The sequence below is a fragment of the Eptesicus fuscus genome, chromosome 5 (genome assembly GCF_027574615.1).
Source record: "Eptesicus fuscus isolate TK198812 chromosome 5, DD_ASM_mEF_20220401, whole genome shotgun sequence".
Classification (NCBI taxonomy): Eukaryota; Metazoa; Chordata; class Mammalia; order Chiroptera; family Vespertilionidae; genus Eptesicus; species Eptesicus fuscus.
In genome coordinates, this window is record NC_072477.1 from 92,620,522 (window position 1) to 92,764,700 (window position 144,179).

Sequence of the window (144,179 nt, forward strand, 5' to 3'; positions counted from 1 at the left end):
ATTGTTAGTTAAAACTGAAAACCCAATACTTCCTGGAAATAAAATACTCCTAAAAATACAGTTATTAGGGTATGACCTTAGGGGGAAGCCCAAGGGCAGACATAGCACCTTTTACTCACAGGGAGTTTGATGAAATCTAAGGCATGTGAATTTTATTTTACTCTTATATACCTAAATCACCTCCCGTAATTGTCACGTTCCTACCGTAACGCCATCTTGGGAAAACCTAACCTACTTCGACCGAGAGCGCAAATCCCAATACAATGATCCTACCAATTTACTTGATCTTTAAGATATTAGCATTCATTTGGGTCAAATGGTATTTGGAAAGCCAGGTTGCACAGGCAGAGGAATATCCTAAATGGGATTTTCTGATGATAATTTGCTGGAGCTTGAACTATAATTCTTGATGTATATAATAAAGTATATGTGCAAATCCCAAACTCCATTCTTTATGGAATGCTTCTGTTTTTCAGTCATGCTTCATAGCTTCTCCAATGTTGCATTCATTTTGGTTAAAGGTTTCAACTTCTTTAAACGGTATTTTAAAATGAGATTTTTAGGTATTTGCATTCAAAGCTCCACAATATTGTATGGGCAGAGAGCCATACAGATAGGACTTGAAATGCCAGTGCTTTGGTGACTTAATCAATTAAAAACAAACAAACGAAAAAACCAAAACAGAGATAACAGAACAAAAAGAAGGAATCTGGCTCATAATATCATTATATCAACACTATATTGCTATACCAAGGGCAATGATCATAATTATCTAGATGAATAAAAGCTATATATTTACAGAATATGAATGCTAAAAGACACATTTCAAGATCAGTCAGTCCAACTTTCCTCCTTTTACAGGTAAGGAAACTGAAGCCCAGAATTTAAGCGACTTGTCTGGGGTAAGCTAAGTTAATTCTTTTGCCTCTGTGTCCATATAAAAACCAGAACTTTATTGTGATAAAGAAGTGATACTGCACACTCTATAACCCAAGAGATAAAGAAACACAGAATCTCAATTTACCTTCCAGTTTTTGGGCAAACAATTTGTATCAATGTGGCCATCAGTACTGAGAACACGGAAGATAAAGATATCTTGACTTTCCACTTACAGGTTAATGTTAAATTTGGTATTCAATCAACACAATGAAGGGGAGTATGTAGGCAAAGCTCGTAGGCTTAACCAGCACTTGTTTTGACTGTTTCAATCAGGAACCTGGGCCACACAGAACCAATCCTTGCTTTCCCAGACCCACAGGAAGCAATGTAGGTTGTGGGTATCTGTCAGAAGTCAGGGCTATTTAAGGCTATTCAGGAATTTGGCATGTTCTTCTCCTCTTGGTAACAGAGTTTCTCCTCCTATTTTTGGACCTGTCTTTTCCTAGAAAAATGAAAATAGCTTCATAAGAAATGGGGCAACATTATTTGCATGGGTCACTAAAATCAGTCATCTTATAAATGCCATATCTACCTTTAGCATTCTGTCCCGTTCCCATTTGAAGAGGCCACAGTTACTGAAACAGAAAAGATGAGATTTACTCAGCAGTCAGATATGGACCCACACACGTACAGATCAAGCAGAGGCTGATCAAGGTGACACTCATATTACAGGCTATGGTCAAATGGTACTGACAATACACACTCCAGTGATTTCAGAAATGGTCTTTAACTCTGTAATAAGCCAGATACATCAGAAATGGAATTTCTAATGATAGGATGGCAGACTTGTGCACATGGTAGGCGATGAATACAACCTTGATCCCTACTGACAGTCACTAAGATGACACTGGGATTTAGGAAGCTAGCCTAAGGCTTACCCGACCCCTGTCTCTTTTTCTGGAACTAAAATATTGTGATAAAAAAAGAATTAACCTTGCCCAGCCATCATGGCTCAGTGGTTGAGCATCAACCTATGAACCAGGAGGTCATGGTTCGATTCCTGGTCAGGGCATATGCCTGGGTTGCAGGCTTGATCCTGTGTGGGGTGTGCAGGAGGCAGCCCACCAATGATTGTCTCTCATCACTGATGTTTCTATCTCTCTCTTCCTGTCCCTTCCTCTCTGAAATCAATCCTATCTAATAAAGAGTAATATGCAAATTGACCATCACTCCAACACACAAGATGGTTGTCCCCATGTGGACACAAGATGGCCCACAAGATGGCCAGCAGGGGAGGGGAGTTGGGAGGGACCAGGCCTGCAAGGGAGGGCAGTTGGGGCCGATCAAGCCTGCAGGTGAGGGCAGTTAGGGGTGACCAGGCCGGCAGAGGAGGGAAGTTGGGGGTGACCGGGCCTGCAGGGAAGGGCAGTTGCGGGGGACCCAGGCCTGCAGGGGAGAGCAGTTGGGGGGAACTAGGCCTGCAGGGAAGGGCAGTTAGGGGTGACCAGGCCTACAGGGGAGGGCAGTTAGGGGCAAACAGGCTGGCAGGGGAGTGGTTAGGGGGTGATCAGGCTGGCAGGCAGAAGCGGTTAGGGGCAATCAGGAAGGCAGGCAGGCAAGCAGTTGGGAGCCAGCAGTCCTGGATTGTGAGAGGAATGTCCGACTGCCCGTTTAGGCCGGATCCCAGTAGGATCTGCCCAGTAGGATCGGGCCTAAACGGGCAGTCGGACATCCCTCGAGGGGTCCCAGATTGGAGAGGGTGCAGGCTGGGCTGAGGGACACCCCCCTCCCCATGCACGAATTTTGTGCACCAGGCCTCTAGTAATAATAATAATGATGATACTAATAAATAATAATAATAATAATAATAATAATAATAAAAGGATTAACCTTTTTCTGGTCTGAATAATCTTTCCTCCTTTTTTATAACGCAAACAGGGGTCACTCTCTTATTGTTCAAGTGGCCTAAAGATGCTTGTTCTCCTTTTTTAACTTGGTGGATGAGTCCCAACCCTGAGAAGGGATGTGGCTACTATGGGGAAAGTTTATCTTCTGTAGAATTTACTCTGGGGAAGAAAGAGAGGAACAGAAAAGAAATGCAGAGAAAACACAGAAATATGTCTTACACTTGGGTCTGGGGCATCGGGGACTGCCTTATCTGCCTCATTCTTCTTCCCTATCGTTTTGTAGAGGAAGCCCTGGCATTTGTCTTTTCTTTTCTTTTTATAATACAAGTGCCTGACTTAAGCTTTGATTGCTATTTCAAAGAGGCAACTACTTCAAAGATGGCTAACTCAACAAACACATTGCCAGCCCAGCTGCCTGCCTCCCCACATTCCTTTGTTTTAGAGATCTAATTTAAAAAACTGACCATCTGGGCTACTTGTTTTCTCTTCCTGTGCTTTAAATTCACCAATAAAGAGTGAGCCTTGGAAACCCCAGGCCCCACTCTTAACCCTTTGCACTCGCTTGCTTTTTTCTCGATTCCTTTATTCTAATGCTAACCGTGTCGAGTTACACTCGACATCCGAGTGCAAAAGGTTAACCCCAATAAAAGCAGGACCCCAGACCAGTGTGCTGTCTCCAGGCTTTCCACAGGGACCTTGCTGTGTGGCCCCAGGTGTGCTGTGTAATATTTAGGTCTCATAAGTAATAAACCTGTATCTTTTCAGAGTTCCCTTATGGTTATTGCTGAAGGGCATCCTGCAATCATAGTAAGACCTACTAGGGCTGGTCCAGCCAAAACATTGGTTATTGATAGGCTGAGACCAATACAAAACGAAGTTAGATGATACTAGTATTACTAAAAAAAAGAAAATCACTGTTCTAGTCAGGGGTCAGCAAAAAAAAAAAAAAAATTCAACCCATGGGCCAAATCCAGCCTGTACTTGTTTTCGTAAATAAAGTTTGATTTGAACAGAGCCACAATAGCAAAGCTGAGTAGTTGTGAAACAGACCATGTGGCCTCTTTGCAAAGCGTAATATATTTACTATCTGGCTTTTTACAGAAAGTGTCTGCCCACTTCTGCTCTAGATCTAGAACTGACAAGAGAAGACCAGAGAAAGCAGCTACTCTTACAAAAATAACAGTGTCACCTGGAGGCCAAAAAGGCATAGTGTGCTTCCATTTGTGAGCTGTACTTAACTGCTTATCCTTAATGAACGGAGTTTCTCTGTACTCAAATATTTTACATAAGTTGTTGTCACAATATTTTGGAGAGAAGTCAAGTAATATATACATAGCTACTTAAAACAATTATCTAGAATGAACAATTCACAAATCAGCTCCTGACAAGGTGATGAACTAGTATGATGTTCAGTTCAAGTCCCCTTCCTCCCAAATCAGACCTGGGGTAACTTGAAGTGAGAGCGAAGCATGGGTTTCAGAAACAAACAAGCAAACAAAAAGGTAGTGTGAATACTCCGGTGAGATACTCTTGGGAAGACTAAAGGTGATCCTGAAATTGCTTCAAATTCCAAAGGATCAATATCATACAAATTATGTCCTTTAAGAACCATGTAATAAAGTTAGAAATTAATGACAATAAAATCTATCCTACATATTTAGAAATCAAACATTACTAACCCTTGAGTCCAAAAGGCAATCATCAGGGACAGGAAGAAATATATTTAACTACCCTTTAGACTGCTAGAGCGGGACTGCTTAGACGGAAATGATTGGCAGCGCAGGTCTGTTTACACCAGCATCACCACAAACACAGGAGGACATGGTGGCTATGGCATTATGACAGATACCATGTCATGACTAATACGTGATTATGCAGCACATGTGACGGTACATACATAAGGAGAGCACCAAATGGACCAGTGATGGTGTACTACAAGCTGCGTGTGATCAGCCACCCTGAACTCCAGAGGGTGTGGTTCACGGTGTGTTCTATGTGAATAACACCCAACACAATAGCTGTCTCTATATCTGAAGTCCCCCCCAAAAATAAAAATAAAACTCCTTAAGAGTAGAGGGAAATAATCCCATCTCCTAGCCCTCAGCAAATACACATATTCCCCAACCCACCTTATCCATACTTCATTTATTTCATCAACAAACCTGAGGACCTACTAGAGCAGCGGTCGCCAACCTTTCGGACCTAACGGACCACCAGTGGTCTGTGGACCACCAGCTGGCGACCGCTGTACTAGAGGTCAGGCAATGCGTATTGGGGATAAAGCAGTGAAGAGAGCAGGATCCCTTCTCTGCAGGAGCTGTAAGAAGGCACGGAAATAAGGCTTGACTCTCACAAAGGATTGTCCAGTGTTTCAACGGGACAGCATCATGTGGGAATTGAAAAAAAGTGTTCCAGAAGTCCAGATGGGACAAGAAACTCCAGGCAGTTCTCATACCTGCAATGCTTTTTGGGGAGCCTGTCAAGGGAGATGCATCTGTTTCCACAGGGACACTTGAAAAACCTTTTGATGCCGTCGTGCCAATGGTAGTCATGTTGCTCACTGACGCAGGTCTCCAAAGGCTTGAAGTGGGTATAGGCACACTGCATAAAACCAACACATGCAGTCAAGAGTTTGAAGGAGAAACTGTGAGCTACGACAGCAATCTGTCCTCTCGTCATGACCCAGGTGCTTGCTAGTGGAGTGACCACCTTCTTTCGGCTGCCACGAGCCCTGTGATTTCCTGGGTCCCTCATTCCGATACCACCGTTTCTCATGTTTGCCTCAATTTCTGGTCAGGCACTAAGTACACAATAATCTTCTCTGACATCGAGGCAATAGCCTGGGCAGGGCTGTCCTGGACTCACTGCAGTCCCTGCTTTCAGGACACTGAGGCATGGGGCCCACTGAGGAAGCGGAGCAGCAGCTCGTCCACTTTCCCTTACAAGGCCTCTGAAAGGATATAAGCTTACTAATCCTGTTTTTTTAAGTAGCAAAACCAAGACAGATATTAAATAATTCATTTAATTTTGATTCTCAGAAGGACTGAAGATAATAAGAAATGGTGGCTGAAGCTCGAAAAAGATGCTGGATTAGTACAATGTTAATTTCTGCTAGTTACACTGAGTCTAGATAAATAATTCCAGACTTTAACAACCTCAGCATATGCAGCCCTGGCTCAGTTGGTTGGAGTGGGATCTCGTGAAGGTTGCAGGTTCGATCCCCAGTTGGGGTGTGTATGGGAGGCAACCGATTGATGTTTCTCTCTCTCTTTCTAAGATAAAAAAAAGAAGAAGAAAAAAAAACAACAAAAAAACAACAGTGCAGAGCAGAGTGATATGCCAGCTGTCGTAGGCAGAATAATGCTCACCCCACACAAAGATGTACACACCTATTAGGTGATTTTAAGATAGGGAGGTTATCCTGAATTATGTAGGTGGGCCCAAAGGAATCACAAGATGTTCTTAAAAGTGGAAGTGAGACAAAGGAAAGGAGGTTTGAGTGATGCCATGAGAGGCTCCAACCTGCCATTGCTGGCTTTGAAGAGGAAGGAAGAGGTCACAAACCAAGGAATACGGGTGGGATCTCAGCCAGGAAAGGCAAGGAAATGGTTTCTCCCCTAGAGTCTCCAGAAAGGAATACAATCCTGGACTTTAGCCCTGTTAAACCCACACAGACACCTGACCTACAGAAATGTAAGGTAATAAATTTGTGTGTTTGTTTTTTAAATATATTTTTAGTGATTTCAGAGAGGAAGGGAGAGGGAGAAAGGGAAGGAGAGGGAGAGAGAGGGAGAGAGGAAGAGAGAGAGAGAGGGAGAGGGAGAGAGAGAGGGAGAGAGAGAGAGAGAGATATAGAAAGAAACATCAATGATGGAAATTGTTGATGGGCTGCCTCCTGCATACCCCACAATGGGGATCAAGCCCACAACCCAGGCATGTGCCCTGATCAGGAATCGAACCATGACCTCCTGGTTCATAAGTCAATGCTCAACCACTGAGTCATGCTGGCTGAGCATTAAATTTGTTTCAAGCTACCACATCAGTTGTCATTTGTTAAGAGCAGAAACAGGAAACTAATACACCAGCTATGTCCTTAGGTTTGCCACTTTGTCAGAGTAAAAGCTATCATCTGAGGTAAAACATTTACTTATTCTCCAAGGTCTAAACTTTCTTAAGGAAGCTCTTTTAGTTGTGGCTGTTTCAGGACCATTTTCTAAATGTAAAGGAAAATCTAAGGCTTTATAAAGAATAAAGACATAAAAAATTGTTTTTGATAAGCTAAGCCTCTTCCTCCTCTTACATGCAAATAAGGCTGACTAGCAGGCAGGGAGAAAATGACTGGTAATGATATAATATAGTGCTCAGCAAGAGCTTTTTTGGGAGCCAGTTTAAAAAAAAATTTTTGTGTGTGTTTTTTTGGGGGGGAGAGAGAGAGAGAGAGAGAGAAAGAGAAACATTGACTTGTTGTCCCACCTAGTCATGCATTCATTGGTTGATTCTTATATGTGCCCTGACTGGGGATTGACCCTGCAACCTTGGCTTATGGGAACAAGGCTCTAACCCACTAAGTCACCTGGCCAGGATGGGGGTGGGAAGTCACTTTCACATTAACGTTGAGGAATAGGGAATTTATTATTTTCTCAGGCTTAGGATAAAATTCTGCAAACACAGACAATAATACAATTCACACTGCCTTGGGATTCAATTTAGTAGGTTAAGTCCTGAGTAGGAAGAGACAACAGTAATTGGTCATATCATGATATTCCAGATCAAGTCATTCAACCAAGGTCCCAGGAGCTGTGAACTGAGGATGTATGAGAAACTTGAGAAAGACGTAATAACTTGGGTCCAATAGGCAAAGGGGAAGAGACGTTAAAGGCTCGTCTGCAGAACTGGGAGCTGAGGTCAAATGAGAGGAAAACCTCACTACAAATGCTCCCCCTTATCAGAGCTCACTGGACAGTGGGCATAAAGCCAGCTCCTGGGCTATCGTAACAGTTTTGTTTTCAGTGTAAATAAATGGCTTAAGCAAGACTCTGGTCACAAGATATGGCCCCACATCCCATAGATTCATCATGTTCCGCTGAGTCACAACAGCACAACATAGGGCCCATGTTCAGACCATCTTCCTGCACTCACCGTCTTGCATGTCACCACTCGACATTTCACTTCTTTGATGTTTCTCATCTTTTCTTCCATTTGTTCTTTTTTCACCAGTGGCTCAAAATAGAGTTCTTGCAGCTCAGCCTCGGCCTGAAATGGCAAGGCATACAGGAGACCTTTATCAAATCCAACATATACTCAGACAACAGTTCAACAATAGAATGGAACAAACTTCCTGTCAATGAGGACCACTTGATAATAGCTTGGTAAATGCAAACCAAAAGATGATCATAAGTAGACACAAGTTCTTGACATGCAAAAAAAGAGTACAAGAGCATGTGATTTTTAAAAAATATATATTTTTATTAACGTCAGAGAGGAAGGGAGAGGGAGAGATAGAAACATCAATGATGAGAGAGAATCATTGGTTGGATGCCTCCTACACGTCCCCTACTGAGGATCAAGCCCGCAACCCAGGCATGTGCCCTTGACTGGAATCAAACCCAGGACCCTTCAGTCCGCAGGTTGACACTCTATCTACTGAGCCAAACCAGCTAGAGCAAGCATGTGATTTTTAAAACACTAAATACAAACTTAAAATATTACCATTACTAACAGTGTCACCATGTCAAGTGTGCACCAGAAGGGAACTAGTCCTACTATCCCAATACAGACTCCAGCTATGGAAGGTACTCAATGGCTCCCCAGCAATGACAGCCCATTCTATTCTATACTCTTCTCCAGACCAAGCACTTGGTAGGAGCAATCCTTCCTGTTTGGAACAACAGGGAGGAGATATGAGGGCAGTGAGATATTTATAGCAGAATGTGGCCACAGGTCTGGAGTTAGTGCAGCTAAGACATAAAGTCCCAGGATCTTTGGTGGCCACAACAGGAAAGAAGTTCAGCTCTACAGTCATTTGAGCATCTTTCCTGATTTCATGTCCAGTAAAAAGATATGATATATAACCTTCTCATTAGTCATTTGCTAATCAAAAGAATAGCAGATCATTCAGAGTACTGGCACTAAATGGGGGTGATTAGTGCCCCCCAGAGGACATTTGAAAATCTGTGGGCCTTAACCAGTTTGGCTCAGTGGATAGAGCATCGGCCCGCAGACTGAGGAGGGTTTTGGGTTCGATTCCGGTCAAGGGCATGGACCTTGGTTACTGGCTTGATCCCCAATAGGGAGTGTGCAGGAGGCAGCTATTCTATGTTTCTCTCTCATCAATGTTTGTAACTCTCTATCCCTCTCCCTTTCTCACTGTAAAAATCAATAAAATATATTAAAAAAAAGAAAATCTGTGGGAGCACTTTTTTGCTATTTCCGTAATTGCTACCCTTGCTATTGGCAGGGGCCAAGGCTGCTACGCCATCTGCAATGCACAGAACAGTCCACCATACAACAAGGGTTTTCCTGAATGTTCTTTGGGACATGTGGATGAAAAATCTGATTATCACCATTGAACCTGCTTTATATAAAACCCTACAATATGTGTGCATGGCTTTAATATACACTGAATATTCTAAGAGTGCATTTAGGCAACTCTTATGTCTATGGAGGGACAACTGCACAGTGGTGTCTTCAAAAGTTTCCCAGGATTATTCACCGTTAAAAAATCACATTTTGAAAGAAATAGGCCCATGGTAGTTGTTACTAAGAAAACATATCTCTATGAGTTTTCCTTAATATCTGTCTCAAATATTTACAACACTTATAAATCTAACACTCTATTTCATACTTCAATATTTCTTCTAGGGTGTTGTGTCCATGTACTTACATAATAAAATACATATTTTTAATATAAATATTTTCCTTTTTCTTCTTTACATTACATTTAAGATACTAACATTTCAATAAAATTCAACTAGTTAGGTGATAACATCATCATAAATGTTATTTCAGGATAATAAGGGAACAATACAAAATACTTATTGTTACAAAGGGGTCCTGGGAGTGTTGGGTTATTAGCTGCTGGTTTAGAGCATTTGAAATGCCAATATAAAAATATTTGAATGGAAAAATCCCTTTCACATTGCAAGGCAGAAAACAGTAGATAGTGGTAATCCATTAAAAAAAAATGTTAAGTTCACAAACTGACATGCAGCTACATCCTGGTTGAGGAAAAAGAACAAATTCTTAGTCCCACAACAAAGCACTTCGAGTCTGAATGGCAGCTCTACCATCTTTAATCTTTTGAGCTCTCACCTCCTTTAGGATCCCTGTGTGCTTCGATTTTGCTTTTAGAATTTTCTGAAATTCTTCAGATTCCAGGTAGGCAAGCTGTTCTCTCCTTTTTTTCCTGGCAGGCTCTAATTCATCCTCAGCTAGAGCAGAAAGAAAAAGCAGCTTGTATAGCCCACCTACTGTCATAAAACAGTGGGCCTCACCCACTCAGTTTCCTTCATTCTCTCTGTCTCTGCCCACCAGTCCCTTCAAACTTAATTCACCCCACTAGCTACCAGCAGAGGAAGGCTTCTAAAAAGTGAGCTGAGATGCAGAAACTAGAATATGGGAGGCAGCAAATTTGACCACTGAATTAAAATATTTTTCACCTTAAAACAGGTACACTGACTATGAAGAGAGATAACAAATATCCTATTTACAAACTGATGATAAAATGACATTGCCAACTTCAGTTTTTAAAATAAAAATAAGGCAGCCCTAGTTGATTTGGCTCAGTGGATAGAGCATGAGCCTACAGACTGAAGTTGTCTCGGATTTGATTCTGGTCAAGGGCACATAGCTTGGTTGCAGCTTAATCGAGTATGGGAGGCAACCAATCTATGTTTTTCTCTCTTTCTCTCTCCTCTCTCTCTTTCTCTCTCCATCCCTCCCTCCCTCCCTCCCTTCCACTCTGTCAAAAAATCAATGGAAAAAATATCCTTGGGTGAGGATTAAAAATAAAAAAAAAATAGGGCAATTCTAAACAAAGGAATTCTACTTCTTTCAAAGTAAACCTTTATACTTATACATACAAAGATCCAATGAGTAATCCTTTATTCAAATTTTCAAACTGTGCATAATTTCAATTTAATGCGATTATAAAAAACAAACAGTCCCAGTTGTGGAAATTCTATTTAGGTATTCTACCCAGAGGTAAACTGAAGTAAAATAATTACTTGATATCAGAAATGCTGGTTATGGCTTAAACACTTCCTTCTCTTTTACTGTGAACTCTGAAATCTGCAGTACCTTGCGGAGAGGATGTGGTATTCTTTTCTACACGTGCCTTCACTTCCAGGACATCTTCGGGGTAGTGTTTCTTCTTTTTAATGCTGTTTGGGTCTGTTTTTGAAAGAATTTGGCCTTTTGCCCTTAATTTGGTTATAGCAGCTAACTAGAAAAAAGAGAAGAGAGGGAGATAAAAACCTAAACAATGAGATAGGCATTTGTAGCTCCATACCCCTTTCCAGTTATTAACCAATAAATTCTGGCAGCTTTCAAATATAAATTGGCAAACTGTATCTTCATTTTATTTAACATTATTAAAATTTAAAAGCATGGGAGACAGGTCTTATAACTTAATAAATAAAATCTCAGCTTATTTAAATATCATAAGTTTAACATCAGCTAGTATATAGGCTTCTCGATCCCTAGAGGAACCACAAAAACATTTTGGAAATTTGTTTTAGAATCAGACAGAATTAGGATAGAATTCCAGCTCAGTCACTTACTGGATTGTAACCTTAGTTACTTAATTGTTCAGCCTCAGTTTCTACATTTCTAAAACAGGGATGATAGCACTTCCCTATCTTTGAGGGTTGTGTGAATGAAATGAGATAATGCATGTGAAACACACACTTGGACACAAAAAATAGCATTGTCACATCTATCACAGGGACAGTAACAGTGATGAAGACATGCAGTTATTATTATCATTGTAGGTACAGCTTTGGCTTACAGCTCGCCTTTGCCTTCCATGTGGTTATTGCTGCTACTACAGCACAGAGAAGACAACTCAAGACAGGGTGACTCAGGAAGGGGAGTGGTGGAACGTGCTGAGCAGTGAGGTTTTGAGCACTCCCACTCCCAATTCAATCAGAGCAACTCAGTTATTATGTCTATAGAGTAGGCTTCTGTGTAAGATTTCTTTTAAAGGATTCTATAAAACACTATTTTACCATCTTGCCTCAATAATTTCAAGAATTTCTTTCCCTAATGCCAGTGTCTCCAGTTATAAAACAGTATCTTCTTCTAGGCTATCTCCTTCAGCCTGACAAAAAAGTGTTGAGATAATGGCTAATTTTTTTGGACTAAATTAATGGCATTATGTTGACATCATTATCATTTAAAATTTCATTGACTCTAACGATCATGATCAATAAATAGCTACTGCGTGGCTGTCGTTCCTGATCATAGATATATAAAGTGAGAAACTCCAGCCATGTCTATGAAAAGCAAATTCAAACGCTGAAGAAAACAAATACCAGTTACCTTTTTGGCTTCTGCTAAAGCACTCAGTTTTGGTTTTGGAGGTGGTGACACATCAAAAAAGAGAACATCATCTCCTTCTGAGATGCCTCGCCCCAGCTTGGGCACCGGTGTGGCTGGGGGTGCTTCCAGCCTGGGGAACTCGGCCCCTGTTGGTGGAGACCGAGGAGGGGGCTGTCGAGAAGACGATGGCACAGCTGGGCTGGAGACCTCATTTGAACTTTGTAAAAACCTTTAAAGAAATACGCAATCACAAACTTTGCAAGCACAAAGTAACAGACTGAGAGACTGCAGGTAGGCCACCAGCTGATGAGTAGTTGTCAGTAAAATATCCCTTTCTTGGTTATAACTCAGATTAGCATGCTATTAAGAAGAACGCTAGTTTCATTAACTCCTCAGTTGTCTGATTTTTCATTGAAAAAGCTCTAATTGTTTTACCAATTTAGAACTGATTACTATTTTTATCAATTTGGCTTTCTAGTGGGTGCTGTCTATAGCAGCGGTCGCCAACTGGTGGTCCATGGACCACTGGTGGTCCGTGAGGTCCGAAAGGTTGGCGACCGCTGGTCTATAGAACACAGCCCTGAAGGTGAGCTATGGACTATATTCCTAGCCCTCTGATTAGTCTAGGAATTCACCTAGATCTTTAGGAATCCACCAAATCGCTCTGTATTTTAGTTTACTCTACTGGAGATAACTCATGTGATATATTTGGAAGTCCTTAACAGATAGGTTTTATAATTCCCATGGTGACTACTTTACATACAGTTTTAAGAGCTATTTAAAAACAAAAATCAGAAGTCATCTAGTCCAAACCTCCACTGTATATATGAAGAAATTGAGGCCCAAGACCCATTTGCTCATAGAGACAGGCTCAGGATTAGTAGAAGGTAATCCCAGGCCAGTATTCTTCTTTTCTTTTTTTAAAATATATTTTACTGATTTTTTTACAGAGAGGAAGGGAGACGGATAGAGAGTTAGAAACATCGATGAGAGAGAAACATCAATCAGCTGCCTCCTGCACACCCCCTACTGGGGATGTGCCTGCAACCAAGGTACATGCCCTTGACCGGAATTGAACCTGGGACCCTTCAGTCCGCAGGCCAACGCTCTAACCACTGAGCCAAACTGGTTAGTGCCCAGGCCAGTATTCTTGTCACTACCACAGTCTCACTCTTGTCAGCAAACTGCCTATTACATCCTGCCCAAAGATTATGTTTAACTTGTTCAGCCAAATTCTGAAAAACTATAAATTATAATGCCTTTAAACTGACAGGTGCTCTCTTATTTCCCACAAGGTCCACATATATTTTTATGTCCATATGTACACAACACACACACACACACACACACACACACACACACACACACACACGTCATCTGTTGGCACATGATGAATACCTCTACAGATATCCCATCCGCACATCACATATTATTGTAAGGTACAGATGAAACACTGTAACACAGTGCTCAAGGTACATGTTAAGCACCTGTGATAGCTCTTATTACTATTCAGATAATTTGAGCTAAAGAATCTTTGAGATAATCAGTAAGTTATATAATGTCTAACACTGGATTGTACACCTGAAACTAATATATGTCTACTGTAATTGAAAAATAAAAATTTATTTAAAGTAAAAAAGAAAAGGATCTTTGATTAATTTACCTTCCATATTCATACCCACTTGATTTTGTCTCTTCACTAACATAAGTCAGAAATATATAACTTTAAATGCTATCTATTTAGGTTATGTCAAAATTATTTTAACACTTTTAAAAGTTAAAACGATATCCAACCATCCAAAATGTAAAGTGTATTTTTTTTTTTGTAAAGTGTATTTTTGAAATCTCTGAAGACATTTTGAGGATTCCTGAATGAGTTATCCAAGCAGGGATATTAAATGTTACTCTTACTGTTTCTCGATTTCTTCTGATTTGACTTCATTTTCAGTGCCTCATTTTTATCATTTACCTCAACAACTGCAAAATCTACTCATTGTTCGGCCTGTAATTAAAAACCTAATTGTGGCAAACTAAGAAACAGGAGTCAAATAGGTCAATACATACTTCCCCCTTCCCCCAGAGCCTTTTCAGATGTCATTCCTTTCTTTTCCACAGTGATATTAATTACTGTAACCTGTATCACTCAGTCTCAGGATTCACTAACATAAGTCAGAAATATACAACTTTAAATGCTATCTATTTAGGTTATGTCAAAATTATTTTAACACTTTAAAAAGTTAAAACGATATCCAACCATCCAAAATGTAAAGTGTATTTTTGAAATCTCTGAAGACATTTTGAGGATTCCTGAATGAGTTATCCAAGCAGGGATATTAAATGTTACTCTTACTGTTTCTCAATTTCTTCTGATTTCTTCTTCCGCATCTCCAACATAAGCTGCTTCTGTTGCTTCAGGAGGGCTGATGCCGAGATAGACTGGAAAGCAGGTTTTGGGCTTCCCATGATCCCTAAAACACAAGTCATAGACTGAGGGGATTCTGAGAGGCAGCAGGAACTCAGATATGAATGCTAAGCAGGTACAAGCTGACTCTACCTGGTGATTTGGCTTTGGCTAAATGTTGTTTCAAGTTTCTGGCTCCAAATGTGGGCAAGTCCATCAATTCTCTGAATTCCTCAGAGCAAGACAAGCTCTTCTGGGCTATTCCTGGAATATACAAACATCAGCTTTAGAGGATCTGAAATTTAAACCATTTGATGTTATGTGACATTTACTTTTTTTTTTTTTGTTATGTTTTAAATATATTTTTATTGATTTCAGAGAAGGGAGAGGGAGAGAGATTTGAAACATCAATGATGAGAATCACTGATCGGCTGCCTCCTGCATGCCCCTACTGGGGATCGAGCCCGCAATCCAGGCATGTGCCCTTGACCGGAATCGAACCCGGGATCTTTCAGTCCCCAGGCCAATGCTCTATCCACTGAGCAAAACCAGCCAAGGCTGACATTACTTTTAAACTGTGCCTTCATAACTTAGTCATTTGTAAATGAATTAGATGGAATGCCAAGAGAAAAAAGGATCCTTAACCTCTAATCAGGCTAGTAGGACAAGGGAATGGCAAATATAACTTATTTTGAGTAATGACTAGAATACTCATATCTGTGGGGTCACATCACACACTATTTCTGGAATATGCACTATGGATAAGGGTCCACACTAGGCCCTGACTGCTGTTATATGAATAAAGCCCCAAGTACAGGGAGAAGGCAGCATTTTCTGATCTAGACCTGTTTTAATGGAAGATAACAGATGGGGTTTGACCAGGAACATGATACTAATGATTCTAATACTGGACATTAAGAGTTAGACCCAGATACATCAAGAAATTTTAAAAAGCATACTAAGCTAAGACACAGCCAAGATGAATATGCTGTTTTCTCTTAAGATGCTGCCAACTAAACTTGATTCCTTCAGCTTAGGCCATATTACTAAAATAGTGAGGAGTGTATACTCCTAATTTAGAGTACAAAATGTGACAGCTTTTAATCCTAAAGACTACACATTTAAGCAACAGAAAGAAATGTAGTTTTGAGAAACAAAGTTACCGAGTTTTTGTTGAGTTTCCTGAATGATCAAATCTGTGCCCTTCACAACCAGATTAGACAGAGTGGTTTGAATCTTCTTTTTAGGAGCGCCAGCTGCTGCACTGTAATGACAAGTCACCCCCAAAGGAAAATCACTGAACTTCAGTGTTCTGATGAAGTGAAGACGGCACAGAAGTACGCATATTACAAACTGTCAAAGTTTCTCAAAACAGCATATAACTAGACTCTTAATATCATGACCCTACAGCATAACTGGTGAAAGCATTATATCACAGATGTGAAAAACAGCAACCTGCAAATTTGCTTTAGGCCATCTGGAAGGAAAATTTGACAAAAGAAATAAAAAATATGCCAACACTTTAATCAAGAAATCTAGGAATTTATCTTAAAATAATTAATGACTATGCAAAAAAACAGGATATTAACAAAAGCCTTATAACATTAAAAGTCAGAAACACCATTAAGGAAATTGTTTAAATTATTGCAGAGTCATGTAAAAGAATACTATGTAGCCACTAAAAATAATGCCACAAGTAAATACTTGACAAAGAAAACATTAATTATTTTGTTAAAAAAGTTATAAACTACAGATACAGTATGATTTCATTTTAAATTACTAAAAATTTATACATATGGAAAAAGAAAAACCACCTAGAAGCAGCTATAACAAGGAGCTAACATATACATACATATGTATTTTAAAATAATGTTTATTGCTTTTTGCAGTTTGGAAAATCACAGAAATTATCTCTAATTTAAAAATGAGCTTGGTATTACAAAATAGGCAGGAAGTGAGAGTCCTCTTGCCTAATTTCTGTTGGACATGGGACAAAATCTATGCTTTGTTCTTGGATCAACTATAGCTCCCTTGTGCCAAGTCCCCAGACATCACGTACCCAGATGTGCTTTTCACAATAAGGGACACGGTCATCGATCACCTACTTCAGGGACTCTGGAGAGGCTGATCCCCAGAAAAGTGGCCACAAACGCCTGCCTTCCATGCCTCTTTGTGAAGCTGCATATTCATTCACTGAATATGGATTTCAAGAGGTTTGCAACCTTACTCTAATCATACATAATAAGGGAAACGATTTAAAGGATGTCAACACAATGATTAAGTCTTTTAACTACCAAATAATCAGCCCCTGACAAAGTTCCACTATTCACATTAGAACCCAAACAGGAAGCATGGGCTTTTTTTTAAAGACCATTGTGACATGGCTCAATTTCTCCCTGTTCTGTGGCTTTTCTCTCTACCTGGGAATAAAAGAGGCCCTCATCTACCTGGTTCTAGGCAGTGAGTTATTAAAGGTAAAACCTGCACAACTCTTCTAGGACCATTACAGAAATGTACAATCACTGTTTATTCTTATCAGATAAGCAAGATCCTGGTCTCAAAAGCAGCTCAAGAATGTCTTACACTGAGGCTGCATATGATGCTGAAGAAACCCCTCCATAGTAAAAACCATCCTGACACAGCCGTTCTCTCAGACTGATGCCTTTGCTGGCAAACTTCTTTGGAATTCGTCCTCCGGAGAAGGTGGACTGCAAGTCAGCTCGCTTGGCACTGAGCTTCTTATACTGGGCCTGGATGTGATACTGACAGTACTCGCAGTCCTTCTGCAAAAAGGAAGAGAGGCTGCCTCAGGATTAGGGGAACAGGCCAGAAAACAATATACACCCACAGGGTCCCTTTCTCCCAGCTTTGTGAGACACCATTCTGTGTGTAGAGTCCTCCTTACTGACCTCCAAGGCCATTTGCAAAGTGTAGTCATGCAGTGACCAGGGGAAAGAAGTTCCCTTAAATTCTAATTAAAGCACTAGTTAGGTAAAAAAGTGATATAGTTCACTCCCTTTGCACTCTTTCTACAATCAAAATAACACCAAGTGAAAGAAGGTCAGACACAAAAGGTCACATAAACATACTGTATGCTTCCTCATGTCACATATCCGGAGCAGGCAAATCCAGAAACAGGAAACAGGTTAGAGGTCACCAGGAGATGTAGGTAAGGGGGACGAGAAATGTTTCTTTGGGGTGATGAAAAAGTTTTGAAACTAGAGAGCTGGTGGTTACACAACAGTGAATATACTAAATAACACTGAAGTGTATATTTATGTGAATTTTACCTCAATAAAAATTAATTTTAAAAATAAGACAAAATCAGCTTCTAGTGAGATTTTTCTGGTTGACTCTTGGACAAATGTTCCTTCAGTGAAAGGAACAAAGAGAAACAGCATACTATTATTCTACTGGGTGAGCCCTTAGATATGGTGACAATGCTCACTAGTTCATCTGTGAAGCAGGAATGAGGAAAAAAAACAAGATGAAACCAAAATCTGTCATTTAATCCTTTCAAAGAGCTCTACGACATACCACTACATACCCACTAGGATGACTGTAATCAAAGACAGACAGTAGCAAGTATTGGCTGGATGTGGAGAAACTGCAACCCTCACATACTGCTGGTGAGAATGTAAAAGCCACTTTGGAAACCACTCTGGCAGTTCTTTAAAATCCTAAACAGAGAGTCACCATACAACCTAGAAATTCCAGTCCTGGTATATACCCAAGGAAACTGAAACATACATCGATACAACAAAACCTGTACATGACTGTTTATGGCAGCATCCTATCTAATAAAAGGGTAATATGCAAATTGACCCTAATGGCAGAACGACCAGACCGACCACTGGACTAGTTATGTATAATAACCAAAAGGTAGAAGCAACCCAAATGTCTACTTACTGATGAATACATGTGGTATGTCCAAACAATGGATTATTCAACCATAAAAAGGAATGAAGGGCTAATGAATTGTACACCATGAATGAATCTTGAAAATATTATGCCAAGTGAATGAAGCCAGACATAAAAGGCCACATGCCCAATTCCACTATATCAGTCAACCAGTGTGCCACAGAATTTTAAAACATGCAATACCTGACTATTTAGTCAAGGGCACTGAAATCTTTTCCCTTAGACTGTCAAATTGAAAAATGGCTTGGAACAGCATAGATGGACCTGGAGAGCATTATGCTAAGTGAAATAAGCCAGTCAGAGAAAGACATGTACCATATGATTTCACTCATATGTGAATCTAACAGGATGAACTAAGAAATAGATGGAGAGCAGGCTGACAGCTGTTGGGGGAAGGGCAGGGTAGGGATTTGAGAGGCTGGAGATGGTGGTGGAGGGACTGAGCAAAAAAGAAAGGAAAAAAGAAAGAAAATAAACCTCATGGACATGGAGAATAGTGTGGTGATTACCAGAGGCAATGCGGGGCTTGGGAAAGGTAGACGAGGGTATAGGTGGGATAAATGGTGATGGAAGGAAACTTGACTTGGGGTGGTGAACACACAGTGCAATATACAGATGATATACTACAGAACTGTACATTTAAAACCTATATTAACCAATGTCACCCCAATAAATTAAAAAAGAGAAAAAAAGACAACAGCCAACATAATTATAACCATCAGGTGTGAATTAATCAAAATTATACTTTTCTTTTTTTTAAGATTGAGAAAAAATATATTTTTTGGTGTGCCGCAGAATTTTAGTAATTAGTTTATGTGCCATGAGATAAAAAAGTTTGAAAATCACTGCACCTTATGAAATGTCCAGAACAGGCAAATTCAAAGAGATAGAGGGTAGATTAGAGCTTACCAGGGGCTGGATGAAGAGAAGAATGGGGAGTGGCTGCTAAAGGGTATGGGTGTTTTTTTGCAGGGAGGGGGTAATTGAAAATGTTCTGAAATTACATAGTGATGAAGGTTGCACAACTCTGAATATATTAAAAATAGTTAAATTGTACACTTTTAAAAAGTGAATTGTATCTCAATGAAGCTATTTTTTTTTTTAAATTCTAAGAGAAGGTATGGTAAGCACAGACTAAACTAAGGTGTGCAATGTATTACATCATAGTGTTTGATCTCTGGCCCTACAAAGAATGGATAAAAGAATAGTGTAAGTTTAGAATTGAGGGTGAACTAAAATTCTGTTTCTTATACCTCCTACTCAGCTGGCAATAAAATATTACTTTTCTAAGAGGTGAAATCCTTCCCCTACTCTCAGCTTTTCAAATTGGCAATTATTAACCACACGTTCAATTTTCTCACTTTGATGCTTCCTGTTATGTAGGAAACTCAGTTCCAGATTGGCTGTTACCACTAAAGTACCAATAATTTATTCCTATGAATTCCAATTCCTCTCTTTAGCAGAAAACATCCGAACAAGGCTGAAACCAACCAAATTAACAGTCTGTGTACATGGTTCTCCATTCTTCTTCTTTGCTTTACAGGTTCCCAGGTCAAGAGCTTCACCCATAATTAAGATCTTTTGAGGATGATCAATAGATAAGCACACCTGTAGAAAAGAAGTGGAATGGGAGTTAAAAGCAGGTGAAAATATGATCTTTTACCAGCTAGAATGGATAAAAGAATGGTTGGTGTGAGTTAAGAAGTCAGTCTCAAGGAATTTGAAGTCAGTCTCAGTGCCCTATAAAATAGTTTTAGAAATGGGAGGTGTAGAAGACATATTTAGCTCTTTACCAATATCCATCCTCTCCTGTGTCTTTGCTATCAAAATCTTGATTTTATTTTGGTTGGCAAAGGCTGAGCATAAGGTAATGAATCCTATGCCCAGTTTTCCCAGCACTCCTTACATATAGCAATGGTCATGTGACTATATTCTTTCCAACCAATGAGACCAAAGCTGGGATTTGTACAGAAGGTATTGGGGAAGCTTTTGCTTTACTGATAAAAGCCGATAGAGGAGGTTGGCTCAGTTCCTGCCTTGAATGGAGAGGTGATGGCAAGAGCTTCAAAGCCATCTTGTGACCAAAAGGAAAAGGCTGAGAGACTGGCAGACTTTGGTCATGATATCACTACAGTGCCTATGTCTAGGTTTTTTTATTTAATTATGTGAGAAAAACAAACCCCACTGTTTACTGTAAAAAGAAACTATAGTGAAGTTTTCCTGTTACTTGTAGCCAAACACATTGGAACAAATAGGTGAAGATTTGTTGCTATTCTCTGGTAAAAATAAGGAATGAAAAAACTTTGTCTCTCACTACTCCTGATAATAATAATCTGTCTACAACAAAGTTTAAAGTGTAGCTTTTTGCTGGGTCAGATGAAGAAATGGTATGTCCCCATTCACACCATATTAAGATTTACAATTTACTAGAGAATCAGTGGGTAGTACCAAAACTCTAATGATGCTTAAGAAGATAAAAATTAACCATGATTCTAAGTTGCAACTATGGTTGTACTAATCAATGGAGCAAAGTCCTCTCAACTATCAAACTGTAAGACCTTGCCATCTTGATATACCATGGAAATTTATGAAGGAGAGTTAAGGAGACCTGAGCTAAGAGTTAAAAAAACTCCAGGAACTTTGGAACTAATTCAAAAAGATATAATGAAAGAAGCTGATACAAAACAATTTAGAGCAGGTGGAAAATTCAGAATACTGGTGGGCGAGGAATGAACAAGCAAGCAAAAAAAGATTCACGGAGGTAATACTTTAAAAGCATGATTTATTATCTGAAAGTAAACCACTACAAATCTTGTTGACAGAATTTGACTAAGTTGCAAAGGCATTTCCCTCAATAATCACAGAAACAGATTCTTACCTCATCTGAACCATCCTTGGGCTTCATGGGGTTAGCATTGAGTAGCCCTATGACAGTACCCTGTTCAGTCTTCCAGAGTTCTCTGTGAACTTCTCCAAACAAGAACAATGACACATACCGTGTCAGGTCACGAAGATCATTTAGTCGCCAGATGCTAAATGTTTTCCCCTGGAACAAATATTTATTCTTAATTTTAATTATTTTTGAATAATGGGGTTAGACTGTCTCCATTTACAGTTCAAGTGTTCTATTGTGGAAAAATACATAACTATAATCCACCCTGAATATATAACCATCAGAATTTCTGTTAATTATAAATTAAGCCTTTCTCTAGGCGTTAGTACTACCCTTCATTTTAGAGATGAAGGTAAAGTTAAGGCAAGCCAGTAGCAAACTTGTTACTAGAGTCTCTAATTCTCAGGTCTAAGTAGTCAATGGGATAGCAGCACTGCCTTTCTAATCTCTCTCACTTGAACATTCAAACACACACACTCATGTGCATACCACACTGATATATATTTGGTAACCTTATCACTGATTAATTAAATTAAAACTACAATGACATATCACCTCACACCTGCCAGAATTGCTACCATCAGGAAATTAACAAACAAGTGCTGAAAAGGATGTGGAGAAAAGGAACCTTTATGCACTGCTGGTGGGAATGCAGACTGGTGCAGGCACTTGGAAAACAGTGTGGAGTATTCTAAAAATATTAAAAATGGAACGGCCATTTGACCCAGTGATCCCACTTCTGGGAATATATCCTAAGAATCCTAAAACACCAATTAGAAAGATATATGCACTCCTATGTTCACAGCAGTGTTATTTACAATACCTACCATCTGGAAATAGCCCGAGTGCCCATCAAAAGATGAGTAGATAAAATAGCCATAACACCTTTACACAATGGAATACTATGTGGCTGTAAAAATAAGAAGGGTCTCTTACCCTATGCAACAGCATGGTTGGACCTGGAGAGTGTTATGCTAAGCGAAATAAGCCAGTCAGAGAAAGACAAATACCACATGATCTCACTTATGTGGAATTTAATGAACAAAATAAACTGATAAACAAAATAGGTCCAGAGGTATGGATGCATGGAATGAAATGACAGATCTGAGGGGAGGGGGGTCAGGGAGATGGAAAAAGATTAACCCCAAAAACATATATGCATATATGCAAAACCCAGGATACAGACAATAGTGCAGTGAAGGCAAGGTGGAGGGGAGCAAAAAGGGGGGAAAATGGGGGACATCTGTAATACTGTTAATAATAATAATGATAATAAAAAATAAAATGGCTCACACTGTTACAGCTCTGCGGAGTGACTTTCTTCAATATAACCCCAAATGTTACCCAGTCTACTTCTTCTAGCTTTTCACTTGCCATCTTTTCCTTGAGCTGAGACAGTCTGATCAGTTTTCGACCTGTCATTTTCTTGTTCATTTCTGTGGAGGACACTCGAGGCCGTCTGCATCAAGAAATCAGCAATTAGTAGACCATCTATATATATAAAACCCTAATATGCAAATAGACCGAATGGCAGAACAACTGAACAATCGGTTGCTATGACGTGCGCTGACCACCAGGGGGTGCGCGCGGCACATGGCAGGCATTGGTTGCGGTGAGATGGTGGAGCAGGTGAGCGGGGGCACCAGACCAAGGTGCCAGTTGCTGTCATTGGGGCGAGCCTCTGGCGGTTACTAAAAATTCTTTGCTCCCTCACGCCATGGTCCCGCCCGGCGTTCGCACTCACTGCTGGCTCTGGAGCCACCACTCGCACCCACTGCCAGCACTGGCCCCACTCGCACCCGCTGCTGACATCAGCCCCAATCGCTCCACGCTGTCAGCGGTTGCAAGCGGGGCTGTAGCTGTCAGCACATGGGAGTGGTGGCGGTGGGAGCGGGGCTGCTGGTAGATAGGGAACCCGGGGCCACAGTGGAAGGGGCTGGGTGGGGGCACAGAGGATGGGCCAAGACCCACCCCTGTGCCCACCGCAGTCTCGTGGCCCACAGTTCCTTTCAAGGTGCACGAATTCGTGCACTGGGCCCCTAGTCTATATATATAAAAGCCTAAGCAACTATCTGACCTTCCGAACAGTAGCTATGATGCTCACTGACCGCCAAAGGGCAGATGCTCAATGCACAGGCATGGAAACATGGAACAGACTGATGAATCTCAGAGGGAAGGGGGAGGGCAGGAAGATATTAATCAAAGATCTTATATGCATACAAGAGGCCTGTTGCACTGGTGGGGTCCTTTGGCCTGGCCTGTGGGGATCGGGCCAAAACCGGCAGTCCGACAGTCTAATAAGAGACCATGTGGCACTATAGCAGGTTGGTTAAAAGAAGTGTTATAGGCAGAAATCTCTAAAGAACCTACTTTCAGGGAGGTTTGGTTACATAGTATGGATTAGGTGGATATTTTTATGGCAGATAAAAATGATATAATTCTTAAAGCTAGGTTTGTGTTTCCTTGGATAGAGAATTGGGGCTTATATAGAAAATAAAAAAGATAATAAATTCTTTAAGTTCATATCAATTATAATTTATAATATCTCTTAAAAATGCCTTTTGACTTTTATACAATACTAGAGGACCGGTGCACAACATTTATGCACTGGGGGGGGGGGGGGGGGGGTACCTCAGCCCAGCCTGTGCCCTCTTATAGTTTGGGACCTCTCAGGGGATGTCTGCCTGCCAGCTTCGGCCCATTCCCCGCAGGCGGACATCCTCCAAGGGGTCCTTAGTGCTGCCACAGAGGCAGGAGAGGCTCCTGCCACCACTGCTGCACTTGCCAGCATGAAGCTGGCTCCTGGCTGAGCAGTGCTCCCCCTGCAGGAGCACACTGACCACCAGGGGGCAGCTCCTGCATTGAGCGTCTACCCCTTGGTGGTCAGTGTGAGTCATAGAGACCGACTGTTCTGCCGTTCAGTCAATTTGCATATGAGGGTTTTATTATATAGGATCATGAATTTGATATAAGTAAATAAGATTTTTAAATTTCATGTTCTGCAGGAATTGCACTGGTTCTACTATTTCTAACCAGATATTTTTTAAGCCAACATTTTCACATCCATCCATCCATCTATCTAAAAGTCTAAATCTATCTATCTAAAAGTCTAAGTGACCGTCTGACTGTTAGCTATGACGTGCACTAACCACCAGGGGGCAGGCGCTCAACCCACAGGTATGGAAACATGGAACAGACTGATGAATCTCAGAGGGAAGGGGGTGGGGGGAGGGCAGGAAGAGATTAACCAAAGATCTTATATGCATACTAGAGGCCTGGTGCACCAGTGGGGTCCCTCGGCCTGGCCTGTGGGGAAACCAGCAGTCTGACATCCCCCAAGGGGTCCTGGATTCCAAGAGGGTGCAGGCCAGGCCAAGGGACCCTAACAGTGCATGAATCCGTGCATCAGGTCTCTAGTAATAAATCCTGGGATTTAATCCTATTTTAATTGAATATCTTAGTTTTTCCACATAACAGATGCAAAGAATATAAATTTACCTTAAAAGTTATTAGGAAAAAAAGAGCACAGCTATTTTCTTAACATCAATTACAAGATACTATTATCCTGGTTAAATTGTATGTATCTTTATGTATTTAAAAATAGTCTCTAACACTGCTTCTGTCAGTTTGATTAAATATAATTTCACATCTATCTATTTACCTATCTATCTAGCCATCCATGCAAGTATAAGTCTCCCTTAAATACTTCATATGCAAATGTACTGAATCACAACCAATGCTCAATGCCAAGTTTTGTCAAGTTCCAAAATTATTGGTGTTATGTGGATCTGCTGTACAAATACACTATTTCTAAAAGGCTCAGCCCTCAGGCAGGAGGACAAGGCATATGGCAGGGCATGTGATCAGTGAGGAGCTGTCAGTTACTGACCTGAGCCTCAGGCCAGAGAAGACTTCCACAGAGACCGGCTGAGCTACGTCCCCAGAACTCCTGGCGGCCTCCACACCCTGATCTCTAGTCATCCAACTAGGTTTGTTCCCAGGAGTCATTCGGAGTGGTTGGGAGGGTGCACATATCATCTTTGAAGGTGAGCTTTTGGGCTCTAGAAAATTAACATAAAAATTAAGTGAAAAGAAAACCACACTGATAACTACAACATTTTTAACAGAGCTGTTCTTTTTTTCATCTATCATACAATAACCAAATATTGAGAGAACAAAGGAAGCCTACAAGATCATTTCTGTACTACCCTCAAATCTCTGTAATGATGAAAATGTTTGATACTGGTGGTGTCTAATACCTGCTGCCACTGATTACTTATAATTGACGATTGTTTCTAAGGAAATGAATATCTAACTTAATTAAATAAAATTTAAAGTGACACGTGGCTAGTAACTGCTATATTAGATAGTGCCAATCCCCAAACACTGTTCCTCGCCTGGCCAGTGTGGCTCAGTAGTTAAGCATTGACCTATGAACCAGGAGATCACAGCTTGATTCCTGGTCAGGACACATGCCCAGATTGCGGACTCGATCCCTGGTAGGGGTTGTGCAGGAGGCAGCCAAACAATGATTATCTTTCATCATTGATGTTTCTATCTCTCTCCTTTCCTTTACTCTCTGAAACTAAAGTGTGTGTGTGTGTGTGTGTGTGTGTGTGTGTGCGCGTGTGCGTGTGTGTGTGTATTTAAAAAAGCAAACAAAACCAAAATACCTTTCTTCTGCAAAGACATTTATTGAGTATTCACCACATATGGAGCACTGTGGTAGATTTTATGAGGGAGCAAGAGCTCTCCTTCAGAATTCCATAATTAATGGATATTTGTGCACAGATCAAATTCCACCTGAAGAAAACCCAAAGTTCACTTCTTTCCTTGTTTGTTTCATTTCATTTCAATCCATTCCATTTTGTTCGTGGGGGAAGGGGAATTGGGGATGATCCAAGTATTCTACTGACAAGGCTACTTTTCCTATTTTAGAAGTATTTGATAGTGCTCCTGAAGGTCAGAAAGTTTGAGTATTTTCCTTAATAAAATATCACTTTCTCTTCAACCAGATTTTTGTTTACCCTCAGAGAGACTTTGGATCACTGCTTCCATACTAGGGCCAGGGCAACCCTGAACTTTAGAATCTCTAGAAACCATGTCCATGTCCCACCCCTCAAAACTGAATTCTGGAAGCTACCTAATGAAATACCTTAGTAATGCCAAAGGTCCTAACGGGATGGACACTACTCACAAATAGATATGTAAAGTATAAATTTGTTGTCAAATAAATATGAACACTCAGAGGCTGCAACTATTCTCTACTATTGTCCCACATATCAATGCTATTCAAAAGGGCCTTTTTAATCTCCCGTGGTCAAAAAAATACTGCTTACTCTCAGCTATGTTATCTACAGACCATTTTGTCTTCCAAAGAATAATCACTTTGGGCAAACTGAGGCAATACAACAAAATCAATAGAGAGCTTATAAATCTCTTTCATTTTATTGTGTGTGTATATATGTGTGTGCTGAAATAGGCTTTTATTTGAATACTATTTCAGACTACTGGCAAAGAAAATTTTTCTCAAGAATGGACATTCTAATTTAATACAACCTAACTTCAAATAAAACCTGATTACTTTATAAGAGAACCTATGCCTCAATCTGACAAGTCAAAAGATTAAATCTCTAGACTGCTAGCCTGAGATCCAGTGGTTAATTTTTACTAGAGTTAAAAAAAAAATTCAACCCAGGAAGTGTTTAGTACATACTACTCTCTGCCTAAAAATTTTCTAAGCACTTTGAGATGTGGAGAAAGAGTACATAATAGAGCATATGGTTCCAATTCCCAAGAAACTTTTTTCAGGGGGCAGATGAAGCAGACACACACACACACACACACACACACACACACACACAATAGTGCCAAAATATATTTTCAACAGAATCAGAGTAGTGAGAAACCAGGAGGCCTTGAGTACTTCACCTGCAGGTGAAACTTTTGGTGTCCGAGCCACTCGCTTGGTTTTTGGTAGAGTAGGGACATCAAGCTCTGCAGAAAAGCATGTCGACTCCTGAATTCTCCGAACTTGTTTCTCCTTAAGAGGGGGGCGTGGAGACTTCTCTACTTGATTAAAAGTAAAAGAAATTAGTAATGAAAGTTTAGAAAGGGGCTCAGGAGCAGTTTTATCAGGAATTGGATGCAGAAATGTTATAATTTCTTAATATAAGAAATGCATACTTTTACTAGAATTACAGTCTGATTACCAGATTTATGTGGACAGGCTGGACTTGTAGGCTGTTTAATTGTCGCCATTTTTAGCTGCTCTTGTAAAGATTTCATTTGCTCTTGCAACTTCCTTAACTCATCTAGAGGGAAAAATAATAACTTAAGAAGCAAACCAGAAGAAGTATTATACATGACAGAAGTGCTGGAATTATTTTTGGTGTCCACCCATCTTCCCCCTAAACCTCGAGACCCACAATACAATCACATACTAAGAACTCAATTAACTTTTACACTTCGAAGGGGTCCCTTTAGAGAAATAAACTTATTTCCAGTAATCAAGCCTCTAATGCCAAAGCTACTTATGAATTTGTACTACTGACAGTTATCATAGATACCTACCTACAGTTTTTAGGAATCAAAACATTAATATTACAGAATATCATAACTAATACAACAAATGCTTGGTCCTGTATCAGAAGAAACTGCCAACCATGAAATTTTATTATAATTTAAAAATATAAGAGAAGATGCCAGGAATAAGAAAAGTAGACTTCTCAAAGCTTCTGTTCAGAAATGGTCTCCTGCTCAAATAGAATGTGCAATAGCTTTTATAGTCTTGTGTCTGGCACCATTTGCATATAAATTCCAAAGTAATTTTTTCATAATAAGCATGAAAAGTGTTAGAGTCACCCTGTGAAGGACCAACTATAGTTGGCTGTCCCTGATACATATATACGTTGCTGGCTGGCTATCGCTTTGTGTGCTGAAATGCTGGCCTTAAATGTTTGATATACTAACTCAGACAATTTTTTTTTTTTTACAAAGTCATTTATCTCCACTCTTGACTCAACAGTTATCTTAATGAAAACTGTCAGACTGGTGGTATTCTTCTAGTCTAGAGAAAGCAAGTAGTTAGGGCACCTTGTAACTCTTGATTAGTTTTCCCTTGATTGAGAGCAGGAGCAGGGAGGGCTCTGTTTTTAGTTGACTGTAATGCAGGAACTTCTTCATCTGATAAGTCCTCCGTATCTCCAAAGAGAGTAGCCAAATTTTCTTTTTGGTCTTGAGTCTTTTCCACTTCACCATCATCAGCCTCCTCTGTGTAAGATTCACCATCACCATCAGCATCGAAGAGCTCATCAAATGTATCAGGTTTACCATCATCCTGGGTGGAAGGGTGGCTCTCTTCTGAATGACAATCCAAGGCTGACTCATTCTCTTCCAGTAGTGAGGTCAACAGAGACAGTTCATCTTCACCCACTAGGGGAAAAAGAAGAAAAAGGAGAGAAAATAAGCCTATCTGAGAACTGCTAATGAAAGCATAGTTAATTAAAACATTCAACATTTATAACGCAATTAAAATGACTATAAATTTAACCAATTTTCCTGGTATAATCACTAGTCTTATCTCTACCTTCTCTCTTCCTAAGTGCTTCTTGGAGGGCTCTGGGCTAAGGAAGAAGGGGCCAATATCTGCTTAGTAATCACACTGGGCCAGCCTGGCCAGGGGGAGGGGACATGGGCGGTTAGGCAGGCGGGGACAATTTGCATATTAGCCTTTTATTATATAGGATATACACTGAGTGGCCGATTATTATGCGTTCAGAGATCATAATAATCTGGCCACTCAGTGTATATTTAGGCCCTAGATGTATATAGTTCCCCAGTTTTTTAAAAAATTATTTTTTAAAAATATATTTTTTATTGATTTCAGAGAGGAAGGGAGAGGGAGAGATAGAAACATCAATGATGAGAATCATTGATTGCCTGCCTCCTGCACATCCCCCACCAGGGATCAAGCCCACAACCTGGGCATGTGCACTGACGGGGAATTGAGCTGTGATTTCCTGGTTCATAGGTTGATGCTCACCCACTGAACCACACTGGCCGGGCTATTTCTCCATTTTTTAATTGTTTGAGCAATTTTTTAAAAACATAGATAGGTACATACAATTACATAAAAAGTGCTCATATCCCACTCGGCCAGTGTGGCTCAGTGTCGACCTATGAACCAGGAGGCCAGTTTGATTCCCAGTCAGGGCACATGAGGGGTTTGCAGGCTTGACCCCCAATGGGTGGGCATGCAGGAAGCAGCTGATCGATGATTCTCTTTCATCACTGATGTTTTTATCGTTTTCCCTCTCCCTTTCTCTATGAAATCAATTAAAAATATATATATTTTTAAAAATACTCGTATTCCATCACCGAGAATTAGCCACCACTAACATTTTGTCAGGTTTTCTTTTGACCTTTACATTAATTTTTTAAAAGCTTAAAACAAACAAACAAAAAATACTTATGCCAAATCTTATTCCAACTCCATATCACTACCTCCGGGCCCCACTACAACCACTATCATAATTTTGGTATACCATTCTAGTCAATTTTTCAAACTTTGAACAAATATATAGATACTTATAACTAATACACAGTATTTGGTTGTTTTACAAATATCTATATAAATTGTTTCATACTATATTACTCTGTATCCTGTTTTCCTTCAGGATACAGAAAGATTGCATGTAAGACTGATCCAAATCAAAACATATACTTATTTCTTTCAATTGCTGTTTAGTAGTCCACGATAAGTATGTATCACATTTTATTAATTCATTTTCCAATAAAGAATATATAAGCTATTTCCAATATTTTCACACTACAAAGTATGCTATAATCATGCATACACCTTGTACATGTGTAAGAGTTTCTTGGAAATACATATCAAAGGTGAAAGTCCTGGATTTTTGGGAATGCACATTTTCCAAATTTACTTGACACTGCCAAATTGTTCTCAAAGTGGTTGTACTCTCACTAGCATTGTAGTCAAGTACCATTTCTCCCTACCCCCTCACCAATATCTGATAGGTCACCTAAGATATTTTGCCAACCTGCTGGATCATTTTAAAAGGCAGGTAGCTCATTGTTTTGATTTGCATTACTAGGATTACTAGTTGAGGTAAATTCTTGCTTATGTTAACTGGCCAGTGGATTTCTTCCTTTTTTGATTTGTCTATTTTCTTTGCTCGTTTTTTCCCTGTTCAGGCACTATTCCTTTATGAAACCAGAAGCATTTAAAGCAAAAACGTTAAGGATATTTCACTCCCTCACTGGAAAGACAGGAGGTGAAGTCCAGGCAGGGCAGGGGACTGTGGTTAAACAGGTCAGCACAGGAGCCTGGGCTAGGATGGAGAGGTCTAGATCAGGAAATCAGTATCCTTTCTACTGCTGTACACTCCCATACCAGATGGGAAAGAGCCAACAGCCAAATTTAAGGCCTAGAATTTAACGCAAGGGTCTGAAGCTTAAAGTCAGAGGTTGTAAAACAATTAGTTTTGAATGCTTAGTCCACAGACTCTAGGATGACAGAGTGCAGCAAGAGAGAAGAGGCAATCCGCTCCCTGTGCTCCAGGTGAGATGGTCACATCCTGGCAAGGGAGCCTCTCTTGTTCCCAGCTGCTGTAGAGAGCACCCCCCAAGAAGAGGCCTTGGCCCACACCACTGGGAGTCACGAGTGAAAAATGTTACCTCGTGGCTCCATACTCTTGGCCTTGAACTCACCTTCTTTCATGAGAGCAATCAGACTAATCCATGATGCCACTATCCCAGGTTATCTCAATCACCACCAAAAATCATGTTTTCCTGATGTTACGTTGACCCATTTTCCTGCCTTCTTACTCACAAACCTCTGGGATCTGCTATCTGGAACTCAGAATCTACTACCAGCAAGTTTCTCTATACCCCCAGTGGCTGTTAGAAATCAAGCTGCCCCTTGAGTGGAATTTGTTTAACTGCACACACCTCATACTGCAAATGATAGAACAGTGTCCAGCACACACCAGCCATTCTATATAATAAAAGCCTAATATGCACATTGTCCCCTTGACCGAGAGTTTGACTGGGAGTTCAACCGCTTGCTATGATGTGCGCTCAGCACCGGGCATTGGCAATGTGGTGTTGGCAGCGGGCTGTGAGAGCAGGACCACGGCTGGATGGTGGAGCAGGTGAACAGGCGGCGCCAGGCCAAGTCGGGTGCGAGCAGGGGCCCAACTGCCCCGCAGACTGTGACCAGAGGTGATCACCTAATCAGGGCTGAGCTGGGGATGGGGAACTGGGGATGAGTGGCGGCGACCAACCTCCTGTGGTGGCGGGGACTGTGACCTCACGCTGGCTACCTGGGGGGAGGGGTGATGGGACGGAGGTGCAGTGAGAATGCGGGGTGTCCACCAAGCTCACTCTCATCCCCCCTGCTACCCTCCTCTGGGACGCCAGGGCTCGTATGCCAGGAAAGCCCCTCGTTCAGGTACCAGGAGCCCACGAAGAGCCCGCCCCGCACCCGCATGGCCTCTTCTGGGTGAGCAGGGCCACAGCCGCCGGTCGGGCTCCCTGTGGGTTTGCGCAGGAGCCGGTCTGCGAGGCCAGCTGGGAGAGAGCGCGCTGCCTGTCAGGCTTCTGTGTGGCGCCGCTGGGTGGCCTAGAGGCCCGTGCTGTGCCCTGGCCCGTGGCGTCTGGCCGCACTCACTGCATCTCTGCGTGGGGACTCGGGAGCTGTGACTCAGGCGGAAGAGGGCGCACAAGGGCCTGGGGGCCCAGGTGCTGCCCAGGGCTCAGAGGTCAGCTGGGACCTGCCCTTCCACGCCAGACACTCGTGCTTCCCTCACCCGCCAAGCCTAGGGACCACACCCGTGCACGAATGTCGTGCACTGGGCCTCTAGTGTCATAAATAGTTGGTAATCAACTCAAGGGCCCTGATGTCTTCTTGCTTATCACTGTCACTCTAAAACTATTAACCTTTCTTCAAAACCACACAACATGACATCAGATTCTTTTCATCAAGAAGCCCTCCTGGTTGCTGTCATTTACTAAATTAAATTCCCTTGGGATTTCTCCCACTTCCCCTCCGTCTTTTTTGTTTTCTTTTGTTAATCCTCACCCAAAGGTTTTTGTTTATTTTTTTTAGAGAAAGTGGAGAGATAGATGGAGAGATGGAGGGAGAGGAGAGAGAAACATAGATGTGAGAGAGACCCATAGATTAGCTGCCTCCTGCTGGGGTCAAACCTACAACCAACATACATGGCCTTGCCCGGGAAACGAACCTGGGGTGTGCCCGACCAACGCTCTAACCACTGAACACCAGCGGCCAGGGTCCCTCCATCTTTATTAAGAAGTACAATCCATCGACCTGCCTATAATATTTTTAATATCCCTCATACCCCATTCCTTCAGTCCCCACTTTGGATCCATGTTCCATCATTATAATCACTGCCTTCTAACAATTCTTCATTCCATTGCTTCTCTCGCATGCCCTCAGGTTCCTTGACAAAAATCTTTTCTTTTTTATAGTGGCATGTGTTGTTATTAAAAAAATACAAAAGTGCCTTGGCTGGTGTGGCTCAGTTGGCTGGAGTGTTATCCTATGCACCAAAAGGTCTCCAGTTCAATTCCGGTCAGGGCACATGCCCAGGTTGCAGGTTCCATCCCTGGTTGGGGTGTGTGTGAGAGGTAAAAAAATCGATGTTTCTCTCTCATATTAATATTTCTCTTTCTCTCCCCCTCTCCCTTCCTCTCTCTCTAAAATCAGTAAAAAAAGATATCCTAGGGTGAGGTTTAAAAATATATATATATATATGTACACGTGTACACACACACACACACACACACACACACACACACACACAGTGGTACAAAAATTGTATCTCGAGTCTAATTCAGTTCTAAAGGTCTGTGATAACCTAATAGTACACTCCTGACTACAATCAAGTTACACAGATAAATGGTGTCTTTTCCTACTCTAAGAGTACATTATTTTTTCTATAATCACCTTATAGTCAATTTTATTATTCACTAGAGGCCCAGTGCGTGAAATCACACGAGACCCCAGACCCGCCGCGTCGCTAGACCCATCAATGCACCTCCTGGTGACCGGTTATTTGGTCGTTATGGCCACTGGCCTTTTATAATATAGACTGAGGCCAGGTGCACGAATTCGTGCACGGGTGGGGAGGGACCGTGGGAGGTTGGCCCTCAGCCCCCCTGGGAAAGGGGCCATGTCCACTGCCACCCACCTCTGGTTTCCCATCCCATCCCAGCCCGGGCCCAAAGGCCCCGGTGGGGTTGGAAGAGGAGGCGACAGTCACTAGGCCAGGCACGGAAGGAATGGATGCCGATGCCATGGTTGGCGCCCCACCACGACATGGTTCCCCACCTTCCCCCCTCCTCATTCCCTTGCCGCCACAGTGGCGGGTGGGCAGCCCCTGGGGAAGAGATAGGACGGGAGCGAGGCAAACCCTTGTGTTGAGAGCTGACTTTCAATAGATCACAGCAAGAGAACTGCTCTCTATGTACAAAACCCTAACCCAGAAGCAGGTCTCTACAAATGGTTTAGCATTAGGGGCCCGTTGCATGAATTCGTACATAGGTGGGGTCCAGCCAGCCTGGCCAGGGGGAGGGGACATGGGCGGTTGGCCAGCCTGCCTGCTGGTTGAGGGGACAATTTGCATATTAGCCTTTTATTATATAGGATATACACTGAGTGGCCGATTATTATGCGTTCAGAGATCATAATAATCTGGCCACTCAGTGTATACTGCCAAGAACAAATAGGCATTCAGTAGTGCTTAAAAAGTCCCACATTTCCCTAATAATTGCTTTCCTATTTTCTAACCACTTCAGCCTCTTCTCAAACCTCTGATGTCCATCCTCCATCTTTACTCTTAGCTGATCTTGTCTCACCCTTAAAAAAAAAGGAAGCAATCAGATTCCATCATCTTTCACTACTAAACCTGAACATATATTCTCTGCTTTTCCTCCTATGAAAATGGATGAAGTATCTAGTCCTATTTATGGCCAGTTCTTCCCTTTATTAACTGGAACCCATTACTCCCAGCTTCCCAAGAACTCTGTCTCCCACATCACCAATTTTTCCATTTTCTGGAGCATTTCTCTCAGCATACAAACTCATTCCAGTGTCTCCCATCCTATCAACTACCAGATATTTTTCTACTTACTTGTTCGTTATCTTGTTCTCTCTACTAGAATGTAAGCAGGAATGTTGTTCAGGAAACTCTAGTACCAGGGAACATTTTGATTTCATTTATACTGGATCAAATTGTGAGGCCATGCCAACCAAATGAGATTTTATTAGCTACAATGACTTCTTAGAAAACGCATACCCATTCACCACGTATTTTCCCGACCTTCTCATAGCAAAAAAAATTATACTCTGTATTACATAAATGCCCTATAGGTAATTTGATGATTTTAGGAAATAAGAAACTATCATTATACTAATGGTGCAATCAATTTCACATAATATCACAGTGTGATGAATTTCAACAACACTGAATTACACTTAGGTGGGCTCTGGTCGGCCTGTCCCAATTGGGGCAATCGGGCTGGGCTGGGCTGGGCTGGGCTAAGCTGGCAGGGGGAAGGGCCTCAGGTGGTTGGCTGGCCGTCCCCGTCCCTGTCCCCTGGTCAAACTCCTGGTTGAGGGGAGAATTTGCATATTAGCCTTTTATTATATAGGATCATCTCTTCACAGCCAGCACAATCCGTTTTGTGCTGCTCCCTGGCTAAGCGCTGCTAATTAGAACAACATTTCTTTACTAAGTAAATGTTTGCACACATTCCTGCAAAATGAACAAAACCAGAAAGGACTACAATAATTTAAGACAGAGCTAGACTAAAACCACTTCAACAGATTTCTTTCACTTATAGATTTTTAGAGACAGAGGGAGGAAGAGAAGGAGGGAAGGAGAGAGACTGGGAAAGGGAGAGGGGGGAGCGAGGGAAAGGGACAGAGAGAAGAAAAACACATTAATTAATTGTTCTATTTATTTATGCATTCATTGGTTGATTCTTGTATGTGTCTCTGCCCGGGGATCAAACCTGTAACCTTAGTGTATGAGATCGACACTCTAACCAAGTGAGCGACCCAGCCAGGGCTCGACAGACTTCAATATTAAATGTGAACTCTGAGACTGTCTGGGTTCAAATCCCTGCTCTGACATTGGTCTTTCTGTTTCTAAAACACAGTTGCTATGAGGATTATGTTAGTTAATATAATTAAGGATCTTAGAGCAGCGCTTGGCACATTGTAAGTACATGCCAGCTATCATTATTATGAAAGACAATCACTCAGTAATGCCAGAATAAATCCCACCTGATTAAAACAAGTAACATTCAGTGACTGAAGTGACCCACTCAGACAACACTTGAGGGTGGGCAGCTATTTTCACTATTTTGCAAGTAGGGTAAATAACAAATCCACAAAGGATGATTTTCTAAAAACAAAATAAAATTGAGAGAACTGCCAGGACTTACCTTCCATGTTGTCTAGGGAACAGTGGTGACACTGAACTTCGAAGGCGGACCAGGTGCCCAGGAGATGGCAGTAATGCAGAATCTTGGCTCTGTGAAACCATCATTAGAGAAGTCACCCTTGGTTCTCTCTTGCACACACTACACATCCAAAGAGTCCAGAATCCTACAATTCCTAGGGACTCTAATCCTAGAATTCATCGGGAATCCGACCATTTCTCACCCCTACTGCCAACACCATCTTCCTCCTAGTATGGAAGCAGTCCCCTTTTTCTTTTTTTGCAAACTCTGGTTGTAGACACTCAGGTGAGGTACAGAGGAGTATGATACTAGATTACATGGATGAAACAAATTGTAAACAGTATTACTGTGCTATCTATTGGGGAGTCCGCGGGATTGTACGCTCCTCGAGAGTTTAGAAAGCGCAAACTATCTTGTTCATTTCTATAACCAACCACCCTTCCCACCCAAACCCATGCCTTTTCCTCACCCTCCTATCAGGGCCATCTGACAAGTGCTATGGTTCGTAACCCCACAACGTTGCTCAAAACTTCCACTTCTCCCCAATTTTACTGCCAAAAGCCTAGTCTAAGCCACTAGCAATCTTTTGCCCCGATTACTGCATTCGTGTCCTGAATTGGTCTCTTTAGCCTTCTGTAATCTAGTTTTGGTACAACAGCCGCGGTAACCTTTTCTTCTCTTAGAAATCTTTTAGAAACAGAAATCCAATAGTGGCATTCCTTTAATAAAAAGTCTTTAATGACCTTCCATTGCCCTTAGAAAATTTTTTTACAAAGCCAGTGAAGCAATGGATACTCTCTACTTCTACTTCCTCGTCTTTTCTGCGGGTCCACTCCACTCCACTCCACTCCACCCGCCCCCAGACAGGTTCCAGCAAGACGAGCCTGCGTTCGAATGACTTGTTGAACACAAGCGTGCTCCCAGGCCTCGGGCCTCCGGAAAGTCCTCCTTCTCACCCGCCGCTGAACTAGCCGTGTTTCTAAGCCTTCCCACCACCCTCTCAGCTCACCCTTTCCGTGACTGCACGGCACTACCGTGAACTTAGTTTTGTCCTCTTTAGACTGCAGGCGTCACCGGGCATAAGTAACGAGTGTTTGGAGCCCCGTACACGGCACGTACTCAACATTTATTATTATGACTTTTAAAAATGAACAAATAAGAGAAGACCAAGCGGCATGCACCCGGCAAGCGTTTTAAAGGTTACTTGAAAGAAAGAAAACACTGGTCCCTTAACTAAAGTAAACGGCACCTCAGACGGGCCCCGCAGCCGCTCAGCCCCGGACCTCCCGGTCGCGCCCTCCCGCGGCCGCCGCCGCCGCCCCCCTCGCCCGAGCGCCCGCGGGCTCCGCGCTCCCGCTCCCGGAGCTCTCACCTCTACCCCAGGCGCGCGTGGCGGGACGTCTCTCCCGCCGCCCGAGAGCCACGCACACGCCCAGGCCGGGCTTCTCACCGGTCCGTGCCCGTTCCCCTTCCCACAGCCAGGCCCGCCAAAATTCCAACTAGGCTCCACCCGGCCTCTGACGTTGACGCACGCCGGCCAGAGGTGAGCTGATTGGCTGCGTCAGAGCCCTGGGCGGAAACGACTCGGGAGGGCGGCCGAGAGGGGCGGGAAACGATCCGTACGTAGAGCGGCCTGATTGGTTCACGTGACCTGCGTCCTCTTTGTTGGGGGCAAGGAACTTCCGGTCGGTCAAGTCCTGGGCACCTTTAGGTGAAATAAAGTGTTTAGGTGTCCTCCAGCGCCAGGAAGTGGAAGTATTCTCAGATGGTATTTTTACATGAGGTCAAAACTCAGTTCCTAACACCCTCCGGGCCTGTGTCATCCAATCCTGAGCCTCATTTTCTCTTTCTATTGCCTCAGGTATACAAGGTGTTGGACAAAGACGTGATCCATATTCTAGGAATTTACAGTCTAATTTGGTAGATATGATATATGCGTAATTAACATAAGGCGACTGCTAGTGAGTACCAACCTTGTGGAAGAGGAGGCAACAAAGGAGACGAGCGAGAAACATTAAAATAAGTAGGTAAAACGAATAATGTGGATGATAAACTCCAGGTCAAGAATTTTTTTAAATAAAAAGACCGTGTTTGACCAGGTGGGGAAGGAGCAGTTAGATGTATAGAGAAAAGGGGTGGCTACCTGCTTAGACTCTGTAGTTAATTAAGACTAAGATTTTAAACTGCCACATACTAACTGTGCACCCTTGGGTAAGTTAACCTCTCAGAGCCTCAACTTACTCATCAGCGAAGTGAACAGTAATAGCTATTTTATAGGGCATTGTGAGGATTGAGAAAACCTTGAAAATACACATACAATATTCTTACTACTTTCTTTGTTTTGTTTGTTTTGTTAATCCTCACCTGAGGATATTTTTTTCCATTGCTTTTTAGAGAGTGGAAGGATGGGAGAAGGGAAGGGAGGCACGGAGGGAGGGAGAGAGAGAGGGAGAGAGAGCGGGAGGGAGGGAGAGGGAGAGAGAGAGAGAGAGAGAGAGAGAGAGAGAGAGAGAAATCGGGATCCATGTGAAAGAGACTTTGATTGGTTGCCTCCCACAGGCACCCCAACTGGGACAGGGATGGGACCTGCAACCCAGTTAAGGTGCCCTTGACCAGGAATCAAACCTGCAACCCTGCAGTGCCTGGGACCAGGCACTATCCACTTTGCAACACTGGCCAGGGCATTACTATTTTATAGGCTTTGCTAAGGGAGATTGAGCTAACAAAGACAGGTACTCGGGAACTGAATGTACCAGAAACTGAAGGCAGAGAAGCACATTAGAAAATTGCCATAGTCCCAGACTATAAGAGTTGAAGGGAAGGGACAAATAGGAAACATTATGAAGGAAAACCTGTCTGCTTTAGTAACTGACCAAAGGAAAGTTACTTTTGGCAGGAAAAGGAGAGGACAGTGGCCATGTTGGCAATACCCAGGAGAAACTGGCAGAGTTATAGAAATGGACTAGAAGTCTAAAGGAATTTACCATCTCTTCCCCTTGTTTTGGACAGGGGAAGAGATGATAAATTAAGGTGGTGGGGTATTCTGGAGATTTCAGCAAGTGCCTTTAGATTTGTGATTGAAGCCAGAGGGACATAGGGCTTCAAGTATAGGGTTTGGGATGGTTTAGTGAATACAGGTGAGTTCTCTAAAGTAGAGATTGCGAAGCAGAATATCTGAGAATGTTTACCGGTTTAATGTACCAGATACTTAAATCAATTCTTCCATCTTTAGGCCCAGCAGGAGACAATGCTATTCAAAATCAGAAAATCAGACCTTCTACTGGGAGAAATAGCCACTTTTCACAGCCCGCCCTCCCCACCTCCCTGTAGAAATCTGTTTACATTTGCCTTCACATCTGCCAAGCTGTATGGTGCAGAACTCTCTAGAGCCTCATCCCAAACTTGAATTTGTCCAACCAACTGGACAAAGACCCTGTACTGAGAAAAATGTTACCCTTGATCAGAGGCAACCCTCTACTTAGAGATGAATGGCCCTACTAAGAAAGGGGAAAACCCAAGCTACTTAATTTTCATAACAGAATATTGTCTTTGCTGCTCAAATAAATGTCTATTGATTTTCAGCCAATCTAGAGGTTACTTTAAACAGCAGAGTATGATATTTTACAAAGAGAAGCCAATAAAAAACACTATCCTTGGTGGTTTCATTGAGCTCATTAGAATGTTCAACTCATCTTGGTTGTGCTGGGTTAATAACTACAATATATATTTTACATATGTGAAATACCTATCCAAGATTATAGCTCCATATATTTAAAGGACAAAATTACTACATAAATCTCTCAGCTCACTGAGAGCTTCTTAATTAATATTTTGTATTATACTTTACATCTTTGCAATTACTTAGCTAGAAAAAAGTAACAATTAAATTACTCAGCAATGACCAAATTTTCATAACAAGAGTATGTAATTTCAATAATTTTTAAATGACATACTATGTAAGTCAAAGGATGCCAAAGAGTGTTAAATTATTTCTACGTTTTATTTGCCTTTCATAGCAAAGCAGTTTGGGTACCTTTTGTTGCTCCATTAAAATATTTGAATATCAGTTCATATACTTGATTTCTGATGATGGCAAAATAAATTTGACATTTCATTAAAGGCAATTCCAAGTTAGCCCTTTTATTATAGGTCAGATGGAAGTGTTAGCCAGTCTTCACAAGAATCTTGATTTTATGATGCACACAATATATTTTATCTGTGTTCATATTAAATAATCATAGTTCAAAGTTATTTTTCTCATTTTTTAGAAAATAATACTTTATTTTTTTAGAACAATTATAGGATTACAGAAAAATTGGAAAGAATAGAGAGTCCTCATATCGTCCCTTCAACACATAATTTCCCATTATTAACATCTTGCATTAGTATGGGACATTTATTATAATTGTACATTATTACAGTATTGATACATTATTATTAACCTAAGTTCATAGTTTACATTAGGGTTCACTCTTTATGTTATACATTCATGCAGAATAGTTTAACTGCCCTAAAACTCCTTTGTGCTCTTACCTATTCACCCCTCCTCCCCAACCCCCAACTTTTGACAACCACTAATCCTTTTACTGTCTCTATAGTTTTGCCTTTTCAAGAATGTTATATAGTTGGAACCATACAGTATGTAACCTTTTCAGATTGGCTTCTTTCACTTAGCAATATGCATTTAAGGTTCCTCCTTAAACTATGTCTTTCCATGGTTTCATAGCTCATTTCTTTTTAGCACTGAATAATATTCCATTGTCTGGATGTACCACAGTTTGTTTATCCTTTTACCTATTGAAAGGCATCTTGGTTGCTTTCAAGTTTTGGCAATTATGAGTAAAGCTATTATAAACATTAATGTGCAAGTTTTGTGTGGAAATAAGTTTTCAGTTCATTTGGGTAAATGCCAAGGATTGCATGCCTGGTTTCCCAAGAAATTGCCAAACTGTCTTCCAAAGTACTATTTTGCATTTCCACCAACAATAAATGAGAGTTCCTGTTGTTCCATATCCTTGCCAGCACTTGGTGTTGTTATTGTTTTGGATTTTAGCCATTTAATAAGTGTGTGGTAGTATCTTGTTTTAATTTGCAATTCCCTAATGACATATAATATTGAGCATCTTTTCATATGCTTATGAGCCTTCTGTATATTTTCTTTGGTGAGGTACCTGCTATTTTTTGCCCATTTAAAAAATTGGGTTGTTTTATTACTGTTGAATCTTGAGAGTTCTTTGTATATTTTGGATACAAGTCCTTCATCAGATATCTGTTTTATAAAGATCTATTCCCAGTCTGTGGCTTGAGTTAGTTTTTGTAGAAGGTGTAAGGTCTGTGTATAGATTCAGTTTTTTTTTTCTTTTGCACATGGATGTCCAGTTGTGCCAGCACCATTTGTTAAAAATACTATCCTTTCTCCATAAATTTGCTTTTTCTCCTCTGTCAAAGACCAGTGAACTCTCTGCGTCTATTTCTGGGCTTGCTATTCTGTTCCTTTGATATATTTGTCTATTCTTTCACCAACATCATGCTATCTTGATTATTATAACTTTATAGTATTTCTTGAACTCTGGTAGTGTCCTCCAATTTTATTCTCCTGCAATACTGTGTTGGCCATTCTGAATCTTTTGCCTCTGTATAAATTTTATAATCAGTTTGTTGATATCTACAAAATAACTCATTGAGATTTTGATTGGGATTATGTGGAATCTATAGATCAGGGTGGGAAGAATTGACATCTCAATACTGAGTCTCCCTTTATGTGAACGTGGAATATCTTTCCACTTACTCTTTGAGTTTTTTCATCAGATCTTGTACATATTTTATTATATTTATACCTATTTCACGTTTTGGTGCTAATATAAATGTTACTCTGCTTTTTAATTTCAAGTTCCAAGTGTTCACTGCTGGTGATATTAGTAATTTGTGTCTTATATTTTCAGTTAACCTGGCTAGATGTTTGCCAATTTTATAGATAATTTCAGAGAATCAGTTTTTGGTTTTACTGATTTTTCTCTATTGATTTCCTGGTTTCAATTTAACTGATTTCTGCCCTAATTTTTTTATTTTTTAAAAAATATTTTATTGATTTTTTTACAGAGAGGAAGGGAGAGGGATAGAGAGTTAGAAACATCGATGAGAGAGAAACATCGATCAGCTGCCTCCTGCACACCCTACTGGGGATGTGCCCGCAACCAAGGTACATGCCCTTGACTGGAATCGAACCTGGGACCCTTCAGTCCACAGGTCAATGCTCTACCCACTGAGCCAGACCAGCTAGGGCTCTGCCCTAATTTTTATTATTTATTTTCTTCTCCCTTTTTTGGTGTTTAATTTGCCATTCTTTTTCTAGTTACTTAAAGTGGAAGCTTATATTATTGATTTTAGATCTTTCTTCTTTTCTATATAGGCATTCAAAGCTATAGGTTTCCTGCTAAGCATTGCTTTTGCTTCATTCCCCAAATATTGATGTTATGTTTTAATTTTATTTGTTTAAATTTCTTTTGAGACTTCCTCAACCCGTGTACTATATACAGGTGTGTTGTTTAATCTCCAGGTGTTTAGAGGATTTCTAGGTATCTCGGAGTTGTGACCAACTTAATATTTTTACTTGAACAAAGTAAAAGAGTATCCCCCAGAACGTAAATGTAAAACCATTTGGTTTGCTTTTCTATTTAAGATAATATAGAAATCTATTTTCTCCAGTATAAAATAGTAGGGGAAAAATTAAACTAGAAGCCTTAAGCAAGAAATTAAAAGTAAAATTTTCATAGTTAATTTTAGAAATGTTTTTAAACAAACATTCTCCCTGGGATGAAGTGGGAAAATCTTTTAATCTAAATTGCTATTGAATTTATAGTGTGTTCTCTTGGCATGAAGACATAATGAACTATTTTGATTTCTCTTTGATTTCCTGTTTGATTCTATATATGTGTGTATTTATGTGGATTAAATCAAGTTTGTCTAGGAGAGATTCTTATGACAAAGCCAAACAGAGGATATATTTTAATTTTCTCTTAAATGTTATAGGTTCTAGATACATAGGTTATTGTTTACTTTTATGGCAGGCCCAGTATTAGTTACTAACTATAGGTTCACAAAATATGGCACATCCCTATATTTTCACCTCCTTAGCTAGAACATTTTCTAATTCAAACAACACATACTGGTCTCTAGTAAAGGGATTTGCTCATACTTCTAGAATTAACAAAACAGATCTGAATCAAGCAATAAGCTTATATGAAGCTGAATCCAGAAAATGCATCCTATGAAATGAGCTAATCACATTTGAACAATGTGAAAGATTCATAAGCAAAATTTTATTTTGCAATAACTTTTTTGTGATTGTGATTATATAGCCTAATCTAGGAAGAGAATGAAGAAATAGTGGTTCTTTTTAGAAATGAATAAACTTCCTACTGTACAAGTCCACATACCTGTAGCACAATGAAAGAATAAAGATGACTTCCTTGCCCTGTGGTTATAGCAAATCCAGTGAACCAATGTATCCACTTCATCTAGGCCAAAAATTTTCCCTTTGTCCTGATGACCAAGTAAAAGCTCACAGTGCTCATATGAAAAAAGCCACATTATAACTTTGGTACAACTGTGGCTGCAATAAAACTACAACATACACATATATACACAACCCAAATAGGTTTGTCTTAAATGGATGAAGAAATATAATAATTTATTTCACAAATACTTCAGAGATCTTTTTCTTGAAGAAATCTGTGACCAATCATTTTTCCTGCCTATTTAAAAGGTACTTAAAGTTTATCAGTAATACTTCTTCCATATAATTACATTTATTATGTCCCATGATGTCATACCCTCATTAACTAGATGAACAAATAGTTCAGTGCTCACCTAAACTGAACATTTAAAGAAATGACTCTATTATCAGAAGAATGGTATGTTAAGAATTCTATTTTGCGATTTTATGGAAATCCACACAAAAAATGTCCTACATGGAACATACTGGTTTTCTTTCTCCTAAAACAAACATAATGAGCCAAAATATTTGAATGAAAACAAATAACACAAAAGTAGAACTCTTGGAGGAAAGAAATCTGACATTTACCAGCAGTTTGGGGGAGGCGAAATGTCACCACTTAGATGATGCAGTCCATGACATGAATTTGTAATGTATCTATGTCAGGCAGGACTTCTCCACACTTGGGGCAAGAATGAATTGGTATATTTTGCTGCTGCTGTTGCTGCCAGTTCCTATCATCAGCTCCTGAGAATAAGCATTAAGTGAAATATTATTCCATTCCTTCCATGTTACAAGCAGTCTTATTTGATGGATTTTAATAACAGATGGTTAATTTTAACATCAGTTAAACATTGTAATCTGTACCTAGTAGGAAGTGAATCCAGGTCATTTTTGTTTTTTACTGAAGTAATCTACACACACAGAAAATCTCCAAAAGTAGTATCTGCTTCCCTATTATTTTAAGATTTAGGCTTTATTCTGGGTTCTAGGTACATGAAAATACATGGTTTTATTTCTAGATACCAGGAAATAGATGCTCTAGTAAAACCTAGAATATTTGAGAGAAGAAAGAGATAGATGAGGATATAAGCTAAAGAGGAGAGATGTGGAGAAAATGATGAGAGAGCATGGAGAGGTGGCATCCTAGAACAGTATGTATCTTCTTAGAAGCAAAGACAATAATTGTGTTCATTCAGCAGATACTTTTGAGTACCATGTGAGATGGAAGAGAGCGATACAGATATGATGGGGGTGTGAGACAAGAAAAGTGATAGCGTGGCATGGGAGGGAAGTGCCGTGGCTGTGTCATGCACAAGGTGGTTTAGTGGGAAGGCAGAGAAAGGCACCTGGCTCAGAATGCTCTGTGCAGACAGGCCCCTTGAATGAGGCTGATTCTACTTGAGAGGAGGCCTAAGAATGAATAAGGGTTATCCAGGTAAAGTAAGTGAGGAGAAAGAATTGAAGAATTATTTTCCCCAATTTTGGAATGGGACTGAGATTCGAGTCTAAATCAAAGAATGCTTGAAATGAGCATTGACTGTAGGTAGGCCCCACATGAGTGAACTGTGGTCAGTGCTGGAAATGATTTCTGGCTCCCGGGGCATCTCCTTCATCTGACCTTTCTGGACAAATGCAAACCATTTTGGTTTTGTAGCGTCTCCACACAGATCTCCAGAATTCATTCAAATCCTCAAATGTTTGTTTGTTTTTTTGGGAGGATGACAGTGGAGGTAACCTTTAACATGGCTATTTGCTTCTGAGCATATTTGAATTGAATAACATGTGAGACTATTATAGATAGTTTGTGTTTAGCAAACTTTAGAAGTACACTTGAATAGAAATATTGATCACAAGACATGATTTCTAAAGCAGGGAGATTTCTCCCCCTTTTATTGAATTTATTGGATGACACTGGTCAACAAAATCATATAGGTTTCAGGTGCACAATTCCACAACACACCATCTGTACACTACATGGTGTGTCCACCAGCCCCCTCACCCCCAAAACTCTTCCACTGCTACTCCTACACCCCACTCTGGCAATCCCCACACTGTTGTCCCTGTAACAGGGAGCTTTCTGATGGTCTCATTGTTCTACATTAGAGATCAGTAAACTTTTTCTGTAAAGGGCCAGAGAATAAATACAGGGTGGGGCAAAAGTAGGTTTATAGTTGTATATGAAACAATTTATTCTTGTATTATTATTTCTTAATTATTGTATTATTTTCCATTTGAACAAGTATAAACCTACTTTTGCCCCACCCTATATTTTAGACTTTGCATGTCATATAATTTCTGTCACAGCTACTCAACTCTGTTGCCATAGACAATAAATCAACAAAAGTGCATGACTATGTTCCAATAAAACTTTATTTATTAAAACAGGGCAGATTTGGCCTGTGAACTGCAGTTTGTCAAACCTGCTCTAGAGAACAACTAGCCAACTCTCAGGGACTGTTGACTTTTCATTTAAAGCTCCATTGCATTGAAGTGTGCCTTTTTTTTTTTTTTTCCTGGCCTAGGTTTAAAGACTCAGACTTGGGATTATGGGTTCCCTCTACCTCCTGGCTCTTCACTATAAAATAAGCTTAGTCAGTTTTTATTATTAACACATTACACTCATTTCAGCCTTTGCCCTTTCATTCTCATACCGAACTTATCTAAATCCTAGCTTAAAGGTCAAGCTTATAGTCACATCTTTTCAAAGCCTATCTCAACTTGTCCGGCTCTAAATGATCATCCTTTCTTCTTATCTTTAGCAGTATTATTTCTATTACTGAAGTATTATCTTGTATTATGAATTCATCTTTGTATGTGCACATCTTGTCTCTCCAACTAGACCATGAGCCCTCACGGATCTGACCATGACTTATGCCCATTTGTTTCCTTGTGCTCAGACAGTGACCTAGACCAGATTAGACACTTAAATGGCTGCTGTTGCTGATGAAATATACTGAGAGGGGCTCCATTTAAGGCAGCTTTGTTAGAAAATGAAAAAAAAAAAAATCTTAAGACATCTTATCTCTGGAATATTGTTTTTTATAAAACAAAATAAAGCTTATTAGGAATAAATTTACACTTTGTGATGATTTTTAGATTATACATGTAAACCAAAGAGTGACCAATTCTTGTTTCAATTCTTTTTCTTTTTAATGTAAATAAGCATTTGTCTTATATAGTTATGATGAATGGAAATCGTCCCTTAAAAATCCAGGTGCAAGAGATCACCCTTTTTGACTCAAGACAAGTGTGTAGATACTTCTGGATATGAGGTATATTGATGTTCCTAGGATATTTAAAATTAGGCTAGGGAAAATGCATAGCAGTGCTCCAGTGGGTAGATGCAGCTTTCAGAGAACATAACTTTACCCACTGATGCTAAAAATGCCTGAGGCTATTATTTATGCCAGTTCACATGCTGCTACCTCTGCCCCATTAGCCTTTTTTTTTTCTTGTAAAAGAATTTTGGTGGTGGTGGTAGGGGGAATAGGAGGAGATGGAAGGTAAAAGGGGTACTCAGAGACATTTCCCCAAGATTTAACATTTAACTATACATACTAATATTACTTCCTTGCTGCTGATAACATTGTGATCTAGTTCCATTTCAACAGTCAGTTGCTTTGTGGAAGGAACAGACTTGTCCAGCGTTAAGAAAGAATTTAAGGAAATTTCACAGTTTTATGTGAAATTTAGGATGACATCCTAAACCCAGAGTCTTCTTACTGGCATTATATTAACTTTTCTTCTTGTCATGTCAGTCTTTGATCCTTTGAGTGTTATTTTTTTTCATATCTAGAATCAAGGATAACACTTCCCTTTCAGTATTAAGACCATGATTTATTACAAATTATAGAATATTATTACTAGTGTATTAAAACCATATAATAAACATAGCCTTTTACTTTTAATAAGTTTCATGATCAATTTCATTCAGGAAATTAAAATCTGGATGTAGTATATAATTAATGACAATATTTCATGCAGTACCATGTAGAGTTACGGGACAGATAACCTTGGGTTCCATGAGGCTCACAAAGCCTTGGGTTCGATGGTCCAGTTCTGCCCCTAATTCACCTTGTGATCCTGAATAATTTAACCTTGCCTTCTGTAAGGTAGTGATGATATATATCTGATAGAAATTTGTGAGGATTACATGAAATAATGTATATGAATGAAAAGATCAGCACAGGGACCACTCATAGAAAACTCTCAATAAATGGTAATAGGTGGTGGGTGAAGATATAAGTTCTGAGAGAGCTTATTTAAAAGAGACTTAAGTGTTTGTTTAGAACACATAAATAATTATAATAAACTAGAGACCCAGTGCACGAAAATTCATGCACTGGGGGGCGGGGGTCCCTCAGCCCGGCCTGTCCCCTTTCACAGTCCAGGAGCCCTCAGGGGATGTCCTACTGACGGCTTAGGCCCGCAGGGAGCCTCCCTCTGCGGGAGGCGACCAGGCTGATCAGGGGAAGGAGCCGCCCCCATCACCCCACCACTGCTGCCACTGCCAGCCGCCACGGCTGCCTGCCTTCGGCTCTCGCAGCTGCCGTGGCTTTTTCCGGAAGGACGTCCAGAAGGACATTTGGCTGTCCGGTCTAATTAGCACATTATGCTTTTATTATTATAGATATAGATAGCAGGTAAGTACTAAAACAGGAATAAAGTACTTTGGAAATTCAGGAGGGAGAGGTCACATTCTGTTGGTATCATAAAGGTGACATTTGAAAGGGTTTTTAAAGATGGGATAAGAGTTCACTGGAGAGAGACTGGAGGAATACAAGGATATGAGGGAAGGGCATCTACATGAAGGACACTCCATAAACAAGTATATGTAGGTATACAAGTTTATGGCAAGTTCAAGGAACAAGGAATGATTTAGTTGGCTAATTGCTGTAGGGGAATGCAGTGAGAGAAGGCTTAAAAGTTTGGCTATGCCAGGCCTTAACTGTCAGCATGAAGAGTCTGGCCTGGATTCAATAGGTAATGGATAGAGAGCGGAGTACTATGGAAATAGGCTGATGTGTACTATATTTTTTTGGTAGCTTGATTTGAAATCCATTATATAGGATGCAGAGGAATTTTTTTTTAAGCATCTTCTTTAAGGATAGTTATTCCCTGGATTCCTGAAAGCTTAGAATCACACATGACTCACCTCTTTGAACGAGGTAGTCCTGTTGGTCAGGGTCACTGGTTCTGGCTCCGTGACGGCTCTGCATTTCCATCAAGGACTGCCTACTGGGATTAAAAGCAATACTCTATGTGATGTTCTAAAATCCTGAAACATGACAACATTAAGAACACATTCAGTAGAAGTATGAGAAAAAAAGAGCTGAACTGTATACAATGCCAAGGTGCATAGAAACCAGAACTTAAGACTAACTTGAGTTGTAGATATTGTTGGAACTAGGACATGATGTAGTAAAAGTAAATAACAATTAAGATTTTTTTAAAAAAATCAATTAGGAAATAACCAAACTGTTAATTGGTAAGGGAATGTATTAGAAAGAAGTGGCATACTTCTAATAAAACACTACAGAGCAATTAAAGAGAATTAATTAAATCTGCACATATATACACATTCAAAAAATCACAATGTTATGTAAAGCAAGTTGCAAAACTATTTATAGTGATCATTTTGTAGCTTAAGCATAGAGAAATTAGTATTATTTTAAGATGTATAGATATGTATATATGTAAAAATATAAAACAGATGGGGATGCTACCCACAAAATTCCAGGCAGTATGGGGAAAGGGAGAGAGAAATACAATGCAGGCTGGGGAACAACAAGACTTCAATCTCATCTGCTATAAAAATATACTTTTTTCCTTTTAAAAAAAATATATATTTTATTGATTTTTTCAGAGAGGAAGGGAAAGGGATAGAGAGTTAGGAACATCGATCAGCTGCCTCCTGCACACTCCCTACTGGGGATGTGCCCACAACCAAGGTACATGCCCTAGACCGGAATCGAACCTGGGACCCTTCAGTCCACAGGCCGACACTCTATCCACTAAGCCAAACCAGTTAGGGCTACTTTTTTTTCTTTTAATAAAAATATACTTGAAGTAAATAAAAGAAATATGAGTAACTGTCAATTCTGGATGGGGTTCATATTGGTGTGTATTTTGATCTCTGTATTTTTATTTTTCTATATATTTCAAATTTTTCTCAAAATGAAAATTTAAAGGACAGAAGCAAATTTAGCAGTATTTCTTTTAAGATATATTACAGAATTATTTTAAGTGTTAGGACTATTGCATCTATAACAATGGCAAGATATGACTTTGAAACACAATGTCATGTTTTTACAGCTAAAAGCAAAGAACTTGATCAGGTTTCCACAAAACACTGCCAAGTCTTGTAAGTCAAACTAAGCACAGGAACCCAAGTGACGTGTAGCCAGAGATTCTTACAGCTCAAATTAGGAACCATCTTTGACAGGTCCCATGTTGAAATGTGCTCTAAGTCTTCCCCTCACCTTACCTGCCTCCATCTTCAAAAACATTACTGTCTTTCAGCAAAATTGCCAGCTGCAATGCCAGTTGCTCTTTTTCTTCATGAATCTTCTCTCTTGCTGCTCTTTCAGCATGAAAGTCCGAGCAGTAAACCTCCATCTGTTAGAGGAAGAAAGAGACAGCAGTTACTATCTAGATGAGGTGGATTCTCTATAGCTCACCTGTTGAGGTGAAAAGGCAGTGCTGCAGCTGTGGTATGTCTATGACAGGTACATGTTCCTGCTAGAAACAAATATAGTGACCAGGACGTTCCAACTACCTTCAAGTAGAAGACACAAGTTGTGTATGTGTGTGCACTTTAAACAATTAGAACTCAGCAATTACATTGATATAAGTGGTTTAAGTACTGTATATAGTAGCATTAATTCAGTAAAATTCTTTGGTCTCTTTTTAAAAAATAATATACAGGATTAGCTTAAGATAGTAAACTGGAGGCCCGGCGCATGAAATTGTGTGGGTACGGTCCCTAGGCCTAGCCTGCGATCAGGGCCATCTTCTGCCTGTTCGCCAATCCCCAGGCCAAGCGCTGCCTCCGCCACTGGGGCAGGTAGGCCGCCTCGCAGCTTCTGTCAGTATCACAAGCCCCTGCAGCAGCAGTGGCAGTGGCGCCCGCGTGAGTGGCCCCAAGTGGGCAGCATGTTCCATCAGCGGCCGGCCTTGGGCACGCACATGGAGGTGAAGTCGCCAACACCCACTTTCCTGCCAGCTTGAGCCCCTGAGCAGCCGCGCACGAATGGAGGTGAAATCACCGGTGCCCACTTTCCTGCCGGCCTGAGCCCCCGAGCAGCTGGGGATGAGCTGGGGATCCCAACGGCCTGATTGCTAACCCTGTCCTCCTGCCACCCACCCCAGTTCCCCCGTTCACCATCACTGATCCATCGGAGCCTGCAGGCCAAGGGGAGGGACCAAAAGGTCAGCTGTTCTGCCTGCTCAGCAGTCCCCAGTTCCACCCCGCCACCACCCACCCACTTCCCCGTGGTTCCCTGTTCACCTGTGGGCGGGGTTGGGAGGGTGGGGGAGGTGGGGGAGGGGAGGGACCGAGGGGTGGTCAATGCACCTCATGGCGACTGGTCAAGCGGTCGTTCTGGTCATTATGCTTATGGTCCCTGGCCTTTTATTATATATGATGGTTTATTTACTTTGTCAAGCATATTTATGAAGGCTGGCCTTAAGTTAAATTTAAAATAATAAATAGGTGCTATTTATTGAATTCTAAACACATGTGAAGTCCTATGTTGACTATCTTATTTCAGTTTATCAAAAATCCTGGGAATATAAAATTGCTATGCTCATTTCATATTACAAATTCAATAGCTCTTAATCTTTGGGAGATTATTTAAGAGGTCAAGCCTGCATTTGAACTCAGATTGAAGCCCATTACCATGGACTCTTCCATATACCATGTCACTTCCCATAGAGCAGTGATGGGCAACCTTTTGAGCTTGGTGTGTCAAACTTCGCCAAAAAACTGAGCATAACTCGGGTAGTGTGTCACTTTGAGGAAAAAACTAACTCCAAGACTCTAGTCACAAATGTTTCATCCTCAGGAGCAGCAAATGTTTCATCCTCGGCATGCGGCCGCGTGTCATCAGAAATGGCTACGTGTGTCAGTGCTGACACGCGTGTCATAGGTTCGCCATCACTGCCATAGAGGGAGGCAGCCTCCAAGATGGTGCTAGTGATCCTCACCTGCTGGTATTCATATCCTCATGTATTCCCCTCCCACAGTGAATAGGCAACCACTAGGATACTGCAGAAGTGATGGTGTGTGGCTTCTGAGACTAGGTCATAAAAGACACTATGGCTTCTGCCTTGTTCTCTCCTGGATCACTTGCTCTGGGGGAAGCTAGCTGCCATCATTAAGTGCTGAAGTAGCCATATAGGGAGGCCTACAGGTGAGGAACTGAGGCCTTTCACCCACAGCCAGGTGAGTGAAACATCTTGGAAATGGATCTTCCTTCTTGAGTGCAGCCTCATAAGAAACCCTAAGCCAGAATCACCCTGCTAAGCTGCTCCTGGATTCCTGGCCCACAGAAAGTGTGTGAGATAAAAAGTGCTTATTGTTTTAGCTGCCAAGTTTGGAGAGCAATTTGTTATCTAGAAATAGATAAATATTATATCATGATAGCACTTTCTTAAGTTATAAAATTATAAAGTAAAAATGAACTACTTAATAGTGAGTTGAACATTATTCTAATACCAGTTTTTAACTTGCTATATTTAAAATTAGGGTTTTTTATTTTCAAATTTAGGGGTTCTAGGATATAAATTTTAACCTATTACTTTTAAAAGTAAAATTAATAAAATTTTAAATATTCCATCACAATTGTAGTTCAAAAGGAAAGCATGTAATAAAGAGATCTTTGTAAGGGAGTTCCTGCCATTTGTGAGTAATCCAAAATTTTATGTAATCATTGATGGATCATGGGCCTTTTTGAGTCAGACCTCAATTTGAGTTAGAGTCTTCAATTCAGATTTGATCCACTAAGAATTGGGTCTTTATTTTGTCCATTCCTATATCCCCAGTAGTGAGAACAGTGCCTGACATATTATAGGTGCTCAAAAAGAGACTTGTTGAATAAATGAATAAGAATATTCATGAAAACAAAACAAATGTCTGTGTATAGAATATGGCAGAAGTACATGACTACAGTATCATGAGGTGCCCAAACAAAGGAAACACTATAAAGAGCTCAGGTTGAGATTCTGTTCCTATAGAAATACATTAAAGCCCTAAGTCCATTCAACCCCCTCCATACTTCACTGAGTCAGCCACTCTGGGCAGCTGGTAATGAGTATATAGGGACTAGAGGCCTGATGCACGAAGATTCGTGCAAGAATGGGCCTTCCTTCCCCTGGCTGCTGGCATGGCCTTTGCTCTGGCCGGAGCCACCTTTCCACTCTGGCCTGGAGGAACCTTTCCACTGCCCAGAGGCCTGGAGCAGCTGGGGTGGTGTGGAATGCTGCTCGGCACCTGCGTATGCAAATTAACCTGCCATCTTTGTTGGGTTAATTTGCATACTCACTCCTGATTGGCTGGTGGGTGTCGCGAAGGTACGGTCAATTAGCATGTTACTCTTTTAGTAGGTAGATTAATAAACTGTTAACATTGTTATATTAAAAATTAGAGGCCTGGTGCACGAAATCCGTGCACGGGTGCAGTCCTTAGGCCTTGCCGGTGATCGAAGCGTGAGCGTCTGGTGTGGAAGGGCAGGTCCCAGCTAATATCTGGGCCCTGGGCAGCACCTGGGCCCGTGGGCCCCTACGCGCCCCCCTCCGCCTGAGTCACAGCGCCCGAGTCTGCATGCGGAGATGCAGTGAGCGCGGCCAGACGCCATAGGCCAGGGTGCAGCGTGGGCCTCTGGGCCACCCAGCGGCACTGCATAGAAGCTTGGCAGGCAGCGTGCTCTCTCCCGGCCGGCCTTGAAGACTGGCTCCTGCGTGAACCCACAGGGAGCCCGACCAGCCCCTGCGGTCCCAGCGGCTGCGGCCTGGCTCACCTGGAAGAGTCTGTGCGGGTGCAGGCTGGGCTCCTAGCGGGCACCCGGCACCTGAGCACAAGGGGCTTCCCTGGCATGTGAGCCGTGGCGTCCCAGGGAAGGGTAGCAGGGGGAGTGAGAGTGAGCTCAGCGGACACCCCACATTCTCACCACACCTCCATCCCCATCACCCCCGACCCCACGGGTAGCTGGCATGAGGTCACAGCGCATCGCTGACACCCACCATGTTCTGCCCCGCCCCCTGGAGGTCAGTGCATGTCATAGCAAGCTGTCGAACTCCCAGTAGAAGGGAAAATTTGCATATTTGGCTTTTATTATATAGGATAACTAGAGGCCCGGTGCACGAAATTCGTGCACTGGGGAGGGTGTCCCTCAGCCCAGCTTGCACCCTCTCTAATATGGGACCCCTCGGGGGATGTCCAACTGCAGGTTTAATCGGGCCTAATCCTGCAGTTGGACATCCCTCTCACAATCCGGGACCGCTGGCTCCTAACCGCTCACCTATCTGCCTGATTGCCCCCTAACTGCTTCCTTGCTGGCCTGATTGCCCCCAAATACCCTCCGCTGCTGGCCTGATCACCCCCAAGGCTTTTATTAGTATAGATATGACCCTGCACAGAAAATTTTACTAACCCTGCTTTACGATAAGGGCTTGACGATTGAATCATTAGGACCAGACACCAAGATTTCCTTTCTTTGAATAGTGGAGGGAATACTTATCTTGTCTTTAAGTTGCCCGGAAATTAAAATGAAATAATGACTTAGAAAAGTATAAAAGCACCACATAAAGACAACTGTCTTTTTAATGAAGTGGCAAAATGAAAAACACTTTTTATTCTCCCCTTCCTTCCTTTACAGCTTTTATTTAAACTTTGAAATTTATAAAAATTTCACTCCAATGTTCATTTCTTTACATTCAACATTATTTTGTATTGGTTTCAGGTTTTATATTAGTTACACAATAGTGGTTAGACAATCATATACTTTACAAAGTGTTCCCCAATATTTCTAGTACCCACCTGGCATCATACCATCATTACAACACTACTGACTATATTCCCTATTTAAGTGACAATGGGTTCAGTCTTTCGTGTTTCTTGTCCTTCCTTTTCTTTCTCACTTCTTCCCTCATTTTCTTTATATAATATCTCAATTGGCCATCAAAGCTCAGTGAAGGCACTGGGACACGCTTCATCCATTTTACAGACCAGGAAACTGAGGCCAATTCCAGTTGGCTGTGGAACTTGACTCAGCACACAGGAAGCCCTCAGAGCCATGCTCTTTGCACTTCCTAAGGGGCAGCGGCCCAGCAAACAGAACAAACCTTCCAGTCAGGCTTCCCAGCCTCTTTCTCAAGCACCTCTTTATTGCGGATGCTCCACATTCTTTCCTCTCCCCCCATTCTTTACTGCCTCCCCCTTCTCCGAAGCAGGTGGAAGGCTTCCCACTCACTGCTTAGGCATGCTCTGCTATGGGGCAGGGCACCGCGGGCTTGCTTTTGGGTGAAGGCAGGAGCAGTAGTCACTGCCTCTGAAGTGTGAAGGCTGCCTGAGCGAGGCCCATTAGCACTGGGAGCTTCTCTGAATCATGTCAGTCAGTCCAGTACCCTGCAGTGCAGCAACCCTTCACTGAGGTGGCTCCACTCCTCAACCCCCGCCTCAGGGGTGAGGGTCCTTGCCCCTCTGCCAGGAGTCCTTCCATGCCCCTTGATCCCTGGCTGGGCCCACCCACGTCTTGGGGGCAGTGCAGAACCTCTGTCTCTCTGCAGATGAGGCAGATCCCTGCCCTAGGTCTCCACAAAGCTATGAATCTGTGGCCAGAGGCCTGGTCTGGGTCTTAGCAACCACATGCCTGCAATGTTCCCAGGGACCCTGGGAGCGGCTGGGCGAGTCCCGCCTCACCTCCCCGGGGTGCCGATCTCCCCAGGGACCCCCGGGAGCACCTGGCTGGGCCCGGCCACGCCCCCCCAGGGTGGCGATCGCCCCCGGGAGCGCCTGGCTGGGCCCGGCCACGCCCCCCCAGGGTGGCGATCGCCCCCTGGATCCCCGGGAAGCGCCTGGTTTGGCCCGGCCACGCCCCCCGAGGGTGGCGATTGGCCCCGGGACCCCCGGGAAGCGCCTGGCTCGGCCCGGCCACGTCCCCCCAGGGTGGCGATCGCCCCTGGGACCCCCTGGAGCGGCTGGCTCGGCCCGGTCATGCCCCCCCAGGGTGGCGATCACCCCCGGGAGCGCCTGGTTGGGCCCGGCCACGCCCCTCCAGGGTGGCGATGGCCCCCGGGAGCGCCTGGCTGGGCCCGGCTACGCCCCCCAGGGTGGCGATCGCCCCCGGGACCCCCGGAACTAAGAGGATTGGGCGCCGCCATCTTGGTATTCTCAACGGCCGGATAGTCCCGCCCCCAGCCTCTCGCAGGCCCAATCATGGGCATAGCGGAGGTGCGGTCAATTTGCATGTTTCTCTATTATAAGGTAGGATGTGTTTACAGGTTGGGAAACATTTCGAAGAATGATGTAAGCATGTGGGGAAACACATCTACTTTAGGTGAAGCAATAATCTTGGATGTGCATTTCTGAAAAACAACTTGGTAAGATATATCATGAGTAAAAATATTGTAGAACAATAAGCACAGATAGTGTAATCTCAAATTTTAAAAAATATATTTTTATTTCAGAGAGTAAGGGAGAGGGAGAGAGAGAAACATCAATGATGAGACTCATTGATTGGCTGCCTCCTGCACGCCTCCCACTGGGGTTTGAGCCCGCAACCCAGGTATGTATGTGCCCTTAACTGGAATCGAACTTGGGATCCCATAGTCTGCAGGCCAATGTTCTGTCCACTGAGCCAAACTGGCTAGGGACAGTTTAATTAATTAATCCCATTTTTAATTAAGCAAACAAATAAAATAAAAACAGAAGAAATATACACTCACCAAAATGGAATTTGGGACAGTTGAATTTCCACTTTCTACTTTATACATTTCTCTATAGTCTAAAAATTGTATTTTATAATGAATAGTATTATTTTTGTAATTCAAAAAGAATATTTTATTACCATATAATCCTAAAACCACCTCTGAAATAGATCTCTAGTTACTGAGAAAGAAAAAGTTATTTCCCACTTTTTTGTGATTTTTAAATCTCAGGCAGGATGTATTTTCACTCACAAACTCTTTTCCAAGTACTTCACCAACCAGAAACCAGAGTAGGCCAAAACAGTCACAAGCCAACTGTATACAAATTCTTCCAGACAATAAAAGAAGAAATGTGTCTTAACTAGGTTTTATAAAGCCAGTGGAAACTTGATATCAAAACCTGACAAGTACATTAGCAAAAGGAAAATCCTAGGCCAAGCTTCCTTAAGAATATAGATTCAAAAATCCTAATATATATAGAGAAAATAATTCAAGAAATGCAGTTTGCTTAATATTTAAGGAATCAATTTGTCTCACCACATTACCTAACTGTATCGTTATATAAAGAAAAAACATTTCTTACATAAAATCCAACATCTATTCAAAATAAACATTTTTGGCAAACAAGGATAGAAGGAAATTTCATAAGTTTGATAAGTGATATCTACGAAAAGCCCACACTTAATAGTGAAATGTTGAAAGCATAGTCTCTGAGATGAGAGTAAGGCAAGACTGTCTGCCATCTCTATAGTTATACTAGAGGCCCAATGCACGAAATTTGCGCAAGGGGCTCGGCCCTTGCAGCCGCGGTGGCTTGCCTCGGCCCTCACAGCTGGGGCGGCTTGCCTTGGCAACTTGCCTCAGCCCACACAGCCTCAGTGGCTTGCCTCAGCCCTCGCAGCCCCGGCTTTGTCCGGAAGGAGGTCCGGAAGGTCGTTCGGCTGTCTGGTCTAATTAGCATATTATGCTTTTATTATTATAGATAACACTAGAGGCCCCGTGCATGAAAACTGTGCACTGGTAGGGTCCCTAGTGGCTGCCTGCCACGGGGGGCCTCCCTTCCCCTGGCCGCCTGATGCCGCCGGCAGCCATGCTCCATGCTGCCCCCTGGTGGTCAGCACACATCTAACTCCCGGTAGGTCAAACTTCTGCCCGTAGGGATAATTTGCATATTAGCCTTTTATTATATAGGATTACTAGAGGCCTGGTGCATGAATTCGTGCATGGGTGGGGTCTGGCCAGCCTGCCCCAATTGGGGCTGATTGGGCTGGGCTGGCAGGGGGGAGGGGCCATGGGCAGTTGACCAGCTGGCTCCACCCCCGATTGGGGGGGCTATTGGAGGCAGGGCTGGCTGGGGGTAGGAGCTGCGAGCGGTTGGCCAGCTGGCTCCCCCCCTGGTTGAACTCCTGGTCGAGGGGACAATTTGCATATTAGCCTTTTATTATATAGGATACTGGGATCCCAGCCAATGCAACAAGGCAAGATAAATAAAAAGAAAAACTGGAAAGGGAAAAAAAACAACAAACCCTGTCATTATTCAAATGATATAAGTAGTCTAAAAAAAATTCAGAAATACTAGAATTAAAATGTGAATTGAGCAAGTTTACTGCAGACAAAGTCAATATATAAAAATCAATTGTATTTCTATATAACAGCAATCCTTAGAAAATGGAGTTTTTAAAAAGATGCTATTTATAATAGTATCATCAAAATATAAAATATCTAGGAATCCTATATAATAAAAGCGTACTATGCAAGTTGACTGAATGGTGGAATGACCTGTCACTATGACGCGCAATGACCACCAGGGGGCAGATGCTTAATGCAGGAGCTGCCCCCTGGTGGTCAGTGAGCTCCCATAGGGGGAGCACCGCTCAGCCAGAAGCTGGGATCACAGCTGGTGAGCCCAGCAGCGGTGGCGGGAGCCTCTCTCACCTCCACTGCAGGTGGGTGGTAAGGAGCCAGGGTTCCCAGACTGCGAGAGGGATATCTGCCTGCCGGCTTAGGGAGATCAGGCCTAAGCCAGCAGGCAGACATCCCCCAAGGGGTTCCGGTCTGTGAGAGGGTGCAGACCAGGCTAAGGGACTCCCCCTTACTAGAGGCACGAATCTCATGCACTGGGCCTCTAGTAATCTAATAAAAGAACAAAATCTTTACTAAGAAGATTATAAAAATACTGAAGGCCCGGTGCACGAAATTCGTGCACGGGGTGTGTGTGTGTGTGTGTGTGTGTGTCCCTCAGCTGAGCCTGCACCCTCTCCAATCTGGGACCCCTTGAGGGATGTCCGACCACCCATTGGGATCAGGCCTAAATGGGAAGTCAGACATCCCTCTCACAATCCAGGACTGCTGGCTCCCAACTGCCCTCCCCTGCAGGCTTGGTCCCCCCCCCAACTTCCCTCCCCTGCAGGCCTGGTCCCCCACAACTGCCCTCCCCTGTAGGCCTGGGTCCCCCCCACCTGTCCCTCCCTGAAGGACTGGCCCCCCCCCCCCAGCTGCCCTCCCCTGCAGGCCTGGTCCCCCAAACTGCCCTCCCCTGTAGGCCTGGTCCCCCAACTGCCCTCCCCTGTTGGCCTGGTCCCCCCCAACTGCCCTCCCCTGCTGGCCTGATCTCCCCCAACTGCCTTCCTCTGCTGGCCCAGTCACCCCTAACTGTCCTCCCTGCTGGCCTGATCACCCACAACTGCCCTCCCCCGCAGTCCTGGTCCCCCCCAACTGCCCTCCCCTGCAGGCCTGGGTCCCTCTCAACTGTCCTCCACTGCAGACCTGGTCCCCCCCCGCAACTGCCCTTCACTGCAGGCCTGGTCCCCCCCAACTGCCCTCCCCTGCTGGCCTGATCTCCTCCAACTGCCCTCCTCTGCTGGCCTGGTCACTCCTAACTGCCCTCCCTGCTGGCCTGATCACTCACTACTGCCCTCCCCTGCAGGCCTGGTCCCCCCCAACTGCCCTCCACTGCAGGCCTGGGTCCCCCCAACTGCCCTCCCCTGCAGGTCTGGGTCCCCCCGAACTGCCCTCCCCTGCAGGCCTGGTCCCCCCCCAACTGCCCTCCTCTGCTGGCCTGGTCACCCCTAACTTCCCACAACTGCCCTCCCCTGCAGGCCATCTTGTGGTGGCCATCTTGTGTCCACATGGGGGCAGCCATCTTTGACCACATGGGGGCAGCCATCTTGTGTTGGTGTGACGGTCAATTTGCATATCACTCTTTTATTAGATAGGACTAGAGGCTCAGTGCATCGATTCGTGCATGGGGGGAGGGGTGTGATCCCTTGCCTGGCCTGTGCCCTCTTGCAATCCGGGATCCCTCGGGGGATGTCTGACTGCTGGTTTAGGCCCGATCCCCACAGGCCAGGGGATCCGGCCTAAAGCAGCAGTCAGACATCCCCCAAGGGATATAGCAGTGTGCCAAGCAGCAGGCAGCCAGGGAGGAGCCTGAGCTGGGGCTGGGCACTGTGCCACTCACGCTCATCCTGGCCTGCTGTGCCTGCTGCTGCTGCTTGGTAGCACTGCCGCAGAGTTGAGAGAGGCTCCCGCCACTGCAGCTGTGCTTACCAGCCGTGAGCCTGGCTTCTGGTTGAGCAGTGCTCCCCCTATGGGAGCGCATTGACCACCAGGGGGCAGCTCCTGTGTTGAGCGTCTGCCCCCTGGTGGTCAGTGCACATCATAGTGACTGATCGACCAGTCGTCCCGGTCATTTGGCATAATGGTCGCTTAGGCTTTTATATATATAGATTATTGAGTAGAATTAAAGAAGATATGCCATATTCATGGATTGAAAGAGTCAATGTTGTAAAGATGTCAGTTATCTCCACATTGATTGATATATATTTAATACAATTCCAATCAAAACCCCAGTTGGCTTTTCTGTGTGAGTGAAAAATATCAAGTGGTTTCTAAAATTTATATGAAAATGAAAAAGGGAAGGAAGACCTGAAGTCTTCTTAAAGAATATCACTGAGGTAGGAAGACTTATTCTACCAGATTCAAAACTTTTGATGCTTTATAAGAAAGACTAGAGGCCCAGTGCATGATTGAATCATGCACGTGTAGGGTCCCCTACACGCTTTCGCTTTTTGCGGTGGAGCTGGGTGCCTGTCCGCTGGTGCACCAGGCCTTTCAGAAGCCTCCGGTACCAGAGCAAGGATATATAAATAGCCCAATGGAACAGTATAGAGTCCAGAAATAGACTCATAGGTACATAGATACAATATGTGACAAAGAAGGCAGCAGAGTACTTAAGAAAAGATGCCCTTTTTAATAAATAGTGCCATGTCAACAGAATATTCATATAGGAAAAAAATATTCATCTTTATCTTTATCTCCATATAGAAAAGTTAATTCCAGGTGGTTTCTAGATCCTAATGTAAAAGGAAAAACAATAAAACTTTTAGAAGACACTATAGGAGAAATCTTCATGGCCTCAAGGTAGTGAAAGTTTTTTAAATAGGCCACAAAAAGTATTAATCATAAAGAAAAACTGAAAAATTGGACTATATAACAAATGAACTTTTGTCCATCAAAAGATACCTTTATAAGAGTGAAAAAGCAAGTCAGAGTGAAAAAATCTGCAACGAATATAAAGAACTCCTATAAAAATTAAGAAAAAGCCAGAAAATCAGAAGAAAAGTGAGACCTGATCAGGTACTTCACAATAGGGGATAACTAGATGGCCAGTAAACATTTGAAAAAGTACTCAATCTTATAAGCCAGCAGTTGCCAACCTTTCGGACCTCACGGACCACCAGTGGTCTGCAGACCACCAGTTGGCGACTGCTGCTCCAAAGTTTCCTTAAACCAGTGGTTGCCAACCTTTTGTACCTCATGGACCACCAGTGGTCCACAGACCACCGGTTGGGGACTGCTGTTATAAGCCATCAAGGAAATGCAAAGTATTATATACCTACCAGAATGCTTAAAAATAAAGGTGAAAATACAGATATACAAGCATGAGTACTGATAATACTGTTGATTGGAATGAAAATGGGTACAACCACTGTGGAAAACTGTTTGACATCACCTATTAAAACTCAGTACACAGCCCAAGTGCCCATTAGTAGATGAGTGGATAAAAAAGCTGAGGTACATTTATACCAAGGAATACTATGCAGCAGTAAAAAAGAAGATCTCTTACCCTTTGAGACAGCATGGAGGGACCTGCAGAGTATCATGCTAAGTGAAGTAAGTCAGTCAGAGAAAGACAAGTATCACAAAATCACACTCATATGTGGAATCTAAGTAACAAAACAAACTGATGAACAGAGTGGATCCAGAGACATGGAGGCATGGTACAGAGTGTGGAATCTCAGAGGGAAGGTGGGGGAGGGTGGGTGGGTGGGAGGTAATCAACAAAAGACCTTGTATGCATATATGCATAACCCATGGACACAGACAATAGGGTGCTGAAGGCCTGGAGGGGGGTGGCTGGAGGGGGCCAATGGGGGAAAAAAGGGGACATGTAATATTTTCAACAAGAAAGAATTATTAAATAAAAAAATTTTTTTCATAAAGAACAACAACACTCAGTATGTGCACATTCTATGAACCTGCAATTCCACTCCTAGTTATGTAGCCAACAGGAAAAAATGTATGGGTAAACAAAGAGACATGCACAAAAATGTCACAGTAACATTAATCACAATTCTGCAAACTGGAAATAATTCAACTATCAACTGTAGAATGGATAACTTCATTGAGCTCTACACTTAAAAGTTTGGTGCACTTTCCACATGTGATATACTTCAATTAAAATTTTTAAAAAATGTTAATGGAAATAATATAAAATAAAAAAACGTATCTTAAACATCATCACTCTCCTATTTGAGAATATAAGTAGGGTTAGCTTCACTCAGCTCATATTTCAAAATGTGGCTTACCTGCGCCCTGAGAACGGTCATGGTTTCCAGGTCCTCCTCCTGCTTGGCGATGGTCTGCTTCATCTCATCCATCTGAAGCTGCTTGGAAGCCAGCGCCTTCTCTGCCAGTTCCAGTTTTTCATTCAGGTCCTGCAGCACCACCTTATCTACTTTTTCTGACTGTAAAAGACAAGTTTATTCTAGAAATGGTTTTCAAACAATTCAATCTATTTTAGTAAAAGATTAGCTAAAGGTTTATTTTTTTTTAAATGATTGGCTCTATGCGGTTTTGTTAATTAGCAATGATAACTTACTTGGATATTCATTTAACTTATGGCTTACAAATAATAATTTTCTAATTTAAAACACTAAAATAAGGGAAATTATAACTAACCCCCATCTCAGTGAGGTTGTAACTTGCTAATATTGCTACTTTTTCATTCACATTACTCTTACTTTGTAAAGTCGGTGGAAAGATGAAAAATGTTTACATTAAAAATGTATACCCTAGCCAGTTTGGCTCAGTGCATAGAGCATCGGCCTGTGGACTGAATGGTCCTGGGTTCGATTCCAGTCAAGGGCACATACCTAGGTTGTGGGCTCAATCCCCAGTAGGAGGCATGCAGGAGGCATTCGATCAATGATTCTCTCTCATCATCTATGTCTCTATCTCTCCCTCTCCTTTCCTCTCTGAAATCAATAAAAATATATATTTTTAAAATGTAATAGGTCCTAGAGAGGAACAATAATCTATTAAAAAATAAATGAAAAACAAAAAGTATATTTATAAGGATATAAGCTCAAAGACTCCATCTAATTCAAAGCTTCCGTCATCTTTATTTATTTAGTCCAGCTTTATTGAGGTAAAATGGACAAATAAAATTATAAAATTATAAGATATTTAAAATGTACAATGTGATGATTTGATGTATGTATACATTGTGAAAGGACTCCTCCCATTAGGTTATTTAACACATTTGTCACCTCACATACCTATCCATGGTGTTAAAATGATCACATCATGCTGGGCATTATTACTAATTTAAGTTGCAGCCCAGTAAGTCCAGGGTCTTAGGTTCACTGTTGGCAGACAAGCTAGCCTTGTAATAGTTCCATTCAGAAGATGTCCTCTCCAGCCCCAGCCAGCAATCTCACTATGCACTACTCACAGAGGAGCCCATGCTCTCGGCTCTCCTACAAACCCACCCATTGTGAGAAATGCTAAAAGTTTACTCCCTGACTATAGGACAGTAGCACCACCTTCGTACACAAAGCACATTATACAGGCAGACCTCATTTTATTGCACTTGGGCTTGATTATGCTTTGCAGATACTGTGTTTATTACAAATTTGCCCTCCACCAGCAAAGAAATTAAACTTGCTACAGGCTCAGATGATGGTTAGCATTTTTTATCAATAAAATATTTTTTAAATTAAGGTATGTACATTTTTTAGACATAAAGCTATTGTACACTTAATAAACTATAGTGTAGTGAAACATAATTTTTATATACCCTCAGAAACCAAAAAATTCAAGTGACTTGCTTTATTGCAGTGGTCTGGAACTGAACCCGTAATATCGTATGTACAGGTATGCCTGTACATACATGGAACATCAGAAGTTATAAGCACTTAGACACAAGAAATCCTATCCTATATAATAAAAGTGCAATATGCAAATCGACCGAACCGTGGAACGACCGGTCGCTATGATGCGCACTGACCACCAGGGGGCAGACGCTTAACGCAGGAGTTGCCCCCTGGTGGTCAGTGTGCTCCCACAGGGGGAGCACTGCTCAGCCAGAGCCAGGCTCATGGCTGGCAAGCGCAGGCAGGCAGTAAGGAGCGAGGGGTCCTGGATTGCGAGAGCCCTGGACTGTGAGAGGGATGTCTGCTGGCAGGTGGACATCCCCAAGGGGTCCCAGACTATGAGGACTCAGGCCAGACTGAGGGCGCCCCCCCCCTAGTGCATGAATCTTGTGCACCAGGCCTCTAGTCAATTATAAACTGAAAAATAACCTTTGAAACCAGACTTAGTTAAGATCAGTGCAACTACTATACATATAAAATGTTCAATAGTTTCCATCTCTTACTAGGCTAGCAAAGTAATTTTTTTCTATGAGTACCTCTTTCCGTTTTAATTCTTCAACTGTTTTCAATGCATTACTGAATTCTTGAAGAAGTTTGTTGTGTGTCAGCTGTAGAGTGGCTAATTTGGACCTGTTTAAAAAGAAATTGAGAAATGGAATCTCGGGGGAAAATATCATGGGAACTTACATTCTTGCCTCCCAACTGAACACTCAAGGAGCAAAATCGTTTTTCCTACTTAAAAAAAAAAATAAAAAGGTTTTTATTGATTTTTTTTTTTTAATTTTTTTTTGAGAGAGAGAAACATTGATTGGGTTGTCTGGGGACCAAGCCCACAACCTGGCCATGTGCTCTGACTGGGAATCAAATTGGCGACCTTTCAGTGTATGGGACAATGCTCAACCAACTGAGCCACACCAGCCAGGGCTCTTTTCTCCTACTTTTACCATCCCACCACCTTCAAGCATTTTCTTACTCTCAAAGAAAACAGTTTTTTCCAAAAAATCAAAATAAGATTACAAGTAATTTTTATGTTTGTTATAAAACTTATATTTTATCACCTCAGAAAAAGAAGTTTCCTAGTACTCCTTCAAATAAAAGAAAAAAATGTAAATGTATTTTCAAATCCTAATTTCAATCTGTATAAAAGAGCTATTCTATCTTCTTTGTGCAAGTAGCCATTCAATCACAGCATACTCACTTTTCCTCTTCTGTTTTTGCTTGCTCCATTTTGATTTCTGATCGCATGCTTTCCACTTGTAGCTCTAACTTTTTGTTATTATAAACAAGCTCTTGCTTTTCATTCAGCTCTGATGGGGTTGCAGAATTTTTCCTTTCAAGGGCCTGACATCTAAGCAAGATCAAAATAACATGAAGATATACAATGCTCCTTCATTCTCTGTGGTTTTTAAACAAATCCAAAGATTATGTAGCAAATACAAAGAACGTTGGGATTGCGTTTTTCAAGGATTTAACAGTACAAAATAAAATATTCTATCCTCTTACTTCTTTACTAGAAGTAAGTAGTTTTTCTGAACCCCTGTGCCTACACATAAAAAAAAAAAATACAGGTTTTTTGAACCCTTATGCCTAACATAAAAAAACACAGATGTAAGATCACACAAACTACTGCCCACTTGGAATAATTTAGTAGTCATACAAATATATTTTTGTTTTTTAGTCACAGACCAGAGTAGTAAATTGCCTAAAGATGCCTCTCATATGGTGATCCATGGATAACTTTTGTATTTTAAAGAGTGACGTGTTCTGTTAAGCACAAAGACTATGACTTCTGACAAAGATTCAACAGGGGAAAGGAAGTCATCTTTAAGATAAAAAAAAAAGAATTTCAGTGTAATAATAGCAAATATGAACCAGTGATAGTTATGTGCAAGGCATCAATGCCAAGCATGTTAAACATGATCTCACTTAATACATTATGACGTAGGAATTATGACACAAATTTTACAAACAATAAAACAGGCTCAGAGAGGTTAAATAAATAACTTGCCCAAGGTAAATACCACAAATAAATTGTAGATCCATATTTCAACCTAGGTCTGTTTGGCCAAATTCTTAGCTGTGACTGCCATGTTGGAAATTACAGCCTTGGGAAATGTAACTTGAAGCAAGCATGTTTGTATGTTATGCTGGGAATATGTTTGCCTACTAAGCCAAAAGAACAACATCAACTTAACTTTTTTAAATTTGGGGGGTAACCTCTTACATCAAGAGAAACCAGCAAATGCAAAATTCTCTATATATTAGCCTTTATAATTATTTGAAAAAAATTTTTTCTAAATAAATCTCACTCAAGTTCTTTTTGATATTTGCAGCTTTCTTTTGTGTTTGTTCACATGTCAGCTCATGTAAGTCACAAAAGATCCACTTCACTGCTTTTTACAGGTCCTCAGATAGGCTAGTATGCTTAACACGTCCCCAAACAGCAGAATCGGAGTCCCCAGGGCTCCATTCCCCCACATCACTATAAGTATTTCATGTTTATATATTAACCTGAACATTAGTGGTTTCTGAATTCCTATTTTAATTAGATCTCTATATTTGTTTTTGTCAGTAACACAGTAACATATTAATATATTTTATAAAAATGTACATTTTATGAAGGAAGATAAAATTCATCTCTCATTCTTACTTTTCTTGAAGTCTCTTCTTCATTAGCTCAGCTTCGCTGAGTTTCATATGAGCCTCCTGAAGCTCCTTAAACAGGGTTGTCACCTGAAGGTTCAAGGCTTCCACTTCACTTCCGACCTGTCGTACAGGAAATCCCAAACATAATTTGCATAGAAGATTAGAAGCACTTCTTTGTGGGGAAACAGTGTGAACCATTAGTGTCCAGTTAAGACTGGTGATAGGATTAAACTTTTGACAATGAATGCCCCATATATCTTGTATAAAAAAAAAAGTTTTGGATACAACTGTTCCCTCATAGAGTATTAATAGATCAATTGGGATGTACTTGTGATAATAACTTTGCCATAATTAAAATTAATCCTGATCATAGTTCAGGGGATCACAGATCACAGTGGTGTCAGATTTATCCAGTTAGCAACTCAAACCCATATTCCTGACTGGTTTATCACTCAGCTCTTTTCTCTCAGCTCTGTAGCCCCTTTCTCCTGGCAGCTCTAGAATTTTCATCAGTGACTTTTATGGTGCCTTGGAAGTCTCCGTGCTTCTTTATCTATTATTGGTTGTCGAATAGTTTTAGTCAGCTGGGTACTATTACTCACGGGTTGTCTCTTCATCTCAGTTTTTTAAATGTTCTCCATTTTCTAGAAAGTAGGGCGTCTTTCAATATATATTTGTTAAATAAATGAGTTAGCTAAATTGTATGGGCTATCGTGGCTCTTACAACTTCCTGGCTTCATCAACTTTCCCTAGGTTTAAGACTATGTTTTCAGACTCCAAGACAGTCAATGAGTAGCCATTCAACAATGAACTTTTCTCATTGAAACTATTTTACTCAAACCAGTAGTGGGATAGAACCAGTATCTTTCACTTCTATTCAAGTTTCTGAGCCATATCCTCAAATGATCTTATTATAAAGTAGCCAACATTCCTTTCTCATCTACCAGGCCTTTTCACTTAGGAATTCAGGAGAGGAAATCAGTCAAGAAGAGGAAGAAGAGTGAATACATCTCACTACAATTTACAATGAATGAAATTTAAATCAGAACAAGGAAATATGACAGAAAAAGAAGATATTCAATGTTAAAATTATTTCTAAATTTCTAAAGCTAATAACACATCACAAGATTCGACTCCAGGTTCTGTACTACTCTTACGTCCACTATGGGTGTGAGAACAATCTTACAAACGTAGTACCCACAGTTTCTGTGTCTTCCTCCTCCTCGTCCTCTTCTTCTGTGTTCCCCTCTGTCTGGGTCTCCATCTCAGAATGATTATTGGCTTTCTTTTCAAAATCTGAAATTCTAAAAAATTACAGAATATAGAAAAATTACTTTATCTTTGATTTCAAAAGGAATAACAATTGCAGAAGCACCAAAATGAACACTGTTCAAATTTTGGATAAAGGATCAGGGGTTTTAAAAATCTTTTTGCATTCAATGTATTAGCCTTGGTTTAGCTTTCATCCTAAAATTGGCTAGAACTGATTTAAGAGATGAATGCACAGAGGTAAAAAGTATAATTCACCCCGAAGACTGAAAAACACTGCCTCTTTTCATGGCACTGACATAAACACAAATATTTTTTAAATTTGTGTGTATACACATGTGCACGCTTGTATGTTACATGAGTGTGTGTGTCCTTTTTTTTTTTTAAATATATTTTATTGATTTTTTACAGAGAGGAAGGGAGAGGGATAGAGAGTTAGAAACATCGATGAGAGAGAAACATCAATCAGCTGCCTCCTGCACACCCCCCACTGGGGATGTGCCCGCAACCAAGGTACATGCCCTTGACCGGAATCGAACCTGGGACCTTTTAGTCCGCAGGCCGACGCTCTATCCACTGAGCCAAACCGGTTTTGGCTGTGTCCTTTATAAGGATTCAGAAGAGAAGAAAATACTTTTCTTTTTGGACCCATCTAAGTTTACAAGTCCCTAAAAACAAAGAAATGTAGCAACATTCTTCCACTGAATCATAACCCATGAAAGCCTCAATAAAAATGAAAGAGATTTGTGGCTAAAGATGGTAGACTGAATATATGCAATTTTCACCCTACCCCAAATGACTTAAAAAGCCATATACTACAAGAGCAAAGAGAAAGGAAGAAGAAGAAATAATAATAAGATTTGGGAAGCATAGATGTTGAGTGGGAATTGACTTGGCAGCCCCAAAAGTCTGTATCTGAAGCCAACAGAGCCAAGATGTAACTCAATTTGAATTCAAAAGGCTCAGGGGCTGGTGACAACAGGTACCTCTGGATAAAGGAAGGGTATGTTTAAGAGGGACTAGAAGATAACAAAATAAAGGGACCCTTCATTAGTCAGAATTGAGGGCTAGGATTTCCTACTGAAATCCAGGGAGCTTACACAGAGAATATTGAGAACCTCAGTCTTCTACTAATCTCAAGAATCCTGGCATCTAGAAAAGTACCCTCCAAGCAGGAAACTGGAAGTTTCCTCTGGAGTATGTAACCAGGAGGATGGAAAAGATTTAATGTTTCTGACATGGGGTTCCCTAAGGAAATCTCCAAGCCAGATCTCCCTATATATGACACAGTTAGTTGTTAGCTTCTAATTCCCCCTCTTACATTTGATCAGACACTTGAGGAAAATCTTAAACGGAAACAGAAAAAAGTAAACCACAACAAAAGCAATTTACTGAAATTAGAATATGCTGGAGTGGGGGTTGGAACTTCCAAAAAACTATCATTAATATCCTTAAAGACACAGGAAACATTACAACCAAAACAAAATGCAACATTATAAAAAATGAACATTCAAAGGACCCCACTCTCCCTCCAAAAAGGAAAATGAAAGTTGATTAAATGTATCAGAAAGGAGGAGAAAGAGAGAAAAAAGAGGAACAGAGTTAAGAAAATTAGAGGATTTGTCCAGGAGGTCCAATTCATAATGAGTAGTATTAGAGAGAGAACAGGAAAAAAAAATGAGGATAAGAGATTATACCTAAATTAATTCAAGACAGTTTTTTAAGAAATGAAGGACACAAGTTTGTAAAATGAAAGCCCAAGTGTCCAGAACAAGTGCATGAAAAAGAGGCTCACACCAAAGCACATGAGAAATTCCATTCCAGAAGATTAAGAATCAAATTATAATGGATTTCTTAGCAGTAAGTAATATCAGAAGTTATAATACAATGAAGTAATGCATTCAAAATTCAGGAAAATTATGTCCAGCATAGAATTTTATATCTAGCCAAACTATCCATAAAGTATGAAGCTAGAGAAATTTTCAGATATGCAGATCTTAGAAAATATACTCACCATATATTTTCTTAGTAAATTAGAGATGTCATGGGCTCTATTTGAAAAAACATTTTTTTTTTTTTAAGATTAGGAAAAACATTGGATTCAGGGAACAGGTGATCCAACACAGGAGAGCTGAAGGAATTCCACAGGATGATGGGAAAGGGAGATTCCAAGATAACTGAAATACAGCAGGTCCCAGAAAGCAACCAGGCCAGAAACCAGGAATAAAGTCATCAAGAAGAAACTACTACTGGATAGAACTAACATATTTGAATGTAATTGACAGATTTCCCCATTTGGAAAGGGGGAAAATAAGCAAAAATTTGAAAGGTAATTATGCATAGAGGTAAAAAAAAATATACAGAAGGAAAGCTTGTCAAGACATAGAGCACAGCTTAACTGAGAACTGTGTGTATATGCATAATAAAAACACTGATTCGTGATTTAACTAAGTTTCAATCGATTATAATCAATTTCAGAGTTGGGCTAGGAGGGGAAGAAGGGTCCAGAAGCATATGTGTGTGCTGGTGATGATGGGGGTGAAAGACAGTTAGATCTTCATTCTTCACAGTGAGAGGTCAATAGATTATGTTTAATAAAGGGGGAAACTTTTAGGTAGCCATTTAAGCCTGATATATGAAGGTAAATATCAAAAGAACCAGATAAGTATGTTGAAAATGGTTGTCTGGGAAGCAGGAAAAGGAAGCGAGGGGTTTGGTCAAGGAGCTGCTATTTTCCCATAAGAAACTATATAACAACCAATTCTTTAAACTATATGAATGCAAAACTGATTTTTAAAAAGGAACTTAATGATAATAAAAAATAAAACAAACAATATTGGTATCTGTTGCAAATCGCCAAACCTAATTGGTGCACAGACACTGTTCCCAGCTAAGCAGATAAGTGGGTTAAGAGCTAATTGGGGCAGGGTTGAAGGAGAGCCTTTATCATACCATTCACGTACACTTCGGCAGCATTTTGACCTACATTTGAATTACAGCTTATCTTAATTTTCTAGGGCAAATTTTCCAACTTGGGCTGACTTTCCCCTGCTACTTCTCAATTCTTGTGGGCCACACTTCCTAGACATTTACCCTCTCTTTACTGGCTGTCAGTTTAAGTTTGTTTAGAAAACAAAAAATGTAACTTATTAATGTTGGTAAACAACAAAAGAAAGACATAATTACTGTCCCTCCTGCCCAAAAATCAACTAAAAATTTTCAACATAAATTTTAGACTGTGTATATCCCTGTTTTTAGTGATGAATGAAAATGGTTAAGACTGGCTCATTTATTTGAGAAAAAAGACATGGAATGTGTCTTCATCATATCCTATATAGTGTGTAAATCAAGCCAGGTTGTTCATGTATCAGTGATTTATTTCTAGATTTCAGTCCTACCTTAGCTAGGGAGAATCATCATACTGATATCCACATAGAGAATATTAATGCTGGCAACTAATCATTGACTTGCCAATTGTTAAATACAGAGGGAAGTCTGGCTCACAAAGCATAATTTTAATCCAACTGAGAAAGAGACTCTTTACTAGTGAAACATCCATCTCAAAGCAGGTCTGACTTCCTAGCTGCCATCTGAAGAGCTATGCCTCTGAGCCTCCAGACATAAAGCTTTAATTATTTTGAAAGTAGGAAAAGTAGGAAATACACATACATATATACATACATACATACATACATATATATGTATATTAGAGGGCCAGTGCACAAATTTGTGCATGGGTGGGGTCTGGCCAGCCTGGCCCCAATTGGGGCAGATCAGGGCTGGGCCTGTCAGGAGGAGGAGATGGCAGGAGGTTGGCTGGCTGGCCCGCCCTGATCGAGGCCCGATCAGGGCCAGGCCGGCTGGAGGAAGGGGCTGCGGGCAATTGGCTGGCGGGCCCGCCCCCAATTGGGGTTGGGGGGCCGATTGGGTGAGGGGCTGGCCATGGGGAGGGGCTGTGGGCGGTGGGCTGGCCAGCCCTGCCCCCGAATGGGGTGGGGGAGTGCGGTCAGGGGCGGGCCAGCTGGGGGGAGGGACTGCGAGCCTATCATGGTGGGGCAGGCTGATCAGGGGCGGGCCAGCTGGGGGGAGGGACTGCGAGCCTATCATGGTGGGGCAGGCTGATCAGGGGCAGGGCTGGCTAGGGGGGTAAGGGAGGGGGCGTTTGGCCAGCCAGCCCACTCTTGATTGGGGTGGGAGAGTCTGATCAGGGGCAGGCCAGCAGGGGGGAGGGGCTGTGAGGTTGGCCGGCCAGCCCCACCCCCTGATCGGGTGGTTGGCTGGCTACAGTGGGCGTCATAGTGACTGACCCTTACAGTTGCTGGCTTTTTATATATATAGATATGTATATATATACATATAAATATAATATAAATAAATATAAATATATGTATATGTATGTATATATGTATATATGGGAAAATCAGGGTGTATAATTAGCACGCTCCTAAGTTTACTTTTTGTTGTTGTTAATCCTCACCAAAGATATTTTTCTATTGCTTTTAAGAGAGAGAGGAAGGGAGGGAGGGTGTGTGTGGGGTGGGAGAGAGTGAGAGAGGGAGGGAGGAGAGAGAGAAACATAGATGTGAGAGAGATACATCAACTGGTTGCTTCCCGTATGCACCCTGACTGGGGCCAGGGATCCAACCGGCAACCCAAGTGTGTACCCTTGACCAGGAATCGAACCTGGGACCCTTTGGTATGTGGGGCAACACTCTAACCACTAAGCCACACCGACCAGGGCCTAAGTTTACACTTTTATTATTAAAGCTAATCATGTTGTCTAAGTAAGGATGAATTACTGGCTAGACTTGACACTTAGAACGGTGTACAGAACTTAGGAGAGGAAACATGCCTGAAATAAACTAACACACTGATTACTCATAACTATTAAAGCACTAGAGGCCTGGTGCATGAAATTTGTGCATGGGTAGGGTCCCTAGGCCTGGGCGGTAATCAGGGCCGATCTGCGGGGTGACTGGCGGGGCGATCGAGGGGGCCTCCATTGGCACCTGCTTTGGCTGGCCTGGGGCCTGCGGGCTGGGGGAAGCTCCGGTGTTGAGTGTCTGCCCCCTGGTGGTCAGTGCATGTCATAGCGACCAGTTGTTCCACCAGTTGTTCCGCTGTTTGGTTGATTTGCATATTAGGCTTTTATTATATAGGATAATATTTTACCTTTAAAATCAGCTGTAATAAGATGGCAGAGTAGGTAAATGCAATACTCACCTCCTCCCACAACCACATCAAAATTACAGCCAAACTACAGAACAACCTTCATTCAAAACCGCATGAAATTTAGAAGTCCTATAATTAAGGATATAAAGAAGCCACATTGAGACTGGTAGGAGGGGTGGAATGCAGAATTGGCTGGTCCCACTCCCACATGTCGCAGATAAAAATCAGGAGGGATAGCTAGGCTCCAGAGGTCCCTTGTGAGGAGCGAGGGGTCCCAGCCCCACATCAGGCCCTCCAGCTCAGGATTTCAGTGCTGGGAAGAGAAGTCTCAAGTAACATCTGGCTGTAAAAACTAGCAGACTCACTCACTCTGAGCTCCAGTGCTGGGGCAGTGGGTCAAAAGGCACAGGGACATGTGGGGAGGAACTAAAGTGTCTGGTATCAGGGCAAGAGCTGGAGGGGCAGCTTTTTCCAAGGCAGAAGGACTGGTAGAGGCTATTGCTTCTTTTTTGAGCCCTCCCTACACAGAGCCAGCAGGCAGGCACCATATCTGCATCTCCATGATCCTGTTTGCCCCATCGTGGTGATTCTCTGAGACCCCACCTCATCCAACTTGTGGGCCCACCAAAGCTGTTTGCAGTGGCTTTTCCATACAATCGGCCTATGTTGGCTCATTCTTCAGACTGTCCTAAAATCTTTCAAACAAGCAGCATCTGGCCTAGTGTGCCCTGTACCTCTGGCACTAATGGCAGCCGGCCTTGGTTTGCAGCTTGGCCTCTTCTGGGCACCTACAAGCCCAACATAGGTAACAGCCATCTGCAGACTGCTTTGTAGCTCATGCCAGGTGGCCCTGGACAGAACACTGATGGCAGCTGACCTTGACCTGTACTTCCTGGAGGCCCCAGAGCCAGCGCACCTGGTGGATAGCTTCAGAACACTTTCAAAGTACCACCAACCAGCCCCACAAGCGACACACTCAAGGGGCAGACTCATCAGGCACCAGAGTCCCACTGAAGTAAGTCGGGCTCCATGGGGTCAGCCCCTGCACTGCAGATCCTCCAGGGTGGTTGCAGCCATTCCTAGCATCCAATTGGCCTTGCACCTCCCATTGACATGCCAACAGCAATTGGCAATCAAGGCTCCACTACAACAGGAGCATGTACCACCTGGAGGAACACACTCTGAGTGCCCAGCTCTGGTGAATGGGGAGGCTAAGCCACTGAACCCTACAGGACGCCTACTACATAAGGCCACTGTGCCAAGCCCTGGAGATAAACATAGGGAGGCGGTCAAAATGAGGAGACAAAGAAATATGGACCAAATGAAAGAACAAAACAAAATTCCAGAGAAAGAACTAAACAAGATGGAGACAAGCAATTTACTAGATGCAGAGTTTAAAATACTTGTTATAAGGATGCTTAATGAACTTAGGGGTATAGTAGATGAACTTAGTGAGAACTTCAAAAAGAGATAGGAAACAAAAATGGAACTAGAAAACATAAATAAGAATCGGAATTGAAGACTATATTACAGGCATCAACAGTGGAGTAGATGAAGCAGAGGATCAATTCAGAGATTCTGATGGCAAGGAAGCAGAAAACACCCAATCAGATCAGCAAAAAGAAAAAATAATCCAAACAATTAAGGATAGTATAAGGAGCCTCTGGGACAACTACAAGCATACCAACATTTGTAGTATGGAGGTGGCAGGAGAAGAGAGAGCACAAAATTGAAAACCTACATAAAAAATAATGATGGAAAACTTCCCTAACCTGGTGAAGGAAATAGACATACAAGTCCAGGAAGCGCTGGGAGTCCCAAACAACATAAACCCAAAGAGGCCCACCTCATAATTAAAATGCAAAAGGTTAAAGACAAGGAGAGAATCGTAAGAGCAGCAAGAGAAAAGCAGTTATCTATAAGGGAGCTCCATATGACTGTCAGCTGATTTCTCAACAGAAACTTTGCAGGTCAGAAGGGATTGGCAAGAAATATTCAAAGTGATGGAAAGGAAGGACCTATAACCAAGATTACCAGGCAAAGCTATCATTTAGAATTAAAGGACATATAAACAGCTTCACAGACAAGAAAAAGCTAAAGAAGTTCATCACCACCAAACCAGTATTATATGAAATATTAAAGGGTCTTCCTTAAGAAGAAAAAAGATAAAAATGTGAATAATAATATAGCAATAAATACATATCTATCAACAACTGAATCTAAAAAAAACAGACTCCTCATAGGTACAGAGAACATTTTGACGGTTGCCAGATGGGAGGGGGTTGGGGAGATAGTTGAAAAAGGTGAAAGGATTAAGAAGTACAAATTGGTAACTGCAGAATAGTCATAGGGATGTAAAGTACAGCATAGGGAATATAGTCAATAATATTGTAATTACGTATGGCATCAGATGGGTGTGAGATTTTTTGGGATGATCACTTAATAAGTTATATGATATCTAATTGCTGTGTTGTACACCGAAACTAGTATAATATTGTATGTCAACTGTAATTGAAAAATAAAAAACAGTTTAAAGTAAAAATAAATAAATAAAATCAGCTGTAATAATCAAGATATAAAAAGAATGCTTTTATTTATGTGTTTATCTGTGCATCATTTCTATGTTTGGGGATTTATCAAAAAGTCTGGACAAATATTTTACTCCATTAGAATACACAGTACTAGCCTCCTAGAGGTCAACCGCTGTACTTTTCTAAGCAGTAGGATAAGGGGTAAAAAGCTAGGATTTAGAGCCACAGTGCCTTTTTCACCTTACAAAATAGCTGACAGTCAAATAAGTCATTGTAAAAATGCTATTGTATCTTGCAGGTTAACCTCATTCTGAATAAATAACTTATGTTTCATATTTTAAGAACAGATATTCCTATAGTTAAAAATTTAAATTGCTTCAGTTAGAAAGTGCTTCTTATAGTGCCACTAGAGGCCCACAGCACAAAATCATGTGCGGATAGGGTCCCTAGGCCTAGCCTGCGATCAGGGCCATCTTCTGCCCGTTCACCAGTCTCCAGTCCTGCCCCGCCGCCGACACCCATCCCGGTTCCCTGTGGTTCCCTGTTCGCCATCCAGTGATTAGAGCCTGCTGGCTAGAGGGAGGGACCAAGAGGTCTGCCTTCCACCTGCTAGTCCCCAGTCCTTCCCCGCTGCCAACACCCATCCCGGTTCCCTGTGGTTCCCTGTTCGCCATCCAGTGATTAGAGCCTGCTGGCTAGAGGGAGGGACCAAGAGGTCTGCCTTCCACCTGCTAGTCCCCAGTCCCGCGCCGCTGCCAACACCCATCCCGGTTCCCTGTGGTTCCCTGTTCGCCATGCGGCAATCAGAGCCTGCTGGCTGGCGGGGAGGAGGGAGAGGGACCAAGAGGTGGTCAATGCACCTCATAGCGACTGGTCAATTGGTCATTCTGGTCGTGACATCATTATGGTCGCTAGCCTTTTATTATATAGGATAATTTTAAGGTCAATGAGCCATTTAAATGTCTGAGAACTAATTACGTCATAGTATATTTATGATTAAATGTTACAAACACTGGAACCCTAAAACTACTGCATAACCTCCCCCATGTCTTATATGGTCTAGCACAAGCATGTCAAACTCAAAGGCTAACATGGGCCAAATAAACAAGGTTTAAGTTTATGTGGGCTGCAAAAAAACAAAAGCTTCAATTTTCATAGAAACGTAGGTTTATTTCGATAGAGACATGCTGAATACAAAGGGCTGAAGTAAATGAGTAATCATTAACATAAAATAATAGAACATTTTAATAAAAATTAATATTTTTTCTTGAACATTAATTTACCAGACACTGAATTACTGCACAAATTATAAGTATAATGCAAATAAACCTATTTTTCTTGTTCTCCTAAAGTAAAATATTTCCTGTTGCTCTCACCAAATAAATCAGTCCAAGACTAATGACGTGGCATTCAGCTGCTAAAATATTCGCTGCTAGTATTAGTGGACAAATGGTGCACCTGTGCATAAGGCATGTAAGGGAAATGAATGCAACACGATTATAGTAATCAGTCATTAGAGAATGTTGTAGTTCGTTATTAATAATTATGTATAACAGGATATTGTAAAAATTAAGTTAAATGTTTTATTAGAACATTTCTTACATACCGTTATATTGACTGGGCCACAAAAATATGCGTTATGGCCGTGAGTTTGACATGCTTGGTCTAGCACTTTGCATTTCTAAAAAGTGCATTCACATATAGACATTCATTGGCTTCACAACTCTATAAGATATATTTTACCCCAAACTGTGTGTGTGTGTTTGTGTGCAGTGTATATATACCAACGTCTGCAAGGGAAATATTTCCCTTATACCAAAACCAGACATAGACATCACAAGAACAGAAAACTATAGACCAATATCGCTTATGAATATAGATGCAAAATCCGTAACAAAATACTAACAATCCAAACCAGTAACATATAAAAATGATTATACAACATAATCAAGCAGGATTTATCCAGGATGAAAGGTTGGTTTAACATCTGAAAATCAATAAATGTAACACATCATGTTAGTAAAGGTTTAAAAACACACACCATACAGTCATCTCCAGAGACACATCAAAATTTAACAAAATCCAAAAGCCTTTCAAATAAAAATTGCAATAAACTAGAAATAGAAGGGAGTTTCCCAACCTGAAAAAAGCATCTTTGAAAAACCCACAGGTGAATAGTTGTCATATTTAATGGTGAAAGTCTAAAAGCTTTCCCCCTAAGATTAGGAACAAGACAAGGATGTCTCCTCTCTCCACTTTTATTTAACACTAGTGGCCCAGTGCTCGAATTCATGCACACTAAAAGGAAATTAATTAGAAGAAAGATTTGTGTGGTAGTTATGTTACTGCAAAAAATTACATGTCAAAATCTCTCTATATATAATGGAGGAATATGCAAATTTGTCCAGGACACCATCATGTCACAACTGTTCACAGGGTGGGGGTGGCTGCAGGGCCACAGGGTGGCACTCCGGGTCTAAGCGCGATTTCGTCCCACCCAGGCAGACTCCTCTGCGGTCCCGCAGCCGAATTCCAACACTGACCTGGGGTTTACTAAACTTTACTGGAGCTGCTCCCCACACCCCCACCCCCTGCCCCAGGACCGCGCTGCCCGCAGCAGGGTGCCCTGGCGGTGCCCTGACAGGCAGGCAGCCCGGGAGAGCCAAGTGGAGCGGAGGCTGCAGGGAGCCATGGAGGGCGGGGCCATTGGAGCCAAGCTCCAGGGGGTCTGAGGAGAGCGCCTGAAGGACGAGGAAGCTTCTGCGAAGTGGCCGGCCAGGAGGCGGGCAGCTCAAGGGGCGCAGAACAGTGCCTAGGCAGGGTGCACTGGAGGGGGCTCGGGCTGGGGCAGGGGGCCGGCGGGCAGGGATCTGCCTCGCTTATGGAGAGCGAGGTTCTGCAGTGGCCCCAAAACGTGGGAAACAAAAGGCGATGACTGCCGGCATGGAAGGATGCTCGGGCGGAGGCGCGTGGACCCGCAGCCCTGAGGTGGGGGTTGGGGGCGGCGCCACCTCAGTGGAGGGGCGCCGCACTGCCGGGTACCCCACTGTGGCAGTTCAGTGAAGTTCTGTGGCGGTTCAGCGAAGTTCCCGGCCCTAACCAGGCCTCGCTGCGGCCTGTGCACTTGAGAGGCTGCGACTCCTGCTCTCACCTTGGCCCAAAAGCAAGCCCGCGCCCGCCTCGCACCCAGTTCTCGCCCTGACCCACAGCAGCGCATGCCTGCAAGGTGAGTGCGAAGCCTACCACCTGCTCCCCAGAAAGGGGGGGACAGTAAAGAATGGGGGCGGGGGATGGGGAAGAGGAAAGAATGTGGAGCATCCACGATGAGGTGCTTGAGAATGAGGCTCAGAAGCCTCACGGGGAGGTTTGTTCTGTTTGGCCCTCAGCTGTCCCTTAGGAAAGGCAGAGAGCACGGCTGTGAGGGCTCCCTGTGCGCTGAGTCCAGTTCCACAGCCAACTGGAATTGGCCTGTTTCCTGGTCTGTAAAATGGATGAAGTGTGTCCCAGTGCCTTCACTGAGCTTTGAGGGCCAATTGAGATACTATATAAAGAAAATGAGGGAAGAAGTGAGAAAGAAAAGGAAGGACAAAAAAACACAAAAGAAAGATTGGAAGGAACCTGTAAACCTATTGTCACTTAAATAGGGAATATAGTCAGTAGTGTTGTAATGATGGTATGATGCCAGGTGGGTACTGGAAATATCGGGGAACACTTTGTAAAGTATATGATTGTCTAACCACTATTCTGTAACTAATATAAAACCTGAAACCAATACAAAATAATGTTGAATGTAAAGAAATGAAAATAGGAGTGAAATTTTTATAAATTTCAAAGTTTAAATAAAGGCTATAAAGGAAGGAAGGGGGACAATAAAAATAGTGTTTTTCATTTTACCACTTTATTTTCTTTTCATTACATGAAAAAGACAGTTGTCTTTATATGGTGGTTTTATACTTTTCTAAGTCATTATCTCATTTGATGTTCAGGGCAACTTAAAGATAAGATAATTATTCCCTCCACTATTCAAAGAAAGGAAATCTTGGTGTCTGGACCCAATGATTCAACTGTCAAGCCCTTATTGTAAAGCAGGGTTAGTTAAATTTTCTGTGAAGGGTCATATCTATACTAATAAAAGCCTTGGGAGTGATCAGGCCAGCAGGGGAGGGCAGTTGGGGGTGATCAGGCTGGCAGGGGAGCAATTAGGCGTCAATCAGGCTGGCAGGGGAGCGGTTGGGGGCAATCAGGCTGGCAGGCAGAAGCAGTTAGGGGCAATCAGGCAGGCAGGCAGGCACGCAGTTAGGAGCCAGTGGTCCCAGATTGTGAGAGGGATGTCTGACTGCTGGTTTAGGCCCGAAGGTTCTGAGATTGGAGAGGGTGCAGGCTGGGCTGAGGGACATCCCCCTGCCCCCGTGCACAAATTTCGTGCACCGGGCCACAAGCAATATATATAATACTAAAGGCCAAATGCACAAAATTCGTGCAAGAGTAGGCCTTCCTTCCCTTGGCTGCTGGCACTGGATTCCCTCTGGCACCCAGGACCCAGGCTTCCCTCGCAGCTCCAGCTTCATCCAGAAGGTCGTCCGGTCTAATTAACATATTATGCTTTTATTATTATAGATTGTACTGGAAGTTCTAGCCACTGCCATCAGGCAAGAAGAAAATATCCTGGTTGGTAAGGAAGAAGCAAAACTATATTTGTAGATGACATGATCTTGTATGTAGAAAACATTAAGGAACTCCTTAAAAATTATTAGTGCTAATAATTGTGTTCAGCAAAGTTGCAGGCTACAAGATCAATATACAAAAATAAGTTGTATTTCTATAACTAGCAATGAGTAATCCAAAAATAAAATTAAGAAAATAATTTCATGTGTAGTAGCACCATAACTCTAGAATGTATAGGAATAAATTTTGAAAAACAAGTGTAAGACCTGTTTTATGCTGAAAACTATAAAACATCACTGAAAGAGATTAAAGATGACCTAAATACCCCATGTCCCTGTATCAGAAGACTTAATATAAAGACGGCAGTGCTCCCTAAGTTGATCTCTAGAATCATTGCAAACCCTAATAAAATCCAAGCTAGCTTTGCCCCACCAGAAATGCAAGGAACTCTGAATATCCAAAACTATCTCTTAAAAGTAGGAAAGAGTTGGATGACTCACACTTCCCAACTTCAAAATTTACAACAAAACTATAGTATTTGTGACAGTGTAGTACTGGCATAAGGATAGTTAAATAGATCAATGGAACAAAATTGGAGGTTTAGAAATTAATTTTTGCCTTTATAGTCAATTGATTTACCCCAAGGGTACCAAGACACTTCAGTGTGGGAAAGATTAATCTTTTCAACAAATGGTGTTAGGACAACTAGATATCTATAAACCAAAGAATGAAGTTGAACCCTACCTCATACCATAAAGAATGAACTAAAAATAGATCATAGACTTAAATGTAAGCATCTTATCTAATAAAAGAGTAATATGCAAATTGACCATCACTCCAACACACAAGGTGGCTGCCCCCATGTGGTCAAAGATGGCTGCCCCCATGTGGACACAAGATGGCCACCACAAGATGGCCAGCAGGGGAGGGCAGTTAGGAGGGACCAGGCCTTCAAGGGAGGGCAGTTGGGGCAATCAAGCCTGCAGGGAAGGGTAGTTGGGGGAGACCCAGGCCTGCAGGGGAGAGCAGTTGGGGGGGACCAGGCCTGCAGGGGAGGGCAGTTAGGGGTGACCAGGCCTGCAGGGGAGGACAGTTAGGGGCAAACAGGCTGGCAGGGGAGCAGTTAGGCATCAATCAGGCTGGCAGGGGAGTGGTTAGGGGGTGATCAGGCTGGCAGGCAGAAGCGGTTAGGGGCAATCAGGAAGGCAGGCAGGTGAGCAGTTCGGAGCCAGCAGTCCTGGATTGTGAGAGGGATGTCCAACTGCCCGTTTAGGCCCGAACCTAGTGGGATTGGGCCTAAATGGGCAGTCGGACATCCCTCGAGGGGTCCCAGATTGGAGAGGGTGCAGGCTGGGCTGAGGGACATGCCCCCCCATGCACTAATTTCGTGCACCGGGCCTCTAGTTAAAACTATAAAACTCTTAGGAGAAAACATAGGAGGGAATCTTTGTGACTTTGGTTGGTCAATGGTCATTTAGGTATGATACCAAAAGCACAAGAGTCAAAAGAAAACATAAATTGGACTACGTTGAAAAAAAAAAAAAAAGTGTGTACCCTAGCTGGTTTGGCTCAGTGGATAGAGTGTTGGCATGCAGACTGAAGAGTCCCGCGTTCCATTCTGGTCAAGGGCACATGCCCGGGTTGTAAGCTCAATCCCCAGGGGCGGGTGTGCAGGAGGCAGCCAATCAATGATTCTCTCTCATCACTGATGTTTCTATCTCTGTCTCCCTCTCCCTTCTTCTCTGAAATCAATATAAATATATATTTTTTAACAAGTGTGCTACAAGTGATACCATCAAAGAGATGAAAAGATAACCCAAAGAATGGGAGAAAATATTTGCAAATAAAAAGTCTCATAAAGGACTTGTAACAAGAATATATAATGAGCTCATAATAAGAAGACTGCAATTTTTTTTAAATAGGCAAAGGATTTGAATAGATATTTCTTCAAAGAAGATGTATAAAATGATCAACATGGAAAGGTACTCAACATTATTAGTCATTAGGGAAATAAAATCAAAATCACAAGTGAGAGACCACTTCACATCCATGAGGATGGCCATAATCAGGAAGACAGACAATAACAAGTGTTGTTGAGGATGTAGAGAAATTGGAACCCTCCTACATTGCTGGTGGGAATATAAAATGGTGCAGCCACTATAGACAAAAGTTTGGTAGCTTCTGAAACTATTGAATATAAAGTAACCACATGAACTAGCAATTCTACTCCTTAGTATATACCAAAGATAATTTAAAAAATACATTCACACAAAAAATTGTGCATGAATGTTCAGAGCTAACATTCATTATAGGCAAAAAGTGGGAACCACAAAAATGTTCATCAACTGATGAATAAACAAAATGTTGTCTAGTCATACAATGGAATATTATTCGGCAACAAAAAGAAATGAAAAACTAATACATGCTATATATCATAGATAAACTTTGAAAACATTACCCTAAGGCAGTGGTCGGCAAACTCATTAGTCAACAGAGCCAAATATCAACAGTACAACGATTGAAATTTCTTTTGAGAGCCGAAAACGGACTTCTGCGCATGGGCCACAAAGTTTCAATCACACTGTACGTGCACGCCCGCACGTGGTATTTTGTGGAAGAGCCACACTCAAGGGGCCAAAGAGCCGCATTTGGCTCGCGAGCCGCGGTTTGCCGACCACTGCCCTAAGGCAATCACAAAAGACCACGTATTATATGATTCTAATTATATGAAATGTCCATAATAGGTAAATCTACAAAGAGGAAGTAGGTTACTGAGAGGAATGAGCGCTAATGGCTACTGGTTTTCTTATTGGGGGGGAACCTTCTAAAATTATAAAGTGCTAATGGTTATATAACTCTGTGAATATTCTAAAAATTATTGAAATATACACTTTAAAGGGATGAATTAGATGGTATCTTAATGTTATCTCAAAAAAAACTGTTAAAAAAGCAACGTATGGAAATTCTTTGGTTAATCTCTCCCTACCCCTCAGTGCCCCACCCCCCACCCCCCACCTTCCCTCTGAGATTTGTCAGTCTGTTCCATGCTTCTATATCTCTGGATCTATTTTGTTCATCAGTTTATTTTGTTCACTAGATTCCACATATGAGTGAGATCATGTGATACTTGTCTTTCTCTGACTGGCTCATTTCCTTCTTTGCTGTCTCAAAGGGTAAGAGATCCTTCTTTTTTACAGCTGCATAGTATTCCATGGTATAAATGTACCACAGCTTTTTATCCACTCATCTACTGATGGGCACTAGGGCTGTTTCCAGATCTTAGCTATTATAAATAGCACTGCTATGAACAAAGGGGTGCATACATTCTTTCTGACTGGTGTTTCAGGATATATATGCTTACTAGAGGCCCGATGCACGAAATTTGTGAAAGGGGCTCTGCCCTCGAAGCCCCGGCAGCTTGCCTCGGCCCTCGCAGCCCCGGCTTCATCCAGAAGGTCGTTCAGTTGTCCAGTCTAATTAGCATATTACCCTTTTATTATTATAGATATGCATAACCCATGGACACAGGCAATAGTGTGATAAAGGTCTGGAGGGCGGCAGTGTGGAGGGGGTCAATGGGGGGAAAAAAGGGACATCTGCAATACTTTCAACAATAAAGATAAATTTTAAAAACTTATAATTAAAAAAAAAGCAGTGTATGCATATTTCAAGCTGCCTATTTCCTACCTTCCTTTGGCTTCTTTCAGTGCCTTTTCAAGCCTTTCCACCTTCTGGGTCCCTTCCCTCAGGCAAAGCAGGAGCTGGCGCACAGTTAATTCCTCAGATTCCAAACAACTCCTGGCACCTTCTGCAGATCTGCTCCTACATCAAGGCATATAGAGTTAGAAAACAAAAATGTCAGAGTCTAAGAATATAACTGGAACAAACTTAAAGGAACTGCTTTCCAGAATACTCTCCAGTTAATTCTCATTTACTGACAAGCAGCGCTGGCCCTCTGACCCCCCATGCCTCGGGCCTCCATACTTTCCAGGGAAAGAGTAGAGACTAATGAGTAGGCTTGCCTTACACTGCACGTGCTCACAACAGCAGACCACAGCACCCACGCACACAGTGGAGCAGGGGGAGTCCTGGTTTCTGGTGCCCAGCTTTCCTAGAAAACTAGTCCCAAGAGAACCACAGTCAAAGTACACAGCACACATGCTGCTGGTGGTGACATGCAGGCCACCGGCCTTTCCCCATCTTGACAAAAGCATCACATTCTCGAGTCAAGAAAAAATTCAAATAATTAGAGCAGAGAAATGTAGGCATTATTGGTATGTCAAATATTTTTCTTGATTTCAAAACATGATTAAATCAAGAGGCAGTTCAATGACAAGCAAACAAAACCACGACCATCACTACAACAAAACATTCCAGGTGACTATGCTGATGCTAATGGCAGCTACTCTTTCAGTAGTCTACTCAGATTCACCATCTAGTAAACAGCCAGGAGTAAATTCTGGTTCCCAACTCCTAAGCTCAAACTGCAAACCTAGAAATCAATATCTGATTCCTTAATATAGTCTCAAACAGGATAACGAAGCTGCAATAGAAAATACCTCTGTGGCTTGAAAGAGGAAGTGGTCTGTGCCTATGGATCTAAATGAGGAGGAAGTGGCTTAGAAATTTCAAAACAGGGCTTCCTTCCTTCCCACCATTTCCAGTAAAGTCTTCTGATATTAAAAAAAAAAAAATAATATAGACAAAAACTGAGGAATTTCTAACTAAAAATGGGAATAACTGTCATTTATGCCAATTCTCTCCTTGAAGGAAGGGTATTATCTAATAACTTATTTTCTTCCTTATACAAGGGCTTGGGAGCATAACAGAAAAAACAACACCCATTTTCATGTTTTATAAATACATTCATCAAGTTATAGGAAAAAGATATTAAAAGTCTAGGGGTTGGGGAATTGGGTCATCTGCAATACCCTAAACAATAAAGATAAATAATTTTTTAAAAAGTCAACGAGGGAAGAGATCCTTAGAGGAACTTTCAGATAGCTGTCTGTTTCCTGTAGACTGACACAGTAGTAACCGGCGTATAGAGGATGAGCCAACAGCCTGTTCTGGGGAGTGCTACCTGCAAGTCTCAGGGGCCCAGTCCTTCTACCATCCCCTCAAAGTCCCCCCATCAATTACAAGATCTACTTCCTAATAAGTACTTAGGAGCGGTCGACTTGAGACTCCACAGGTAAAATACCTGGGCACTTCCAAGAAACACCCAGAGACTCTGCGCAGTAACAGTCATTGTTATGGAAGATTACCCATTAGTACCAGTCACAGTGGCTTGCACTAAGGAATGAACAGGGCAGAGGAAATGGCAATATCCCACTTATCGAGCTGGGCAGCCTGGTCCAGCTCAAACTGCACTGGTATGCAAATTAGGAAGCAGAGGTCTTTCACTTTTTATCTGAAGGAGAAGAAACACCTTGAGTGGTGAGGGTTAGTTAGCCTGAAAAGGCATCAAACATTGTTTTTATTCTCTGCCAGTTTTAGCTGCAACATTAAACAGCATTTAAACATTCTGGAGAGGTCCTGATTGGTATAAATTGATAATAAGTGACTTTACAGCCCGTGTTTGACCTCTCAGCGGGGACCTGGAAGTGACAAGACTGTCCAGTAAGCCCGTCCAACAGCCCTAGTCTTTCTTCACATACGTGTCAATGGAGTCAATTCTCGTGGGCCCAAGACTCGTCTTGACTTCTTTCACTGCCACATCTGCTTCTCCTTCCTGTAGAACCAGAAGTGAAAGGGATATAATACAATATGTCTACAAGACGAATGTTATCAAAGATGAAAAGGCAAAAAAAGAAAAAGTCAAAAGATCAAAAACTTTTGATGACATGCAACCTAAGGAGCCTACCAAACATTTAAATATGAGGTGTTTAAATTCGGTCACTCAAACGGAATGGAAATGTACCCTTCCCTCACCCCACGTGCCCTGTCAGGATTATAAATATCCAGACGAAGGTTGGTCTCCTCTCATTCAGCACAGTCAATCTGACCCCGTAACATGAAAGCTTATCTCCTGCTCTCTTTGGCAGTTCCCTTCTTTCCTAGGTTAAGGTCACATGGAGCTAGTGACAACTCCACACACCTTTCCTGTACAGTCCTTTAAAACGCAAAATGCTAGAATTTCCTGAAGCAAAGTTGAAAAAGAGCCAGTTTTCTGTGAACAAGGCTCACAAAACACAAAGTCAGCTCCTATTAGAAACCCTATGCATCTTGGGCCATTTAGGAAACCAGAGGATTAAGACCACTTCAATGACTTGAAGGGCAATTCTGTTCTAATGAGGTAGCGAGATAATCTTCCAAAAATGCACAATGATGCTCTGGGTAGTTTTGGATGTGTGCATTCTTCCTAAAATTTGGGCAGTGCTATCCAGTTCACAGAAGCAAGGCCAAGAAAAACAGGTTTTCACTAAAAATAACTGTCACTCATCGGTGAGGGAACATACCATGCTCACCACGCGCCCTGGAGGCAGGAACCTTTTGGAAACTTCTGATAGGCTCCTTGGGCTTCCTGGATGTTATCAGTTACTTGCAGAAGGTTAATGCTCTTTGATCAAACTTGTGTTTCATAATCTTTAGTCACTTGCAGAGAGAGTATTCTGGCAAAGTGTGCTTTCAAGTGGTATTTTAACTTTCTTAATTTCAGCCACTTTTAATGCATCTAAGATTTACTAGGGGGCATGGATGACAAAGTTATTAAGAGCCATTCTCCAATCCTATCAATCTTTAGTGCAGCAAATGAATCAGGAAGAAAAGGAAGTCACACTCTAATATTTCAGACACATCCATAGTTTAGCTTTTTGCAAATTGCCCTTCCAACTCCTTCACCTGTCCCCCCATCTTCAAGGTACATTTTTCTCTTTCAGAGACACAATCTCTTTTCCTTTATCAGACATGCACTTTGATAAAGCTAAAATGACAGTGTGTATGACAGAGGATTGGACCTTCATATGTTTGCCCCCTCTGTGGTTCATCCACTATTTTAGTAAGACTGCCACACCCCCACGGAGACATAGCCGTGACGGGCGCTGCACACAGGCTAGGACATGCCATCTCGCTTAGCTCACTTCATTTTGGTGGCACATAAATGGGAGTTTGGTAGCATCAGCTTCAAACTGTTCTCAGGTTCCTGAGAAGCTGCCGTTAGAGAAGCTGAGATAGTCCCTCCACCTACAACCAGCGGAGCTCTGCTCCTTTTCTTCACTTATTTTTTAACAAACCATGGTTCCTCACAAGACCTTGTTTGAAAAGAGGGTTCTAATATTAAAAAATGTTTTAAAAACATTTATTGCATCTGATCACGATTCTGCTCACCTAAGTGAAATGCTGAACACAGCTTTGAGACCTGGTCTGAAAACGATTATGCTTTTGGTCAGTCACATAAATGTCTGATTTGTGAGGACGAAAAAAAAAAGAAGGACTAGCTGTTTTGTCATAAGAGGTAATAGATGTTTTTCCATTTCAGCTATGATAACCCTCACAAGCACTGTGTTATACTTTTAAAAGAGAGCCAATTTACCTTTACTACTGAAATTTCCCCACTAAGTGGCTTCCCTGTGTTGAGAAAGAAATGGTGGTATTTGTATCAATTGCCCAGGTGAGGTTTGGGAATTTGCTTAACACAGAACCAAAATACTTACAGCCATCCTTATTTCAACAAAGGAGTCTTCGGAGGGGCCTCCGGAGCTCAGCTTGAGTTGTAATTCAGACACAATGCCCAGCAGATCGGCCTTTTCAGCTTGAAGTCGTGCCACTTGGGTCTTCAGCTGTTCCACTTCCTGTTCTGCCTCGGGGACCTTGGGGTCCCCAGTGGGTTCCTGGAAATGACCACGAGGAAAGCACATTAATGAATTAAACTAAGGCTCCAGAATCCAACTCCAGTGCCCCATGCCCACTGACAAGGCAGTTTCACAACAACTCGATCCCCTGTGCTTTACAGTAAAAAATTCTTACATTTCCTTGGCAATTTATTTTGACATAACATTTAAAATAAACATTTTAATATCATTTTATTGTATTCAAATAATAAAAAAATTTTAAACATCGTGACAAGAAAGACGTGCTTCCTCAGCATGCTGGAATAATCTGGTATCATAATAACAGCCAACTAGAATGGAGACTTGACTTGGGGTGGTGAACACACAATACAGTGTTCATATGATGTAGTGTAGACTTGTGCACCTAAAGCCTGTATAATTTTGTTAACCCAAATAAATTCAATAAAAAAGACAGTGCTTCTGAAGTAACTTTTTAATGCTTTATTTTTATTATTTTTAAATCAATTTTAGAGGAAGGGAGAGGGAGAGGAAGAGGAGGAAGGGAGGGAGGGAGAAAGAGAAAGGAAGAGGGAGGGAGGGAGGGAGGGAGAGGAGAGAGAGAGAGAGAGAGAGAGAGAGAGAGAAACATTGATGTGAAAGAAAGAGTAATCGCCCTGACTGGGGATCAAACCTGGAACCTGGGCATATGTCCTGACCAGGAATGGAAACCACCACCTTTTGGGGTACAGGATGATGCTCCACACAACCAAGCTACCCCACCAGGGCGCTTTTGCAGTAAGTTAAAAAAAAAAAAATTAGAAAACAGCTAAACTTTGCCAATGGCAGAATTGTAAGTTATAGTCCCAAAATACTAGAAAATAAGGATAAAAAGCTACCACAATTCAACCTCTTGCTCCCCGCTCCCCGCACACACAAATATCCACCATCACTCTCCCCATACCTGTCATGTCTACTCAGAAGGCAAAGCACCAAGGATATCACCTGGTACAGTACTGGCAAAAACACAATGAAAGGTTCAAAATTCTCCCAGGAATGTAGTCTGGGTGCTATAAAACTTTGTGTTGTTGTAAGCTTGTTAAACCTAAGTCTGGTGAGAAATAAGCAAACTGACAATTCAGAGGCTGGTAACAAAATGAAAAAAAATTTCAGCCTCTATAAACATTAACAGTAAATGTTAATATTTCACTAATGTCAAGTACATGCTGTGTTCCTGCTGTTGCAATTACTGAATATGACAAAGTCGGAAGAGCAAGACCCTGTTTCGCTGCAGTGTTTTGCTTGGGAGAAGAGACTCCAGTCCACACTCTGCTAATCAGTGCATCTTGTCTTGAGTAGATTCACATCATGTCTTGGCCTCAGTTTTCTTGAGTTAGAAAGAAAGACAGTACCCCACGGTCTCTTCCAGCTGTGACCTTCTCATCCTCTCTGATTTCCTCCTCAGGAAACCTTCACTGCTCTTGGCACCACCAGAAATACATGCACTTGTGATTATCAGATGACGCAACACATTAGAAAACTGACCCCTACACACAGACACATTTACCCTCTGTGACAGATTTCCTAAGGAATGGCAAACAGGTCCAAAGGCTCGCAGTGGAACCAAAAAGTATCAGAAGGACACGTGCTTGGACCATAAACCAGCTTGTCCATGAAATATTAAAAAGTGTAGCAGGGAAGGGCCCCTCCCACCATCAAGATCATGCTCGTCTTCATTTGCAGTAGTCTCTTGCCAGGAATCTACCACAGGCCTTAGAGAAAAGCATCTCATTGTGAAACAAAGTCAGGAGGGCAAAGAAAGGTTCCAAGCTTATGCTATCTCCCAGTAATGTCTCACACCTTGGGAACATACATGTAAAAGAATGAAAACATACAAGGAAAGACACTGCTCAGCCTGGAATCAGGAAGTAAGCAGGTGAGGGCAAGACTATGCCCCATTAGGAATCTTCACATTTATCTAACTGACCTCTCGGGGACATTTTATAGAATGGATTTTTTAAAACTACCTTGGCATAGCCCTAGCTGGTTTGGCTCAGTGGATAGAGCATTGGTCCTTGGACTGAAGGGTCCCGGGTTTGATTCTGGTCAGGGCACATACTCAAAGCAACCAATTGATGTGTCTCTCTCTCACATCCATGTTCCTCTCTCTGTCTCTCCCCCTCCCTTCTACTCTCTCTAAAAATCAATAGAAAAATATCCTCGGGTGAGGATTAACAAAAAAACAAAACAAAAATACTACCTTGGCAGAAAGGTAAGAAAGTTTTGTTTTATTATTTTAAAGAGGCCTTTAGAGCTTTACTTGAATTTTCTGCCTCCTTAAGAAAGTATATTCCTGGGAAGAGAGTTTTAAACAAGTGTCTGAGGACCAGTGATATGAGGCCATGGCACTAGAATCTCGGACCGTTAGGTTAATTGTCTTTTTCCACACTTGTGAGCATCTCTTAATTAACCTTGGGAAATTATGAATCTATCTATTTGTCCATAAACACCCTGTAGGATAACACTTTAAGTTCCTCTCCATTTTAACACTGGGAGTCTTTTCCCTGCCTTCTGGGAACCATAGAACTCTTATGGTTTATTCTCCCAAATCTCAACCCCCCACTCCACTATTTGTTACACTGTCATCACTTTTGAGCACTTACCGTTGACCTTGTGGGACACAGCAACTTCCGGTCTTTCTGTGTATTTGTGTAATGTCGCTATCCTACTGTCCTGGCAATGTGTGCAGGTTGACATGCCATTTTATAATCCAAGAAGAAAAGTCTATCTAATGACCTTTGCCTAGTAATCTGCAATTAAGAGTTAAAAAGTACTCCTTAGAAAAACTAATGTATAATTCAGTGAAATTGGACAGACCGTTAATGCCTCTGCCTCACCCTGAGGATCAGAAGGCAGCTCCCTAAAGGAAATTCCAACTCCCTGGCCTGGAGTGGCACAGAGGCATGAGAAGCCCTGGTGGCTGGGGGCATTTCCTGTAGAAACAGTGGCAAGGATGGGTCAGCATGAATGAGAGAAGGCCAAGGCCTTAAAACCTTTACTAAAGTCAGGAAGATGAGGGCCTAAATTTAAAAAAGTCATCTCAAATGACCCATGGAACAAAAATTAAGGAAGAGGCAAGGAGACAGGTGTGGGCCTGGGAGGCACAGTTTGGGGGAGAAAGCTGATGACCCAGGGTCTTAAAGAGCTCTAAGTGTCTCTTTGTCTCAAGGACTCATTTCTGAGTCCTTCTTGTAGCTCACTTTAACTTATCATCTGGATTGACAGAAGCTGTCTAGAGCTTTAGCTTCTGATCTCAACTTCTTGCAAAACCTACAGGCAGACTACCTCAGATAGACAAACTGCTTCTAGAAGCTTCCTTTTTGGCTTCAATGTGATAGGCACCAATGGCTGAAGCGAACTGCTAGCTCACATCCCAAAAGGCAAGGGAAATATCTGTAAGGTATTTCATTCCAGAGAACAGAAAATTACTTATGTATTCCAGGTGATCATTTCTTCAGAGTACTGTACCTCAAAAATATTTGAACAATGAGAGATTTCCCCAAGAAAAGTGACTTAATGCTCTTGGAACTGTAGGACACATTGAAGCATCAGAGGTGATAAACTCTGTCAACAGTGAAACATTTCCAATACAAATATAACTGTATTAAAGCTGAATGTTTTCACTGTCCCATGAGCATGAGCTGATGAGCAGGTCATTGATGTAAACTATGATCTTTTCCTAAAAAACTTTTCATTCGTTAGATTATTCAGTATCATCCCTTTTTCATTATTTTCTTTCCATTTTATTTGTCTGTATTCTTTACTCATTTAAGAAATTACAGATCAACAAAGTTCAAAGTAAAGTCTCGAGAAAAATCACTGATATCCAGGATTACATCCTCCTTCAGTTAACCCAGGGCTCCATCTTCCGAAGGGTTATTAAGTTGCAGCCTTGGACAGCAGATGTCCATCTAAACAAATAATTCGCAGTGAGCTTTAGCGTCTGGGCAGAGGCTTCATCTGTGTTCTGATTTGTTTTTTTTCATTAACATCTTTGACACCCACGCTTGGTTGTGAGCACATTTCCCAGATTCTTTGGGTCAATGAAAACATGGCAACCTTATATAATCTCCTATCACAACACGACATTTGTCAAACCATTTTTTTCAAAAGTAAATGTAAAACTTAAAGCAAAGAATCTGTTTTAGACTGAGAAAGGACAAGGTCAATAAGTAAAAATTCTGAGTAATAGTAAATTTTATTTTATTTATTTATTATTATTTATTTATTTATTTATCCTCACCTGAGGATATTTTTTCCATTGATTTTTAGAGAGAGTGGAAAAGAGAGGGAAAGACAGAGAGAAATATCAATGTGAGAGAAACACATCATTTGGTTGCCGCCTGCATGCGCCCCGACCAGGGCTGCGGAGGAGCCTGCAACCGAGGTACGAGCCCTTGACCTGAATCAAACCTAGGACCCTTCGGTCCGCAGGCCTACCCTCTATCCACTGAGCCAAACTGGTTAGGACAGTAAATTTAAAAAATGTAATTTTATATCAAAGACATACATCAAAAACTAACACTTGCACGGTTCTATGCAGAGGTCCTTCTGCTCTGTCTATAATGAGTACAAAATAGTGATTTATAACCTCAACATTCTTCTGATTAAAATCATTATGGTCAAAGCTTTACACATTTCTTTCTCCCAGCAAGAGATTATTCATGACCCTTAAAATCGCAACCAATCTTCTCAGCAAGAACATTTCTTTCAAGATAATGCAAAACACCCATGTAACCTAAACCATAAAGGGTTTGATCTAGAAGTCTAGACAAATAAGATTCCACTACAAATATTAATAAAATAAAATCACAACTAATTTGTCTGCTCACCTCTAATGACCTTTCTGTTTTCCCTTTTAGTTCTCCAAGTTCTTCCTTTAGTTTTTCATTTTCCTGACTCAGAGCCATTAGACGCTCTTTGGCTTCTTTGCTCTGGATCTCAAAAAAATGGCGTTCCTCCTTCTGTTTCTCTGTCCAGGCTGAGAGCTCCTGAAATCGCCCTTTCATAGCTTGGTTATTTAGCTTCATGGCTTCTGTATGGGGTTCAGAGTAAAGGGTCACACAACAAGGGGGTCACACACACTGGACTTGATTTAATGAATCAAACCGCCCCTCAAGCCACTTCAACCTGAGGCTCTGAATCTAAAGATGCCATGTTGGGTCTGGGCCCAAGGGCAGCCAGAAAAAAGACTGTAGCAAGATGAGTGGTTTTTGCTTCCAGACAGGACTAGCAGGTCTAATGTCTCAAAAGTCTCAATAAAGTAAAACTGATTTGGGTACCTCCATATAGCACAAATACCTATGAATAACTAACTAGACAGACTACCATCTGTGACTCTTAGATTCAAACACTGGACCTGCCAAAAGCCATGGCTTGAAATGAGAACCCTTCCTCTTAACAAGGCAGTATTTAGAACTAAAGGAAATAATAGCAGCCTTTCTTTCTTTTTCCTTTCAATTGGGCTAAATGTCTTTATGCCATTTCCCTGAGATAAAAAAACAACAACTTTTTATTCTGACCTGTACCCAAAGGTAAATAATGAAAACAGTTTTAGCCTTACTAAAAGCTAAATTCTGTACTCTCTCCGCCCCCAGGGAACCAGACAGAGAATAGGGAGTTCACCTACAAGCCTTATTACAAAGGGATTAGGCTCAGGAAGGCCGGGGATGAATGGAGAAACACAGGGGCCAGGTGCCAGGTGCTGCTTACCTTTCAGCTGATGGTTCTCAGTCAGGAGCTCTTTCATCTGCTGCAGCAGCTCCTCTGGAGTAAACGTGTTCAGGTTTGGGTGAGGCAGATTGGGGGGTCCATTTCCTGTGGCTTCATTTGGGCTGTCCCCCTTTTCAGTCAGGCAGTTAAGTGGCTGGTAGGACATGGCAGCAGTTCCTATGAAAAAGTTACAAACTGAAAAATAGCTGTCCCCCCTCTGCAAGGAGTCCCCAAGAGTCCCCCAAATCTATTAGTAATTACTAGTAAGTACCCCAAGAGTTGCCTACTTTCTCTCCAAATATAATTGAACATTTATGATTCTACCTTTTAAACAAAAAAGGTATATCCTAGCTTCAGTGTGTATGTGTGTGCATGTTTATGTCTGTGTATATGGGTGTGCAGAGAGGTGCAGTGAGGAGCTGAAATACGGAGGAGGAAGAGGGCATATCATCATGATCAGGTATCCTAACATAAGTCATTCAAGGGTTTCCAAATATACATTTGTATACATGGGCAAAGTATCATTAAATTGATTTTCCCATGCAAATCTTTAAACTCAGATCTCCATATTTTGGGTGCATTATATCTCAATAAAGTTGCTCAGAATCTTCATATTTTAGGCTAAGAAAAAAGGGGAACTAACATATTTTGGATGCTTAATCACCGTACCACATGTCAGTTTCTAATCCTCATTGAAACTCAACATACATCTCTTTTACAGGGGACGAAGCTGGGTTCACTGAGGTTTCATAGCTCGCCCAAGGTCACTTAACAAGAGGCGCAACCAAATACAAATGGTGATTCCAAACCAGACCTGTAATATGATAAAGGAACGACTGAATATTTAGGCCTTGGTATTCGATAATTTTGCAAAGCCCACTAAAAAGACTAGAAAATCTTGCCTAATTATTGCATATTCTGAGAATGTCTTAATACCACTTTATTTTTTAGAGGGGTCAAAGTGGACATAAATAAGAGAAAGTGTATTCCAACTTTACTTCTGTATGGCCTACCACCCGGGCAAACATAGAAATCTCTTCTAATGACTGGCTACATGCTATAGGAAAACATTTAAAAATATATATTTTTATTGATTTGAGAGAGAGAAGGGAGAGGGAGATAGAAACATCAATGATGAGAGAGAATCATTGATTGGCTGCCTCAAGCACGCCCCACACCGGGGATCAAGCCTGCAACCTGGGCATGTGCCCTGACTGGGAATCGAATCATGACCTTTTGGTTCATAGGTCAACACTCAACCACTGAGCCACACTGGCCGGGCTAGGCAAACATTTTCTTTTTCACACTTCATGAAGATGATAAGCCTTTTCATGAAGAACTGCAGAGTCAGTGAATCAGTCACTGGAAGCTGAGGAGAGAGACATGCACTATCTGATCTGTCACTATATCATAACATCTATGAGCATTCTCTCTGTGTCCATGTAATAAAATGTAGCCACACACCGTCTGCAGGCAGTGCTTCTTCCCAATCCAATAGGAGGTGATACCTGGGCTCTCTGGAGGTCCCCTGGAACTGAGAGGCTGGCGACCTGCCTTTGGTCTGAAGGAACTTGTAGGTAATCAGAGATGGTGCTACTACTGATGGGACAGCAGGCCCCATGACACTGTCACCTTCGTGACTTCTCTCTAAGACAGCTAGCACAAAGAAAGGCATTCTCATCGAATTCCTTAATTAGGATGGCAATTTCAGGAGGTAAAAAACACTAATAAAGCATAATACTCAACTGTGAGCCTTTTGAAGGCATCTATGATGTACACATCCTAATTCATTTAGAAAAGAGGAATAATGCTGAAGTGTGCTCTCTCAGCATCAGGTGACTAGATGGACTGCGTTTGTATTCCCAAATAAAATAATCTACATTATTTTGCATGAAATAATTTGGATAAAAATAATTTGAGTAACACCAGTTTTTCTGGCTTTCTATAAAATTCACTTTTGCACAGAATGATGTTGGTGCTAACATTTCATAAAAAAGGGCTTTTACTGCCTTGACCAGGTGGCTCAGTTGGTTGGGCATTGTCCTGTGCACCAAAAGGTTGCTGGTTTGATTCCTGGTCAGGGCACATGCCTGGGTGGCAGGCTCGATCCCTGGCAGGGGGCATGCAGGAGGCAGCCAATTGATGTTTCCCTCACATAGATAGTTATTTATCTCCTTTCCCTTCCTCTCTCTCTAAAAATCAGTAAAAAGATTTTAAATGTTTTTATTGACATTTTTTAGAGAGAGAGAGAAGGGAGAGGGAGAGAAACATTGATGTGAGAGAGAAACATCCTATATGCATCCTGACCCAGGACGAACCTGCAACCTGGGCACGTGCCCTGACTGAGAATCGACTGGCAACCTTTCAGTGCATGGGATGATGCTCAACCAACTGAGCCACACCAGCCAGGGCAATAATATATATATATATATATTTTTTAAAGTGTCTAAACAGATGTCTGTAGATGGGTTTGGTTTCATTGTATTATATGCACACATTTCTTCTTAATGTTTTTTCCAAGAGAGGGTTACGAGAAAAAAAAGAGAGGAGAGGGGCGGGGAGGGGAGAAGAGTTGAAAGAAGGAGGGGGGGGAAAAAAAGATTTTCCTTCGAAAATTGGGCAGATATTTTCCTCCTTTCCTTTCCTTTCTACCTCTACCAAGCTTTCAGACATAACCATAACGCAGTTAAAGTGGTTCTAGTTGTTACACTGATGCTTCGCACTTTTCCAGGTTGCCCAGATTTTCTAAGGACACCAAGAAAAAAGGCAGGGTTATACTAAGGAGACAGTAGTAAAAATACCAGGTGCCACTAACCAGATGTGTGACCTTTAGAAGTCACCTGGTCTCTTGCTATGGTTTACTGACTTGTCTAGCAAATGATAATCATTATAGTTGGTTTCAGCTCAAAAAGTATTCTAAACCATCTAGCAAGATCACAGTTCAACCCACACCGTTCAGCACACCCTAACACTCTCATGGCTGTGACACCCCCTCTCACTAATCCTATATTATAAAAGCGTAGTATGCAAATTGTCCCCTTGACCGGGAGTTGTCCGGGAGTTCGACCAGGGGCGGGGCTGGCCAGGGGAAGGGAGGGAGGCCCTGGCCAACAGCAGCGGCAGGTGGCTGGGGGAAAGGAGGGAGGCCCTGGCTGGTGGTGATGGTGGCAGGTGACTGGGGGAAGGGAGGGAGTACACGGCCAGCAGCTGGCAGCCACTAGGGACCCTACCAGTGCACAAAATTCGTGCACTGGGCCTCTAGTAATATATATGCCTGTCCTAGTTAAACTTTTCATTACCCAGCATTGTTAGGAAAATTTATTTGGTAATGCAAATGCCATAGTAAATGAAAAGTTAGTACATATGCTGAACATAAGCATGTAAAAACCAAAATTATAAGCATGTAATTTATTACCAAATTTTTACTAAAAGCAATTTAATCAGTTTTGGTGATTCAAAGGGCCCTTTATGGTCTTAGAATATTTGGAGGGCCTCATTAGGAGTTATCACAGTGCAGTGCATATGGGGAATGTCTATTTGGTAGAGGACGCTGAATTCTCTGTTTTTAACATTACCTTGAGCTACTTTCAATTAAGCAAACACAGAGATGCATTAGAAATCCTTGCACGCATCTTCAAAGGTTATGGAAATTTGAACTAAGCCATTTATTCCAAGGTTCTATCTAATAACAGAATTTTTCATAAAAAGCCAAATAATCTGGATCTGAAATTGTGCACCTGAAATTGTGTCATTTGTAAGCAAAGGTGATATTTAACTACAAAAAGGTGAATTAATTTAGGATAGGATTTGTCAAGATTTTGCCAATGAGAAAGAATGAGAACTAGTTGGAAGGTGTAAGATCCAAAGCAAAATCTCTTAGATTTAATTCCCAGATCTGCTATTTGAATTTCTGATTATATATTTTTATCGTTCTTAATTCTAGAGGTCAAGTAATTATAGCAATGACTTGACTTTGTAGGCATGGGCTTAAATCTCATTCCTGAGTTGGCCTTAAAAATGATCCAGTCCAACTCCTTTATTCAGTGCAAGAATGTCTTGACCAGGCTTGAATGATTTCAATGATAGAAAATATGAGCAATGACCTTAGCAGGAAACTGCTCATTCTATTACAGGATAACTCTAATTGTCAGAAAGTCATTTTGAAATCTGCTTTATACTGACTTCCACCCACTGGACATTGGACCAAGAGGCATATACAGAATAAGCCCAGGCCCCAACCCTGGTGTGGCTGATTCTCCAGGTTTGCTGATTAAGTATTCATAGGTTCAATCTCCAAGTGAATAAATTAGTTTTTTTCCTTTATATTGAATTTATTGGGGTGACACTGGTTAGCCAAATTATATAGATTTCAGGTGCACAATTTCACAACACACCATCTGTACACTGTATTGTGTGTTCACTACCCCAAGTCAAGTCTCCGTCCATCACCATTTATCCCCCCATACCCTCCTCCACTTCCCTCTACCCCTCCCCTCCTGCCCTGCGGAAATCATCACACTGTTATCCATGTCCACGAGTTTTCTCTTTTTTTTTTTTTCTTTTTTGCTTACTCCCTACACCCCCAGTCTGTTCTCTATGAGTCTGTCATCAAGAGGATAAATTAGTTTTAAAGAATAAAAATGTACTTGTTGATTGGAGACCGTAGCTGGCTATGGGCAAATTCTGGTTTGGGTTCACAAGGAGGCCTAGTAAGATTCCAAGATCAGATCAACTAAACCCATCACCATCCTGGAAAAAGAAAAACTGTATCCTACTAAGAGGGTAAGAAAAGCCTCACCTTTTGTGACAGACATGGTATTCTGATTTTGTAGTTTGCTAACATACAGAAAATGGAAATAGATTTTACCTAATCGTCCCAGGCAGGAACCTAGGAGTTATGATTGATTCCTCCCATTCTCTCTCCCCGCAAGTCTAATATATTAGTGCTGTCACTTCCACCTTCCCTCCCTCCATCCCACCAGCTTAGCTCAGGCCCTTCTTGTCTTGTCTGGACTACAACATGGCACTCCACAGAGTGCAGGATTTTTGCCTATTTTGTCCATTGCTGTGTCCACCACACCTAGCACACAACTTGACATATTTGGGGATTCAACAAATAATTGCTGAATGAATTTTCATAGCCTCCTACAAGGTCTGACTCTCATCTCTTTTCATCTCAGCCTCATTTCCTCCATGGTTTCTTTTCTAGTACGAGCTCAGCTGACTGCTTAGAACCCTTCCCATACCAGACAGAGTTCCAGCCCCTGAGCAAGATAAATACAGGCTTTCAGGGACAATTCCCTGCACTCTTTTGCTTCTGTACCCTTGTATCTGTTCTGCCCTCTGCCTGAAATGCTGGCCCCCTTTTGCCCTGGCAAACACCCACTGGACAGTTCAATATTCAGCTCAAATAGATGTCGTATGTGAAACCAACTGTTCTTTCCTCTGAGCACCCAATAGCACTTTGTGTGTTCCATCTCCTCGGCCCTTTTCTGCAAAGCAAAGATGCCAGTCCATCTCTCCGTCAAACTTAAGCCAAGATCTCTATTTTATTCTTCCTAGAGACTGGCACACAGCAGGCTCTCAGTAAATGTTTGTTGAAATGAAATGAAAATACAGTTTTAATAAGGTATTTTAAAGTCTAATACTAGTAAAACACTTCCTGCTGTGTAGATGACAACCCGGCATTCTAGTATTATGAGTTTTTCTACAGTTCTATGGCACTCATTTCCAGATTTTCAAACTCAACTTTTAAAACGTATTTTGAAAATTAGTGCTGTTTTTTTTTTATATCACTACAAAGGTACCTGGATGTCATTTCATAACACATATTCTATTATTCAATCCTCATACATACATCAAAGTGAAAACAATGAAAACTTATAATAAAACTTTTTTTCTTTCCGTTTGAAATAGATTTTATTTTCAAAAGACAAAGTTTAATTTATTTTCCTTTTCTTTGGATTTACTATTCTATAGATTCCAAAGAATATATTGAGCCCTAACCAGTTTGGCTCAGTGGATAAAGCGCCGGCCTGCAGACTGAAGGGTCCCAGGTTCAATTCCGGTCAAGGGCATGTACCTTGATTGCGGGCACATCCCCAGTAGGGGGTGTGCAGGAGGCAGCTGATCGATGTTTCTCTCTCATTGATGCTTCTAACTCTCTATTCCTCTCCCTTCCTCTCTGTAAAAAATCAATAAAATATATTTAAAAAAAAGAATATATCGAACAGTCCAAATCTCTATAAAATTCACAAAAAAGCAGGGCTTGGAGAAGAGAGTACCCATGTGCTAGTTCTACTTAAAGGGGGCGGGAGGGTGTTCCATGGGAAGATAATACAGTGACAAATTCCTTTCAAGAATAAAGTTTGTTTTTTGGAGGGTTTAGTTGGATTCCATAGCATAAGGTGCAACCTGACGTCAATTACAAAAAAGAAAAGATACTACTTTTATAAAGTTATTCACAATACATAAAGAATAGTTAAACTGGCCCAGTAGGAAAACAGATGGAACACCCCAAAGACTCTAATGATTGTCCTTTCTCTCTGGGCTACATTTAAACTTTCCTTGCCTAGTCCATTCCGGAGCAGACTCTGACCTTGGCCTCTGCCCTGGATCTCTCCACTCCACTACAAACTGGGCCCATCCTGGGGGTCCGCCAGGGCCCCCTAGGCAAAGAGCAAGGTGGTTCTCCTAAGTGCCACTTGCTCAGATCTGAGGCTTTTGATGTCCTAACACCACCTTACCGTCCTACAGTTTTGGTTTCCATTTCATCTTTAAACAGCTCTGTGGCATACATTGCATACAACAGTTTTCCCGGCGGAGGTAGCAAACCAGAATCTGGGTTTCATTTTCTCAGTGATGTTTACTGCCTCCAGCTTACACCCTTAAGACAGCAAAAACAATTCCTGTCTCATCAAATATTCTCTCTCTGTGTGTGTGTGTGTGTGTGTGTGTGTGTGTGTGTGTGTGAAGATTTACGGTTCATGAAGATTCCTTTGAGCTGTTCAGAATCCCACCACCTTAGGGAGAGGTCACTGGTTCTAACAGTGTTCCTGGGCCATTTCATAAAGCTGGAGTACATTTTAGTTTTTACGTCTTCCCAAGGTGTACCCTTAACCCCTTCCCTTACAATGAGGAACTGGCTGTTTAATAATTCCCAACCCGAGGGAGCCAACCTTGAACACCTTGCTGACCTGCAGAGTAAGTCAGCCGCAGTTCGCCAGGCCAGTAAAAAGGGGGGGAGGGCGCTTTGGGACTGCCGCCCCGCTGCCCTTTCCCACCAGGTCAGGATCCGCCGGGACCCGGAAGCCTTCCCACCGGAGGGGGCACCCCACCCCCTCACCACCCACACCCCTCCTGGCGCAGGGCGGCGGGGAAGGGGGCCGCGGGAAGAGAGAGCTTCCTGGGCAGAGGAGGAGTCACCGCCTCACCCCACCCCGTCCCCTGCCCCGGCTCACCGGCGCCCGCGCTCTCGCCTCGCTCCTCACGGCTTCCTCGGCATAGTGCCCGCTGGGGGAGGACTCCGGACGGGATGCCGACCGGCGGCGGGCGCTCGGGGAGCCTCGAGCGGTCGGGAACCTTTTCGACTCCGCCCAGCGGCGCTCAGCTGACTGCCGGCCGCGCGGGCCTCCAGTCTTGGCCGGGGAATTTCCAGGCCCCGCCCCTCCTCAGGCCCCGCCCCTGCCCTGGCGTGGGCCCCGCCCCCCGGAGGCCCCGCCCAGATGCCCCGCCCCTCCTGTCCCCGGGAGCAGGGCTGCAGCGGCCTCACCCTACAGCTCGCTCAGGGTCAGGGCGAGGACCCAGAGCCACCGCCTAGGTGTCAGTGTGACCGTGACGGATGAAGTGAATTAAAATAAATTATTAATGAAATCAAACGTGCGGACTCGGTCTTCCCCGCGGGGGTCCCCAATGAAAGGCCAGATCCCATGGAAAGAGGATGGTCCCAGGCATCTTTGGAAAGACTTGGATCTCTGTTAAAAGTCTTTCTGTGCCGAAACCGGTTTGGCTCAGTGGATGGAGCGGCGGACTGAGGGGTCCCAGGTTCGATTCCGGTCAAGGGCATGTACCTTGGGTGCGGGCACATCCCCAGTAGGGGTTGTGCAGGAGGCAGCTAATCGATGTTTCTGTATCATCGATGTTTCTAACTATCCCTCACTCTTCCTCTCTGTAAAAAATCAATAAAATATATTTTTTTAAAAAAAGTCTTACATCTGGACATAGTTAACTGAGCATGCGTGGCTTTCCACCCAATTTTGACCTTAAAATAGACCTTTAATTAAAAACAAAAAGCTTGCTTGGGCACTTGCTCCTAGGGAGCAGGCCAACTTTGACACCCGTATGCTTCAGCTGCCCCAGGGAAAGGGGTCACTAGATTGACCTGGGTTGCACCTGGGAAGCAGGAGCCTTGATCTACTAGACCAGAGCGGGGAAGATGCCTCCGGATTAGACAGATTTAAAAGGGAGGAAACAAGATGATGAGGAAGGAGGGGAAGTGCCCTAGATTAGACAAGAAAACAGAAATCAGGGCGGGTCCCAGGTGGTCTGAGAGCCAGTTTGTGCTAAAGACTAAGAAGGATGTCTTACCAGGAAGAACTTGATTTATGAATGAAGGAGCTGATGCGGGAATAAGCAGCATATGGTTGCATGTCCATGCTGCTTACAGGTTGGAAGGAAACGGAAGGCGGGGTTTTTGGGGTTGGATCCTAATGCAAATGAGAAAAGGCAGATTCCTTTCCCTGGCATCCCCATGGGATTCAGCTTCCTGCTACCTAGACTGCCTACTCCAGGGCGACTCCCCTTCACACCACCCTGAAGTTAACCCCTGGCTAGCACGTCTTAACTGCCCCCAGATCCAATTCCCCAGGGTCCCTCCTTGGCCTGTTAGAGGCACCTGGATGAGTCACACTCCACTGGGCTTCTTGCTATTTTAAACCATACTAAGGTGAGATAAAATGAGTATTAGAGAAGCTAGGGAATGGGGTGAGGAGGAGTGGAAGGTCATACACAAGGCTGCCAAAGCTGTAGAGGGGGGAAGGTTGGAAGTTTCTGGTAGAGAAAGTGGTCAAAGTAGTTTTCTCCTGAACAACTTGCTCCATAGCCTTGAGGCCCCCCATCACTTCTTAGCTATGTGACCTTGGACAAATTACCTACCTATTCTTGCTGTACCTCATTCTCTATCTGTTAAATGAAAGCTATAATACAGGTCTAAAATCCAAACAGTTTTGAGAACTAAAGCCTTTATTAATTCATTTGGAGGTAAAACTTGACCTAAACTAATATAAACCTTATACAGTCTTTATATCTTGTGATTATTTGTGTCACTGAAGGCACATTAATTAGTTTGTATGAGGGTGCTTCAGACCCTCTTGGGAAGTTAAGTTATATTACATGCATGTGTTGCCTTGCTACAATCCAAACAATTCTGAATCTGAGCTTGCTCCAAAGGCTTTAAATAAGGGATATGGATCTACAGCACTTACTACCTAAAGTCATTGCGAGGATTAAAGGAACAATGTTACCAGCATAATAGCTAGTTATTAATATTAATAATAGGAAGAAAGCAAAGGGGAGGTCAGACATTGTAAGCATGATCATCTGGGCAGCTTCACCAGGAAGCTGCAACTTTGCACTCCGCAGGGAACCACAGGTCCATTCCCTGCAAATCCCTGGGGGAAGAGAAATGGGAGCATTCACAGTGACATCAGGATGACAAAGGGAAGATGCTTGCTTGTCAGTCTAACCTGGGAACAAAGATCATTGGCCAGGAGGGTGGACCCCAATACAAGCCCACGAAAATTTGGAAATACATAATCCACAGACAGAAGAGTTTCCTCTCTTGTTCCTCTTGCTTCGCTCCTGCTTCCTTGCACTCGCTTGTTCCATGACCCATGCTAGCCTGCCATATGGCCCCAGAAGCTGCATGGCCCATGGCCGTGCGGACCCCACACGCCATGGACTGCAGCTGGGAACACAAGCTAAGCCAGCCAGATGCCGGACTGGACTGTGCTTCGATATGGAATGAAAACTCTGGGCAGTGGCTTTAATCCTAGATCTGCTGAAGACAAAAATGGGACTTCTTCCATGGGGGGGTGGAGGGAGATAGGACCTTGAAACTCAGGGGTTTAATTCTGCAGAAATAAATCTTTCCACGGTACCTCATCCTCCCGTGGGGGCCTCTGGAAATTCTTGTTCCCACAGCACCCAAAGAGCTCCACTTCCACCAGCAACAGGTGGGGGACATGAAGGACACCCCACCAATAACAATAATATGTGTAAAACACTCAGAACAATGCCTGGTGCATAGTGTTAGTTGCTAGTGTTAGAGCCAGCTCTATTTCTAGCCTGAATAGCCCACGGTAGTGTCTCCTTACTGCAATTATAAATGCTTTTAGCTGTCTACCCATGTGGCTTTGTGGTAGTTGAATACAAAGCAGAGTGGTAGAGTATTTAGTGAGATATTTGTTTCATGATCTCTGTGTTCCTCCCCACTCCCTAACTCCCTCTGTTTGGAGAGAGCAGCTCAAAAACATTTGCAGGATTCTTGGAAGACCAACCTTTCTTAAAGTCTTCAGAGAGAGCCCATCCTTAATAAATAAATTATCTATCCCAGTTGTCCTGGGGGAAGAGAGGAGAGAGGCAGGATGAGGTGGGGGGCTTTCACAACAGTAGGAGGGACAAGGGACTCCTCCAGAGTGGAAGGGTTCGAGGTTGGTGGTCTCCTGAGCACCAGGGACTCAAGCCTCAGCCCCTATAGCACCAGGACTCATGGCAAGCTCGCAGCACCACACAGCTCTGTGATGCATCTATTGGACCTTGGAAACATGTCCCACAGCTTTGGCAGATACAGGCTTGTCATTGGAAATAACAGAGCAAGCTGCCTTCTCCTCTGAAGAACCCGAATGTTGGGTAATGATGATATCAGCATTAAAGTTAATGGGCTAAAGAATAAACAGCCCTGATTCCACATGGTACCAAAAGCACTCCTGGATTTTCACGTGAGCCTAGAGAAGGAGAGCCTCCATGCCAAGCCCCAGGGATGCCTGACAGTGGATTTCCCTGCGCTCGTCCTTGGGCTGGGTGGAGATAAAGATATATAATATTCCTCATGTACATTTGAGCTAGTAAATTAATATTCACACTCGGGACACCAGATCCAAAAGATCTACCTATAATATAGATCTGCCTATACTGTGATTCCATAGAGAGGAAATGTTTTGGAAAATGGAAACAGAGAGAGACAGAAAGCAGACTGGTGGTTGCCTGGGGCTGGGAGTGGTTTTGACTGCAAATGAGCTCAAGTGTATTTTGGGGGTGATGAAAATATTCTAAAACTGGATTGTAATGATGATTGCACAACTCTATTAGCGTAATTAAAAATCACTGACTTGTACACTTACAATGGGTGAATTTTTTTGGCATGCAAAGTATATACTTCAGTAGAATTGCAAAAACACCAAAAAGAATACGAGAGCATGCAGTACATAATCATATTGTCTTGTAAAGGGTATGCTCCTTCCTCTGTTGGGCCAGCATCTACTCTGTAGCTGAGCTGGGTCTGGGCTTTCTTTGAGCTTTAGTTAGATTCAGTTTACCATTGACTCCACATATTCTGAGGATGGGTTCCTCAAAAAGGAACCACATGACCCAGCAGTTCGGTTCCTATGTATCCACCTACCCAAATTGGAAACAGGTGTTAGTAGAGGGGAGAGGGTCTCATCTCCTCCAGTTGCCTGTGGGAGTGGAATTCTTGCGATGCCCTGAAAAAAAGAATTTTCTGAGACTCGCACAGGAGAATGAGTGATGTTTATGTCTGGGGAATTACATCCCTGAGTTTCCGAGGTCCCATTTTCCTTTGTCCAGTCACTGAAGAAGTGTAGCTGAGGCTTCAGTAGAGCTAAAATCAGAGGCAAATGTCCAGAGTTTCCTTTCCATGTTGGAGTAGAGTCGAGTCAGCATCAGGCTAGTTCAGCTTGTGTTTTCTGCTGCAGTCCATTAGTCCGCCATGTGTGGGGGTCACAGGGCCACATGGCTATAAAGGAAACATGGGCGAATGCAAGGAAGCCAAGAATGAGCCACAAGCCAATAGACACAAGAGCAAGAAGGGAGAGAGAACTCCTTTGTTTAGGAGATGATGTATTCCCAATTTTTTGCATACTTGCAGTGGCCATGCCAGTCCGGCCAACCATCTCTGTCCCTGGGTTTGACTGACAGGCAAGTACCTTCCCAACGTCACCCCAACTTTACTGGGCCTGTGTCTGTCCCCCTTTTGTTGGACCCCTTCCCCCAGTGTTTAGCAGGGAATAGGCTGGTGGTTCCCGAGGGAGTGCCGAGTTGTGGCTTCCTGGCAGGCCTGTAATGTTTGGCTTTCCCCTTTGTGCCTTCCCTATTATTAATAATTACAGTGGGACTCAGACTAGAGCATGCACAGGGTGGCCCATAAATCACTTTACCATTTAAAAATTTAATAACATTTTTGGCACTAACTTTTTATTTTATTTTATTATATTTTATTAATTTTTTACAGAGAGGAAAGGAGAGGGATAGAGAGTCAGAAACATCGATGAGAGAGAAACATCGATCAGCCGCCCCCTGCACACCCCACACTGGGGATGTGCCCGCAACCAAGGTACATGCCCTTGACTGGAATCGAACCTGGGACCTTTTAGTCCGCAGGCTGACACTCTATCCACTGAGCCAAACCGGTCAGGGCGGCACTAACTTTTTTAAAAAAAAATTTTTTTTTTCAGATTTTGAAAATTTGTTCCCTGGAAATTTAGCCTTTTGCACTCGGATGTCGAGTGTGACTCGACATGGTTAGCATTAGAATAAAGGAATCGAGAAAAAAGCAAGCGAGTGCAAAGGGTTAATATGGAAAATTTCACGATGAAGCAACACATAAAAATCATTGAATTTGATTCTGAAAATCAGCACTCCATTGTTCTAAAACAGAGAACATACACGCGCTATTTCCATGTCAGAAATCCACCCACAAAGCCAGCAACACGTCACTTGGTTCAATGTTCCAGCAACAGGGGTCTGTTAGTTAGCCTCGAGCTGGAGATCACGTTGGTACGTGCGCAGGAAAAGACTGAGCGTGTGCAGAAGAGCGTTCAGGAAGAACCAGGAGAGTCCACTCAGAAGATGGTCTCCCGAGCTTGGAATCTCACGGACTTCGTTCCAGTGCATGCAAACAAATTTACACATGAACCCACACAAGGTGCAGTTGGTGCATGAATTAAAGCCCAGGCTTATCCAGCAGCCTAAGGACAACAGTCGGGAAGAAACTCAAGTGCTGGAGCCAGATATAATAAGAGGCACCACGGGAAATGCCATAGAAAGAGCCTGTGCTTGCAAAGCAGAAAATGGAGGTCATTTGCATGACATTTTTCATACATAGTTTAAAAATTCCCATTTTCTGTACTTTATATTATAAAAAAATAAGTAGGGAAAATTACCAAACAAAAAATGTATTCCATTTTTAAATGGTAAAAGCGACTTATGTATAAGCTCTAACAGGTCACTTTGCTCTTACAGATATCTGGCATCTGCTTGTGTGAGAAGTGAGGACTGCTGTAAAGGCTTCCACCACAAAGAGGCTCTGGCTTAGGGTCTAACCTGCCACCAATTTGCAGCCTCAGCAAAGTATCTTGCGATGGAGGAACAATGGCTCTGCTTTATGAAAAGCCAGAGCACAACGTGTGTGCGGGGTGTGTGTGTGTGGTGTGTGTGTGTGTGTGTGTGTGTGTGCGCGGTGTGTGTGTGTGTGTGTGTGTGTGTGTGTGTGTGTGTGCGGTGTGTGTTTGTGTGTGTGTGTGTGTGTGTGTGTGTGTGTGTTGGGGGTGGGAGGGGTGATCTTCCTTCTTCTCCTTTGTCCCAGGTCTCTAAATTGTGAAACAGTAAACTCACTGGGAAGGAGTCCAGTGTTCATTCTTTAGGTGATTGTTGGTCCTCTGTGAATATTAAATAAAGAGAACATATTACTACTACTACTTATTAATTACTTCCTACTCCTTTCCCATTATATATACACAGAAGCTTAGTCCCTGCCACTTTTTCTACCAAGTCAAAACAGAGCATAGATTACACATTAAATCCTTGTTTCCTTGCTTTGCTGTAAAAATGTTAAAAGTTCCTGGAGCGAATTTTTCTGATAAGTATTAATTAGCCAGAGCCAGTGATTTGGGAAAATAATCACTTAAGACACTACCATACTTTGTCATGGTCTGAAAAGCATTATCATTGTCTTCTCTCTGTGCTTGAGGAGTGAGAAATAGCCTGGGTGTCTCATTTTCTACATTGTTTCTTGCTTCTGATTAAATAATTTATCTGTCAGTGTTGACACATGTGATTTGTCTTTTTTCCATCTCAGTTTTTGTTCAAAATGAGGTGTCTCACTTCTCAGAAGCGCATGATGGAGTGGAGGACACAGGCCTGTGTGTCAGGCTACCTGGGCTCAACCTGAAAGGAAGGGACAGATTACCCTGGGCTTGACCTCTTCATCAACGAGGTAAAGAGGCTGGGACAAATCATCTCTTAGCTTCCCTCCAGGTTTAAAAATTGGAATTCCTTTTGGTTCATTATATTTGGTATCCTATTTTAGTAGATGCCAAATTACCTTAATTTCAGGCATCTTTACTTTTGTATTAATCAGGATTCTTCAGAGAAACAGAACCAATACCGTCTATATGTATACTATATACTATATTATATATAACTAGAGGCCCGGTAGCTGCCCCCATGTGGTCAAAGATCCTGCCCCCCTGTGGACACAAGATGGCCACCACAAGATGGCCAGCAGGGCAGGGCAGTTGGGAGGCACCAGGCCTGCAAGGGAGGGCAGTTGAGAGGGACCATGCCTGCAAGGGAGGGCAGTTGGAGGCGATCAACCCTGCAGAGGAGGGCAGTTAGGGGTGACCAGGCTGGCAGAGGAGGGAAGTTGGGGGCAAACAGGCTGGCAGGGGAGCAGTTAGACATCAATCAGGCTGGCATGGGAGTGGTTAGGGGGTGATCAGGCTGGCAGGCAGAAGTGGTTAGGGGCAATCAGGAAGGCAGGCAGGCGAGCAGTTGGGAGCCAGCAGTCCTGGATTGTGAGAGGGATGTCCGACTGCCCGTTTAGGCCCAATGGGATCAGGCCTAAACGGGCAGTCAGACATCCCTCGAGGGGTCCCAGATTGGACAGGGTGCAGGCTGGACTGAGGGACACCCCCTCCCTGCCCCCATGCACGAATTTCGTGCACCGGCCCTCTAGTCGGCCTGGCCTGCGGGTATCGGGCCAAAACCAGCTCTCCAACATCCCCCAAGGGGTCCTGGATTACGAGAGGGCAGTTCTCGGGTGATTCACCCTGGAATCAGGCTCCCTCCTCTCTGGTTCCAGGTGCATCACCTGAGAACTGCAGCTGCCAAGTCACCACAGCTTGGCAGCTCCTGCGTTGAGCATCTGCCCCCTGGTGGTCAGTGTGTGTCATAGCTACCAGCCGGTTGGCTGGTCGGCCAGTTGCTTAGGCTTTTATATAATAGACTAGAGGCCTGGTGCACAGATTCATACACCGGTGGGGTCCTTTGGCCTGGCCTGCACCCTCTCGCAATCCGGAACCCCTAGTGTAAGGTGACCAGACATTCCGCTTTTGGCGGGGCAGTCCTGATTTTTAACAATTTGTCCCACGTCCCACGGCATTTTAAAAAAGTCCCGATTTTTGGAAAGAATGCATGGCAAGCTAGGGAATGGCAGGAGAACGGGAAGGGAATATACGGTTTTCGGCAGCCATGTGGCTATTTAGCCAGGATATGAGTTTTATATTATTTTTGTTAATTTTATAATGTTAAACTTTAATAATAACAAATAATTGTTGAGAACTGATTATCGAGAACTGCTTATCAAAGTTCGCATTGTTGATCAGTTGTTAGAATTCGACCACCATTGTTTGGACTTAATGAACAATGGCATTTTTGGGGATTGGCAACGATGAAAACATTTTGTAACTGTCTCTCAGATGATACACATTGTACTGCATGCTAGTAAGCTAGTTAAACAAGTGATGTCATTACAAATCAGCTATTCAGATAATTTAGGTAAGTAATTTATGTATTTCATAAATACATAAATTTTCTTGAATTTAGCAGACAGTACTCGTATTATTTATATTTTATAGTGGCAGCAAAAAGTCTAGCACCAGCCTTGAAAGTGACACTTATGACTTACGTTATGGCAAATTCAGAGGAAAAATAATACAAGTTAGTATTGTTATTATTTAGAAAGAAATATAGGATTAAAATTAAAATAATTTTTAAAATATAGTTACTTTATAACAATCAAATTAATTTAATTTGTAAACTAACAATAAAATATGTTCATGTAATTATGTACCTACTTACTGTGTTTTTAAGCAATATGTATATAATAATTTATAATATAATTTTAAATTATTTTTTTTAGATTTTTAACATAATGAGTAAGAAAAGAGGATGCAAATTCAACGATGATCTAAGAAGTGAATTTCCTTTTATTAAAAAAAACAAAAGCGATTACAATATAGACCAAATTTTTAATCAAGAACCGCCCCCCCCCCTCCCCCCAGTCAATGGTGTCCCGCTTTACCAATGTTAAAATCTGGTCACCTTACCCTAGGGCAGTGATGGCAAACCTATGACACGTGTGTCAGCACTGACACATGTAGCCATTTCTGATGACACGCGGCCGCTGAGGAGGCCGCATGCTGAGGATGAAACATTTGCTGCCCCTGAGGATGAAACATTTGCGAAATAATGTTTTTTCCTCAAAGTGACATACTACCCGAGTTATGCTCAGTTTTTTGGCGAAGTTTGACACACCAAGCTCAAAAGGTTGCCCATCACTGCCCTAGGGGGATGTTGGAGAGCCAGTTTCAGCTGTATCCCCACAGGCCAGGCTGAGGGACCCCACCAGTGCATGAATCCATGCACTGGGCTGGTTTTGGTCTGATCCTTGCAGGCCAGGCCGAGGGACCCCACTGGTGCACGAATCCATGCACTGGGCCTCTAGTATGCATATAAGATCTTCGGTTAATCTCTTCCCACCCTCCCTCCTCCCCCTTACCTCTGAGATTCATCAGTCTGTTCCATGTTTTCATGCCTGTGGTTTCTGCTCCTGCACTGAGCCCGCTGTTGGTCATTGTGTGTCATAGCTATCAGGTGGTGGGTCGGTGGGCTGGTCCACCAGTCACTTAGGCTTTTATATATATACTGGAGGCCTGGTGCACAGGATTCATACACTGGTGGGGGGTGTGGCCTGTGGGTATTGGCCTGCTGCGGGAGCAGCCACTCATCCCGGTCAGCCAAGGGGTGCTCCCACTGTGGGAGTACACTGACCACCAGGGGGCAGCGCCTGCATTGAATGTCTGCCCCCTGGTGGTCAGTGCATGTCATAGCGACTGGTCAACTGGTTGTTCTGTCATTCTGCCATTCGGTTGCTGGGCTTTTATTATATAGGATAGATTAGAGGCCCGGTGCATGGGGGGATCGTACACCAGTGGGGTCCCTCAGCCTGGCCTGCACCCTCTCGCAATCCAGGACCCCTTGAGAGATGTCAGAGAGCCGGTTTTGGCCTGATCCCCACAGGCCAGGCCGAGGGACCCCACCGGTGCACGGATTCATGCATCAGGCCTCTAATACGCATATAAGAGCTTTGGTTGATCTCTTCCTGTCCTCTCCCCTCCCCCTTCTCTCTGAGATTCATCAGTCTGTTCCATGTTTCCATGCCTGTGGTTTCTGCTTCTGCATTGAGCTCCTGCCCCCTGGTGGTCAGTGTGCATCATAGCTATCAGCCGGTCAGCTGGTTGGTGGTCGGCTGGCCAGCTGGTCACTTAGGCTTTTATGTATATAGACTAGGGGCCCAATGCATGAATTTGTGCACATTTAAAGGAACTATGGGTCGCAATGCTGCGGTGGGAACAGGGGTGGGTCTAGGCCTCTCCTCCACGCCTGCCTGGTCCCCTGTCTGCCGGCATCCCCACTCTGGCCACTGGCACGGGGGACAGTTGGGGGTGATCAGGCTGGCGGGAGGGGGGGAGCATTTGGGGGCAAGCAGGCCGGCAGCGGGGGGCAGTTGGGGGCGAGCAGGCTGGCAGGCAGAGTGGTTAGGGGCAATCAGGCAGGCAGGCAGGCAGGCAAGTGAGCAGTTAGGAACCAGCAGTCCCGGATTGTGAGAGGGATGTCCTACTGCTGGTATAGGCCCAATCCCTGTAAACCGGCAGTAGGACATCCTTCAAGGGGTTCCAGATTGGAGAGGGTGCAGGCCAGGCTGAGGAACACCCCCTCCCCCATTCACAGATTTCATGCACCACTGGAAGACTATATGATACAGCAGTGATACTTTGGTGTGCTTTCAACGTAGGGTGTTGTTACCTTTCCAGAGTCTTTTTCATTTAAGATTATTTCTAATCCTATATAATAAGAGGAATATGCTAATTATCCATTACACTGTGAGGCGTGTAAAGACCGGATCACGGATCAGCAGGAGGGTGAGGCAGCGAGCTACAAGCAGGCAGCGGAGAGCTACAGGAGGGAGCAGGGCAGCAAGCTATGGGGGGGGGGGGAGAGCTATATGAGGGCGGGACTGCAAGCTATGGGGTGGGGCGGAGGGGCTACAGGAGGGCGGGGCAGCAGGTGGAGAGCTAGAGGAGGGCAGCAGTGAGCTATCGGTGCAAGGATTTGTGCACAGGGCTACTAGTTTTGTAATAAAAACCTTGTCTGTTTAATGAATTTCAGGGATCCACAGCCAGAGGAAGTTTTTTTTAGGGTTGAGTCCTTCACAGTACACTTCATATCAGACATAGAGGGGGCTGCCATCTCAGCTGCAAAAAATTCATGTACAGTCTTTGGCTATCATGGAAAGGGAGATACATTTGGGAGCTTTAAAATAGGTGGGGTGGGCGGAATTTCAGGATGACTAGATGTGACAGGTGAGAAGAGGAGAAATGTGGAAGACAAGATTTTCTGCCCTGGGTGATGAGTAAATACTAGTAGATGTAGGACCATTAACTGAGCTGGGATGGGCAGCAGTGTTGGCAGGGAGACGATAACTCCTTCTGAGAAATTTAAAGTACCTGTGGGACAGGCATGTGAAATAGCTGTAGGATAGGTGTGTGATGTCTACTACTATTTGGGAGAATGGCCCTGAATCTCAGGAGAGAGATTAGGCTTGAGAAATATGGCCTTGGGAGTCATACTCAGAGATCTCATCTATGAGGGCTGAATTATAAAGAGTTCCTCCAATTTGAGAGGTACTAAAAAGAAACAAAAAGTTGAAGAGCAAAGCACAGTGAGCAGCCAGAGAGGAAAAAAGGAAACTGTGCTATGTCCCAGAGGCAAAGGAGAAAACTTGTAGAGAAGAAGAGTGCCATTTTAAAGTGTCAAAGTCTATAGAGCCATCAGAAGGACGGGAGCAGAAGTAGGTTTGAGATTTGGAGACTTTAGTCAATCAATTACCATTGACTTAAAAGACTAAAAAGTAACACTAAGTTGTTTGTGTTCTTTTAAAAAATATGTTATTGATTTTTAAGAGAGAGAGAGAGAGAGAGAGAGAGAGAGAGAGAAGAGAGAGAGAGAGAAACATCAATCAGATACACACCCCAATTAGGGATTGAACCTGCAATCTGGGCATGTGCCCTGACCAGGAATTGAAATAGTGACCTTTTGGTGCATGGGACGATGCTCAGCCAACTGAGTCACACTGGCCAGGGCAATTTGTGTTCTTTATGTGACTAAATATGTTCATAGAGTTAAATAATAAGTTCATTATGTAAAAATTATTTTTTAAAGAGTGGGCCATTATATGTAAGCTGCAAGACATTGTTTATATGGTCAGCTATGTCTTTGTTGGGCCTGTGTCAGACCCTGGAGAATTTGAGAAGAAAGTTTGTTCTAAACCTAATTCTATAGGTATCTCAATATTGTTAATAATTTTAAAAATGCTTTTTCCTTCCCATCTTGTCTCCTTGATGCTGCTTAAGGCCTCATTGGCTCTTTTGTCTAATTTTTTGGAAGACAGGGGCAGGCAGATGAGAGGCAACCTGTCTTATGATATTCATTCATGTGTCATTTCTGGGAGATCTGTAGCCTCGTTTTCATCCCTGGTTCTCATGTGACCTTTGAAGATCAAAAACCTGTTTCTCAATAGGATTCATCCTACTTGAATGCTTGTGCTAATTACAGTTGATATGGACTCTGCTGGATTTTAAGGGATGCCATCCTATGATGTCCCTTTCTTGTGTTTATAAACACTGGTTTGCTCAATTCATATTCCCCCCCCCCTTTTTTTTTCCTTTAAGATTTGTATCTCTCCTATGGAATTGGAATCTTTTCATCTTCAGAACATCATGTAAATCCTTTCTATCCTTCTCAATACTATTTCTAAACTATGAAGTATTTTTATGATAACTAGGAACCAACGCTAATAAAAATGGGATAAATGGCAAATAAGACTGCCCAAACTTACCTTACATAAATTTGCTAATTTGAATTTACTGTGGTTTAATCTTGCTAGGATTTGGCTGAGACTGCTCCTTAGAGGTGCTTTGCCATAGGAATGAACACATGCTGTAGCGCAGTGGACATTTTGGAGTGGGGTTGCATCTTTCCAGGGAGCAAGGCTTTTATCTAATTCCTACAAAGGCCCTATATCCATCAGTGAGTCCTGGATTTGATCACGTCACACAGCTCCTCAGCCTATGATGCAGTCATGAAAGGAAAAGGGCAGTAGAGACCTTGCCCAAATAGTCTTAATGTGGAGACACCCAGAAGGTCTGGAAGAACATATAAGTCTAACCTTCAGGTTCCAGCTGTACATTCTAGCCCATTACAGAGTCCACAAAGGTGTTGCAGCCATGGCTCTCTGCTCTATGTGACCAGCTGCCTGTTCCAGTTTCTCCACGGGCACTCATATGTGGAATCTAATGAACAAAATAAACTGATGAACAAAATAGATCCAGAGACATAGAGCATGGAACAGACTGATGAACTTCAGAAGGAAGGTGGGGGTGGGGAAAGATGAACTGGGGAACTTATATGCATATATACATAGCCCATGGACACAGACAATAGTGTGGTGAAGGCGTGGGAGGAGTGGGTGAGAAGTGGAGGGGCCAATGGGAGAAAACAAACAAAGGGACATCTGTAATACTTTCAGCAATAAAGATAAATTTATTAAAAGTAAAAATAAAAATAACCCATTACTAAATTAGTAAGGCCTCTCTTGGTTCCACTTTTCTCATGACAACCACTATTTCTAGTTCATTTTCTTTGAGCCCAAACATCTTTAAGTGACATTTGACCCTCTGACTTTCCAATGTTTTATGGTGTGGATGAAAAAGGGGCCACATACCAACCCTGGCAAGCTTACGGGAGGCCTGCATGGCAGCCTTACAAACTCAGAGACCTAAAGTAACCACATAGGATGGTCTGAACGTAAAACTTCCTGACTAAAAGTGAGTCATGGCAGGTAATCACATCCTAATCACACCCTTGGAATGTCAGCACAATCCCCTTTTTTAAAGACCTCCTCAGGGCACAATCTCCCACCGTAGGAAGAGACCACAGAACCCCTGATTGTTATGTTGTTTCCAGAATACCATGTCTGTGTGCTGTAAATGTTAAGTAACTATTCTATACTCACCAATGTAAAAGAAGTCCCTCCGTTTTACTCTGTTCAATCTCAAAGGTTTCCCAGATTTGCTTTCCCCTGCTCCCTTAATCTACCACCAGTGAATTTCATGTAACCCCCGTTTCATGTCTCCTCCTTTGCTTCTAATGTATAAAATAAGATGCAAAACTGCCATTCTCTGGAACATTTCTCAGTCTGTTGAGATTTTGCTTCCTGGCAATTGTCATCAGTCTGGCTCAAACTCATAAAAATTCTCTATAGGTTTGGACGTTTCTTAGTTGGCAATGGGAAACGCATAGGTTTTTGGCCTGAAAAGGTCAAAAAGTCTCTGTTAGACAAAATTTAGGAGATTCCTTTGTCTCCTTTAATATGCTGTCTTGCATTACTCACATGCAGTTCAGTACTTTTTTTTTTTTTTTGACCAGCTGCTAAATGAAATGGAAGGGCCATTGGAATGGAGGGTTTGAGTTCCAGAGCTTTAAGGTTTTGGGGGTGAGTGGTCACTAGCACCCTTATTAATTTTCTCTTGGTAAGAGCTGTGACGCTGGCTTGAGGCAGACCCAGCACCTTGACCCAAATCTAAAGGTTGCCAGGGTGGTCCTGGCACTTTGCCTGGAAGCCAAAGAGCTTTGGTGGTGGAGAGGGGATACTGACATTTCAATCCTTTCTCTTTGTTTTGTTAGAGTCTTTGAGGGGGCTCAGGAAATAGCCCTCTACCTCCCTGCCTGGCTTCTGAAATTGAGAAGCAAGAAAAAAAAGAGAAAGGCTGATGGTAGCTTAACATGTTCCTCTATGAGGGATAAGGGCTTGGTTGGAAGGTGTGGCTTATCCATTGGAGAACGTGGCCTGCTAATGCTGAACTCCCGAGTTTTACAGACCTATCCCCCCAGGCAGGGTCCCACTCCCAGCTCCCACACCCCTGGGCTCTGAAGGAGCAAAGTAGAGCTTGTGCTCTTTGGGCAGCTCATTCCCAACAGGAAAGACTCAGGGGGTGGAGGTGGGGGTGGAGATAATGTGCCATTTATTTTTCCCAAATTTACCAATCAGGTAAGTCAAGTCACATGGTGGGTAACTCCCAAGTTCAAGTAAATAAATGGGCAGAGAGATCCAGGAGGTTGGCACTATGAGCCTGCCTACCCTCCTTCTGGTGTGCAGGAAGATGTGTCCCCCTAAATTATTTTAGCATGACTAAGGAAGCAGGTAGACCTAGACCCGTGGTCGGCAAACTGCGGCTCGCGAGCCACATGCGGCTCTTTGGCCCCTTGAGAGTGGCTCTTCCACAAAATACCATGGCCTGGGCGAGTCTATTTTGAAGAAGTGGCGTTAGAAGAAGTTGAAGTTTAAAAAATTTGGCTCTCCAAAGAAATTTCAATCGTTGTACTGTTGATATTTGGCTCTGTTGACTAATGAGTTTGCCGACCACTGACCTAGACCAAGGTAACCTGGTGGGAAGGGTCCCCATGGACCCTTGGAGAGGGAGGGGGGAGCTTTCTTTGCACAGCAGGCAGCTGATGCTGTGACTGTTGTTCCTGTCCCAGACACCCCAACATGATGGGGCCATTAGGGGAATGGCTTGTAGCATGTGACTCAAGGTAATACTGAGGAGACAGGCACCCTTGCCTCCTGCATCCCATATTGTTGAGCCCATAGTAGCCTCAGCAACCCTTGGTTTCCACTGTTTCCTGGCAGAGAACTGGTGGCCTTTAGCAGGAACACCATGAAGGTCTGGCCACTGCTCCCGCGCTTCTATATAAAATGACATTTCCTGGGGTGGATATCTACCCAATGTAAGCATGTCTGGGGTTCTTAGACCCTATGTGACATAGAAACTCTAAGACTGTTAGAATGGGCTGTTGACACTTAGGGGGATGGGAGCTTAAATACTAAATAAATGCCATTTTTTGTACCTCAAGATGGTAAGATGGGATGCACCACTTACAGATACTTACCCTTGAATTGTTTAATCGACCCTCTCTTCTGCATGTGACACCCGTGACCATATGCTTGGCTTCTATGTGCTTTTCATGCTGCTCTGGGTGCTCCCTTGCAGCTGAATCTGTGTTCCCAATATTCCTTCCCAGCACCCTTTAATGCTTAATGCTTCAATGTTCTCCTTCCTCACCCCAGACAATCTTACTCTCATGTCTCTAGACCCCCTCCCCAAGCTTCAGATCTCTGTAATCAATTGCTTGCTGGCATTTCAAAATCAACATGTTATATGTAACCCCCAAATTCATGATCTTGGCCAAACTGGCTTATCCTCTCTATTCTCCATGTCAACTCATGCCATTGACATTCACTCAGTTGTGTATGTCAGAAAATTTGGAGGCACCTCTGACTCTTCCCTCCAAATGCCCCTTTTACTTCTTAAGCTTTACTGAGGTTATTTGCATCTCTGCTTCCATCAGCGGTGTGCTGGTAAATGGTTAGCCACCTGTTTTGTGGGGATGGAGGGTGGGGGTGAAGCCTTTATTTGTAGCATTTATTAGTTTCTGTAAATATTACTACCATAGCTGATTTCAAGATATCAAAGGTTGAATATTCTCTCTCTCCAATTCCTAAAAAAGTAATTGGCTTTTGTGAGATGATAAAAGCCATCTCCAGTCCATACTGGCCCAGCCCTCATTGGTGCTTACTCAGCCTGTGGCTCTTGCTCCAACCTTCTCTCCCCTCACCCATCCTGTAGCTAGCTGCCAAAGAATTCTCAGCATGCCACGCCCCTGCTGAAATGACCTGATGGCTCCCTGGGTGACCCAGCCCATGCCTCTTATCAGCTTACTGACCTCTTGGTGACACATTCCTGTCTATCTCTCCAGTGTCATTTCTGGCTACCCTGCAGGGTTGTCCCTGTCCACATTGTATGTGTATGTCCCCTCCCTGCCCTTGAGCAGGCTTTGCTCACTGCACTTACAATCTTGTACTTCTGGGGTTTTGTTTGTGTTTGTTTTGGTCTTTTTTCTTCTTCTTAATAGTCTGTATGCTTCTTGAGAGAGACACCATGTTTTGGGGGCCCTCTGCAGCTTTCCTAGGACAGTGGCTCTCTCACTGAAATCAGTCAATAAATGCTTCTTAATTACCAAGGTGTGTGTGTGTGTGTGTGTGTGTGTGTGTGTGTGTGTGTGCGTGTGTGTGTGTGTGTGTGTGTGTTGGGAATGTGTGGGGGCTAACAGTTGTCCATTTATCCATTGCTTTGTAACCAACCTCCCCTCCAACACACACACACACACACACACACACACACACACACACACACACACACACCCCTTTTGGCTTAAAACTGTTAAAAAACAGAGACCAACCTTGAAAATTCCCTGAGCAGACAAAGTAATTTAGTTATACAAGCTAAGCATAATTTAGCTGATTTTGCAAGTCATTTCTTACGTAAGCCTCTGGAAATCAGAAGCAAAACTTGAACTGTTTCCCAAGGTTGATATGAGGTAACTGCTGACCAACTCCCTATCAGTTAAGAAAATTCTAATAACCAATCCTTGTAAAGAATAAACAGTGACTGCTGCCTCACTAGATAGACTGCTTTATATCAGCACCCCCCTGGGCCTTGTTCTACATTTGGGTTGGAGTGCTCCTGGTTTGCAAACTGTCTTTTGGTGTACATTCACCAAACTTTAAATTTTACTAATTTTGGTGTGCATTCACCAAACTTTTAATAATTTTACTAATTTCTACTTTGGTGATTTGTTGCTTTTATTTCTGAACTTTTGATAAGATTTCTGGCAGATTTTAGGTCAAGAAAAAAATGCATGAGGTTTTTTTAGTTTTAGTTGTGTGTGTGTGTGTGTGTGCGTTTTTTAAACTATACTATTTTCTTTTCTAGTTCCTTTAGGTCCAGATCTCTGACATTTGAATGGATTCCTCTTTTACTTTCCCTCCATTTGTCACAAGATAACAGCCCCCATGTGGACACAAGATGGCCACTACAAGATGGCCAGCAGGAGAGGGCAGTTGGGAGGCACCCGGCCTGCAAGGGAGGGCAGTTGTGAGGGATCAGCCCTGCAAGGGAGGGCAGTTGAGAGGGACCAGGCCTGCAAGAAAGGGCAGTTGGAGGTGATCAACCCTCCAGGAGAGGGCAGTTAGGAGTGACCAGGCCGGCAGAGGAGGGAAGTTGGGGGCAAACAGACTGGCAGCGGAGTGGTTAGGGGGTGATCAGGCTGGAGGCAGAAGCGGTTAGGGCCAATCAGGAAGGCAGGCAGGCAGGCAAGCAGTTGGGAGCCAGCAGTCCTATTGTGAGAGGGATGTCCGACTGGATCGGGCCTAAACGGGCAGTCGGACATCCCTCGAGGGGTTTCATATTGGAGAGGGTACAGGCTGGGCTGAAGAACCCCCCTCCGTGCACGAATTTCGTGCACCGGGCCTCTAGTCTTCAATAATTTGCAACAGTTGAGTAATTTTTTGGCATACTATTTCAAGCAATAGACTTTTTTACAGCTTCCAAAATTATTTGTTTTATTATAATCATTATTCTTTTCTTTCTTTTTAAAATTTAATTTCTTGGGGGTGACATTGGTTAATAAAACCATACAGGGTTTTTTTTGGTTCCACATAAATTTTTGGAATATTTATTCTAATTCTATGAGATATGCTGTTGGTATTTTAATAGAAATTACATTGAATCTATAGATTGCTTGGGGTAGTATGGACATCTTAATGATGTTAATTTTTACTATCCATGAGCATGGTTAGGAAAGTTTTCAGCCATTATTTTTTCAAACAGGTTCTTGATCTTTGCTCACTCTCTTTCTCTTTCTGGTACCCCTGTGATGCAGATGTTGTTACACTGGATGTTGTCCCAGAGGTCCCTTAGACTTTCATGATTTTTTAAAATCGTTTTTTCTTTTTGTTGCTCTGTTTTGGTGTTTTCTGTTATCTTGTCCTCTAACTCACTGATTTGGTCCTCTACTTCTTCTAACCTGCTGTTGATTTCTTCTAGTGTATTTTTCATTTTAGATATTGTATTCTTCATTTATGAATGTTTTTAAATACAGTTTCTATTTCCTTTTTTTGTTAATCCTCACCTGAGGATATTTTAAAAATTAATTTCTAGAGAGAGAGTGGGGAAGGAGAGAAAGAGAGAAACATTGACGTGAGAGGGACACATTGACTGGTTGGTTGCCTCCTGTACGTGCCCCCACTGGGGCTGAGGAACCTGTAACTGAGGTATATGCCCTTGACTGGGAATTGAACCTGAGACCCTTTGGTCTGCGTACTGATGCTCTAACCACTGCGCTAAACTGGACAGGGCTCTATGCCCATCACTTTAAGTTCTCACTAAGATCATCCATTTTTCCCTGAAGGTTCTTGAGCATCCTTATAATAATTGCTTTAAACTCTGCATTTGGTATATGGGTTGCTTTCATTTTGTTTAATTCTTTTTCTGGGAATTTCTCTTGTTCTTTCATTTGGGGTATATTTTCTTTGTCTCCCTATTTTGTCTGCCTTTTTGTGTTTTTCTCTATGTATTAGGTAGATCTGCTATGAATCCCAAACGTGTTATGATGGCTTTATGATACAGGTGTCTTGTGGGGCTCAGTGGTGCAATCTTTCATATCACCTGAGTTAGGTGCTCCAGGAATTTTTTTTTTGTGTGTGTGTGTGGGTTATGTGCTCCCTCCTATTGTAGCTGACACAGCTCAATGACTATCTGAGTGTCTGCATAGAGCTTCTCCAGAAAAAGAACACACCAAAAGTCTATTGGGTGCAGCCAATGGAATCCCTTTCTGTTTGGCAGGTTGGTGTCACCAGTAGTTGGAGGTGTGGATTGCTGCACTCCCCAGGCTGGTGCTATAAGAATAGGAGTGCACGGCCCTGGGAAGATGGTGCCTGATGGTGGTGTAGGATAGGAATTCAGGATAAGGACCTCAGAAGCTGACCTTTCAGATCTCTCCTTGGGGCCACGCCAGCCAGGTCTTCTATTTATGCCTTCTATATTCCTGGGAGTTTCCTTGCTTTTACTGAAGCTCCAGGTGAGTGTCCAATAGCAAAGATCCCATGTGTTGGCCCTTTAAGAGAGCACCTGAGTTGCTATTAGACTCCCTCTTCCAGGTGGACAGAGTCCCTGCTGATTTTCACTGCCAGATGCTATGCAGGCTCCTCTTCCTGGCCCCGTTGCTCTGGGTTGGGGATCCTGGTGTGGGGTTAAGACCACACAGCTCTGGGGGACTTTTTTTTTTTATTGTCTAAAGTTTTATATACCGTATTTTCTGGCGTATAAGACAACTGGGCGTATAGAAGATTTTTCTGGGTTAAAAAGTCATTTTATACGCTGGAAAATATGGTATGTCTTCTTTTTCCCTAATTGACCCCCCCCACACCCTGCAGCCATTCCCACCACAGGCAAGCCCCGACCACCCCAGTGTCTGTGCCCATTGGTTATGCTCATATGCATGCACACCAGTCCTTTGGTTGCTCTCTAATCCCGCTCCCCTACCATTTGTCTCTGGATCTATTCTTGTTCATCAAATTATGTTGATCATTATATCCCACATATGAGTGAGATCATGTGATATTTATCTTTCTCCAACTGGCTTATTTCACTTAGCATAATGCTCTCCAGTTCCATCCATGCTGTTGCAAATGGTAAACGTTCCTTCTTTTGTATAGCAGCATAGTATTCCATTGTGTAGATGTACCACAGTTTTTTAATCCACTCATCTGCTGATGGGCACTTAGGCTGTTTCCAAATCTTAGCAATTGTAAATTGTGCTCCTATGAATATAGGGGTGCATATATTCTTTCTGATTAGTGTTTCTGGTTTCTTGGGATATAGTCCTAGAAGTGGGACTACTGGGTCAAATGGGAGTTCCATTTTTAACTTTTTGAGGAAACTCCATACTGTCTTCCACAGTGGCTGCATCAGTCTGCATTCCCACCAGCAGTGCAGGAGAGTTCCTTTTTCTCCACATCCTCTCCAGCACTTGTCATTTGTTGATTTGTTGATGATAGCCATTCTGACAGGTGTGAGATGGTACCTCATTGTTGTTTTGATTTGCATCTCTCGGATGATTAGTGACTTTGAGCATGTTTTCATATGCCTCTGGGCCTTCTGTATGTCCTCTTTCGAAAAGTGTCTATCTAGATCAGGCGTCTTCAAACTACGGCCCGCGGGACACATGCGGGTGTTTTTGCCGTTTTGTTTTTTTACTTCAAAATAAGATATGTGCAGTGTGCATAGGAATTTGTTCATAGTTTTTTTTAAATCTATAGTCTGGCCCTCCAACGGTCTGAGGGACAGTGAACTGGTCCCCTGTTTAAAAAGTTTGAGGACCCCTGATCTAGATCCTTTGCCCATTTTGTGATTGGATTGTTTATCTTCCTTTTGTTAAGTTGTATGAGTTCTCTGTAAATTTTGGAGATTAAACTCTTATCAGAAATATCATTGGCAAATATGTTCTCCCATGCAGTGGGCTTTCTTCTTGTTTTGTTGATGGTTTCTTTTGCTGTGCAGAAGCTTTTTATTTTGATAGTAGTAGCCCTGCAAATTCATGCACCAGTAGCTCTCTGTGGGGCCTGGCCACTCCGCACCCGCTGCCCAGAGGCTCTCTGCAGCCCAGAGGCCCATCTTTGGCTGGGCACGGAATGCTTGCCTCATCGCTATGGTGACGAAGCAAGCATTCTGCCAGGCTGCTCATGCTGTCCGCTCTCAGTGGCCGCCCCCGCCGGGACTGGGGGACTCTGGTGGGGCTGAGAGGACTGGGTGCCGCCATCTTGTGGCCATCTTTGTGATGGAGTGATGGTTAATTTGCATATTATCCTTTTATTAGACAGGATAGTCCCATTTGTTTATTTTTTCCTTAGTCTCCATTGCCCTAGGAGCTGTGTCTGTAAAGATATTGCTATAACATATGTCTGCTATTTTGCTGCCTATGGAGTCTTAAAGGATTTTTATGGTTTCCCATCTTACATTCAGGTCCTTTAGCCATTTTGAGTTTGTTTTTGTGTATGGTGTAAGTTGGTGATCTAGTTTCATTTTTTTTGCATGTATCTGACCAAATTTCCCAGCACCATTTATTAAAGAGACTGTTTTGACTTCATTGTATCCTCTTGCCTCCTTTGTCAAATACTAATTGAGCATAATGGCTTGGGTTGATTTCTGGGTTCTCTGTTCTGTTCCATTGGTCTATATGTCTGTTCTTGTGCCAGTGCCAGGCAGTTTTGAGAACTGTGGCTTGGTAATATAGCTTGATATCTGGTAATGTGCTCCCTCCAACTTTGTTCTTCTTTCTCAGGATTTCTGTGGCTATTCAGGGTCTTTTTTAAAATTTTTATTCCAGATGAATTTTTGAAGCGTTTGTTCTAGATCTTTGAAATATGCCGTTGGTATTTTAATGGGGATTGCATTGAATCTGTAGATTGCTTTGGGTAGTATGGTCATTTTAATGATGTTGATTCTATCAATTCATGAACATGGTATGTTCTTCAGGGGGGAGTTTTGCAGATGAGCTATCTCTCTGGATTCTCAACTGCCACACATGGGTGCAGAGACCTTCCCTCTTCGTGTCTCCACCTTTCTTACCAGTTCCTATGTGGCTTCTTCTGTAAATCCGTGGTTATAATACTTTTGTTCAGCTGTCCTTCAATTGGTTATTCAGGTTGATTGTTCTGTAATTTATAGTAGCTGTAAATCTGGTTTGTCACCAGGATGAGATGAGTATAGCTTCCACCTATCCCGCAGCCTTCTTGGAATCTTCTAGATGCTTAAAAAAACCCCAAAACTTAAAAAAAGTTTTTTTTTAAAATTGATTTTTAGAGGAAAGGAGAGGGATAAGAAATAGAAACTTCGATTAGAGAGAAAGATCATCAATTGGTTGCCTCCTGAATACCTCTTTCTGGAGACTGAGCCCACAACCTGGGCATGTGCCCTGTCTAGGAATCGAACCATGATCTCTTAGTTCCTGGTTTGACACTCAACCACTGAGCCACACTGGCCGGGCAAGACAAGCTTTTTGATGATGATAAAGAAGTCATAAAAATGATCTTTAAGGGTTTGGCAACTAAGCAGAAAAGATACTCAGCCAGCAATCTGAATACTTGGGTTCAGATCCTGGCTCCATTGTTTAATAGTTACTTCACTTCTATGAGCATGTGTTCTCATCTGAAAAACAGATAACACCTGTCTAATCACTTTCTAAAATCATAAGAATCAGCTAAGCTACTATACACCAAGTGCAATCTTTCACTTTCCAGATACACCAGAGGAATGCAGTCAGCCGAGTGGGCAAAGATACTGGATCTGGATTATTGACTGTTGCACTGGCTAGGTCTTTTTGACACTGTCTCTCCTGGTTCTCTTCCTGTTTTCCTCAGTGTTCCCTCCTCCTATTGGTCTCCAATGGAAGGAGTTCTCAGGTCTTGATCCTGGGCCCTATGCACTGTCTACAAGTCTCTCTTCAGGTGACCTCAACATAACCTGTCTTTAAATCCCATCTATCTGTTGATGACTCCCAACATTATATCCCCATGTCAGACCCCTTCTTTGAATTTCATACTGGAATGTCCACTATCTCTTTGAAATGCCACCACTGGGACGCTGCACAGGAAGCTCTAATGTAACTATACAAAAGCAGTTCTGATGGTGTCCTGTCTAGCAATGCCTGGGATGCCATCTGAGCCCACCCACCTTGTTCTTCATTTGGCTTTTCTTTAGGTCTCAGTGAACTTACATTTCACCTTCTCTGACTTACTTAAGGGGGGATCAATCTCCCAATTATTCTGTCACTTCACCTTGCTCATTTTCTTCATTTCACTTTTCACATGCTCTACAATGTTATGCTCTACAATGTTCACTTGTCTATTATTGGTTATCCTTTCTAGAATTTTAGCTCCATAAGGGGACCGTCTCTTATTTACTTTTCTATGCCCAGGGCCAGGTAAAATGCCTGACCCATTGCAGCTGCTCAGCAAATATCTGATGAATCAATGAAAGGGTATCCCAAGTAGAGTCACCTAATCTTGCTGATGTAATACAGTCGGTTTCATAATATTAATAGAATTTAATGGAATATAAGATAATATACTTGGGTCCAGCTGATGTTACTCAGTGGTTGAGTGTTGAACCATGAACCAGGAGGTCAGGGTTCAATTCCAAGTCAGAGCACATGCCTGGGTTTCAGACTCAATTTTTGATAGGGGATGTGCAAGAGGCAGCCAATCAATGATTCTCTCTCATCATTGATGTTTCTCTCTCTTCCTCTCCATTCCTCTCTCTGAAATCCTACCTAATAATAGACAAATATGCAAATTGACTGCACCTTCGCTATGCCCAAGCCACGCCCACCAGCCAAGCCACGCCCACCAGCCAATCAGGGTGAGTATGCAAATTACCCCAACCAAGATGGCGGCTAATTTGCATATCAAGACAGCGTAGAAAGAAGCCAAGAGCTGCAGAAGGGAGCAAAGCTGTGGAGAAGCAAGCAAGCGGGGCGGAGGAGAAGGGAGGAGTGGAGACGGGGCCGGGGGAGAAGGAAGGAGAGCAGGTGGGCTGGCGGAGAAGGGAGGAGCGGAGGCGGGGTCGGGGGAGAAGGAAGGAGAGCAGGTGGGCTGGCGGAGAAGGGAGGAGCGGAGGCGGGGTCGGGGGAGAAGGAAGGAGAGCAGGTGGGCTGGCGGAGAAGGGAGGAGCAGAGGCGGGGCGGGGGAGAAGGAAGGAGAGCAGGTGGGCTGGCAGAGAAGGGAGGAGCGGAGGCGGGGCGGGGGAGAAGAAAGGAGAGCGGGCGGGCTGGCGGAGAAGGCGGGGCGGGGGAGAAGGAAGGAGAGCAGGTGGGTTGGCGGAGAAGGGAGGAGCGGAGGCGGGGTCGGGGGAGAAGGAAGGAGAGCAGGCGGGGCGGGGTAGGGTGCAGCAGGAAGCCCTATTGCAGGAAACTTCCTGCAATGGGAATGCTAGTAAATAAATAAAAATAATAAAGATAACATACTTGGAAGAGCCTGGTCTGCTACCTGGCACAAAGTAGATGTTTATTAAATGTTAGTAAATTTAAATTAAGTATTAATTCCCTCTTTCTTTTCTGGGCTATACATAATAAGCATATAATGTGCATCCAAAAGCTCTTAATCAAATCAGATGCACATAACACAGTTCTAAATTAGTGTACCAACTATAGAACTTAGTATATGTACAGAAGCGCTGGACTGAACTTCCAGAGACAATTGTAATCATGTTTATCTTGATTAATATTAAAGTTTGAGATCTAGTTATGTAGAATATAATTAAAGTGCAGTACTGTGTGTATTAGTCAAGGTTCTCCAATCAAAAAAGACAATAGAAGATTATCTATCTATCATCTATCTATCTATCTATCTATCTATCTATCTATCTATCTATCTAAAATATAGGGTACACTGGCAGGTTGGAAATTCAGGTAAGACTTAAAGTTGCAGTCTTGAGTGAATTCCACAGGGCAGCAGCCTGGAAATATGGACAGGGTTTTTATGGTTCAATTTTGAAGAGAATTCCTTCTACTTTGGTTGAGGCCCACCACATTATGGAAGACAATCAGCTTTACTCAAAGTTACAGATTTAAATATTAATCATACCTAAAATATATCTTCACAGAAGCATCAAGACTGCAATTTGATTAAATAATTGAGCATCCTGTCACAGATATGTTAACACAAAATTAACCATCACACTGGGCAAATATTTTAATGATCAATTTTAAGAAGATTGCTCAACTGGCCTGACTCAGTGGTTGAGCATCGACTTATGAACCAGGAGGTCATGGTTCAATTCCCAGTCAGGGCACATGCCCAGGTTATGGGCTTGATTCCCAGTAGAGGGCATACAAGAGGCAGTCAATCAGTGATTCTCTCTCATCATTGATGTTCCTATCTCTTTCTCCCTTTCCCTTCCTTTCTGAAATCAATAAAAATATATTTAAAATTAAAAAAGATTGAAATATTCTAATATTTCTTCAATTCTAGGCTAGGTTTCATGGAAAATCTATAATACAAAATCTTTATTTCTTCCTGACACCTGCAAGAGTTTATTATTGATTTGTTTTTCTTTTTTTAGTGTCACACTCTTATTCCCTTTTGTGTGTTTTTTAATCCTCACTGAGGATATAGTCTTTTCCATTGATTGTTAGAGAGAGTGAAATGGGGGGAGAGAAACATCAATGTAAGAGAGACAAATCAATTGATTGTCTCGTGCACATGCTCAGACTTGAGCCAGGGAACGAATCTGCAAACGAGGTACCTGCCCTTGACCAGGAATAAAACCCATGACCCTTTGGTGCCCAGGCCAACACTCTAATCATTTAGCCACATTGGCCAGGGCTAACCCTCTTATTCTTAAGTGATTTAATACTTTGGAGGTGGGAAAGCATTCCTAATTAGAACTTTATTTATTTATTTACTATTTTTTTTTATTGATTTGGGAGAGAGAGAGAGAGAGAGAGAGAGAGAGAGAGAGAGAGAGAGAGAGAAACATCAATGTGTGCCTCCCATACATGCCCCAACCAGGAATGGAACCCAGCACAACGTAGGTATGTGGCCTGATTGGGAATGACCCTGAGACATTTTTGGTGTATGGGATGATGCTGAGCCACCTGGCCGGGTCCTAGTTAGGAGTTTATTAATCACTACCTACCCAGAATGGGAAGTCTAGAAATAGCTCTCTCCTCAAAATAAAGACGTGTGTGTGTCATATTCCCCCATCCCAGATATTAATTGCTTATTATTTCATTAAAAAAGCCACAAAACAAAACAAACAAAAACATACTAATTCCAGAGCTCTGGTCACTATGCTGGATGCTAGTTACAATGATAAAGAAAATGTGGCTTCTGCTTTCTAAGTTTTTTGCTGGTTGTCACAAGGCCCCTTAATTCTCAAGATTTGCTGAACTAAATAAAAAATGGCCACTTTATGAAGATGCAAAGACATGACAAAGAGTAATAGGAAAGACCCCTTAGTGGAGGAGAACCAAGATGGTGGTGTAGGTACACACTGTTACTTGCTGCCTCCCACAACCACTTCAAAATTACAACTAAAATACAGAACAACCATAATTCAGAACTGCCTGAAAACTGGCTGAATGGAAGTCCTACAACTAAAGAAGTAAAGAAGAAAGCACATGGAGACTGGTAGGAGGGATGGAGGCCCGGAACTCACTAGTCTGACACCTACGTGTAGCCGTATTTTTAATTGGAAAGGATATCTCAGCTGTGTAGACATCCTGTGAAGAGCAAGAAGTTTCAGACCCACACCAGACCCCCAGCTCTGGGTTCCAGAGCTGGGAAGAGAAGTTCCCATAACTTCAGGCTATAAAAACCAGCAGGGATATGGCTGAGTGACATGGAGGCTGCTGGAGTCCCAGGCAGTTCCTTTTAAAGGGCCAGTGTACAGACTTACTTGGACTCGCTCCCTCTGAGCTCCATTGCTGGGGCAGCAGCTTGGGAGGGATCCAGGGACATACAGGGAGGAACTGGATTGTATGGCATTAGAGCAAGAACTTGGGGGTGGCTTTCTCCTAGACAGGGGTGCTCACAGGGGTCGTTGTTCCTATGTTGACACCTCCCCTATAAGAAAGCTGACTGGCAGCCATACCTGAGTTTCCACCAGGATGGCCCAACTGTTTGCTCCACCCTGGTGGTTCCCTGAGACCCTGCCCCATCCAATTTGCAGGCCCACCAGATTAAAACTCTACACATCCACGAGCAATAAACTCAAGGGGCAGACTCAGTGAGCAACAAAACACCACTGAAGCAAGTCCTGCTCAATAGAGGTATCTCTTGCACAGCAGCTCTTCCACTGTAGTCGCATCTGGTCCTCACAGCCAATTGGCCTGGAGGCCAATTCCTTCTAGTGTTGCAGAAGACCAAAGAAAACCAAGGACGCTTCTGAGAAAAAAAAGGAGAGACACTGTTTAATACGCCAGCAGACTCAGGGAACAGCCTTCCAAATCTGAGTGAAGGAACATGCATGGGGCCCTCCTTTATATCTCCCTGTGGTCCTTGTCCCGCAAACATGGATTATGCTTCCGGTCCTTTTTGCGGGCCTTGCCCCCAGGTATTGGGGGTCTCCAGGCCATATCTGATGGTCTGGCCTGGTGTCAGCGTTAACCCTTTGCACTCGCTTGCTTTTTTCTCGATTCCTTTATTCTACTCGGATTTAATTTTTTAAATACCCCAGATTTTACAAAGCGCAGCAGTAGAATAAAAAACTGGAGTTTCTTTTCATACAAACTTATTTATTTGGATTTTTTTATATTTTAAATTATTGATACATTCAATAACTGTCACACTCAACATCTGAGTGCAAAAGGTTAATAACCCTCCCTCTGGGCAGTGCACTGTCCACAGCCCAATGGCCTCTGTAACTGGTTCTGCAAGACTGTATCTGGGAAAGAGGTAGTGACTTAATTATAGGTTATCAAGAATGTACACCGAGCTTGCTGGCATGGATACAGATCACTATCCCCCAAATATCAGGGTTACATTGAAATTAGCCCTTTTTAGCCTTCTCACTAGTGATGCCAATAGTAATAAAGGCTCAACTACAATAAGACTGTGCACACAGACTACACAGGGGCACATCTAGAGTGCTGAGCTCAGGTGACTGGGGAGGCTGAGCCACTGGGTCCTACAGGACACCTGCTACACAAGGCCACTCTACCAATTCTAGGAGACATAGCAGATCTACCTAACACATAAAAACAAACACAGGGAAGCAGCCAAAATTCAGAGACAAAGAAACATGTCACAAATAAAAGAACAGAAGAAATCTCCAGAAAAAGAACTAAATGAAATGGAAGTAAACAAACTACTAGATACAGAGTTCAAAACAATGATTATAATATTGCTCAAGGATCTTAATGAGAGCTTCAATGGAATTAGTGAGAATTTCAAGAACCTTAGTGAGAACATCAAAGACGTGAAAAAAGACCAATTAGAAATTAAGTATACACTAACTGAAATAAGGAATAATTTACAGGAATTCAATAGTAGAGTAGAGCATTCTGAGAATCAAATTAATGATTTGGAATATGAGGTAGCAAAAAGCACCCAATCAGAAGGACAAAAAGAAAAAAGAATTAAAAAATATGAAGATAGTGTAATAATCCTCTGGGACAACTTCAAGCATACCAACATTTGCATTAGGGGTACCAGAAGGAGAAGAGAGAGGGCAAGATATTGAAAACTTATTTGAAGAAATAATGACAGAAAATCTCCCTCCCCTACCTGAACTTACAAGTCCAGAAAGTGCAGAGTCCCAAACAAGAGGAACCCAAAGAGGCCCACACCAAAACACATCATAATTAGAATGTCAAGGGTTAAAGACAAAGAGAATCTTACTAGTAAAAGCATCAAGAGAAAAGCAGTTAGTTACCTACAAGGGAGCACCCATATGACTGTCAGCTGATTTCTCAACAGAAACTATGCAGGCCAGAAGGGAGTGGCAAGAAATATTTAAAGTGATGAATAGCAAGGATCTACAACTAAGATTACTCTACCCAGAAAAGCTCTCATTTAGAATTGAGGGTCAGATAAAGAGCTTCACAGATAAGAAAAAGCTTAAGGGAGTTCATCACCGCCAAACCAGTATTACATGAAATGTTGAAGGGTATTCTTTAAGAAGAGGAGGAGGAGGAAGAAGAAGAAAAGATAAAAAATATGAACAATAAAATAGCAACAAATATATATCTATCAACAATTGAATCTAAAAAAAAAATAAATGAACAAGAAATTTAATGAACAAAATAAACTGATGAATAAAATAGAACCAGTGAAATAGAAACACGGAAGAGACTGAGGAATCTCAGAAGGAAGGAGGGAAGGTGGAATGAGATTAACCAAAGTACTTCTATGCATATATGCATTACCTATGGACACAGACAATAGGGTGTTGAAGATCTGGGCCCAGATGGTAACTGGGTGGAAGGGGGCAATGGTGGGGGAAAAAGGGAGACATCTGTAATACTATAAAAAAATAAAGATTTTAAAAAAGACCCTTTAGCTTCTGATATATTTATTAGAAGTTGGATATATTTGTTATAAAATGATATATAGCATTGTTCCAGGAGGAAACAGTTTAGAACAGTTCAGGGTATGTAGTGATGCTTATTGTCAAATCTGATCAACCAAAGGACTTGTATGCATGCATATAAGCCTAACCAATGGACACAGACAACAGGGGGGTGAGGGCATGAGTGGGGGGGATGGGGAGGGTAATGGGGGAATAAGGACACATACATAACACCTTAATCCAGGGATCCTCAAACTTTTTAAACAGGGGGCCAGTTCACTGTCCCTCAGACCGTTGGAGGGCCGGACTATAGTTTTAAAAAAAACTATGAACAAATTCTTATGCACACTGCACATATCTTATTTTGAAGTAAAAAAAAACAAAACGGCAAAAACACCTGCATGTGGCCCTCAGGCCGTAGTTTGAGGACACCTGCCTTAATCAATAAAGAAATTTTAAAAAAATCTGATTTTCCCCCAGTCTGTGACTGTGTCCACTAGATGGCGCCAAAGGACGCTCTGCAGCTAGGATGCACTGGCTTCTATTCAGAAAACATAAAATGTATAAATGTATTTATGTAAGGCCAGCATCTTAAACAAAGCATTCATCTTGTCTGAAATCCTTTCTTTTTCTCCATGTTAGTGTGACATGTGGATCAAAATAAGTGGACAAGGGAATGGTTTTCTCTCATGGAATGTGTCATTACTGTGGAATAATGGAAATGTAGGTCAAACACAGAAACAGCCCAGTAAAAAAGACACTCAGACACTGAGTTGACAAGGGGAACTCTCCGGGTGTGTGTGTGTGTGTGTGTGTGTGTATGTGTGTGTGTGTGTGTGTGTGTGGTGTACTCATGCTTCTGAGATTAAACAGTCAAGAATGGAATTGATGAAAAATACTTCTAAAAAAAAGGTAAAGAGAAAGTATTGTAGAAAAACCTGTTAACGTAAAAACACCATTGAAACCTGTAAAGAATTTTTGTGAGTTTATCTGAGCCAAACTGTCGACATATGCTGGGAAGCAGAATCTCACTGAATTGAGATAATGCTCTGGAGAATGGCGGGTTACATTTGTATTAATACATTGCCATCAGAGGCGGGAATATAGGTGGGTTACATGAAATTCATTGGTGATAGATTAAGGAAGTGGATAAAGCTAAGCTGGGAAAACCCCTGGAATTGGATAAAAAGTGAAATGATGGACACATACTTAGGTGAGTGCAGGAACAATTAACATGATAATGAAGGAATTTGTGGTATCTGTCCTGGCGCCCACCACATTAGGTTGTGCCCCAGGGGGTCCAGAAAAAGGGAAGTTACAAGTTACCCAGACATTTCAAGGGTATGTAATCATAGATGCAGAAAGACAGATAGGCTCAGTTAAGGTAAAGGTTGACCTTGTCAGTGAAGATAAAGGCCTAGGACGTAACTGCCCACCATAACTGCGTTTAGTTAAAGTTTAATTTCAGACCATCCTTTGTGATTACTTTAGGTCTCTGAGTTTGCAAGACTGTCATGCAGGCCTCCCCTGAGCTTATCAGGTTAGCATGTGGCCCCTTTCGTCCACAAACCTATAAAGAAAATAAAAAGTTGGAGAATATGAGAGAGAGTCCTCAGTTGAGCAGAAGACTAGGAACTTGGTTTAAAACTATTAATATGGAAATTCCAGAAGAAAGGTTACTTGAGTTTCAATGAATTTTATGTAAGTGGAAGCTTAGGAAAAAAGACACCAAATAATCTAGAACCAATTTAATGGAATTTCTTCATTTCAGGGGAATGTAACTTATGGTTCACAAAGAGTAGGAGTGATCCAAAGTATATGCAGTACCTGCTGGGGAAGCTTTAGGTTCTGAAAGAGAAAGCGCCCTACTGTGGAAAAAGAGAAAAGAAAAAAGCCAAGTTGAGTGGGAGTGGCAGACCTAATGGGTTCACTTTCTCTTTGGTAGGCTTTTAAAATCTCCCATCGAAAGAACAAGTCTGCATCTGATAAGGTGAAGGGTGGGAAGTGGGGCAATTCCTGCTGCAGTTGAAGGATTTATTGCTCAGTTTAGAAGCTGCTTCTAGAGCAGGACCCTGGACTAGTTTGGAAAACGATTCCCTGCCTGTGTCCTATATCACCTATCTGGTAACATTTCAAAAAGAGCATCGGTGAGAGATTACCAGGAGCGCACACAGGTGACACTTAAGGACAGGGCTAAGTAGCTGCCCTCCCAAGAGTGCTTCTCTTAGGATTTCCTGCAAGTTATAAAACTCCTAAGTGAAATGATGCTATAGGAATAATATCTAATGCATAAGTAGTGTTATGAGGCTTGCAATATACCACAATTGCAATTAATTTACAACATTGGGTACTCAAAAACAAGTCCTCTGCTCCAGGAGAGCTGATTTCTTACACAAAGAGTAGATACCTAGGCTGTTCCCAGTTTGAGCTGAATTATAAAATCTATGGAGGGGGGTGGTGTTTAACCCAGATTATTCCAATTAATTATTAAAAAATGTATTCTAAACACATTCTGATAAGCCAGTGGCTCTTAAATTTATGTGCTAAAGAATCACATAAAAGAATCAACTGAGCTGCTTATTAAGATGCAAATTCCTGGTTCCAGCTTCAGACTTTCTGGTTACAGGGATTGGAGGTAGAGCCTAGGAATTTGCAATTTATTTTATTTTTTAAATCTTTTTGTTGTTGCCGAAACCGGTTTGGCTCAGTGGATGGAGCGTTGGCCTGCGGACTCAAGGGTCCCAGGTTCGATTCCGGTTGGGGGCATGTACCTTGGTTGCGGGCACATCCCCAGTGAGGGGGTGTGCAGGAGGCAGCTGATCGATGTTTCTCTCTCATCGAAGTTTCTGGCTCTCTATCCCTCTCTCTTCCTCTCTATAAAAAATCAATAAAATATATTTAAAAAAAAAATCTTTTTGTTGTTGTTAATCCTCACCTGAGTTTATTTTTCCATTGAGTTTTAGAGAGAGTGGAAGGCAGGGGGTGAGACACATAGAGAGAAACATAGGGCAGAATTTGCATTTTATTTTTTTAATTAAAAATTTTAAATTTATTTTTAAATCTTTATTATTGAGAGTATTACAGATGTCCCCTCTTTCCCCGCTCCATTAGCCCCTTCCACCTGGTTCCTGCCCTGCCTCAGTCCTTCAACATCCTATTGTTTGTGTCCATAAGTAATGCATATAAGATCTTTTGTTAATTTCTTCCCACACCCCCCTCACCCCTTCCCTCTGAGATTCATCAGTCTGTTCCATGTTTCCATGCCTCTGATTCTACTTTATTCACCAGTTTATTTTGTTCATTTGATTTCTTGTTGGTTTATTTTGATTTTTAGATTCAATTGTTGATATATATATGTATACATATATATATATTCATTGCCATTTTATTGTTCATATTTTTAATCTCTTGTTGTTGTTGTTGTTCTTCTTCTTCTCCTCCTCCTCCTCCTCTTCCTTCTCCTTCTCCTTCTTCTTCTTCTTCTTCTTCTTCTTCTTCTTCTTCTTCTTCTTCTTCTTCTTCTTCTTCTTCTTCTTCTTCCTCCTCCTCCTCTTCTTAAAGAATATCCTTCAACATTTTATGTAATACTGGTTTGGTGGTGATGAACTACTTTAGCTTTTTCTTGTCTGGAAAGCTCTTTATCTGATCTTCAATTCTAAATAAGAGCATTGCTGGGTAGAGTAATCTTGGTTATAGGTGTTTGCTATTCATCACTTTAAATATTTCTTGCCACTCCCTTCTGGCCTGCATAGTTTCTGTTGAGAAATCAGCTGACAGTTGTATGGACACTCCCTTGTAGGTAACTAACTGTTTTTCTCTTGCTGCTTTCAAGATTCTCTCTTTGTCGTTAACCCTTGGCATTCTAATTATGATGTGTCTTGGTGTGGGCCTCTTTGGGTTCCTATTGTTTGGGACTCTGTGCTTCCTGGACTTGTAAGTCTATTTCTTTCATCAGGGAAGTTTTCTGTCATTATTTCTTCAAATAGGTTTTCAATATCTTGCTCTCTCTTTTCCTTCTGGCACCCCCATAATGTGAATGTTGGTACACTTGAAGTTGTCCCAGAGGCTCCTTACACTATCTTCATATTTTTGGATTCTTTTTTTTTTTTTGTCCTTCTGATTGGGTGTTTTTTGCTTCCTCACATTCCAAATCATTGATTTGATTCTCAGAATCCTCTACTCTACTGTTGAATTCCTATAAATTATTCTTTATTTCAGTTAGTGTATGCTTAATTTCTGACTGATCCTTTTTCATGTCTTTGACATTCTCACTAAGGTCCTTGAAAGTCTCATTAAGTCCCTTGAAGCTCTCATTAAGTCCCTTGAAGCTCTCATTAAGATCCTTGAGTAACCTTATAACCATGATTTTGAACTCTGTATCCAGTAGTTTGCTTGCTTCCATTTCTTTCATTTGTGACATATTTCTTTGTCTCTGCATTTTCGGTTTCTTCCCTGCATTTGTTTCTATGTATTAGGTAGATGTGTTATCTCTCCTGGAGTTGGTAGAGTGGGTTTATGTATTAGATATCCCTTTAAATAGGCTTTTCAGGTGATTCTGATGCAGAAGATTAAAAGAGATATCTTAGAGAAACAGTGCCCAAAGCAAAGGCAGGATTGATTAACCAGAAAGGCCTTCAGTATGGCTCAGTGGTTGAACATCAACCTATGAACCAAGAGGTCACAGTTCGATTCCCAGTCAGGGCACATGTCTGGGTTGTGGGCTTGATCCCCAGTAGGTGATGTGCAGGAGGCAGCCCATCAATGATTCTCACCACTGATGTTTCTCTCTCTCTCTGAAATAAATAAAAATATATTTTTTTAAAAAGTTAGGCCTTCAAACTCACATCTCCATTCATTCATTTATTCTTTTATTCATTCATTTTCACTCTCCTAAAGACATCAATTCAACAAACATTTCTGGTGCCTTAACATTGTACTTGGTGATGTGGGACATAGTAAATATAAAGAGATTCAGTTCCTACTTGAAGGGAACTTAGATTATCTACCTCAGGCATTAGATTTATATACATACTAGAGGCCCGGTGCACGAAATTCGTGCACTGGGGGTGGGGGTGGGGGGGTGTGCCCCTCAGCCCAATCTGCACCCTCTTCAATCTGGGACCCCTCAGGGGATGTCCAACTTCCAGCAGTCGGACATCCCTCTCACAATCCGGAACCGCTGGCTCCTAACCACTCACCTGCCTGCCTGCGTGATTGTCCCTAACCCCACTGCCTGCCTGCCTGCTCGCCCCTACCTTGATCTCCTGCCAGCCTGATTGCCCCTACCTTGTCCTCCCCTATCAGCCTGATCACCCCAAACTGCCTGTGCCTTGGCCCCCAGTCTGGCCTCCCTCTGGAGGCACCACCCCCATAACCCCAATGCTGCTGCCACTGCAGCTGGTTATGGCTGCCTGAGCCTTGGCCTTTGTAGCCACTGCGGCTTTGTCTGGAAAGATGTCCGGAAGACAACCACTCTAATTAGCATATTATCCTTTTATTAGTATAGATTTGGGGACCATTAAAACCACGCAGAACTTGAAGAAAACACATGGCCCTGGTCAGTTTGGCTTAATGGAGAGAGCATCGGCCTGTGGACTGAAGAGTCCAGGTTTGATTCTGATCAGGGGCACACATGCCTGGGTTTTGGGCTCAATCCCCAGTAAGGGGCCTGTGGGTGGCAGCTGATCAGTGATTCTTTTTTTTTTTTTTTTAATATATTTTATTGATTTTTCACAGAGAGGAAGGGAGAGGGATAGAGAGCTAGAAACATCGATGAGAGAGAAACATCGACCAGCTGCTTCCTGCACACCCCCCACCAGGATATGTGCCAGCAACCAATGTACATGCCCTTAACCGGAATCGAACCTGGGACCTTCCAGTCCGCAGACCGACGCTCTATCCACTGAGCCAAACCGGTTTCGGCTGATCAGTGATTCTTATCATTGATGTTTCTATCTCTCTCTCCCTCTCCCTTTCTGACATTTTAAAAATATATATTTTTTAAAGAGAACACATGAGCTTCACTTTGGGCTTTGTCATCTTACAATATCCTTTGTGCAGTGTTTTAACTTCCCTCAACTTTCCTTTACCCACCTTTAAAGTGCAATCTATTTTGGGGAAGATGATCAGGAAAGTGATTCCAATGGGTAGAAGTTTTTTTTGGAGGGGATGGGTCATGAAGATATTTAAAAATTGAGCATGGTGATGGTTGTACCACTCTGAATTTACTTTAAAAAACCAGTTCATTGTACACTTTAGGTGACATGTACAGTATATGGATATTTCTCAACAAAGCTGTTCTTTTATTTCTTTTTAAATAAAGACCAGTCTTATAATCAATTGCAGATGTTTACAGAGGCCCCTCAAGATTTGCTCACCATGTCCCAAATCACGGCTGTGATTCCCAGTTGCCTCCAGTCCTGGTGGATCTGGATGGTGTGGTTTGCAAAGGAGAAGGTGGCAAGAGGCTTATGGAATTTCGGCAACCCCATTCCCCCGGTCTCCTCATAGGGCACCAGGGCCATTCCCACTGTGCCAGCTCTGCTCCCTTTAACCTGTTGGGCAAAAGAATCCTGCGTGCTCTGGCCAGAAAGTGCATTCTTTCTTAGGTGGCCCGGATGCTTTTTTTAAGGTCGTTTTATGGATTCAAAAGAATAAACAGAGATGTGGAAAGCTTTTGTCAAAATCCTTTTACATGGTTCTTCCAGTGTCATGGGAAATGAGATGTGGCTCTGAATTCATCCCAAAGTGTGTCTTTGGGCAAAAGCACCCAGAACGGCACAACTCCTGCAGAATGCCCCACACACTTTGCTGTCAGGACTCAGGGGGGCTTGAGGGTGAGCGAGGCGGCGGTGCCAGCACAGGACCTGGGAGAAGGTAGCGCTTTCTACACTGCCCAGGCCACGTGGACTACAGCAGTACCCGCCCAGGTGGGCAGGGTGTTTCTGCTGTTTTGTTTTGGTCTGGCCTCCACCCCGTCAGCCACAGACCTGTGCCTGCACTGAGACTGAATGCTTTGATGGCCCTACTTTTTGGTGGACAGTGGATGCACTCCCAGAGACTGGCAGTTAGACTCTGGTGGCTTCTGAGTCCCTTGTGGGGAGAGTCCGGCCCTAGGTCAAGAACAGACTCAGGCGTCCTCGGCCAGGAGGCCTCCTTGGGCTAGGGGCCGCCACAGTTTGAAGGCTGGCCATGACCCCAATCCTGGCAGGGGTCTCCTCTGGGGTGCTGGCAGGCCTGGGCTAGGGCTGCGGGAGGTTTAGAGGCTGGTCACGCCCCCGATCCTGGTGGGGGTCTTCTCTGGGGTGCTGGCAGGCCTAGGCTAATGGCCACCCTGGTTTAGAGACTGGTCACGCCCCCGATCCTGGTGGGGGTCTCCTCTGGGGTGCTGGCAGGCCTGGGCTCTGGCGCCGCAAAGGGAGAGGTTCCTGAATCTGCTTCCCACACACCTAGGCTAGGATACATCTTGTAGGAGGCGGCTTCAATGCCGGGGGTCGGTGACCAGATCCTCTGGAGCCTCGCTTTCTGGGCTGCAGTCCCACGTCTCCCAGTGCCCCAGCCTCGGATGCGCCCATGCAGTTGCCCCCACCACCAGCCACCTCAGCGCAGGCTACAGCAGCTGAAGCCAGCCTCTTGGAAGCCAGGCCACCACACCCACCACCTCTAGTAGCTCTCTGCTGCTTGCTCTCTGTGCCCTGTCCACTGGGGTGGGGGAGTGCTCCCAGCCCAGAGGCCCTCCCTCCCTCCGCAGCCTGGCTTGGGAAGCTGGCCTCATGCTGGGGCTACTATGCCAGCATGCCCACTCGGCTACTATGGGTGCGACTCGGGCCCCACGGAGGCCAACCTGGAGAACGTGGACCCCAGCTCTGCATCCGGCTGCTGCAGATGGCCTCGGTGGTCAACTACCACCTGCTCCTTCCACTGGCCCCATTGATCCCTCTCAGCACCAGCCATTTAGGCGAGGGTGGCGATTGCCCAGGGACATCACCCCTGGAGCGGCTGGCTGGGCCCGGCCACGCCCCCCGGGTCGCGATGGGACCCGGTACCCCCGGGAGGCTGCTGGCTGTGCCCGGCCACGCCACCCGGGTCGCGATGGGTCCCGGTACCCCCGGGAGGCTGCTGGCCGTGCCCGGCCAAACCCCCCCCACCCACGGGTCGCCATGGGTCCCGGGACCCCTGGGAGGCTGCTGGCCGTGCCCGGCCACGCCCCCCCGGGTCGCCATGGGTCCCGGGACCCCCGGGAGGCTGCTGGCCGTGCCCGGCCACGCCCCCCCGGGTCGCCATGGGTCCCGGGACCCCTGGGAGGCTGCTGGCCGTGCCCGGCCACGCCCCCCCGGGTCGCGATGGGTCCCGGGACCCCCGGGAGGCTGCTGGCCGTGCCTGGCCACGCCCCCCCGGGTCGCGATGGGTCCCGGGACCCCCGGGAGGCTGCTGGCCGTGCCCGGCCACGCCCCCCCCGGGTCGCGATGGGTCCCGGGACCCCCGGGAGGCTGCTGGCCGTGCCCGGCCACGCCCCCCCGGGTCGCGATGGGTCCCGGGACCCCGCGGAGGCTGCTGGCCGTGCCCGGCCACGCCCCCCCGGGTCGCCATTGAACCTGGGACCCCCGGGAGGCTGCTGGCCGTGCCCGGCCACGCCCCCCCGGGTCGCGATGGGTCCCGGGACCCCGCGGAGGCTGCTGGCCGTGCCCGGCCACGCCCCCCCCGTCGCCATTGAACCTGGGACCCCCGGGAGGCTGCTGGCCGTGCCCGGCCACGCCCTCCCGGGTCGCGATGGGTCCCGGGACCCCCGGGAGGCTGCTGGCCGTGCCCGGCCACGCCCCCCCGGGTCGCGATGGGTCCCGGGACCCCCGGGAGGCTGCTGGCCGTGCCCGGCCACGCCCCCCCGGGTCGCGATGGGTCCCGGGACCCCGCGGAGGCTGCTGGCCGTGCCCGGCCACGCCCCCCCGGTCGCCATTGAACCTGGGACCCCCGGGAGGCTGCTGGCCGTGCCCGGCCACGCCCCCCCGGGTCGCGATGGGTCCCGGGACCCCTGGGAGGCTGCTGGCCGTGCCCGGCCACGCCCCCCCGGGTCGCGATGGGTCCCGGGACCCCGCGGAGGCTGCTGGCCGTGCCCGGCCACGCCCCCCCGGTCGCCATTGAACCTGGGACCCCCGGGAGGCTGCTGGCCGTGCCCGGCCACGCCCCCCCGGGTCGCGATGGGTCCCGGGACCCCCGGGAGGCTGCTGGCCGTGCCCGGCCACGCCCCCCCGGGTCGCGATGGGTCCCGGGACCCCGCGGGAGGCTGCTGGCCGTGCCCGGCCACGCCCCCCCCGGTCGCCATTGAACCTGGGACCCCCGGGAGGCTGCTGGCCGTGCCCGGCCACGCCCCCCCGGGTCGCGATGGGTCCCGGGACCCCCGGGAGGCTGCTGGCCGTGCCCGGCCACGCCCCCCCGGGTCGCGATGGGTCCCGGGACCCCGCGGAGGCTGCTGGCCGTGCCCGGCCACGCCCCCCCGGTCGCCATTGAACCTGGGACCCCCGGGAGGCTGCTGGCCGTGCCCGGCCACGCCCCCCCGGGTCGCGATGGGTCCCGGGACCCCCGGGAGGCTGCTCGCTGTGCATACCACCCCCTCTAGGGTTGCCATCACTCACCAGGACCCCCGGAACTAAGAGGATTTGGCGCCGCCATCTTGGTTTTCTCAATGGCCAGTTAGGCCACCCGGAGTCCCGCCCCCAGCCTCTGGCAGGCCCAATCATGGGCATAGCGGAGGTGCGGTCAATTTGCATGTTTCTCTATTATAATGTAGGATCTCAAATTTATATTATATATATCTATAAGGAATTAGATAGATAATACATGTATATGTTTATTGGCATTAGAAATACATACACATATGGGCCAGGTATTAATCTAATATAGTATGTCCTCCAAAAATATATACACCACTTTGAATAATTATAACGGCAGTGATTATTAAAATACATTTCATTTTCAAAATTGAGCTATCAACTGTTAAAATGTGTATACACATTTTGGGACATCTTGTATATCTAATGCCTGATGTATATATATGAATGGCAATGTCAGGTGGTAAGTTCTGAATTTGTAGAAGTGATGCAAAAGAATGTTGCAGGAATTTAGAAGGAAGTCATGTCAGTGTGAGATAGTGTGATTGGGAAAGGAAGAGCTGCCTCTGTAGAGGAGGTGGGACACTGCCTAGGCCCTGAATGATAAGTGAGTGGGATATTTGAGAGGAAGGAAAAGTAATAGCTTTCTATTATATTTATTAAGCAAGAATGTTATTAATATCTCTAAGCCTATATGAAAGATAGCAGGGTGGCAAAGCATGACCAGGGATTAAAGCTATAATCTTGTTAACTACACTCAAAGGAGAAATAAAGGATGAGAGAAGCCGGAAGTTCTTGAATCAGCAACACCATCTTCAATACTCTGATGCCAACTGGACCATTTTTTACTTTAATAAATTGATAAATAATAGGAATGCTTGACATGACATGTTTATATTATACTAGAGGCCCAGTGCATGAAATTCATGCACTGGTAGGGTCCCTAGTGGCTGTCGGCTGCCAGCCAGGGCTTTCCTTTGTTCCACGCCACCCCTTGGTGGTCAGCGCACATCATAGTGAGCAATCGAACTCGCAGTCGGTCGAATTCCCAAGGAGACACTTTGCATATTAGGCTTTTGTATATCTACTAGTGACCTGGTGCATGGATTCATGCACATTGAAAGGAAATTAATTAGAAGGTGGCCAGCGAGACAGGTCAGACACACCCCGGAGCCAACCTCCCTCAGTCCCTCCCCGGCATCTGCAGAGTGAGCGGGGTCCCTCTTGCAGGTGGGGTCCCTTGGCCTGGCCTGTGGGGATTGGGCTGAAACCAGCTCTCCAACATCCCTTGAGGGGTCCCGGAGTGCGAGAGGACACTCTGCAAAGTTGCTGTTGTACAGGGTGTGGAACACAAACTCAAGTGTGCAGTAAACCAGATTAGGGGCCAACCGTGTCCCAGCAACAACATAACCCACTGCTGAAAGTGGAATCCCATGGCCCCGTGAGGAATCAGGCTCCCTCCTCTCTGGTTTCAGGGTGCATCACCCGAGAACCATCACTTCCAAGTCACTGCAGCTCGGCAGCTCCTGCGTTGAGTGTCTGCCCCCTGGTGGTCAGTGCACATCATAGCAACTGGTTGGATGGTCAGACACTTAACATATTAGCCTTTTATATATATAGATAAAAGGCCAGCGACTGGTATGGTGGAATGAACAGAATGACTGGTGGCTATGACGTGCACTGTGGCAGCCAACCAGCCTGATCTGGGCCCTGATTGCCCTCTACCCCACTGGCTGGTTCAGGGATGGGGCCAGCTGGCCAACCACCTGTGGCCCCTGCCCCCCACCAGCCGGGCCTGATGGGCCCCCATCGGGGCGGGACAGCTGAACCCCACCTGTGCACGAATTTGTGCACTGGGCCTCTAGTATAGATGTATTTCTGTTTTTCTCATAGATTCATATCTATTTCATCCAGCTGCTTTCAAAAAATTAAAACTATGTTTATAAGACACATGAAGTGTATAAACAATTTGCACCTTAGGATTGTTTGAGACTGAGGGAGGAAGATTAGTCTAATTAAAAATCAATTTTTATTTAACAAAGAGATCTGTATTCCTTAAATTTATGCTATATTTTGCCTATCTCATTACATGAAAGAAATTTAATCTAGCTATCTTGTTATCTGTCTCTAGCTCTTCTTGCTAACATCCTACAAAGCATCAAAAACAAAATATCTAAGCAATTTTGTCTGAGTTTTCTCTGAGCATTGCTAGGTCTGATCAAATCATTTAATTGATATCCCCTCCCCTGGGATACTAATCTTTAGATCATTTCCCAACCAACATTCCCTTTTACTTAGGCCATATTCCATTTGCTAGGACCATCTGGTTTCCAGATGACCTAATCCTACCTTATAATAGACAAATATGCAAATTGACCGCACCTTTGCTATGCCCAAGCCACGCCCACCAGCCAAGCCACGCCTGCCAACCAAGATGGCGGCTAATTTGCATATCAAGACAGCATAGAAAGAAGCCAAGAGCTGCAGAAGGGAGCAAAGCTGCGGAGAAGCAAGCAAGCTGGGGGGGAGGAGAAGGGAGGAGCGGAGGCAGGGCTGGGGGAGAAGGAAGGAGAGCAGGCAGGCTGGCGGAGAAGGCGGGTCGGGGAGAAGGGAGGAGAGCAGGCAGGGCAGGGTAGAGTGCAGCAGGAAACCCTATTGCAGGATTTTTCCTGCAATGGGAACGCTAGTCCTATATAATAAAACCCTAATATGCAAATCGACCAAACGGAGGAATGACTGGTCGCTATGATGCTCACTGACCACCAGGGGGCAGACACTCAGTGCAGGAGCTGCCCCCTGGTGGTTAGTGCGCTCCCAAAGGGGGAGCGCCGCTCAGCCAGAAGCTGGGCTCATGGCTGGTGAGTGCAGGGGTGGTGGCAGGAGCCTTTCCTGCTGCCTCCACTGCAGGCAGGCGGTAAGGAGTGAGGAGTCCTAGACTGCGAGGGCCCCAGATTGCAAGAGGGATGTCTGACTTCCAGCTTAGGCCCGATCCCCACTTGTGCACAAATTCGTGCACTGCACCTCTAGTAAATTTATAATTCCTTACCACTTTTAGCCTCATGCATTCCTCCTTTGACGACCCTAACAAGCATGTAGACAGGTGGTATTACTATATCACCATGCTAGATGGGAAAGGGCCAGACTCGAGCCAGACAACTGGGTTTTTAATCTTACATATATCACTTATTATCTGTGTGGTTTTGGTAAAGTTATTTAACATTTAT

General features: G+C 43.1%; 2 protein-coding genes and 1 long non-coding RNA gene across 4 annotated transcripts; 1 reads left to right on the forward strand and 2 right to left on the reverse strand.

Annotated features, from left to right (window-relative positions):
* Positions 1-1,066: 1,066 nt before the first annotated feature.
* MCM10 (minichromosome maintenance 10 replication initiation factor) lies at positions 1,067-32,054 on the reverse strand. Its single transcript, XM_054715654.1, has 19 exons — positions 31,949-32,054; positions 28,637-28,975; positions 27,754-27,855; positions 27,473-27,613; positions 25,431-25,602; positions 22,835-23,000; positions 21,527-21,694; positions 20,140-20,256; positions 17,311-17,510; positions 15,891-15,991; positions 14,881-14,991; positions 14,677-14,794; positions 12,327-12,555; positions 11,085-11,229; positions 10,098-10,216; positions 7,926-8,039; positions 5,242-5,387; positions 1,472-1,514; positions 1,067-1,381 (listed from the first exon to the last, which is right to left on the reverse strand). The coding sequence occupies exons 1-19, from the start codon at positions 32,052-32,054 to the stop codon at positions 1,298-1,300; spliced, it is 2,721 nt and encodes a 906-aa protein (XP_054571629.1). The 3' UTR covers positions 1,067-1,297.
* Positions 32,055-37,737: 5,683 nt separating this feature from the next.
* LOC114234745 (uncharacterized) lies at positions 37,738-39,623 on the forward strand. The gene is made up of 3 exons (XR_003620923.2): positions 37,738-37,823; positions 37,917-38,078; positions 39,288-39,623. It is a non-coding gene; the product is annotated as an uncharacterized LOC114234745 (long non-coding RNA).
* A 739-nt stretch (positions 39,624-40,362) lies between these two features.
* On the reverse strand, positions 40,363-101,365 carry OPTN (optineurin). 2 transcript variants are annotated; one of them, XM_028158920.2, is made up of 14 exons: positions 101,204-101,365; positions 93,744-93,920; positions 92,864-93,066; positions 87,858-88,034; positions 85,863-85,936; positions 83,890-84,024; positions 67,767-67,869; positions 66,570-66,685; positions 65,118-65,267; positions 64,456-64,549; positions 62,351-62,509; positions 50,041-50,171; positions 48,709-48,791; positions 40,363-44,297 (listed from the first exon to the last, which is right to left on the reverse strand). In XM_028158920.2, exons 2-14 carry the CDS (start codon positions 93,907-93,909, stop codon positions 44,170-44,172), a joined length of 1,719 nt encoding a protein of 572 aa, XP_028014721.2. In that variant the 5' UTR covers positions 93,910-93,920; positions 101,204-101,365; the 3' UTR covers positions 40,363-44,169. The 2 variants fall into 2 exon arrangements, with proteins under 2 accessions (XP_028014721.2, XP_028014724.2); XM_028158923.2 differs by lacking the exon at positions 40,363-44,297 and adding an exon at positions 46,948-47,345.
* Positions 101,366-144,179: the final 42,814 nt, after the last annotated feature.

Bases quoted from the DNA above. Each gene is read 5' to 3' on its own strand.
- MCM10 (XM_054715654.1), bottom strand. From the start codon at position 32,054: ATGCGGGTGCGGGGCGGGCTCTTCGTGGGCTCCTGGTACCTGAACGAG. The intron at 28,976-31,948 runs GTGAGCTTGGTG...TTTTTCCCCTAG, and splicing joins GGGTAGCAGGGGGGATGAGA to TGGGTGAAGATGAACTGTCT. The intron at 10,217-11,084 runs GTACTGCAGATT...TTTCTGCTCTAG, and splicing joins TACCACATCCTCTCCGCAAG to CTGAGGATGAATTAGAGCCT.
- OPTN (XM_028158920.2), bottom strand. From the start codon at position 93,909: ATGTCCTACCAGCCACTTAACTGCCTGACTGAAAAGGGGGACAGCCCA. The intron at 93,067-93,743 runs GTAAGCAGCACC...AACCCCATACAG, and splicing joins TGAGAACCATCAGCTGAAAG to AAGCCATGAAGCTAAATAAC. The intron at 65,268-66,569 runs GTAAGAATGAGA...GATCTTGCTTAG, and splicing joins AAGAAGAGACTTCAAGAAAA to ATGTCAGGCCCTTGAAAGGA.